This window comes from Camelus dromedarius, chromosome 2 (assembly GCF_036321535.1).
Source record: "Camelus dromedarius isolate mCamDro1 chromosome 2, mCamDro1.pat, whole genome shotgun sequence".
Taxonomy (NCBI): Eukaryota; Metazoa; Chordata; class Mammalia; order Artiodactyla; family Camelidae; genus Camelus; species Camelus dromedarius.
Genome location: NC_087437.1, coordinates 115,287,493 through 115,411,413, shown reverse-complemented (window position 1 = coordinate 115,411,413; position 123,921 = coordinate 115,287,493). Strand labels below are relative to the sequence as shown.

At 39.1% G+C, this 123,921-nt stretch overlaps 2 protein-coding genes and 1 non-coding gene across 20 annotated transcripts; 2 read left to right on the top strand and 1 right to left on the bottom strand.

Annotated features, from left to right (window-relative positions):
• Positions 1-5,826: 5,826 nt before the first annotated feature.
• Positions 5,827-115,443, bottom strand: TTC3 (tetratricopeptide repeat domain 3). 18 transcript variants are annotated; one of them, XM_031459393.2, is made up of 47 exons: positions 115,215-115,404; positions 102,870-103,024; positions 102,221-102,263; positions 101,753-101,903; positions 101,205-101,289; positions 100,263-100,316; positions 99,141-99,261; positions 97,131-97,216; positions 96,038-96,132; positions 94,842-94,904; positions 83,635-83,689; positions 76,504-76,666; positions 75,529-75,574; positions 74,566-74,686; positions 73,504-73,567; positions 71,197-71,257; positions 68,001-68,085; positions 65,553-65,687; positions 64,828-64,908; positions 63,883-63,995; positions 61,709-61,829; positions 59,472-59,594; positions 58,565-58,666; positions 57,173-57,265; positions 56,460-56,524; positions 55,297-55,433; positions 53,363-53,689; positions 51,012-51,263; positions 48,211-48,257; positions 47,202-47,258; positions 46,160-46,233; positions 44,708-44,875; positions 42,029-43,076; positions 41,050-41,115; positions 37,289-37,438; positions 27,825-27,964; positions 25,345-25,413; positions 24,288-24,384; positions 22,818-22,918; positions 20,987-21,077; positions 20,467-20,568; positions 18,133-18,470; positions 16,443-16,569; positions 16,127-16,261; positions 13,107-13,199; positions 11,896-12,005; positions 5,827-6,128 (listed from the first exon to the last, which is right to left on the bottom strand). In XM_031459393.2, exons 2-46 carry the CDS (start codon positions 103,011-103,013, stop codon positions 11,931-11,933), a joined length of 5,964 nt encoding a protein of 1,987 aa, XP_031315253.2. In that variant the 5' UTR covers positions 103,014-103,024; positions 115,215-115,404; the 3' UTR covers positions 5,827-6,128; positions 11,896-11,930. The 18 variants fall into 18 exon arrangements, with proteins under 18 accessions (XP_031315253.2, XP_031315258.2, XP_064331913.1 ...); XM_031459398.2 differs by lacking the exon at positions 5,827-6,128 and adding an exon at positions 7,207-9,322; XM_064475843.1 differs by lacking the exon at positions 5,827-6,128 and adding an exon at positions 9,386-10,152.
• Positions 79,937-80,008, top strand: TRNAA-AGC (transfer RNA alanine (anticodon AGC)). Its single transcript has one exon. It is a non-coding gene; the product is annotated as a tRNA-Ala (tRNA).
• A 737-nt stretch (positions 115,444-116,180) lies between the features above and the next one.
• On the top strand, positions 116,181-123,221 carry PIGP (phosphatidylinositol glycan anchor biosynthesis class P). Its single transcript, XM_031459444.2, has 4 exons — positions 116,181-116,303; positions 119,882-119,954; positions 121,794-121,912; positions 122,900-123,221. Exons 1-4 carry the CDS (start codon positions 116,222-116,224, stop codon positions 123,016-123,018), a joined length of 393 nt encoding a protein of 130 aa, XP_031315304.2. The 5' UTR covers positions 116,181-116,221; the 3' UTR covers positions 123,019-123,221.
• The last annotated feature ends 700 nt before the right edge of the window (positions 123,222-123,921 follow it).

Sequence of the window (123,921 nt, the reverse complement as noted above, 5' to 3'; positions counted from 1 at the left end):
CAGCTGCCTTCTCACTGTGCCCTCATGGGATCTCTGGTGTCGCTTCCTTTTCTTATGAGGGCACCACCTTATTGGATTAGGGTTCTGCCCTTATGGTCTCATTTAACCTTAATTACCTATTTAAAGGCTCTACTTTGAAGTATAATCACATGGGGGTTAAGGCCTCGGAATGTGGGGTGACACAAATCAGGCTATAATGTGGATCTCACCCCTAAAGAAGAAGATTTACTTGGTCTGGGGATCCTGGTCATAGGATGCTTCCAGGGACTCTCGTTGAGTAGAACATGGTTAAGAACTACTGAGGTTTCCACCTGTGGATGAGCTGAGTCCACAGGCTCTCCTGGGCCCTGCAAACTCCGACTGAGTGATGGCTTCAACCGGACACCCTGAAGGATACTCTGCGAACAAGTCTGGGACAGGAAAGGGTTCTGTTTCAGACACTTTCCCCACCTTGCACGGTCCTGGGATCAGCTGTGTAATATACTAATGGCTCCGAGCGATGCTCACTAAATGAAGCCATTAGCCAGGCATTAAATTCACATCTGCTCCTCTCCAAGATTCTGACTCTTTCCACTAGACCCTGGTGATCTTCAGGCTGTGAGGAAACAAGGCGGGAAAAGGGGAGGGAGCAGTTCTGTATTATTTAGCCCCAAAGTCTAGATGTTAGCGGGGTTTCCTCATGTTAAGTTCCTGTGTTTGGACGCTGCCGTCCCGGGGAATGCACCAGCCGAGCGATGGTGAGCCATCACCAGGTCAGAGGGTTTGACAGCCAGAACCTCGGAGCCTACAGCCAATCTAACACATACGTGAGATTTAAAAATAACCCAGTCAATTTCTCCTCTCATGGCTTCCTTAGGATTGTAGAGACTATTTTTAGAATTGGTGTGGTGACAACTGGCAGGAGGCACAGGAGTTTCCAGCTTTTGCATTTATCACCTTTATCGGGGCTCAGGCTCTGCGGGCTGTGGTCCTGCCCCCAGTATATTTCACATCACAGGGCAGTGGTTCCCAGGCCCTCCCTCCTGCCCCTCCCCGATCCTGTCCCGCAGCCTGTGGCTCCTGAGCCTGGCTCTGCCCCCTCAGACCCGCAAACTCATGGTGGCTCCCGTTCTGACAGCCTAAGGAGGAAGGGCAAGGCTTGCTGAGAATGCACGAGAAAGTCGGGCAGGGCAAGCCACCGAGCCCCAGGGCCAGCCCGCCGGGCCCCAGCCTTGCCCCTCCCGGCTCATGGTGGACATGGGATTGCCATATTAGGGGCTCTGTGGGCTCCCCTTTCGCGGGGCCTGGCCCCCAGGCTGGCAGAGCCTCAGGGCTCCGGTTCAGAGCAGCAGACAAGCTGCAGATTCCATTCTGCACAGTCATTTTCCTCTCCTCTCCTCCCTGCCCTATGGGGCCCTTTCCTGCAAACGGAGGCCCCCGCCAGCTGCCCTGTCAAGGAGCCCAAGGCTCGAATATCCTGGCCCCGCCTCTGGGGCGGCCCAGCCAGGCGGCCCTGACATGCAGGAGCGTCTGGGGACAGGAAAAGCCAGCCCCTTTCAGAGTGTGGCATGGGAGGAAGGGCATTAGGATATAAGAGGGTTTGATATCAGAACTTAAATCTAAAATCTTTTGACCATTCGAGAAAAAAAATCACAGAAATATATAGGAAACTAGTCTCTTGTCTTTGAAGTGAGAACAGAAACTCACTTCATTCATTTATTCGTTGTGTTTCTGCGATCACTTCTCACTATCTTCTAAGCAGAAGCCCCTGTCAGGGCTGCGGGGAAGACCGAGGTGCCTGAGGTGTGGGCAGGACTTCTGGGACCTCTGAGTCACACAAGATTAAGTTGAATCCTTTTATTTTTGCCCTGCCCTGTCAAAACCCAAATTTCCTCCAATAATAAATAAACTAGCCAGTTCCACGGGGTTTCTGTTCCTATATCAGCCTTTGCTCCAGGTTTCAGCTGCTTTGTTCCACACCTCACTGACTCATGACTCTCCTCCTCAATCTGTTCCTCCCACAAAACCTTGACTCACACAGATTTGTACCTGCAACAGGTTTCATTAAGAAGCAGGAGGGCTGAGGAGGCATCTGTAGTACGGAAATGCAGACAACTTCAAATGGTGTGTAGGACATCCTGTTATTTAAATGCTCTCCAGGATTTTCAGGTCTGGTCAGAACCGAAGAACAGTTCAGGGACTTACTCCCTTCCAATAAAATATAAAATGGACAAATATGAAGCAACTGCTTTCAGACTTTGGGCAAAAACCATTATAGGACTATGATGGTCCCCAAGGAAAGTGAAACATGATGTGCGTGGACATTCACCGTGGCTTTCTGCTTGGGGACACTTTCCATCCGGTGGCACAGGGAAGGGACCCGACAGCGGCCTGGCTCTCACGGGGCACAGGTAAAAGAGGTGGGAGGTCAGGGCTGCCGAGGAGGCCGGAATCCGCAGGGCAGGCTACAAACGAGGGCACAGACTGCACAGAGGGGCCCCAGGAATTGACACGGAAGTTCCCTGGAGCCTGAGCCAAACACGAAGCTGTGTGTGTGGGACAGGCCTCCATGGGGCCTGGCAAAGAAGTGCTCCCGGGGGGGCTGTGAAATGGAGATTGGAAATCATACACGATGCTGGAGGCCCTGGAGTCCCGCCCAGCTGGAGCGGAGAGACCTTGCCTAATGTCCTGGTCGTTAGTTGTGACCTGAGAAAGGACAGCCCTCATTAGTGGGGCTCCTCCAGCACCAGGGCAAGGGTGCTCTAAACCTCCCCCGACTAAGATTACTAACAAGGCTGGGAAGTTAAGAGCACTCAGCAAATTAACTGCCTTTCAGAATAAAACTGCACATTCTTTAAGGGAAGACAACCAAATACAGACTGTCGGCAATGGAGCAGCCACAGTATCCAGTATATAATCCAAGGGAGCGAGGGTTTAGTGGGTACAGTTTCAGATTGAGAGGATGGAAAAACTGGCTGTGAGTCTGTCTATTGAGCAGCTACTATGGGCAAGCACACTCACTTAATCCTCGCGGTAAGAACGTGGAAATTGAAGCTCCAAGAGGTTAAATAAGTTGCCAAAGCCACACCACTGAGATGCAGGCAGTGTGGCGGGATGAGACGGGAGCTTCGGGTGTCTGCCCGCAGTGGGAGCACTGGGAGGGCACTGGGTGCTGCAGGCCAGGGGCTGGGTGGGGCAAGTCCAGGTGCGGGACATGAAGTGAGAATGACACTGATGACCTCGGGTGGAGGGTGGCAGTGAGTGATGGGGCTCTGGCCCAAGATATGTGGGCCCACCAGTGTCCCCATAGCCCTGGAGGGCAGACCCCAGTGAAGCTGGGTCTCTGGGGCCTGACTGGGCCCAGAATTCCAAGTGACTAGAGGGAGGTGGGAGTGGGGCCGGGTGTGGAGGGTGGAAGCAAAGGCTGTTAGGAGGCTGATGGAATACTGCTGATTTTATCAGAAATGCCCCCTGCTCGGCCTGTGGCCAGTCCCCTGTGACCTGAGCCCATGTGTAGAACTAACATTTAACAAGGGGTCACCCTCAGGCCGTGAATTGCCTCCACATCGGCTGGTCTCAGGCCCAAGCCCCAACCCCTCATCTGGGTGTCCTGTCCCTGCAGGACAGTCCCACCTCTGCACAGTCCCCGAGAGCAATGGGTGACCTTGGCCTCCTGCTCTCCTTAAACACCAGCAGGGCCCTCCTTGGCAGGCTCTGTTCCTGCTGTCCGTCTGCCGGGACCCCCGCCCTCCTCCCCTTCCTCCACAGCTCCGCTTCATCTCCTCCAGGGCTGCACTCAAATTTACCCCGGCCTCTGCCTGAAAACGTGAACGTGACTCCTCTCCCATACACACTGCCTCATCCCCATCCAGCCACATCTTTCTTCAGGTTATCAGACATACCAGGTATCTACTTCCACAGCTGATGCTGGGCTCCCCACTGGAACGTCGAGGACCTAAGGACAGGCCCCTCCTCTCTTCCGTCCCCTGTTCTAACTCTGGCATCAAGAACATTGCCCGCACTTGCTAGACAGGACAGAGAGGTTTGACGCGTGAATGGATGGACAGCCCATCAAAATGTCAGGGCCACACGGCTCACTCCCAGGGAGTACTGCCAGGATGCGCGGGGGCTCCCTGGGAGAAGGGAAGGGGTGACGAGGCCCCTGACCCAGGAGAGGTCCACAGTGGGGACGAGGAGGAGACAGGCTCAGCCGTCTCATACAGGCCCAGGAAACAGGGTTCAGCGGCCATGTCTCTCACAGGGAAGGGTTGTAGCAAGTGTTATGCCTCAGCTTCCAAACGTCTGGCCAATTTAGAGGATGTGTGGTAGTTTTGAAACTGGAAGCAAAAGCACTGTGGCCCCCAGTGAGGCCCCAGTAAAAGCCGGAGTCCCGCTGGCGCTGGGGCCGCACCAGTGTCTGGAAGCACAATGCCGGCCTGTTCAGTTGCTTGCTTTCTCCGGGGGCTGCCGGCTGGCCCACTGGCATGGCCTGGCACTTCAGGACACAGAGCTTGGAGCTGGTGGCAGGGAGATCTAAATTAAGACCTTTCTACCACACCAAATAAACAGAAGCTGAAATAGAGGGCTGAAGGAATTGGGCAAAATGCCTTTACACATAATTTTTGAAAAATGGAGGGAAAAAGAGTTGGAAAACAGAATGGTATTCATTCGAATCCCACGGTATTTGCTGAAAACAATGACACCTCTGTTTGACACAAAAGCACATGTCAGAAAGAGCAAGCCTGTCTCTTTGAAGTGTCCTGCCCCAGATGCCTGGGTAATAAATACCAACTGCTCTGTGGAGAAGGCTCTCCTGCCAAGGCCAAGGGCTGGCCCAGTTTCAAGCCCCGGCCTCCCTCCAGGAGGTAAGATGAGTCAGCTGCTTCTGGCTTGGAGTCGCCCTCACGGGTGTTTCTTGTTTGGCAGCCCTGAAGCACACCTGCTTTGGACTTACCTGCACGTTCCCGAGGCAGGGCCTCAGCAGAGACAAGGGCGCCTTCCTTGGTTCTCCGCAGAGGAAGACCTCAGCGGGGCGGGCGTGATGGGTGAGCAGAGTTGCAGTGGGCTCCGGGCCTGCTCCTCCTACAGACAAGACTCCTGCCCTCACAGTTTCTGAGCAGGAGAGGCGGTGGGGGGTAGGGCTTATATGTAGCGTTTGCTGATTTCTGTGGTATAAATACTCCCACCACAGCCAGTTTCAAGCCACGTATGTGACACCTATGTAATTTTATGTGACACCACTGAACAGAACTGGGAAGAGATACAGAGAATCCCATTACACAGTATTTCCACCATACAGACACTATGCATCTGACCTGCAGAAGTATGGATGATAATAAACTGTAGTAATTGGGAAGTAATTGCCTTTTTTAAAAAATACAATTTATTTGTAAGCTTATATAATTCAATTTTCAATAGTAGTTGTGTTTAACAGCCAGCTCGCAAAAGTCCTGAAATTGAAACAACTGGCTCTTGTTACTGTGGCCAGTTTGATGCAGACTCCCACAACCCAGACCTCACCCGTGCCAAGGAGAATGGCCACACTGATTCTTGCAAAGGGCCGGGTCCTCCTTGCTAGCAGCAGGCAACGCCAGAATGACTGGCACTGCTTTCCTAGCAAAGTGTGGTCTTTGCCTTTTCCTCTGGATTCAGCAGCAATCACAAGTCTGGCGTCAGGCTCACGTCTGTGTTCACTGCCCTACAGAGTGACTTCTCAACGAGCTGCTGGCTGGTTAAGGTCCTGCAGGAGCTCACAACCCAAGGAGGTTATGTGGTGGGGCGTTCAGGTCAGCTCCCGGCCTCCGGGGGGAACGCAGAGTGACAGCTGTGAGGGCCGTGTGCACACACATGTGAACAGACATGGACCCGCCGCCCCACGAGCTTTGCCAGGGACCACATAACCACTATGCTTCAGGGGCCCAGGTTTACTACCTTTTTCTTGCTTTTCACTTTTGAGGTTTAGTTTTATTGAAAATAATAACTACAGGAAAGTGCACACATTTTAAATGTATAGCTCCATGAATTTTTCAAATGATTCAGGTAAGCACTACTCAGATAAAGATTACAATTAATCTACGACAAAGAAGGCAAGAGTACACACTGGAGAAAAGGCAGTCTCTTCTGTAAGTGGTGCTGGGAGAACTGGATGGCTGCATGGAAATGAATGAAATCAGAACAATCTCTAACACCATATAGAAAAATAAACTTAAAATAGATTAAAGACCTAAATGTAAGACCGAATACTATAAAACTCCTGGAAGAAAACAGAAGCAGAACACTCTCTGACATAAATTGCAGCAATGTATTTTTTTGGATCCATCTCTTAAAGCAAAGGAAATATAAGCAAAAATAAATAAGTGGTTAAGTGGGGCCTAATTAAATCTAAAAACTTTTGCACAGCAAAGGAAACCGCTGACAAAACGAAAAGACAACCTACTGAACGGGAGAAAACATTTGCAAATGATAGGACAGAAAAAGGGATTAACATCCAACATATATAAACAGCTCATACAGCTCAACATCAAAAAAAAAAATCACCTGATTAAAAAACAGGCATAAGAACCAAAGACATTTTTCCAAAGAGCAAATGCAGATGGCCAACAGGTACATGAAAGATGCTCAACATCACTAATCATCAGGGAAATGCAAATCAAAGCCACAATGAGATATCACCTCATTCCTGTCAGAATGGCTATTATCAAAAAGACCACAAATAACAAATGTTGACGAGGATCTGGAGGAAATGAAACCCTCCTACACTGTTGGCAGGAATGTAAATTGGTGCAGCCACTATGGAAAACAGAATGGAGGTTTCTCAAAAAACTAAAAACAGAACTAACATATGATCCACAATTGCACTCCTGGGTATATATCCAAAAGAAACCAAAAAGACTAATCTGAAAAGATACGTGCACCTCAATGTTCACGGCAGCATTATTTACAACTGCCAAGAAACGGAAGCAACCTAAGTGTCTATCAGCAGACAAATGGACAAAGAAGATGTGATGTGATATATTCAAACACACACACACACATACACACACAATGGAATATTACTCAGTCATAAAAAAGAACAGAACTTTGCCATTTGCAGCAACATGGACGGACCTGGAGGGCATTATGCTAAGTGAAATAAGTCAAAGTCAAATACTATATGATATCACTTACATGTGGAATCTAAAATATACTAGTGAATATAACAAAAAAAAAAAAAAGCAGACTCACAGGTATAGAGAACAAACTAGTGGTTATCAGTGGGGAGAGGGGAGGGATGGGGAGTAAGAGGTACAAACTATTAGGCGTAAAATAAGCCACAAGGATGAACTGTACAACACAGGGAATATAGCCAGTATTTTTTAACAACTATAAATGGAGTATAAACTTTAAACATTGTAAATCACTATACTGTATATTTGTAACTTATGTAATATCATACAGCAAACATACTTCAATTAAAAAAAAAGATTACATAACATTTCCAGTGGCCCTTCCCTGTCAGCACCATCACCTCAGAGGTAACAATTCAGACCTTTCCCACCAGCTTCCAGTTCTTGATATTCACAGAAATGGAATTGTTTCGTTTGGCTGCTTTTGCTCAGTTTTATGTTGTTGAGAACCACCTGTGTAGTTTTTGAAGCCAAAGTTCCTTCATTTCATTACTGAGAACTATTCCATCATGTGCATAGGCCACGATCTGTCCGTTCTACTGTTGATGGATAGTTGGGTTGTTTCTAGTTTGAGGCTGTTATGAGTGAAGTCAGTGCAAAATACTGCACACACTTCTGCTAAGTGTACGCCCAGGGGTGGGGCTGTGGCATGGAGTAGTACAGGATTAGCCAGCAGTCTGTTTTCTATTTTAGCCATTCTGGTGGGTGTCTGTAGTGTCACACCGATTTTGATTTCTATTTCACTGATGACGGACGCTGAACAGATTTGACTATCAAAATGCCTACTAAACATCTGGATGTTTGTGAAGAACTTACTCAAACCTTTTGCTCATTTCTAAATACATCATCTTTTCTTACTGGTATGTACCATTTCATTACATACTCTGGAGCCTTTAAAAGTACTGCAAATGTATTCTACTTCATGGCTTAACTCGATAGTTTTTAATTGAAATATAGTTGATTACAATGTTGTGTTAGTTTCAAGTATACAACAGTGATTCAGTTATATGTTATGTATTTTTTCTCTTTTCCATTATAGGCTATTGTAAGATACAGAATTCTTAATTGTAATCTGTAAGATCTTTAGCTTTATGGTTAATGCTTTAGTGTTTTTTATGTCCTAACAAACTTTTGCCTATACCAAGGCCAAGGAGATTATCTGTGCTTTCTGTGGAAGCTTTACTATTTTACTTTTCATGTTTAGGACCATGATCCATTTGGAATCGATGTTTGTGTACGGTGCGAGGTCAAGGTTCATTTGTTTTCATATGTGTATCCAAAATTACTATTCTTGATGTGGTTAAAACCATTTTTCTGATTATTCACGGTTGTCCCATTAGGATTTTGTAGTTTACTAGTGCTGCTGGATTTTTGCTGAATGTTTTCTTTCTTTTCTTTTCACCTCAGGGTAAATAGGGAGAGACAGTGTAAACTGGAGTAATGGTAACAGGAACAATCGTCACCCCAAACCATCGAGCTGGGGTCACACACTCCTTCACGAGGCAGGCCTTGCCCATGCTTCAGTACAGACCCCCAAGTGTGCAAAGCACAGAGCTCTGATCCTAAACCCAAACTAAACAGAAAACCCACCTCAATTGCTCATCCAGGTAATGTTGGAAAGCCAAGGTGAACGTATTCTTTGCTACAGAATCACAATGTCACCGAAGTCAACTCAAGTGAGATTTCAGGAAGTTGCTGTTTTCAAAATGACTTTGAGGTGATTTAATTTCTTCTCGCTCCTTTCTCCACTTGATGACAGGCTGGGCTACACTGAGGAAACCTACTTCCTAATCTAACAAAGCTTCCTTGTGCAGGGCCCCCAAGCTCCCTCCCCGTGCAACGCCCAGGGGTACTGATCTCAGAACAACTGCAAGCCCCCCTTCACAAGCCCCCCTTGTGCACCAGGCACTACTCAAAACACTTCATGCGAACTTTATTATTAATCCATGTAACTTCCTTGCCACTTCAAAGCCATTCCCACCACCTGAACTTACATTATAAACCTGTTTACTGCCTGTAACTGGAAGACAAGTTTCATAGAGCCCCTGTCTCTCTCTCACTGCTGTGTCAAGCCCAGGGTGGGTGCACAGTACACGCTTGCTTTCACTGGTGTCCGGGGCTGCCCATCCTTCTCAGCAAAGCACTGCAGGTACATGGGTACACAAAGGCGACGTGTCCTGAGCAGATCACGTCAAAATCAAGAGGAGAAAACAGAAAGAGATTAGATATGATCGATGATCCATTCTTACAATTATTATTTTAATGAAGTTTGATGATTAATATTTATTAATCAGGTTTGATTGAAGTTAAAAATCTGAAATGTATTTCCTGTTTCTTTCATGAGGGTCACAGTGGAGACGCTCTGCATTCTGACAAGGCTCCCATCCACTTCACAGTGTCTTTGCTTTTGCTCAGCTTCATCAGCAAGCACTTCATGTGTTGATAAAAGGAATTTCCACCCTTGCTATGGTCTCTTCTTCCTTTAATCCATTTCCCCAGGGAGGGTCATCTGGTTGGAAAACTACCTAAAGTAATTTCAGTGCTTCAGTTCTGTGGTGATCACTTTGCCCACCTGCTTCCACTATAGTCTTTGAAATTACCTTAAAAACGTAGTAACATTTTGCATTGCTGGGGTACCGTTTCAACTTCATATTAGATTTTGCGTTATTTATAGCATAAACTTTTCCACAGAGAAAATACTCTCAACTTTTAGGGAATAGTCATTATTTTAAGTTATACGTTATTTGAAATTAAATGCTATCAGATTAAAGACACAGATGGATAATACTGGCTTTTGTCAATCTCCTGGTGCTCAGCATAGCCAGAAGGTCCTCTGAAAGGAAACCCTCAGTAGTCCATGAATCCGCAAGAACCAAAAGGTCCTTAAAATCTGGTTCAGTCTAAAACATCTATGAGCATATCTGATCCATGCCGAATGGCTCTGGACAGGACCAAATATCAAGGACACCTTGGTGTGGACCAGATGTCTGCTAACCATCCACAAGTTCTTAAAAAAAAAAAAAAAATCAATAATGAAGAATGCAATTTGGTTAACATTCTCACATGTGTTCACATGAAAAATCTCTTATTCTAGATTACAACAGTAAACTGTATCATCTCTGTATATACACTTTCCATTTGAAAATTTAAACAGCCAATCTTGCGAACTTGAGTTCAGCCCTCTATTAGGCACAAAGGATGTTTTGATCCAGGCTCTAAAATGTCCTGAGATCCTCTGGTTAGACTCCTCAGATGTATCACGGTCCTTCTTTCCAAGTGAAGTCATTTTTTAAAATGTTAGCATCATGTATGTGTACTGAATTTTCAAGGAGAACGAACTTTAAAACTACCTGACAAAGAATGAGTAAGCACAGCGGTGAACTGACGTTAGTTCAGAATGCTCTTTATTCAGACGTGACATGTGGAAGGTGCGTTCACAAGGATGTGCCTGAAGTTATGCACAGAACACGTGCTCACCCTGCAGCTGCTCCTCTCCCTCTGTACCTGCTGCAGCAAACCCCTCCCTATGTATCTTACTAGTTACAGTTCGCAGTTATTATGAACATGCAGACAATGTTTTAGGGACCTGATTCAAAATACAGAGTGAACTATGGACCAAGTCACCAAGACATCAAAACTCACGGGGAACCAAAGCAGAGGAAAGCGACCAAATCAGCTCATGAACTTGGGACTGAGAGCTTCTGGGGGGAACAAAGAACACACTGAGAAACATTTGTTGATCCTTCCTGTTTGAGAGAAATGGAATGTGTCCAGAGCTCATGTTTCTACGTTTACTACTGCCTACAGGTCACTAAGGAGAATATGTTTCTAAGTCTCTAATGAGTCACAGTTGTGCTCTCAGGTCACAGCACGAGAGCGCATGCATCACTTTACACAGATTTAAACGCGGAACGACTGTACAGGGACATGTTGGGCCTGTCTAGTCACACAGGTGTCTCTTCTTGGTGGTGGATAAGGGAAGGGAAAGATGGTGACCTGTGTGCTCGCCAGACATCCAAACACTTGTGTAACTTATAAAGAGGGACAAACGTCACTAATGAGAACAGTTAGGTGTTCAAAGAATAAGTTCCAAACGTGGGATTGGGCTGATGAATATGCAGCCTTGATTTTAGGAGTTAAGAAAAAGTCTTGGCTAATGCTATTTGCCAAAGCCACTATGTCTTTAGAAGATGAAAAATAAGCACTTACAAATCTGCTGCGGAGAAGTAAAACAACAAATTGAAAAATCAAAGTCAAGTGAAGAAGAGATTTGAATCTTTTGGTCTAAGCCAGTATTTTGACATTAACTACAACTTACTAAAATGCAGTTTGCTTAAGCCCACTTTTTAAAATGCAGAATCTCTGAGGGAAAATGTAGTCTATGTTCAGGAATACTGTCTCATAAAAATGTTAACCTGGGGCACTTTAGTAAGTCGAGAATACTTATAATTCAAGTCTTGCTTTGAGGCACTCACCATGCTTTCCTTCCAGCCCACAGAGCTCCTCCGCAGCCCAGCAATGGGAGGGCGTGGTGATGTGTAACTCTACCAGTCACCCCTGGGCTGTCACTGAAGGGTTTAATCAGAGCTGGGAGATTTCTTACTCTCAACTATATTAAAGATTTCATCTACTAGCACTGTGACACACAGTGCAAAGAATCCTCAAATGTTTGTCCTTATACCAAGGGTAGTGTATGGTTATTCTTCCAACCCAACAAACCAGTACCCACTCCTTAGTGAGCTGTAACTACCTAGGACAGCAGGTGGGCCTCCTCCAGAGGGCGGGCTACTCTTCTGACAGGAGATCACGGTCCAGGCAGGCCGGGCAAGTACTCTGCCCCTTAAGCCACTGCTTGAAGCACTGAAACGGAGAGAACGCCATCAGTCAATGCCTTTGGGAGCACGTGGCACCTTAGTTCCCCTCCCTCTCCGCTGCAGACATGGCTGGTGGGGCCTGGAGCCGCCCAGCACTCAGGGACACCAGAGCCTGCTCAGGTGAGGAGTGTGGACCAAGCCCCAGGGACAAATCTCACCTCAGAACGTGACCGTGACTACTTAGGGCACGGCCTCACCTTCCCCCTCCCCTCACTCCGTTCCAGCCTCAGCGCTCAGCTGCCCTGGCTTCTCTATAGAGGCTGGCACCTTCTTTGTCCTTGGGCTCGTCTGCCTTCTCCTTGCCCCCACAACCTGGACACCACACAGCCCTGACTGGAGCCTGTCTACGCAGTGTGCTCCCTAGCTGCCCCTGGCTGGCCGGCTGCTGCTACAGAGCCGAGTGTGTGTGCAAAGTCAGAGAGCCCGGGAAGGACGCCGGTACACGGGAAGGGGGCAGGCCCCGCGAGAGACTGCAGGCCGTCTTGACACCGTCCAGGGAGTGTACAGTGTGTCCTCCTTTTCTCAGGGGTTCATAAACTGACAGGGCAGAGACCTGACCTGCCCTAACCCAACAGCAGGGGTGCAGGACGCATGCTCACAGCACCCAAGACACCAAAACAGTTAACACAAATCCTGGAAGGGTACAAACCAGAATCTCCCAGAATCGGGCAAAATGGACCCAGTTAGGCTTAGTTTTTCTCTTCTAAAATGTTACACTGACTTCACATACTTAACTAAATTAACAAACTGTGGCACTATATATTTGTTCGGCCATGTGTGTAAGAAATCAACTTTTAAGGAACTAATATTGCTTTGAATTTCAGCACCAACAGCGCTGATGGAGCCAACTGCTCTTTTCCACCCATGACACTGAGTGGAGGAGAGGCCAGTGCGCAGGGTGCACACCAAGGGGCCAGGAATCTGCTCCCCTCCACAGCACCGACCTCTGGAAGGGCAGACAATGATCACTTATAAAGAAAATGCTTTGAAAACGCAGTATTGAAGCCTAGGGAAAAAGCCCTCAGCATTTTCAAAACACCCCAGTCACAATGCACGACATGACGAGGGCCAAGAGAGAAGTCCTCACCCCTTTGTGACACTTGTGCCCACATTCCAGCACACGCACGTTTTTGGATTTGAATACTTCGTGGCATATTTCACAGGAATTTGCACCGGACACCTGTGGAAATAAACATATCCCGATAATAAAGAGTAACTAAACTTCTTTCTACTACGTGAGCTCTTCTAAAAGTGGCTTTCAAACACTTTTGCAGCTAAGGTGGCAAATATTTCCAATTATAACTAAGCAGACTTTTTAATAACATTTCTTAGGGAAAAAAATAGTTTTAATTTTCTCAGAGAAAAAAGTTTTATATGGTTAATATGTTTCCAGTTAAAACACTACAAATACTCACTTATCCCATCCCATTCCTTACAAAGCATGGTACCACCTGAACATTACAAGTTAGATAAGTAACAGCTGGGGACAGTAACACAGATGACACGTCTACACTATGGATCATCACGGGGCTGATTAAAATCACGATGGAGATCCATAATCCCTGACACAGAACATTGGTTACAAAAGCTCTCTGAATAAAAGTAGTTTACAAACAGCATCATGTGCTTATATAACTCAATTTTTTAAAAATAAAAAAAATGTGTATATAGAGAGGCCTAGAAAAGCATCTGGAAAGATGTAAAATGTTAACAGTGGTTACTGGCTCCTTTTGGTTGACAGATTTAACTTTTTTCTTTGCTGTTTTTCTAAAGTTTCTGTGAATGTGGATTACTTGTACAAATCAAAACAAAACAAACTGATGGCTCATTCAGCAAACATCCAGCGTCAGGGATTGCGCGGGGCGCGGGGTGAACGGCAGGGCTTCTGGCCCCGGCAGCTCACAGTCTGGTGAGCACAGACGGCGCTTTCTGTGTGAAGCAGAAGCGGACCAGGCACAAAGTCCTCCCTACCGCTCACAGCGCTTTCCCCAGGCTACCCGCATCACCGACTTCGACTCTCACTCCCCTGTAACTCTCAGCACCCTGGAGGCAGGGAATGAGCCTTGTTTATTATATGTGTCCTTAGCAGCTGGCAAGGAACCTGGCTCCAAACTGATGTGCATAGACTGTCAAACGAATGAATGAATGCAGCCCTCACACTGGATTAAGGTCAGGGAGGAGAGCTAGGGGAGGTGCCTGAAGGCTCTGAAGACCCTGAACTGCTGAATGGGGTTTTCTGTCCAGCTTTCTGTCCTTCCCAGGGCACTGCCGCTGCTTGGGCAGCGATGGGGCAGATGTGGTGGCATGAGGTGCTCTCATCCCTCTCTGCAGCCCCCGATGGAAGCGTCTGGGAAGAAATGAAGGCGTCAGCCCTGGGGAAGGGCAGGTTAAGGCCTCTGCAAAGTTCGGGAAAACCCAGTTAACTTGATTATTTCCTAGCCTGGAAAGATAGGCACAATATATATTTAAGTTAAAAAAAGGGGGGGGGATACAAATACATGTACAATGTTGACTAAATTCACACATACACACACATACAAAAGAGTTTAAAAAATGTATTCCAGTGAGATGATACTGGTTACTGGTTACCCTCAGAGGGTGGGTTTTGGGGTCCTTTATATGGTTTTTTTATTTGTATACTCTATTATGAACCATATTACTTTTGTATTTAAAAAATATAAAGAAAATTACTTTTAATTTTTAAAAAACTTACTATGATTAGCAAATTAATACATAGCTTTGGATACCTGTTTTACTTATAAGTCAGGTTTTACACCTTTATTACTATCAACATCAGCTGCGAAGCAGAAATGGATCTCTCCTTGAAAGATGATTATGGCCTATCTCGGGGCGCCCCGCCACACACACTGAGGAGCCATACACATGAACACCCACACACCAGCGGGAATCCTGAGAGGTCGGCCCAGTTGCTGGACCACAGAGCACGTGACCAGCAGGGACACGTCTGAGGGAGGAAGGGACTCCAGCCGGGCCTTGCAGGAAACGTCCGAGAGGGATAAAAACAGAGTTCACAAGAAGAGTCAATGCCTAGCTCCAGTCAGCAAACCAGCACTCCGTGTGCAGTCCTGCACTGCTGGCTCTGCCATGGAGCCTGCCGCTCTTCTACAGTTGATTTCACCTAAACTCTGACACTATAGTTGGACAAAAGGGGAAAAACGTTCTCTGCACCAGAATTCAACTTGGAGCCCATGGCCCTGAGCCACCCAGGTGACGGCCTCTCTTTCAACCACATGTTCAGTCCCCACTGCATGGTCCCCAGCAGGAGCTGGTCAGTGTGGCGAGGACGGGGAATACACGCTGCACACTCAACTCAAATGAAGGAACACTGGCAAGATGCATCAGTCAGTCATCCATGCCTTGGTTTCCTCATTTATAACATAAAGGCAATTATAATGCCTTATCAACTGAGAACATAAATATAATAATCTTTTATAAAAAGTTCTATGTTAATGTAACATTCTTGTCTAAAAGGACAATATACTTACATCAGTATATCAAATTAAAGGTAAATCTAGCTGATTCCACTGTGCCCCCCCACAGCCGTTCCCCCAGACACCTGAGGGGAGAGGAAAGGAAAGCATCCAGCCTTTCCCAGGCACAGCGCCTGGCCCTGGCAGCCCTGCCGCTGGGCTTCATCCAGGCAACAACCTGAACAAGCAGGTATGAGCCGAGCTCACGGTGTTATTAAGTGATGGCCAAGTCTGCATGATTCTAAAGCCCGTGGTCACACAGAAGAAAATTATCCAAAAACCAGTTTTCCCAGCTATTCACACTTGGTATAAAATATGAAAGTACCTGACCACTGACAGGCCCAGTGCCTACAGTGTGGTCACAGCTCTTCTTGTCACTGTGTGCAAGGGCTCCGAGGCGTTCGCCCAAGTGGAGGGACAGCCTCGCCATTCAGCCTCGCCTGTTTAACCAAACTACACCTAACTCTCCATCTACACTTGGTCTCTAATTTTGAGATCAAATAAATTCGGTCTAGAAATGCAAAGAATGGGGCTTAGTCACGGATTAACAATTTGTTTCCTTCTTGTTCTTCATTAAAAGAACAACCAACGCTGCAATCCTGCGCACAACACTCACAGGGACACCTTCCGTCTCCTGCCCCCGGGTCTGGGGTGACGCTCCAGCAGCCGGGGAGGGCGGGTCCTGGGTGGCCGTGGTCACAGAAGCAGCAGAGCAGAGCTCAGATGGCTGCTTGTCCTTTCCTGGATTTGGCTGCAGTGAGAATGTGGGACAGGGAAGCAAGTTCAGTTATCTCAAAACTTGACCATCTTCCATCTACTACTAAATTGTTCTCCACCTTTTGGCTGGAAGCATTTTTTTTCATAATTCTCATATTTTATAAATAAGTAAGGATAAAGTAAAACATTTTATTGAATCTAAATGAAATACTGACCTTTTTCTTCTTCTCTTCATCTAGAATGTGTTCTGCCACTCTTTGGACAATTTCGTCAATACTCAATCCAGAGAGCGAGTTCTTGTTTTTGTTTCTCACTTTTTTAATAAAACCAGCAAGCTCAGTGCTAAAAGGGAAATGGGGATAACGTCATGAGAAAGTCAAAGTTTTCTACTGCAAATAAATATGAATAAACATTATGTGCCAGTATTAACCCAACAGCTAGAAGCAACGAGGTCAAATACAAATAACCACACAAATAATTCATTTGTAAACGACAGCATAACTGTATATAAAACTGAGGTCACTCTTCCAAAGTATTATGAAAATTCCAGTATTATTTCTAAACATTTGTTTTAATAGACTTTCAAAGTAATAGTGTATCTGCTAGATCCATCTGAGATGTCCACCCCGGCTTAGAAACCGTACTTCTTACGGCCGGGACACACTGTAGCTTCAAGCAACATTACTGAGTGATCAGATACCATTGGTTCTGACTTGAAATCAGTAATAAGTCTCTAAGAACAAACTAGCTTTGTTAACTTCCTCCCTTTAAAAACCAAGTCTTCAAAGCCTGGCTGTTCTGTCAGTGCCCGTGGATGTGATCTGCATCACAGGGACTTGATATTTACAGCACTAATACCTCAAATGCTTTACTTTTCAGAAAATAGAATGCATTTCTATTTGGTGGTTTATATTCAGCCAAATTTAGTCAGGATTGCAAACAATTTTATTTGTAAGATATCTTTGGTAATCACAACTTGGCTATTTTTTAAGAACTGGCATGGTAACTGCTCTTGAGATAACTTACGTTTCTCAAACGCAGGCAGGGCTAAATACGCCCGTGTGCGGACAAGATATACTTATTTCCATGTGGGCAGGGCTCCACTGACAAATGTAAAACGTTAATTTTGTAAATCATAATTTAAGCATGATTTTGTTTCAAAAGGATAATTTCAAAGCCTGTGACTAATACTGTATCCAAGACAGAAATAACACGGGAGGTGCAGAGGGTCATTCCTGCATGTGGATTCCTCTCTTCTGAGCTGCATCCCAGAGACATCCCCTCCACTTCATCTGCTCTCCTGCAGAGACAAGGGCACCCCTGCCCCTCATACCAATCTGGAGAGTTAGGTCAACGGTCAAGGCAGAAGCACCACTGAAGTGTCCGACTGATACAGGCGACTAAGTTAAAAGCAGCTCTCCCCACCCTTATTGGGACCGTTCTGTAACATGCTCACACACTTGGTTCACTATCAAATTCTATCCACCTTTTCAACCTCAGACCTCTAACAGCTCAGAGGTACTGTCCACAAGATGTAAGCTGCTGCTGCCTTCTTTGCTATATGTGATGTTTTTCCCTTGAAACGACACAAAACTAATGTTTTGCAATTCATTTAGTGATTCTGTAACTAGTGTTGGAGCACCTTACTGAGCTCCTCAAAATCTTAGCAAATTGCCGTGGGTTCTGATGTGTGTTGATTAACCAGTGTTCAATGTTTTCAATCTTTGAAAATGCTCACCTCCGTGTTCACAAAAAGGAAAAAAAAAACGTAGCTCTTGTCTTTCTCAGTAAAACAATTATACAGTCCTTTCCACTCCTGCCCCTAATTGGCCATAATGTTATCCGATCAGGAATCCTCAGTTCAACAAAGTATTCAGCAGAGGCACAGACATTTTAGATTCGTACCTGCTGTAATATGGGAATACCACTGACAGGTGCTCGATAATACTATTGAATGGCTTTTTTGGAGACTGGCTTGAACGAGCGGCACGTCCTGGAGCAACAGGTAATTTCTGATCAGCCTCAAGGCTTTGTTTTGACTGAGCTGCCTGGCCAGAGCTCTCACACTCTGGCAGGAGGGCGACTTCTGGCTCACAGGAGGGCAACTCCACCAGGCCCTCAGCGGCAGAGACCAGAGTCAAGTCCTTGGGAACTGCTGTTCGGTTTCCAGCCCCGTGACTTGTAGAAGTGGAGGGGTCATGAGCATCAAGGTCTGAAGACTCAGGAAGTAACTCCGGGTGAATCTGTGAGGAACACACCACAGGAGCTGAGTCACTAAGAGTTACATTCATGGACAAAGACTGACAAACGCAGCTGTAATAAAACCTGGCTGCTCAAGGGCACAGGAAATTTGAATGCAACAAATTAAATGTTTTTGTCCTTAAAAACTACTGGTCACCTACTCTCTCAAAATGAGCTATCACGGCTCGGCGCCCCTGGCCTCCGTTCCTCCTCCTCTGGGCGTCTTCTCAGCGCCCCACCCGCAGCGCCTCCTCCTGTCCGAGCCCGAAGTGCTGACTCTCATGTTGTCAGAGGTGCAAATCCCACCCCATGCTGCACCCTCTCGTGCTTCAGTGAGACCGTGCTCGCTGGGAAGAACACCCACTCTTTCAAAGATTTGTCTAGAATACTTTCCTGAGATCCAAATTTTAACGGGCAGATCCACTTGCGTGGTTCCAAGGCTTCTCAAACTCAACGTCTTCAAAACTAGCCTCAGGAAGGCCTCCTCGCCCTGCCCTTTCTCTGGTGCCCACCTCACTGGCAGAAACCCTGATTCATCCTCGACTTCCCAACACACGCACATGGGGCCCCAATCTCAGCAGTTCTTTCAACTGACACCCTAAACACCTCTCAAGCCTGTCTCTTCCCTTCAGCCCCACTGCCACTTGCTCCAGGACATGGCTGGTGACAGTGAGCTGTAACTGGTCAACTGGAAATCACTCAGGACCTCTCGACCATGTCTCCACACTGCAGCTGAGCCGATCTTGTTCTCATCCTTGAAACCTATCCTGGCTTCTTGGTGACCTGAGGGAGAGTCCACACTGCTGAACACACCTTGCAGAATAAGGCTCTTTGTTCTGGCCTGTGGGTACAACTTTATAATCTTTCTCCTTATAGCCACTTTTGTCATAGGGAACTTCTTTCACAGCTATGAAAGGAGTGTTCTCTTTTTTTTTAGCCTTCAAATATGCTGTTTCTTCCATTTGGAGCACTCTGACCCTGCAAACACCACACACGCACCCCTCCTTAAGCACACCCCTACTTACTCCTTTTGCCTGGTTAATTCCTATGCCAGATCTCTGACTCACTAAGACCTCCAACAGGGAATCTTCTGCTAGGTTGGGTTAGCTCCCCCTCGTTTATGCTGCTATAATGGCATTCTGTGCTCCTATGAAAAACCTTGGTGCACACTGCTTGTAATTACAGGTTTCAAGTCTCTCGTTCTTGAAACCATATGTACTTTGAGGGCACAAACCACATCTAATCTTGATCACCACTAAATACTTGATGAATGAATAGGGTAAAAATGACACACAAAGTCAATTATTTTTAGGGGTATTTATTACTCAAGTTCCTGGCACACTGAGAGTTCCCAAGGTTTTGAATATTAAAATTCTTTTTTGAGCATTTATAAAATTACATAAGCTAGAATTAAAAACTAATAGTAAAATACTCTACTGCGATCTAATGCTTTTTTCCCCTCCATGTCTGCTCTAAGAACTTGGAAACACTGTAAATAAGTGACCTTTAATTCTAAATAAAATTCTATTTCTTACTCAGTTCTATGGAGAGAAAAAACTTTAGAGCTCAATAGACTATTTTACTCAGTTCGAGGTAGCTAAACTTTCTAATGTTTTAAATTTTTTTTTTTTTTTAAAGATGAGTCCACATACGTTTGAATGCTTACTGTGTGAGGTATTGGGGAGAAAAAGATGTCCAAGATCAGGCCTCTCACTGCGGCTGCAGAGCTGTATCTCAGTTAAGGGGACTGAATGCACAGGACGGAAGGGCCGGAGGGTGAGGGGCAAAGACGGGAGCCCTGACAGGGGCTTAGCCTCGGGCTCAATGAAAACACTGAGGTAGTTACCAATCCATCTCATGCTCATACCCAAAACAACAACAACACACTGCTCTGGGCAGTTAAGAAAGAAATTGTGCTTCACTAGTTTTCTGTTCTCTTTCCTCCAAAAAAAAAAAAAAGGAAAGGAAAGAAAGAAAAAGAAGATGTGACAGACTTACTGTGTTACAGGCAGGAAACGAAAGGTCAGAAATCTGTACTTTAGAAAGTTCACTGAGCCGAGAACCGTTTTTAATTGCTTGAATTTGTTCTTCATACTGAGACTGTAGGTAGAAGGAAAAGTGTAAGTTTTTCTAAGAAATCTCAAGGGAAAACCACATCTGTCAATTAACACTTTCCCCCCATACTGTACATTACAAACTATCAACCATTTTCCAAGAAATACAGCTGAGATGCAAGGTTATTTCTTGTAAGGAAAGTAGTTCAAAATAAGTCCTTATTAACCAGAAAGCTCTATAGATCTTTCAAACGTAACTTCCCTAATCTTGTCAATCAAGGGCAGAGTTTAAGATAGTTAAGAAAACAGCATCTTTTTTTTCATGAAAAATTCTTAATTCCAACAAAAAATACATATTGCCTTTAACCGCTCAAAAAAGAGGCCGTTTCAGTATGACACTACTTCCTTGGAATTATAACCATCAGGTAGATTTTGACAGAATTATAAAATACCTTGTAACTTACCTCTGCTTTCTCCATTTCTTTTCTAACATCAGAAACAAATGATTCCCATGAATGTGTATCAGACTCCACATCAGGATATGTTGTAGAATCACTGAGAAAGGAAAATATGAAACTGCTAATGTCCACATAACATTCTTTTTAACTGAACGCACTAATGTACAAAAGAAAATAAATATTTAAACATGAAAGAAACACGATCACAAAAAAAACCCAACTATTTTTAAAGAACTGTGTATCTTACAAAGTCACCATCAGAGACATCAGGAAATTTTAATTACTGATCTGACCAAACCCCGAGAACTTATGGGCAGAAAGCAAATATTCTTCTGAATTTTAATTCCTTTCCCCAAATTTGTAGATTTGACCATTCTTCATTTGACATCTTCAAGTTTAACATCAAAGGCTATCTTGGCATGGAAAAACAAACAAAAAGGCAGCTTGGAAACATTCCAATAAACATTCTTCCCCACCTTATTGTAAAAGAAAGGGTAGGGCCTGACAGGCGATTTAGATTTCTCAGCCCCTCATCCATCTGGTCTATCAACAGTGACATACAAGTACTCCTAACTGAGAGGATCAGTAACACCAGCAGCAGGTGACAGTGTGGGTTCTCATCACACACCTTACAGGAACACCAGAACACTGCTTCTGCGGCTGTTCTCTTCACTATCCTCTGGGAGAACGAGCAGAATTAGCACAGAATCCCTAAGAAGGGAGCATGAGGCTTCATTAGGAAGCCAGTGCTGTTCGACAGAAAGAAGTCTGAGATGTGCTCGTCTCCCAGCTGCACCGCAGGGCACAGCCTATGCTGGGCTGAAAACTGACCACCACCACGAGGTCCCAGCCTCTGCTGTACTGGTCCTGTAATCTGAGTCAGCACATCAGTCTACTTTTAATCAGAATGGTTTTCTCTAATGGAAAAAACTTAACCTTGGAAAATGAAGAATTATACTAAAACTGTTTTTCCTTGTCCCACAGAATCTCTGGTTCCACACTGAGGGTTTGAAATTTAGATAAAAAAAGTACGAGGAATTAAAACTCAAAACCTGTGTGTGGAATATGATAAAAAGGCCAGATGAAAGGTGATGCCAGGAGCAAAAATCCACAGTGATGAGACTGACTGCTGATGCCAGACTGCAGGAGGCCCTCTAGGAGTCCCAGGTAAGCCTTATTCCAAAACCAACACAAAACAAACAGAAACAGGTGAAGATTATGGAGAGCTGAAAAAAATGACCATGTTTATGTATCTTTTGAAGTGACGGTCCGGTACGCTACCAGTAAGACTGCTAAGTAACTGTTCTTAAGGCAACTGTTTAAAAAGCTTTAAAAATGTGATCTTCATTCCAGAAAAGTATTGAATGGAAATGATTAATAATATGCATAAAAATTTAGCTACAAGGGTATCTGCTACAGTGTAGCTTTTATTAACAAAATTTGTGAATAACCCAACTCTTCCACCTCAGTGGTGTTTAATAGATCACGACACATTTGTACACTGGAACACGAGTCAGCCTTTCCAAATTAGGTTGGAGAAATGTAATTATTGATAGGAAAGGAAGATTTCTATATACTACTTTGTGAAAAACTATATATAAATTTTTGTCAAATTAATTAATAGATTTAGTGCAAAAATATTAACTATAGTTCAATTTAGAGTTATGGATGATTTTTATCATTTTTGTTTGTATGTTTCGATTTTTCTGATTGAACATGCATTAGCCGTATTAACTATCAAAAAATAAAATGGTCCTAATGTAAGTTTTTCTCAAATCAGCCTTAACCTCTATTCACTCAAAGACGTGCTGGGAAGACACCTGTGGCACCACAATACCTGCCCAGTAGCTTCAGCTTCTTAAGGAAGCCCTCGGCTTGTGACTCCATGGTCTGTAACTTCCACACTTCCGTCTCCTTCCAGTTTTCAAGCACAGACACCTACCATTAGATTAGAGAACATAAGTATTTTAAAACTGAAGAAATGAAACTATTTTAAGTTTGTTAAAACAAATATTCTAAACCTGGTTCAAGTTTCTCCTTAAATGACATATAATGAAAGAATTACCAGAACTTAATTATAATTTCTCTCAGGTGAGCATGAACTAAAACTCTTGGATTTGAAAACAGAGTAACAAAATGACAGTAAAATTATGTACCTAAAATGATACTTTTCTCAGATACAAAACTTTCCACATGGCTTACTGCTTAAGCCATATACAAGCACAGAGCCAGGTTACCTAGATGTATATACCTGGTGTCCTGTCCGTGGCAAACAGAGGAAAGGAGCTCAAGGAACCACTCCAAGGCTGTGCCCTACTGAATTTAAAGGCTTCAGAGAAGTTGTTCTCAGCGAGGGCGTGAAAAGCCTCTAGGGTGTGTTTTTAAAACTTCAGACTCTCTGACTTCCCCATGAGCCAACTGGCCATTTTTTATATAAAAGTCACTCCAGGAAATGTTGGAAGTGCTGTGTTTTAATCCAGGTGTCAGTACCCTGACAGTGCCACCAGGCAAAGCTGCTTGCCAAGTGGTGGCAAATGGGAACTGAACGACTCGGGAGTGCAGATGCAGGCAGAGCGTCCACAAAGTAGAAGTACTTTGAGTTTTTTCTCCTTCTTTTTCTCAGAAGCAGCTGCACAGTTGATATTTAATTGAAAGACTCATGTTTGCAGACTGCATAAGCTAAGCTGCTTCTTATTTTCCCAGAACAATCATAGACACATATGCTAATAACATTTACTTCTCAATTAGAAAAACAAAGACAACTATGTTTCAGGAATTAAATAGAACATAGCCAGAGGTCATTATTTTTATTTTTGTCTCAGTAGTTTCTCAAATAGTATACATTTGAGACACTGATACATATTCTTCTGGGGGAAGGAGAGACAGCAGATTCTTAATAAATGGATTATTTTCAAGTTTCTTTTCTAGCATTGGCAAATATGTTTTACAGTTGGCTACTTCATGGTACATCACTTCATTAAACATGATGAAGCCATTCGAAGTGTAGAGCATGGGAAATGACTGAATTATGTTAGGTAAGGAAAGCAGGTTACAAAACGTGGTATACGCTGTGAGTACAGCTACTTAACAGCATAAGGTAAGGGTGAAAAATGTAAACGCTACAGGTGAGGAAAGAGTGGTTGTTCCAGGGGGGAGGGGTAATGGGCGAAAGGATACGCCTTAGCCTCCACATTCTTCTGCCTTTCATTGCACATGTCATGCATGTGAACACACGAATGTGATTAAACACAAAATAAACGAATGACCTCCTGCCATACCTGTCCATCACCAAGTGACCTGGACTCACCTCTGCATCCACAGCCCTTCGAAGACTCTCCTCATAATCTTCTTTCCCTTTCTTTATACACTCTTCTATTTTCATTTTCTCATTTGTAAATGTATTACTGTAAATATTAAGGGAAAAAAACTTACTGAAAAAAACTTAACCAGTGAGATTATAAAGGCTGAAACCAGATCAGCTTTGAAGTCTTCTGACAGCCACAAAAAGACCTATATAACTGCTTCTAGAGTAACTTCTTGCCTAATATGTGACTACACAAGACCTACAGTGCTCTTTGCACTTTACAAATGATCAAAGGAAGATATTAAATTAAAAGCGAGTATCTGGTAGGAATGCTGAGAAACTGGTTCACCATTTTTATGAGGTTAAGTGAAGTATAATCTGGCTATATTAATAAACTTTATAGAACATCCCTCATCCTTTGAGTCAGAAATTCTATTTTGACACATATAAAGGGTAATAACCCAAAGGAAAAAAGGGATCTGTACCAAGTTGTTCATGGCAATACGTTAATAATAGTTTAAAAAAAAAAAAAGCCATGGACCATGATTTGAACGGAAATGTTTATAAAACAATATTAAATGAGAAAAGCAGGATACAACTGCTTACTACTGAGTATACTGGTTACTAGTATGTGCAAACACTATTTCCATTAATAAAATTTAAAAGGAAACTTTTAATAGGTTCACAGTAAGAATTCTTTGATAAATCTGTAATTGCAGAGCAACAAACTAGCATAATATAGTTGAGACTGTTATCTCAAGTAACTCAAAAAGTTTTTAAAATACATTTTTAGTTTCAAATTAATTAAAAGGAAAATGAGTAGTTCAAGACTTTTTAAACCGATACTGTGAAACAAAAGTGTAAAATAAACTAAAGATACTTAAAAGGTAAATTTAGTTAAATATTAATTTAAAGAATAAAATAGAAACAAAATTTTAAAAAGAAACATAATTATTTAAAAGAGACAAGCAAAAATATATTGGGATGTCTAAATATATTAGACTTGTGCCTCTAGTATTAAAAGTATAAGGTATTAAAATAAATTTAAGCTTTAATTTGCCTGATTTCGAGGGACAGATCCAGAAGTAATTCAAGTTCCTTTTCCTTTCCATCATTTTCTAGGGTGTACCTACGAAAGCATGATCACCAAATTTTAATTAATTTTCAAAGAATTTTAAAAATACAACCCACACAGTAAATTCTACCTATATCCATGCAAACATTTCTCAAATTCTTTTCATTTCTTTTTGTTTCACATCTAATAACTTCTGAATAGGAAAAGAATTTGGGTCATTTTCCTTTGGGGACATTTTCCTTCTAAACCTGGAGAGCTCATCACCTTTTTTGTCACTCTAAGCCATGTGCCTGCAGCACAGTTGCCTCCCCCCCCCCCCCCCCCCCCCCGTCCTCTGTAAGAAGCACCTCCAGCTGGTTCAATGCAAGACAGAGGAGCACAGGTGTGGCTGGGTCATCATCAGTGACGAGTGGTTCTCACTCAAAATGAAAACAGCCTTCTATTTTTAAAAACAGGACTTAAAGTCCAATTAAACACACACACACACACACACACATTCATGCATGCACACAGTCGGGTAATTCTTCAAGACAAAGTGTGTAAATCTTTGATTCTTAAGCAATGCCCTGCATCAGATAGGTTCTGCTTTTTCCATGCTCCCCTACACACCTCTTTAGTCATCTCTACTTGCTAAAAAATCCCGTTTCCAATAACAACCAGTTTAAGTGCCATTTCACTTCTTTTGTAAAACAGTTCTTCTAAATACTCAATACTGGGTAGCTCTTCATGGAATTTCTGCCTCCTTTCATAATTTCCTCCGATTTGCATCACTGCACCAACCAGAGCTCCTCCTGACTATTCATTTCTTAATGAACACTAAGTATCATCTAAAGCATAGAAAAATCAATGAAGGCATCCCTCATATCCTCTGTGGTTCTCTAAGAGATCCAAAAAGTTTTAAGGTTTAAATATAAAAATTTAGCTTTAAAGCATTTATTAGGAAAGTGCATAAAGCAAAGAGAAGCCTATAGCCTAGCTTTAAATTGTGACAGAAAAAAGGAAAGAAATATACTAATAAAGTGAAAAAAAACAATAAAAAGTTTATTCCTAGCAGAAATTGTTAAATTTTTATGCTAGCACAGGAAAAAAAATTTATCAACAGCCTCATTTATTTTGTCTAGTTTGATAGTATGTTTGAATTGAACATACAAAAATTATGTATTAAAATATTTCAGAATTTTTGAGTAACTTAACAAGACTAGACCTGCTCAAACACTAAGAAGTAAAAAGCTTCAAAGACATTATCATTTCTATAAATGCTTCCTTCTGATGAGACTACTTTGAGCATAATCAAAAGTACATGACACAGGCAGTGTTTTACATTCATCCTTCTTTAAAGGACTACCTAAAAACTGCCCCAAAATGGAATGCTAGCAAGACTCATAATGAAAGGCGCTTGATCATACAGCATGGCAAATGAGAACGACATAAATGCCCTGAAAGGTGAGTGTGGACAGTGCTGCCCCTGGTGAACCATGCCTCCCATATTCATGCCCTTCAGTCTGGACCAGACCTGCAAGCTGCTTGAAACAAGATGTGGCAGAAGTGATACTCTGACAGTTCTGGGCCTGAACCTTCAGAAGGCCTGGCAGCTTCCACTTCTGTGCTCTTGGAAGCCCTGAACCACCCCATAAGAGGTCTGGCTACCATGCTGGAGACCCCATGGAGAGATCACATAGACCAAAGTCACATGGAGAAGCCCCGAAACCTCCTGGAGAGAAAGAGGCCTAGCCATCCCAGCTCCCAGCTGAGCCCAGCTCCAGCCAATTCCCAACCAACGCAGCCGCGTGAGGGACCACGGACAAGACCAGCAGAGGAACGGCCCAGCCAAACTCAGCCCAGATCGCGAGATCAGGATCAAATAAAAATTAACTTAAGCCACTGAGTTTCAGAAGTTTTGTCCAACAGTAGTAGCTAATAATTAAGCTGAGGAGTCATAGGACGTATCCCTGTTTAGGGAAAGAGGGGTTAGGAATGGACCACAAAGATATCAAAGCGAACCCGGCCCGTCTGACCACTGTCCTGCCTGTGTGCATTACCTAACCCTCACACTACTGGACCAAATCTTAGTTAATTTAAAGATTTAGGATGAAAGTAATCATAAATAAAGTGATCATCACAGAATCTTAGTGCTGGGAAGAATGCTGGATCTAGACAAACTCCCTCATTTTACAGATAAGGAAAAAGGTTCATAGTAAGAGGTGGCGTTCAGGCTGAAAGGAAGTCAGTTCTTTGTTAATCTGCAGTCCCATTTTTATTTATCTGTAAGCACGGCAGGTTTAGAGTAAGTTTGAGATGAGATAATTCCCCAAGGGATATTCTTTAAAATGAAATGAAAACAGAATCTAAAATTTTCACTTTACTTGATATAATTTGAAACTGAGTATCAAAAATGTTAAAATAACCCAAAACACCCCAATTAAAAAAATAAAGATAAAAATCACTGCCTTTCAATTGTTACTTACATTTCACTGGCATTTAAGACCTTTTTCATTTTCTTCTTCAGTGCTTTTGTCCTTTCTTGGATTTCTTTTTTCTCCTGTTGCCATTTTTTAATTTCCTTTTCCAAATCTTCAAGGAACCAGTCTAATTCTGTCTTTGAGATCTAAAAACATTTTAGAATACCTAAATAAATAGTAAGACTTATTTTTTTTAAGACATTTTTTTGAGTTATAGTCGTTTTACAATGTTGTGTCAAATTCCAGTGTAGAGCACAATTTTCAGTTATACATGAACATACATATATTGTCACTCTTTTTTTTTTTTGCTGTGAGTAGGAAGATTTACTTTTTAAAAAAAGAGCCTGAAAGACCAGAATTGTGGAGTGCTGGCTTTATCAATGACTCCAGTTCAGCAGAAACACCCTCAAGAGCTGGCTGTAGCAGGCCGCCAGCTTGGCTGCACGTGGGACACAAAGTCGCACCATACACAGCCGCAGCGGCCCTCATCTGCCCTCACTGAATCACGCTGGATGGGAGGCCATTAAACAAGGATGGACAGAGACATGATCATCTGGTACTTGGGAACGGCTTCTCAAAATCAGATATTTGATCTCTGTCTTCATAGATGAGTCTGTCACACGGAGAATGAACTCCAAGCAGTGGGAACAGCAAGGCCGAAGGATAAAAGAGTAAGGCATGTCTGTACGAGAAAGCAAGAGGAGCTACCTGCTGGAGCACGGGGCGGACGTATGGAAGTCAGGGCAGGAAAAACAGCACCTGAGGTGCCTTGCATTAAAATTATGAAGGGCCCTGTAAGCCACGCTAAGGAGTGTGGACTTTATCCTGCAGACAACACGGAGTCAGCAAAGACTCGGCAGTGACATGATGAGATTTTTATTTTAGAAAAATAACTCTGAAAGACCCAGAGGTATATTAGGAGTGGGTGAGAGAGTACATGAAAGTGTTAAGACCAGAACAGTGGCTTTCACATTTTCTTGACTGTGACCCATAACAGCAAATATATTTTAATAATGATCCACAGCATATGTATATACTTATGTATGTGTACATGGACACACACACAAAACTTTAAAAAAAATTGCCCTCGCTTTGAGATGTCTTCTGGTATCTCTACTCTTTTCAGAAAAGCAATTTTAGTCACCATGACTGTACTGATTTCATAGCCCTTTATGAATTACAACCTTTAATGTTAAGGACTCTGTAATTAGAAGGTAAAAATCTCACTGCAATAGCCCAGGTGAGAGACGATGAGGATGATGGTGGCAACTGTAGGGATGACAAAAAGAAACAAAGGAAACTTTAGAAGACTGGAATGGATAAGACCATGTGTCCAGTTCAACATAAGAGGTAGGGCGGAAGGTGACAGAGCTAAAAGTAAGCTTCTACCCTCAATAACTAACTCAACAAAATTCTATTAACAAAAAAAAAAGAGAATATGGAAGCTGTACCAGCCTAGGAGGCACAGGAAACGGAAATTAACCTAGATATGTGTATTTTTATAAATTTAGGAATGAAAAAATATATACAAGAACTCGGTAATTTTGACCCTGCAAACATTCTGATGGGACAGGGCAGAAATTTGTGTTTGACAAAGACTGAGACTGGAAATCAAAGGAATAAAACAGTGAATTCAAATAGCCTTTCAGCATAACCACACAGAGAGGAATATTCTAAGTCTTGTTTATTCACACATCTTCAAACAGGCTGTTCTAGCACAGGTGAGCAAACCATCAAGCCTGCTGGATTTTCATGAAAATGAGAGGCTGTGCCCTGCGGCTCTGGACGGTTAGGAGCACCACCACCCGCCACACAACTTCTGCTACCAGCTGTCTTATGCAGACATCGCCTTTTGAAACTTCTTCTAAACCTACAAATTCTCTAAAAGTTTTTTGTCATTTTTTGAAGTGTCATCTCTTTAATGCTAGCAGACACATAGGTGGCGCACACGCTTGTAAATGCCAGTCATTTATAAATAAAATATTCTCCATATTAATATTTCTAACAATTACCATGTGAGTCAGAATGGAGCATCTTTACACTACACTGAAAGAAACAAGTTTAAACGTTAATATTTTCCAGTTTGAAATTCTTACTAGTATCAACAACTGCTTAATGAAATCCTAACTTCATTTTTGCTTTAGGGAACCTTATTTTCCACCTACTATCAGGTTCCCTGTAGCCTGAACTTCCTGCTTAGGCTTAGAAGGTGACCAGGTCACCGAGGACAAAAGTTCAGCCACAGAAACTCGAGTCCTCCTTCCTCAGAGAGCACGGTGTACCCAAAGTCAACCTACGCAGGCCCCGTGGAAAATGATAGTTCTCTTGTCAAAAGTGTCACGGAGTTAGGACACTTCTCCTTTGTCCGCCTCAGACACCAAGGTTCCAGATGTCCCTGGGAGGCAGATTCGCTAACCAGTCCAGGTCCTTAATGACTTTCGAGTCCTACCACAGGAGTAGGGTTGATTTCAGTGGCCTTGAGATGCACAGGCCAACTGTTCTTAGGCAGCAGAAGTTCAACAGTTCAGCAACACTCCCTTTAGCATGGGGACAGTTTGAACTCACACATTCCTTGCTGCAACCTTACTAATCCTGATTTGTTGAGTCATTACTGTGGCTGAGGTGACCACCACTCCTACTCTACTTAAGATCCTGTATTCCACCTGGCTCACATCTACTGCCACAACCAGTGTCCACATGCACACCTCGCTGCTGGTGGCCAAGCCAACCTTGTTTCCCGCCTACCCTGTGCATCTATTCTGAGCCAATGACTTCACCTCAGGTTCAGCCCTTCGGCTGGGAGATGACGTACAACCTTAAGGTCATACTGGGGCATAAGAACCTACTCGGCCTCCAGCACCTAAAGGAGTTCAAGTATCAAAGGCACAAGGCATTATAAACACACACACTTTTATCTCAGCCCCAGAAAATGCTACATGAGTTCATCTGACGTTTGCACTAACCACCCCTTAATGACACAGCTGGCCGGGCAGCTATCATGAGCTTGTCTCTGGCTACATGACACCAAAAGCATAAGCAACAAAAGAAAAAATAGAGAAACTGGACTACGCTGAAATTTAAAACTTGGGTGCTGCAAACAATACCATCAAGAAAGTAAAAAGAGTGGCTCACAGTGAAACAGAATGTGACAATGAATTTATGTATGTTCATGTATAACTGAAAAATTGTGCTCTGCACTGGAATTTGACACAACATTGTAAAATGACTATAACTCAAAAAAAATGGTAAAAAAAATTGAAAAAAAAGTAAAAAGATAACCTATAAAATGGGAGATAGGAGAAATATATTTGCAAATATGGCAGATGGAAAAGCAGTGGGGGCTGGGAGGGGTAGGGAATTAATTAGGAGTTCGGAATCAACATACTACTATATATAAAATAGATAAACAACAAGGAAAAAGCACAGGAAACTAATCCAATGTCTTGTAATAACCTATAATGGAAACCTGAAGAAGAATAGATAGATATAACTGTTACGTATAACTGAATCACTTTGCTGTACATCTGACACTAATACAACATTGTAAATTAACTAATTTCAATTTTTAAAAATGGTTAAAAATATGCAGAATAGGAGAAAATATTTCTAAATCATATATATGAAACTCTTAATTCAATAATAGAAAGACAAATAATCAAATTAACAAATGGGCAGAGGATTAAAACAGGTATTTCTCCAAATTCTCCAAAGACACACGAATGGACATTAAGCACATGTAAGATGATCAGCACTTTAGGGAAATGCAAATTAAAACCACAAGGAGAAAACACCTCACACCCATTAGAACAGCTAAAATCAGAAAGATGGATGATAAGAGCGTTGAGAATGTGGGGAGACTGGATCTCTTGTCCACTGTTGGTGGGAATGTAAGATGGTGTAGCTGTTTGGGAACGGTCTAGCAGTTTCTCAAACCCTTAAATGTGGTGTTAGCATACAACTCAGCAACTCCACTCCTAGGTATATATCCATAAGAAATGAAAACATACGTCCACAGAAAAACTTGAACTCTGATGCTCACAACAGTATATTCATAATAGTCAAGAAGTGAAAAGAACTCAAATGTCCATCGACTGATGAACTGATAAAATGTGTCACATCACACAGTAGAGTATCATTCAACATAAAAAGGAAGGACGTACTGATACATGTCACACGGATGGACCTCGAAAACATTATGCGAAGTCAAAGACAGCACTCACAAAAGACCACATCCGGTATGATTCCACTTACAGAAAATGTCCAGAATAGGCAAATCCACAGAGTAAATCAGTGGTTGCCTATGGCTTGGGGGGATGGAGGAGACCAGGGAGTGACTGGCAGTGTTAATAAGATTTCTTTCTCCGGTGATAAAAATGTTCCAAACTTAGATTGTGGTGATTGCTTCACAACTCTGTGCATAATACCAAAAACACTGACTATATACTTTAAATGGATGAATTTTACAGTATGAGAATTGTATCTCAATAATGATGTTAACAAAATGGTAATTACTGTATAACACAGTGAGGTGTTCATTATAACCACTACATTAACGAGGGTCTTTAACCAAGACTGAGGTTGCCACCAGTGACTGCTTCCTCAAGAAAGTGATGCCTGAACTGGTCCCAAAGGATGAGCAGGAGTGAGCCAGGCTCCGGGAGGAAAAAGGCCACTAGATGCAGAAGGAACAGTGCTGGGGAGAGGTCCAAAAGTGAGAAAAATCACATGACAACAATTATCCATTAAGTGTAGAGGACAATGCAGAGAACTAGTAAGGGAGAAGGCTGAAGATGGAGGTAGGTTTTTAAGTTCTTGGCAATTACTGCACATTAGTGAATTACTGGTGCTAACCTACTGAGGCAGAGGGATGGCATTCATAGCCCTATCCTTCACCGCCTCCTCCTCGTATCTACACCCTTTGTCATGGGAACTTGGAGCTCCCTTCACTAAAGAGGCAGTCTCTTTTCCTTACCCCTTGAATCTGGCGGGGCTATGTGACTTGCTTTGCCTAACAGGGATATTAGCAGACCTGATTTAGCAGACTTGAGGAGTGCTTGTGTGACAGGCCTTGCTTGCCCTGTACTTCCTGGAAGATGAAAGACATGTGGAGCAAATCTAGTTGCCCCCATTGTCCCAGCTGAGGCCATTCCAGATCAGTTCATAGCCAGCTGACCCCAGGTACATGAGCAAGCAGGGCCAAGAACAGCAGAGCCCTAGCTGACCCAAAGGTGAGACAGTCCAGCCAAGCCCACCTGGGATCAGCTAACCTACAAACTCACACATTTAGTATTTACTGTTACGTGTCACTGAGGTCTTTGTGGGTGGTTGTTACCCGGCATTATCATGGGATCAACTAACTGACAGACTGCTCATGAAGTGCTGAGCAATGTTTTTCAACTGGTTGTGGAAATGACAGTCTCTTGGAGGACAAAAGCAAGGGATTTGGAGTCTGACACTCACCACCTGTTCTCCTACTTAGTGCAAGGGTGTCTTGGAGCAAGATGCAGCATCAAATTCTACTCCATAAATTATTCTGGGCCAAAATGATTGACTGTGTTTTAAGAGTCAATGTCAACTAAAATACCATCTTAGCTATAAGAGAATCTCATTAAAGCACCTTAAGAACATACATCCTAGGAGAGACGGGGAGTGACTGCTGAATGGGTACAGGGCTTCTTTTTGAGTGATGAAAATGGTTCTGGAATTAGATCATGGTAATGATTATACAACATTGTGAAATATACTGAAAATCACTTAATTGTATACTTTATAGTGGTTAAATGTGAATTTTATCTTGATAAAACAAAAAAGAACATATGCCCTTGAGCAATACTGTAACCAGTTATAACCTGCCAGTTGCAGGTACATTAAAAACCACAGGAGTCTCTGGCTTTAGAATTGCTATTTCCCTCTGGCAGAGACTAGACAACTGGCCTAATTGTCAACAAGGCCATCTCTAGCTCATGATAATCAAACCCCATCAGCCATATGCAGTATCGAGCTCAGATGTTTACTGATGCTCTGTAAACACTAAGCGCTCCTCAAGTGCTTTGTAAGTGATTTTTCTCAAAGAGGGCATGGTGGCATTCTGGGTGGGACAATTCTTCTACTGTACTTATCTCTGGCCATTCCCCACCCTTTTCCAACCACCTCTGTGAGTCCTCATAGAACTATAAAGTAGAGATTATATTGTTAATGAAGAAACTGAGGGTTGAAGAGGTTGAGTTAATTATCTTGGGTCACAAAGCCATTAAGTGGTGGTGCTGGAGTCACCAGTCAGGCAGTCTGACTCCAACGCCTGAATTCTCTACAAGGGGGAAAGGTGATTGTGTATCTAATACACCCAAACATGGTATCCAGTAACTTTACGTACAAGGATTAGCTCTTAACCTCTGTGATCTAGAGAGTCAAAGGCCAAGGGAGAGATCAATAAAAGCACAAATTTCTTTTTATATTTATAAAAGATTTTTCCACAAACGAATTATGATCATAATCATGATTAATACAGGAATGGCCACAGCTAAATCTCTACTGCTCTTGTACAGACAACCTAAGGAACTCAGATGAGCAATTTATCCTGAGAGGAAACGTGTATACACGTCACATGGGCAGTCTAATGACCTAACCGGCCTGTAATCTGAGGGACTAAATAATGGTTCTTGTAAAAAAAAAAAAATGGACTGGCTACTCTTAAGAACAACCACATGGAACCAGACCTCGAGTCTTAGCAAAGTTAAGAAGCAGGTCAGGAGCCGAAGCCCAGCAGTCAAAGCCGCTGCTCTCTCACAGCCCTCCTCCCTGGGTGCTAACTTACTGAACATTTCTTGGTCAAGTGTACAAAGAAGCTTTGATGAACTGCACAAATACAGGACCCCGTCAGACCAGCAGTTTATAAAGCTGGACAAGCCTCTGCCAGAAAGAAAGAAACCTCAATCACCAGATGCCCATGTTAAATTAAGTGGCTGTCTGCAAGTCTGCCCTCATCACTTAAGCAGGTGGACACAGGCCTTCCCATACGGATTAAAACTGAAAACTGAACTTTCCTGAGGCAATATGAAGTTTACAGAAATATTTTATTTTGTTATGTCCCCAAACAACTTATCCAAACTGGTGTTCTGTAAGTCACTGTGCAGGGTTTTATTTTTGTTCATTTTCTCCTCTTCCCAATCAAGAAGACTTCAACTAAGGAACTGAACAGAAGGGCTGGTTCCTTCCTTCTAATTCTTCTCATTCTTCAAATCTTCCCCGTCTCATCCCAAGTTAAAAACATATCCTAAGGAATGTTACAACAGTTACTTTTACAAACCAACCCTTTTCTTCTGGGTATACTAAAATCTCAATAAATGAGTTTATTAAGGTCCCAATAAGCTGATTTTCTTCTGTTTAACATGTGACCTCAGTTATTGATTCAGCCTTCTGAAACAAACCCTTTCTTTCTTAAATGGACTAACATCCTTATGTTACCTCTATACAAAAGACCTGTTTTTGCAATCCGATTAAAAAATGGGCAGAAGACCTGAACAGACAGACATTTTTCCAAAAAAAAACACATAAAACGTGGTTAACAGGCACATGAAAAAGATGCTCAACATCACTAATCATGAGAAAAATGCAAACCAAAACCACAATAAGACATCACCTCACACCCATCAGAGTGGCCATCATCAAAAAGACCACAAATAACAAATGTTGGCAAGGATGTGGAGAAAAGGGAACCCTAGACACTGTTGGTAGAAATGTAAACTGGTGCAGCCACTATGGAAAACAGAATGGAGGTTCCTCAAAAAAACTGAAAATAGAGCTACCAACTACCGCATGATCCAGCAATTCTACTCCTGAGTATGTATCTGAAGAACATGAAAACACTAATCTGAAAAGACACATGCACCCCAATATTCAGAGCAGCATTATTTACAATAGCCAAGATACGAAACAACCTAAATGTTCATCGATAGACAACTGGATAAAGAAGTTGTGGTGTGTACGTACACACACACACACACACACACACACACACACACAATGGAATACTACTCAGCCATAAAAATGAAATTCTGCCACTTGGAAGAACATGAATGGACCTAGAGGGTATTATGCTTAGTGAAGTAAGTCAGAGAAAGACAAATACTCTAAGATGTTATCACTTATATTTAGATTCTAAAGTATAAAACAAACGAATGAATGTAACAAAACAGAACCAGACTCAGATAAACAGAACAAACTAATGGCTACCAGCAGGGAGAGGGACCGGGGAAGGGGAAAGATAGGAGAAGGGGATTAAGCAAAACAAACTACTATGTATAAATTAAGTAAGAAACAAGTATATATTGTACAGCACAGAGAAATACAAGCATTATTTTGTAATAACTTTAAATGAAGTATAATCTAAAAAATATCAAATCACTATGTTGTATACCTGAAACTAACAATATTGTAAATCAACTAAATCAACTAACTATACTTCAATTTTTTAAAACAGACCTTAGTTTTAAAAAAGAAATGCACCATGATTTCTTCACACCTATAATTCTATTTTCCCACTAATTCAATTGGGCCTTGCCATTAATCAGTATTCCTCCCATAGCCAGTTCCATGTAACTGAAGGTCAGTCTTAGCTAATGGAATTCAAGATCAGTAGACTCAACCAAGACACTCTGGGTGACTTTATAGTTCTAGTATGCCCAGCCTCCATTTATCATTCTTGTATTTCCTCAGGAGTAAGATGAAGATGATGATAATAGCAGCAGTAGTAATAATGGTGGCAGGCCACACTTAACCAGGCAATTTTCAGTACAGTTGGCCCTCTGCATCCTCAGATGTGGAACTTGTGCATTCAGAGCAGCATTATTTACAATACACTACATTATTTGCACTACACCACTGTGTACAAGGGACTTGAGAATCTGTAGATTTTTGTATCTGTGAGGGAATCCTGGAACCAACCCCCTACAGATACTGAGAGACAACTGTACTTCACTTTTCTCAAGTATTAATCTAACCCCACAAAATGGGAGCGATTATTACCCAAATTTTCCAGCTAAGGAACTACAGCACAGAGATGTTAAATAAGTCGCTCAAGATCGGAACTAGTGTAGAACTGAGCCTGATCTGAACACAGTCAGTCTGACTCCAGGCCTCACATTCTGAACCACTAATGCTACACTGCCTCTCTCGCTATAAATGAGAATTTAACTTGGAACTTAGTCACCAGAAAATAGTTTTAGTTAATCAAGTAAACAATTATAGATAAAATTCATATTCACAACCCTTTTCTTACATGGCAATTCGCAGAGTTTCTAAAACACTGCAAAAAACAGTCACTTTAATATGTCAGAGAGAATCTGAAATAGGCAACAGTGAGAAAGCCTTTGTTTAGCCAACAATGCAGTAGCTCACTAACAGAGGCTACACAAACACAGCTCTCCTAACAATGCTGCGTGCTAGCAAAGAAACGTTTCACATAGGATTACCTTGTTTTCTTCTATGTTCCTTTTCAACTTTTCTTCCAAGTCCCTGGTCTCTTCTGAGCCCTCGTTATTTCTCTGCTCATAATTTTCACGAGCTACCTTAAGCTGCTCTTGTAAAACCTGGTACTCCTTTTCAATCTGTGAAATATCCCCCTAAAAGCACAATACAAAATTACCTATTAAAAGTAGTTAAAAATGCCTTTTTCTGATCTTGTCCTGAACAAGATAAAATAAACAAAGGAGACTATAAGGCAGATGAAAATTCACAAGGGAAATATCACAGTACTTCAAGAATTAAAAACCCCTTACACTGTTTAGCAAAGCTAGCTCTTAAAAAAAAATTCGTATACTGGAATTCAAAAGGAAACATTTCAAACTGTACTATAATTAGCTCTGAATATTTGTCTTTGAAGGGTTCAGTATTAAATTAACAGTTTGATGTGAATGACATCCTTCACAATTAACATCAAGAATTATTTATTAGGCTTAAAAACTGTAAATATTATTCATATTTTAGATATGAACAGAACATGTTAACTTTGGTCTTACTTTTACAAAGTGTTTCAAATTGATAGTTGCTGATTATTTCAAAAATACAAGTTAAAATACTATCAGTGAATTATTTTCAGTTATGTAACTGTCTCCTGGACAGATTTAAAAAAAAGCGAACAGAAGCCATATCGTAATGTGAAATGTTGGCAAACAATAAACATCATTTATGTATTTTTTTAAGCCTTTCATACTACTAAGACTGTCAGCAATCACACATTTGTGTCTGAAAGGAGCATCTGTTAGATGCTGGCAACTCCTCCCAGCTACAGGTAACTGCTCTACCCAGATACAAGGGGCCTTGGCAGCCAGGCTTCGGAAATCTGTTCCAGTGCACAGACTTGGTCCGTCTTCCCCATCTCCCGTACCTCAGCGTCTGCCAAGTGTAAAACGGCAGGGAATCAAGATTCTGAAATTTGTGAATTATCAGTTACAGAACTGTGACCTATGGCCAAGGTGACCATATACGCCCGTTTGCTGTGGAGAGTCCTAGTTTTTGTCTGTCTAGACTGAAAGTTCAGCACTATAAACACAGTCCATGTTTAAATACTCAATTACACAACCCACGAGCAAGCTTTTATGGTTTCAGATCTCAGTTATTTCTGTTTTGATTCTCAATTTAGCAAAGGGATCACAATGAATAGCAACTTGTTATTATGAATTAAATCATGTGCCCCAGATTGCCAGAGGAGACAGGCAGTGTGTCATATGCCATCTCTGCCATTACACTTAACCTTCACCTCAATTCTGTAAGAAATATGTTATTTTCAGTTTTTATAGGTCAGAAAACCAAAGATTAGAGAAGTTAGGCGACTTCTCAAAGTCCCAGGAGAAAGCAGCAGTGCTGGGAATAGCTGATAACTCTCACTGCTTAAGAAGCCAGCCATCACCTATGCTAACACCAAGGTCTGGAAAACTAAGAACTAATTTAATAAAATGTCTGTGAATTTTCCCAACACTGATCAAAGTATTAATTCAAGGGTCAAAGACACTGATTCAAGCAACAGCACATACCTGGTTAAAAGCTAAGCACAGTATAAGAAATCAATACCCCTCATTCTACTTGGTATACACTCATTGAGGCAAAAATGTTCCCCACAGCACTGTAAGCATGAAAAGCTTTACATAATCTAAATGTTTAAGGATAAGAAACTGGTCAAATAAATTATCATACCTTCATACAATGGAATACCAAGCATGCATTAAAAATGATGGTAAACGTCTGTATTTACTGACATGGAAAAAAGTCCACAATCTATTAAGACTGAAAGTTTCAAGTACAACGTATATGGTACAGTCCCATCTTTTAAAAAACATTGCTTACCCTTTTAAGTGCAAATGTTAAAACAAAGCCTGGAAGGCTGCACATCAAAATACAAACATAGATGATAGGTATGTAGATGATTTTCAATTTCTCCTTCATAATTTTCAGTATTGTTCATTAACAAAAGTTCGTAATTGGCTAAAACTGAAAAGCTATCTGTACAAATAACAGGAGGCAACACAAAATTCTAACCTTACTTCTTCCTACTTAATTACACATCTGATCTTATAAATCATTCCTTATCAGAAATGATAGAATTGCTTCATTTTTAAATGACACAGTAATATTCATTATATGGATGTGCCGTAATTCATTTAATTAGTCTAGTATCGATAGATATTCAGGTTGTATTCAATTTTTTGTTGACATAAATACAGATAAAACAAATATACAAATATCCTGTTCACCGGTCTCTGTACACATATATGAGAGCAGGTAAATTCCAAACTGCCTTCCCCAGACATTGACATTTTTATATTCTTTCAATAACGTGTAAGCGATCGTTTTTCTTACTTCATGTGGGGTTGGGCACCTTTTTATGTGTTTAAAAGTCGTCCATCTTTGTTTTATTGTGGATTGTTACTCCCACCCATTCCCATCTTTGTGTTAGATTATCTTCTTCTTACTAACCTACAGAAACTTTGTATGTTAAGCAAGGAAATTAGTTCTCTATCTGTCCTATGCTGTAAATAATTTTTCTAGTTGGTCATGTGTGTTTTGATGTCACATGTATGTATATTTGTTCACATATATGTATGTTATGCATAGGTATATGCACATTATATATACCCACATGCATACTTTTTTGTCATGCTGTTCATTAATCCTATGGAAAAAAGTTCCCTTTTTTCCTGGGTACTTTTCTGGGTCTGTTTTTTAATATTTAAATCTTTGATCTGCCTGGAATTTATTTTGCTATATGGAAGAGGTAGGGATTAAAATTAATTTTTTCTAGACGGCAACCTATTTCTCCTAACACCATGTATTTAATAATCTACTTTTTAATCACCAATAGCTACCATTTTTATTAAACCTTGAATTTCCATATTTTGTTCTATTGTTCTCTTATTCTAATGGGCTATTTATGTACTAACATAGATTTATATTATGTTTTGATATCTAGCTGCACGACTCCCCTTTACAGTTTTTTCCATGGGCATTCCTGGTATTTGTTTCTCCGTATGAAGTTTAGAATCAATTTGTCCAGTTTCAAATAAATTCTGTGCAGCAGCCAGCCACCAAGGTGGCCCCCAAGATCCTTGCCTCTTGGCATCATGCCATTGCATAATCCTCTCCCACAATGTTGGTGGGTTGGTCAGTATGACCAACAGGAGAAGCAATACACTGTGACTTCCTAAAGCAGGTCATGAAAACCATTGCTACTTCTGCCTTGGATCACCTATTCTGTGGAAAGCCAGGCCCCAGCAGGACACTTAAGCAGCCCAAGGTGGAGGTCCACAGGCAAGGGACTGAAGGCTTTTGCCAACAGCCAGCACCAATTTCCCAGGCATGTGAGTGAGCCGTCCTGGCAGCAGAACCTTGGATCCCAGTTATTCCTGCACATGACTGACCATGATCAGCATTTTGACTGCAACTCAAGAGATACCTGGAACCATCGAGCTAAACTGCTCCTCCATCCCTGACTTGCAGAAATTGTGAGGTCATTTGTTATGCAGCAACAGATAACTAATACATTCTGTTCATGTTTGTACTGAGATTGTGTTAAATTAAAAGCCCTAGAGAGAACCAATTTTTTGTTATGTTTAAAGCTAATTCCATGATAACGTTTTGTATGGAATAACTGGCTTGAAAGAGTTCTAAGTTCGTCTTTCCCATCTAGTTAAACTAATGAAAATAAACCTTTAAATAGTTTAATATAATTATGACTCACCTGTTGTGCCTCAAAAGGATCATATGGCTCAGTATTGACTTCCTGATGTGTTGTATTCCAAGACACCTTTGGAGTAAAACAAACACTTAAATTCAATCTATCTCAGCTGCTCTAGTAAAATAAATCCATCGTGTAACAACATTCTGAAACATTACCATAATTTTTTAAAAGGTTTTTTTGGGCCAGTTTAGATAGGGTCTACACTTACTAAAAATATATGTATTAGGAAAGAGCAATCATTTAGAATTAGTAAAAATGAAAATGATTTTGGTTCATTGCTCTTAACATATTTTTTCAAAGCTTTTTAGAAAACAAAAAACTTAGAGTAGGGGGATAATCCAGTAAGAATTTAATGAATTCATGCCTTATAAAGCTAACTATAAACCAACCTTAACTTATCCTCGTGCTTGTTAGGAAGGATCTTTTATTCACATTCCTCTTGTTTCCTTCCATCTGACTGTCTCTTTTAACTCCCTCACTCCTCCCCTAGTTTTATAGGACAAATTGGGCAGATGTAGTCCACACTCTAATTTTTTTCTTTCTCTTGGGAATTGCCTATACAGAAAGCACATTTTCCCTTCCTTCTCCATGCAATACATCAATAAGTCTTAGGAGGCAGGCACTCAAGTTCAGAGGCTTCCTAGGCCAGCTCTAAACTAGGTGAGGAAGCTGGTATGCCACGGGCTTCACTGTTAGGACATGCACTCTCTACAGAAACAGCCACGTTATTAAGGTGATGTTTGGGCTCCATCTGCTGAGTCCACTATCTTACTTCTCAACTGGTGCAAAATCTGAATAGGGAAGAAGGGTATTATTTACTAAACCCTAAAATTCCTTCTGACATTATCTGTCATGCCCTACAAAAGGGTTCATGAAGTCCATCATTTTAAAGAATTTTAGAAATATAATGGCAATGAAAAGTGAAGAGGAAAATTTAACTTCAGTATTAAAGAAGACCTTTTTCTATTTTTAATCTTACCTGTATGGCAACCATTTGTGTACGTGGAGTATCTGTTACTTCATTGGTGCTTTCCAGATTTACTTCCCACTTGGCAGAATTTCCACAATGACCATCACTTCTGCTAGACTCACTCTGGGCTGTGTTAGCATCATCAGTGATGCACGGTGACTTAACTGGTATTTCCAAAGAGTCCTGGCAGATCTGTGTTTCAGAGGCAATCTGGTTACCAGGGGCATTCTCAGAACTGAAATGCTGACCCTCAAAATGCACATCTGCTATGTCGCTGGCTACAAAAGATGTCACCACTGGTACTGATCTCTGCAGCTGATATTCAGAAGGAATGTTGGCCAGAGGGGTATAGATGCTGTACTGGGGCAAACTTGGTAACACGTTTATAAACGCTGGTGGTGTCTGGGTAATGTCAAATCCCCGAAAGGGAAGATATGTACAGTATCCTGTGACCAAATGGGGTTGAGTCCAATAGGTTGGTTTCATATCCTCAGGAACTGGTTTGGGAGAATTACAGGAGACCTGTTTGTGACTTGCCTCCTCAGAGACTAGTTTGGGAGATTCTGAAGAAACCCCGTTGGGTTTCTCATCATCAGAAACTGATCTGGAAGAATTATCAGAAATCGGTTTCGGCTTTACAGCTTCACAAGCTGGTTGTGGAGAATTAGTAGATGTAGGTTTGGGCTTTACATCCTCAGAAGCTGGTGCTGAAGATAAATCAGACACTGGTTTGGATTTTACATCTGGTTTAAATTCCCTAGCGGTTGGATTCAGTGGTAACTTAACTCGTAAATACTCTCCTGTTCTTGAAATTTCTTCAACTTTTGTCTTAATGTTTTTCTTCTTTCTCTTTTTCTTAAGCCGTAACGCAACTTTCTTCAATGCAATACAGTTGTCAATCACAACAAAACGAGGACATCCCAGGAGAAAAGATTTCAAACCTCCTGCTTTTTCTAGTATCTGTCGAGTTTCTTCTGGGAAGAACTCATATTCTTCAGAAAACATCTTATTACTCATGTCCAAGGGACCATGTTCCTCCAGCAACTGAGAGAAATAACTTGGAAAAAATTTACATTTACCTAAGTTATTATATGGAAGTACTTATACATGTTTATTTGAAAAAAAAAAATTTCTCCCAAATTCTCTGAAAGCAAATACTACTGCATTTCTAACTGACCTCAACACCTCCCCAACAAACGTATTATACTCAGACTAAATCTAAGAAGGCTAAATGCAAATACATGATACTATAAAACAAAATTTTGTTTACCCTTCAGAAAATAATTCTTTAAAAATTTTTCAGGAAAAAAGAGAATAAAAAAATATTTTATATGTTTCAATTAAATCTATTTAAAAAGCAATGAAAAGCAAGAAAACATTCAATAAAAATAGCAAGACCATCAAATGAGAAAAGGAAATCAAATTTCAAAAGTCCTACTGGAATTTCCATATAGTAAATCTATTAACATATTTCTGTTTAAGAATATGCAATGATTCAGAAGTACTGAAATCAACCGGTCTGATCAATAAATCAACACAGTGCAGGATCACATCCACAGTAATGGGGCCAATCCCTTAATCTGCCTCCATCTGCAGACTGGGTTTGTTCACTCCAGCTCTGGGGCTATGCTCTTTACCAATTTTTGTGTCAGGTTCAAATAGGCTTTCTTTTTCATTTGAATTTGGTATTCAGTCTCTTAACATTGGCATAACCAGCAAGAAAGACACATACCATGCACCACTAAGAAAGCTTTTTCAAGAGCAAAAACCTCCAAAGGAACCTTCTAAGTAAATGAATGCTAACTAGGAAGACAACTTATTTAGGAAGAAGGTAAAAGCAATACTTCTTTGAAGCAAAAGAAACCCACTTTTATGTGCAGATGCTGCTGCACATAAATACACAGGACAACTTTACAAGTGATTAATGTCTATTCAAAGCACTGATCCACTGATGCACTGAAACATGAAGGCCAAATGCCACTTCTCTGTCTACACTGCTGGTCTAAATACTTAAAAGTCATCAGTCTCTTTCAAAGTGTTTTTTTGATAAGTATTTTCCCCTTAGAATGATCTCCACAACTGAAACTCCCTTACATCCATGATGTTTTGCAAGGCAACAGGTTAAATATGCCTCTGCCTTAAGATGCTCATCACACTTAATTTTTAACGAGAAATCTCTTAAAAGGAAAGGGTTGAGCAAGGGTGAGGTAAAAAGAAACAAATCATTGTGGTCTCAGGAACAATAATCCTTGTTTCCTTGTTGAGGATTTTGGCTGACTGGTATAAATAACACCAGCCCCATCATCTGTCCTAAGAGAGACAATGAGATCAAATAATCAATCAATCCTTGTCAAATGTGTATCTTGGAATTCATGACAAAAGATTACAGCTGGAAACTTTATCAGTCCTATCAGGCCAAAGCAGGACAGTTTTGGAAATAGAAAGTATCTACATTAGCAGCTCAAACTGACAAGACTAATAATCATTAGGAGTCTAAATTTAATAATTAAAAATCCTCAATTAGCTTTGGGCAACACATGACAAAAGCCATAAAAATACTTCTCTTCCCCAGAGTTTGTGAACCAATCAGTGATTCCTTTAACAAACATAAGGGACACAAATTAAACAACTTAAGATCTTTAGCCAACAGCCTCGGTATAATAGTTGTAGGAGTATTAAACAACTTACTCATAAAGAGTTGAACATTTTTGTTTTGGGTTAATGTCCCACAGCTTCTTATTACGAACAACATATTCATTACTACTATGCTGTTCATACAGAGCTTCAAATTCTTCTACATCTTGCCGAAGATGGTCAGGCACTACAAACGGGCCTGCAGAATTTGAATTGCGTTTGCTGATTACAAAGAGAAAAGAAAAAGAAAAAAAAAATCTGTGAATAACAAGCTTTTAGGTGACCCAGAATAACATCAAAATTGAAATAAAGATAGTGAACATATTACTCAGCTTTAGGATGCAAAAAAACACTACCAGATAATTTAATGCAGAAAAGTTACCTTTCCACAATAATAATCAAGAGATCTATGTACCTGACTACTGAGTAAGCACTTTTAATTACTTGCTCTTGCTACCAAGGGCAAAAATTTTTTAACTCCTGGTTTTAAAAGAATTAGTGCTACATTAAAATTTTTACTATAACTGCTGTCAACTTAAAGTGAGACTGAGACTGGTAAAGGGTTCTTAATAAAAAGGTTTTTTTTAAAGAGTGTAAGATTTTAGCACTCTAAAAAGGTTAGTAGTTTCAGTGTGGGCTCTCAACTAGATTGCTGGCTTTAAATTCTGGCTCTGCCATGTACAAGCTTTGTGTCCTTGGGCACGACAGGCTTGACACTAAACAGCACTGTGCCTGAGCTTCCTTATCTGTAAAATGGACATAGTAGAAGTACTTATCTCCTACGGTGGAAGAGTGGATTAAATGAGTTTATACATGTGAAGCTCTAGGAATACTGCCTGGTACATAAATGCCTGGTACATGAGTGTATCCAAGTATAGGCTATTGTTACTTTAACTTAAAACAACTGCTCCATTTAAAGGATTTGGAAAATGTGCAAAACAACTGTTATTACAACTCATGTAAGAAATGTAGGGGGAAAAGTTTTGTGGGTTTTTGGTCCACAAAGGAATATGATATAAAAAGGTCACTGCTATTCACTAATTTTATTTCTTCTAGTGTCTACCTGTTTTTTTAAAACTCAGTTTCAACAACCAGATGCCACTGGAAATCACTAAAATCTAAGGTTAAATCATAACATATATGCCTCTAAAACATCTATCTAGTAATTATCACTATGACTCTTCATTAAACATTTTAAAGAGTATTTTCTAGGATTTTCCCACAGTATCTTGCACATAGCAGGTTCTCAAACTTATCAAATGAATGTCATCAGCCCTGTGATTTTAATGTAGTTTATATGAATTCTTAACATTCTTAAGTCATGCTATAAATTCAACCAAGATGGTGTCATAATTCCATCAGGTTTGTCATAACAGATGCACATCTTTAGACAATGAAGCAAGGGAAGTAAGACCCAAGTTTAAAGTACATTAAGTACATTAATACCACTTTTTAAGTTAAAACACTTGAGTTAAAATAAAACAAAAAATCTTAAATTGTACTTACTTATGGTCTTCACCGGAAGTGACAGTCTCATTATTTGCTGTTACTGAAGTTGTTCCAGATCCAACTAACATAGGCTGGTTTAAAAGACAGAAAAATGACAATGATTTGCTACCTTAAAATTACCATTAAAACTGAAAAATGCTTAAATAAATATGCATGCAAATTGCCAATAATATGACTTATCTAAATTTTCTTGTGAACAGGAACATACAGTAATAAAGTTTCAAGAGCCATAAACAGGCACAAATTCACATTTAGGAGGCTTCCAATGCTCAAAAAAAATTTTAAATTATCACTCAAACTCCTATTTTAGATAAGACATATAGTCAAAGATAAAAAGAAAAGTTTTATTGGAACTTATAAAGCTGCACTCATCCTCCCCTAACATTTGTTCACTTTCCCAACTCCTGCCTCATATCTGACTCCCAAATACACGAGCACTGTGAAGAACCCACCGTAAGACTTAAAAGTAACACCTAGTTGTCTCATGGACTTGAAGTAGAGCCTTAGGTGAGAAGAAGGGAGCCTATCAGTCCTGAGACTCTGTCATGATGATTAGTATTCATCATCTTTATTTTGAATATTTTAGATAATAACTCTATGAGTTATTAATAGTAAGTACCATGTCTTATCATACAGATGATGACACTAGGGTAGAAGGAAGTCAAGCAACTTGGCAAAGATCACAGAGATAATAAAAATAATAATTGATAAACCAAGGTAAGATCTCAGGTCTGCCTGAGCCTAAAGCAGCCTTGGCCACTCTGCTCTATGACCAGCCATACAAAGCCCTACATTATGACAATGACTTCACTAGGAAATACCTAGAAAATAAAAAAGATGATAAAGATAAGTGTGTCTTTTAAGAATTATTTATATATGATATGAACTTTAAACTTCCTGGAAATGTGGAAGACCAACACATCTTTAAAGCCTAGAAAGTCTATAAAATGCTTCAAAATGTTCCAAGAATTGGTTAATTCTAATTTATATATTCAATTAATCACTTTAGACAAGAAATAATACAGAAAATACTCCATACCTTTGAATCTTTTGGCTTCTTTTTCTTGCCTTTGTTTTTTATCTTGGTAGAGTTAAACTAAAACATAGGAAAAAAATTGCTGAATACTCAAATAACAGTATTATGAAGCTGCCATATATTATAAAGATACTATACTGATTTTCATAGACTACTCCAAAGTTCAGTTGCATAAAATGTTTAACAAAAATAACACTGTGTTAGCCCTAGTGTACTGATGTATAATAGATAATAAGAAAAAGTTTAACAATGACTAATGTTATAGCTAAAGTTAAACCTTGTTGAAAATGAGTTTATGTCACTTGAAGTAATTAGACATTTAAAGTAAATCGTTATCTGCCCATCATATTTTAGTGACCTTCCTTTTACTAAGCCAAATTAGACATTTTGTACCTGGGCAGATACTAAGGCATAAACAGTAAATTTAGAACAAGCACTTAATTTCCCATGGATAGGTCTCTTAGCTATTTTTCCATTCTTAGCCAGGTAGTATCTGATAGAATGAATTTAGACAAGATTTCAAGTATAGACGATCTGATCCTACAAATCAGTGAACAAGCATCTTTCCATTTGAAAATTTTCACCAACTTCTAAGGAAGACAACTCTGGAATTATTTTAACTTGAGCTCAATCGGAAGCCACTCAAAACAAAGTCTATGTGTTTCCCTTACCAAGTAAAATGTTACAATTTTAATCCTTACAGATAACGGTTTCATTTTCATGCCAGGAGATGACTCAAGAACTTCTTTCTCATTTCTAAGATTAACATTTATTAGTTGCGAAACATTATGGACACTGTCTAATTTACACTTTACAGCTTGACTGTCGCTCCAATTTCAAGAGGAAGACTGGGATTCACTTTCTAGTGAAACATTATGCGGCATCCAGAAGCTCTCCAGATTTGGTTCTGGAGCATCTCCTGTGATATAAATAAACACTGGCCTGGGCCCGCCTTCCTTCCTTTGGCTGACAAAAATCAGAACGTAACACTGAAAGTGATCAAATAACTTACTGGCATGTCACCACTGTCCTGTTTCCTCAATACGGTGCAGCGGCTGTCTGTAGGAAGATACAGACGGTTTTGTGAGGAAACAAAATGTTTATATTGCCGTATGATACACTAAAGCCCTGAAGAAAACCACCCCAGATACCACGAATATCTACTATGTTCTACTCCTTATTTGGCTGTGACACAAGTTTAGTTTAGAAACCAAGAACAAAATGGCTAACTCAATGGAAAACCAATTACAAAGAATCACAAAATTTCAATCCAATTCAGCATAATTTAAGTGCTTTCTAGGCACCAAACTCTATGCTAGGTGCTCGGAATACAGAAATGTACAGAAAAGTCCCTGCCATTGATAAGCTCATGCTCTGCAAACTACACAGAGGCAAACACCTATAGCCCAGTGTGCTGAATGTCACAATAAACACAGTGCAAACAAAGCTGCTAGAATGATCAAGTCTTCAAAGGGAGCAGCCCCACGAGGGGTCAGAGAGGGCTGTGGGGAGGACAGGACCTGAAGCCAGACTTGAAATGAACAAGCAAAGGGGTGGGATGTGAGCAACAGCAGGAGGCAGAAAAGCACAAGGCAGGTCTGGGCACAGTAACAAGCGGGGTGTATTGAGAGGGCAGATGAAGAGACTGATGATGAACCCAGACAACGTGAATTCACCTTACAGCCAAAACTGAGCGTCTCCCGAACAAAGCAGTTATAGGATCAGACAGGTGTTCTGGAGGAGTCACTGTCACCAGTGGCAATATGAGAAAGAACTGGAGTGGGAGGGTCAGAGGCACAGAGACCAGTTTGAAGGCTACTGTGATCATAGAAAAATTATTAAGATCCTGGCCTACGGGAGTGAAGACGAACAGGGAAGGGCAGATCAAAAATAAAGCTTATTTGAATTGGCAACAAACTAGATATGGGATAATAGGGAAAAGGGAATGTCAAGACCAGTTCCAGAGTTTCTTGCTTAAAAACAATGTATAAAACGTTATTATCTGAGATAAATTTAGGAAAAGTCGGTCTCTAGAGATACAAGTGGGTTAAGAAATACTGCACATCAGGGGACTCTTGGCTGACACAGAAATTCCAGAAGGGAAATATGCACGCGTCCAGGAGAAAGTCTGAGTCTTCCACGTAATGTAGCATTGGTGATATTATTGAGTACCCTTATAAGATCAGTAGATTTTGAAAAGTTTTAAGAAATACAAACATTCCTTTAGATGAAAGGAGATAGGACTGAAAATGTCTGGGGCGAGAGTGAGAGGCAGAGGCAGTGGACTTGAAAATCTGCTGGCCAATCATTTGGTTAAGGGCTTCCAACCCTATGACTAAAAGCAGAGGAAAAAGTCACAGCCAGGTGGACTGCATATTTTAGGCACAGAATACAAGAATCAGGGGAAATGCACAATGAGAGGGAACTGTGTCCTTTTTAGTTTTCTTGTGATCCAAACATGCATCGAGTTTTGTAAGCTCAGTCCCAGGAGAGCATTTTATTACCAGCAGCAGCAAACTGATGGCAATAAATTCAGGCTATCAAGTAGCATGTCAGCTCCAGTCACGAAGCAGTGTCCTGGAAAAATAAAGCCATCTATATTTGAGTGTGCTCTCCCCTAAGAACCACAACAAAAGTAAGCTTCTCAGTTCCTCATACTGCATCTGAACTTTGTAATGCATAACACTTTTGTGCAAGGCCATATCCTTTTTCATGTATCCTTTAAAATTAATAGCATAGAATCTGAAAATCTAGCTCCTGAAAACATACAAAGCAGACTTCTGATGCTGAGGGAAAAGGTGAGGACAAGGGGAAGATATTCTCCTAAGACATACATGTAGTGCCAAAGATAAGAAATTTACATTAATTTAGAATCTGAGAATATTAGAATTTTGAGCAAAACGTAATCACAAGTATCACTGGCTCCAAATCCTCTCATTTTAACAATGAAGAAACTAATCTCCAAAAGAAGCTGAGGGATGTAGCTACCAGTTGTCCTGTCCTGCCAAACTGCACTCCGTGCCTCTGTCCAAACAGCCCCCAACTCCCCTCCACCCTGTCTCTAATTCCAGACACCAACCTGTCAAACTTCACCTCTGCGCTCACAGCCAGGCTCAACTCTATCCCTGCACCCAGGCTTTCCTGTTCCCCAGGGACAGCCCTTGGCACTTTTCCTGGTCCCCTCTTACTGCATGTACTATCATACTATAGTTATCGGTATATTCATCTTATTTCCTTTTCCAGAACATAAGGTCCTCGAGGGGAGGGACTAGCATGAGCATTTCTGAATTCCTTGTTAACACCGAGCACAGGGCCTCGAAGCAGCAGTAACAGGTTTCTAATGAACTGAGTTAGGAAAGAAGCTGGGCCACAGCCTGCTTTTCCTGCCTCCCAACTCTAGGCTCTTCCCACTGCAACAGGTGTGCTATCTGTTCCAGATTCTACCAACATCACCTACTTCTGCACACCAGTGTTTTCTTGAATGCTACAAATCAAACCATTCCCTAATAAATTTCATTCCTTTAATACGCAGTCTTTGCAATGACACTCGTCAAAATACCTGTGCTGAGAACAGTATGGTGTATAATCCATGGAATGTACCCCTCTGAGTATTCTACAACACGCAGTTCCATAGAGTAAAAAAGTTTTATAACATTTAAAAAGGTCACTATTCTCAATACTAACTTCCCCCAATAAGCCAGCTGTACCGTAATATTTTTCTCTATTCTCTTTGTTTAGTATTTAAGTAAGCTGGATCCTTCAGAGATTTTTTTTTTTTAAGGTTAGAAATAAACTGAAACTCAGTCCACATACCCATTATATCAAAGAATTCGTCCAAGGCATTATGCAGCACTGGGAACTTGTCTCTGTGTTCCTCCAACAGCCATATTAAACATCGCGCTTCCTTCAGTGACGTTGGCTCACAGAAATAATCAAGCTTCTTTCCTTCTATAGAGCCTAGTTTATGACCATATTTCTCATTCCAGAGAAAAGTCATGATGCTAAAATCAAGCTCCTTAAGAGAGGCCCCATAACGAGAAAAAAAAGGTCCTGTGGCATCTAAGCCTATAATAAAAAGAAAACCCAAGTCAGAAGAAGAGAAAAATTATTTTCTGTACAATCACACTCAGTTTCACTTCTTTGAAAGTGGTTCCATTATAGTTTGCTTACATGTTCAGTGAAAACATTTAAATACTTGAGAACAAACCCGTTCAAGCTATTACGCATTTTAAAACACCCTTTCACATTAATATGCTAATAATTCTTATCTACTAGTTGAATAATGGGCTGGCCAAAGGCTTCTATTATTATAGTTATTTTTATTAGACTTAGGAGATAAAAGCTACTAAATTCCTTTAAAAGTCACTAAAGTCCTTTAAAAATATAACAATAACTTCTTCACTAATTCATAATGGCTTTCACTCCAGTTAGTACAAGCTAGAAAGATTTTACAATGCTTTTCTACATACACTCCGTAATAACAAAACATCAGTTATACACAAAATTTCCCAAATGTCTTTAAAGCAGAAAATGGGTAAACTCCTCCCCCAACACCTCCAAGAACTGTACTTTATCCCCCTAAATGTCATGGCTCCTTACCTTCTACACAAAAATCAACAGTCACTATTCTGGCTTTTATCCCTCAGAAAAAGGGGCAGCTGGAAACTCACATACTACTACTGAAAGAATGGTGAACCCCTGAACCCCTGCTGTGTACTAACACAGCTACCTAAAAGCAAGGATTGGCTCTGTTCTCTATCCCCACACGCTTCTAACGCAGTACAGGCTGTAAGTTCTCAGTCAGCAGATGAAGCAGAGCTGCCAAATTAAATCACTCTGGACATTTCTTCCAGATGAAATAGCTTTGCAGAGACCACGTTGCATGAAAAATTAGTACATTTAAATACAAGCATCAGGGACCACAGACAATACTCATACAGAACAAGGTTTAAGGGAATCACCGATGAGGAATACCACATTCGCTTCTCCATCTAAGGCTCACATCAACACGTGTGCTCGCCGAGGGAGAGGCAGCAGATCACATCTAGCATTGAAATGTTAACCCTCGCTGCTCCCACCACATTTAAACTAATCTCTTATGTTAAATACAGCAGATTAAAGTAAGAAATAACTTAATAATTTACTTATCTGATTGTCAGTAGACACTAACGGCACTCATCACTTAGGAGTAATTTTCTAGGACCAGAAACCCGTAGAGACCTACATTCGAAGCAGCAACACTTAGCTATCAACTATACCAAGTTTGCTGCCATCTTACTGTGTCTCTACCGACAGAAATTCATCAATATATCCTCTCAAACTCTGGCATCCTATCAGCTCCATGTCTTTAAATAAACTCAGGCAGGTCCAGTCGCTCGCAGAGGCCCGGCAGACCCTAAGGACTGCTGCTTAAGGGCCCGTTCTGCCGTGGCTCCCACTAGCCTTGTATCCTACAACCGAATCATTGACTGTGCTAGGCAGTTGCCATTCTGTGGTCACCAAGAAAAACAAGGCCCTGGTAGGTATCCAAAGAAATCACTATTTAGTGTTGGTCAGCAGCTCTCTCTGCAGCTGCCTTCTGCAGTTCCTGCGTGGCTTTGGTCAAAGAGCCTGCATGGGGGTTCTTAGGACAATCAGGACAGAGTAACAGAGTTTTATGATCCTGTGATTCACAACACAGGTCAGCCCCAGGGTATTTCTCTCTCAATCCTTAGACTGAGAGAGATCTAAATTTGCTTTAGGTGATCCTAAGCCGTTTAGTTCCATCCACTCTTCCCTCTAAGTTTTTCATTAAGGAATCTGACCACTGGTGCACAACCCTAAAGGGCCCCGCAGCACCTGACTCCAGGGGGTGCTGTTTACCCATGGTTGTGCCCAGTGTTCACACGGTTTACACATTTACAAGTAGTTTAGCGTAATACAGGACTGGACGTTCTTACTGATGGAACTTTCCTGTGTTTAACATCTCTTGACAAGGTACACTGCAATCCATCCATAAAGTAACCTATACATTGTCAGTTGGGGGAGTAGTATTTCTAAACACAGAAATTTATAGTCCTACATTTTTAAAAAAATCACAAATGATGACAGGAAAACGAAAAAGGATTCAGAGGCCTAGGTGACGCCTTCCTACTAAACTGTGTCTCTAGAATTCGGTGACGTACCAAAGCCGTCGAGTTTCTGGATCCAGGTGGCCAGCTTCGGCTCCACTTCTTTAAGCTCACTCAAAACATGCAGAAATACCCTTGTCTTTACTCTGTTCTTCTCTTGAATCAAGTGACGAATGACATAGTCTACTGCTTCATTCAGAAAATTTCTGCTAGAAAAACAGGTTGTGTAGTCTTCTGTGGTTAAAACCTTCCAAGAAAGCAACTCTTTGAGGAGCTTGGAAGTATTCAGAACGCCGGATTTAATCTTGTCAGCATACTGCTTTATGCACTGCAGAATTCTGTCATCAAGGAACTGGCAACTCTGAACATTGTCTACAGTTTCTAAGGATAAATAACAGCTGTCAGTAAAAGACAGAAAGAAATAGGACCAATTTGCAAAAATACAAACTCAGAAAAAATTAGTGTAGCCTTACACAGCAATATCAAAACATGACTCAGATATATTCTTTATGTTGTTTTAAATAATCCAAAAAATTTTTAATTAGGAATATAAATAAAATATTTAACACCTTTGAAAAGATATAAGTTCACATTAAATCAAACATATCAAGTACCTTATCTCCTTCACTTGTACCACTCACGTAACAGCTAAAAAAAACTTAGTTTCTCAACAATCCTAACTAAGCCAGTCTCATCAGCTACCTAACTCTTTATAGTCATAAACATGATCAGGCATTAAGAACGCAAACTTTTTTTTCTAGAGTTGAAGGGATTATTTCTTCAGGTATAAATTCAATTCATATTTGGTAGTTATTGTTATGTTATTCATCTTATTGTTGGATCCCAAATTGCAGACCTATAAAGTCATCGATTTCAAGATGAAAAATATCTCAGAAGTTCATCTTCCCACTCAGGAATCTCCCTAAAAATGGCCATTTAGCCTTTTGACGCTAATACGATAAAGGAAATACAAATACAAATAAAACACACACACACACACACAAAACCCACCCAATGTTCAGTGAAAACCCTTTCAGTAGGAAGGATAACTTTGATTTGTGAAACATTAACGGAATACTAGATGAAAAATAAAGACAGCAAGAGGAAATATTTCATTTGGGGAACAGCCATCATAGCAGAAAATGAGACTAATTTACTTTAACTCAAAACTGAAAGTAGCCTTGGGGATGACCTGCACAGCACGGTAACTATAGTTAATAATACTGTATTGCATATATGCATATGAATCTTGAAAGCTCTTATCATGAAAAAGAAAATCCTGTATGTAAGGTGATGGATGACAACTGGACTTACCGTGGTAATCATTTTGCAATATATACAAAAGCCGAATCATGACATTGGCCACTTGAAACTAATGTCAATTATATCTCAATTTTAAAAAATTCAAAAAAAAAAAAAAAAAACAACAACAACAACAAAAACAACCACCTGAAAGTAAATATGTCCACAGGAACAGTAAAACTACTGAGACAGTTCCCATGTTAACGAAGGAATGATGACAAGGTAAATGTAAAACCGAAGGCTGGACTAGGTAATCTCTCTGGCACCTTTTAGGAACTGCTTCTTTATTTGAACTCAGCGTATTCCAGGTAATTAGTGGCTAATTTACAGATAATTTCGGAACTTAAATCTGTGTAGCACAGTTTACAGAGCACAGTCAAACACAGAATATGCATTTCAGATATTATTTTCACCTTCACTTTGGAGATAAGGAAACTGACACAGAGTTTGCACTGAGTTTAGTGGCAAGGAAGCATTTTCAACCCCTGTGTACTGCTTCTGAATTCAGTGCTCTTTAAACCAACCCCATCCCCGTCTCAGGGTAACAGAAGACAGTCATAATACTAAAATACCAACTGAAATCTAAACTTCACTAACAATTAATATAAGGTCCACAAATACATATCTGCATTTATACTTTTAAGCAAGAATACACTATTCTTATCGTGCCTTGGACCCAAACGTACCTTTCTGCTCCTCAGGTTTGGGTGGATTACTTTCCCTTAAGTCCTCTTCCATTCTTTCTTGCGCTAATTTTTTTGCTTCTTTTTTTTGGATCTTTCTCTTCAATTTTTTGTCTTCTTTCAGTCTTAGCTTCTCTAGGCTAATAAACACTTACAATTAGTGATAATTCACCTTTTTTATAAACTCAATTAACTATTTTCCTTTGCCTGTTGTAGAAACCATTCTCCAAGCAATAAGTTAGAAGTTTCCTTTTTTAGTTAGAACTTGGCCTGCATCTTCTGTTCAAAATCAAAAACTTCTGACATATGTGGTCATTCAGTCAAAACAAGGGTACTTGTTTCACGAAAACAAGGACCTCAATGGTTAGGTGATTTCTAATTATGGACAGAATGTATAGATCATACACATGTTATTTCCATGTATATAAATTACTACTTAGGGTAAATAGAAATACCAAAAATTACTCTGCAAGATAATACATGTAAACATTCACTTCAAAGAAAGATCCCAAGGTAAAATATTATTTTCACAACCCAATAATGGCCCACAACACCAGAGTTTGGTCAATACGGGTACAATGACTTCTCTTCAACAAATAATTCTGTTCATTTTTCCTTTTGCTTTTTCTTGGTCAACAATGATGAAAAAAATCACTTCTTAAAATGGAAAACAAGAAGCAGGACCAAAAAGAAAAGAAAAAAGGACTGGAATTATTTGATCTGAACAAGAAGATACAGAGAAGTGAGTAATTCTCACAGTTTTACTGAGTATGTCAGGGTGAGAAATAGTCATTGATTCAAAATGTAAAGAGAGTAAAAGAAAAGATGTTTTTGGAGTTAAAGTTTAAACAACTGAGAGCTAAGTATATAATTTTAATCCAAATGCCGAATCTACTAAACATGTCATTTCACAGTTCAAATGTCATAATTTTACTTATAAATTCAACAACTATATAATGCTTCTTATTCAAGCTTTTATTAGCATTTAACCATTCTAGGCTAATTCTCTTAAGTTTTAAACGTCCATAAAATTCACTTATACAGCACTTGGATATGTATGCTGAGCCAATTTTAAACGATAGCCTAATTCTGAAATCTGCATTTGATAGAACTATATTCTAATAGACAGTATTATTAAGCCACTGATTGATTATTAAAATTCTTACCTAGAACACTTCTGTTTCAGAATAGGTCTTGGAGGAACCTTTTCTTTAATGACCTTGTGTTCAAACTTTAAATAAAACAAAGACATCCAAAATTTGTCTCATGCTCCCGTAACATAAAACACAAAACCATGAGTAACAAGCATTTCAGAAGCACAAAATGTTCAAATTGATAGAAAACAGTGATGTTATGACCCAGACAAAAGCCCAGAAAACTAGCAAAAAAAATTTACTGAAAAGAAGAACGAGAGAGTAGACACATTTTAAAAAGTTTAAAAAAAAATTAAGAGTAAGCAGAAGATCAAATAAACTACAAACGTCATTGCAACAACCCATTCCTGCAACTCTCATATAGTGAAGCTAAAGGTAAATCCCTCACACCAGCTTTCCCCCTCTCTAAGATCCCCCACTTTGCCAAGACCCAGAAGTTTACTGGAATTAAAAGAGCAGGGTTATCAAAAAGAGTAAAATCAGTAAAATTAAAATAGAAAAACTCTCCTTTTCCTATTAGGAGATAAAAGAATGTGAGAATCCTTCATTGCCCAGAAGCATTCTCACATCCTATTATTTCCTATGATTTCTTATATTAACTGTTTCTCTCCCAGAAAATAAAAATCCAAATCATACAATCTCTACAAATTTAAGTCATAGTTTTAAAAGGTTATAAGCATCCTGGTTATCAATTTAATGAGATTTCCCCTTTATTAGACACTTACTTCACATTTAACTTGACCACCACTGCTGAAGATGATAATCTTAGAAATGATTCCTTCGCAGTCAGGAGTTAGACAAATTCCTTGAAGAAAATCCTATTGATTTAACAAAAAAAAAAGGGGGGGGGAGAGGGAGGCTATATTTCAGCATAATCTACACATATATACCACTTTAACCATCAAGAACAGTCAAAATATGATCTGAAACTTCCTCCAGGGAGGCACTGAAAAGTTCCTGCTCGTTGCCATTGACTTTGGGAGCCTCCTTGTGGGAGGAATAGGCGTCCAGCTGTAGGGCTGACCACGTGACGGGCTGTGGTCATGTGGGGTGAGCGGATATGATGACGCTACATCCGGGCAAAAGTGTTGAGAACTACTGAATGGCCTGGCCACGGCTCTTTTCCATCTGCCACAAGAACATATCCTAGTCACTCCTCAACCTCAATTCAGGAACTAAGGCCACAGCCACACACACGAGAGCTGTCACACCCAACCCTGGAAAACAACTACAAAACTTCAGGACAAGTAGTGTAAGCAAAACGTGAACTTTTTTTTATTGTAAGTTATGAAATATTTGGGTTATTTCAATATGTCCCAGAGAAAGCTAATTTAGGGAGGTTATTTCAACCCAAGGAAAAAGTTAAGACCACTAAGAGTGTGTGTAGAGCTAGAGGACCTCAATTAAGGTAAGACAAAAACATAGCAGAAGTGACTCAGTTGCAACAGTTATTTGTTCATATCATTATATTTTTAGTTAACTATGTGAAAATATGTAAAATACTAGAATTTATTTCTACTAAACTTGAATAATTCCTATTGCTAACATACACCTAACACAACCACCTCATTTTTTCCTCAAGGATAGGGGTTTACATGAGGTTAAACAGTGTAGGAAAAGATTTTCTTTTTTTAAAATACATTGGTTATATGGATCAGAAATAAATTCTATGAATGCAAGTAAGATGACAAAATTGTGCCTTCTCTCAAAGTATACCTGGCTAATGAGAATTAACGTCATTATCTTGCTAAGAGAGACCCCAATGAGAAGCAGTGTACAAAATTTAAGTCGAATTCTTAGTACAAATTATCTCATCAAATTTCATTAGAAGGTAAAAAGGATATTTAAATTTTTACTTTTGATCATAACATTTCCAATGTAAAGGTTGATTAACAATTTATTAAAGGCCTCTCTGGTTACTGCCTTTACACTTATAAAAAATAAAAACAAAAACTGATTTTCTACTTTATCACTAGTGTTAATTTAAAACTGTCTAATTACGTCTTATGCACCAGGAGAAAGTCATATTCACTTAAGACTTTTTCTGAAGATTCTTGTACGGAAATAAATCAACATACAATAAGCGTATTAAAAAATCCAGGCAATCTTGGCCTTACCTTGTCAATTTTATCATTAAAGGTTGTTGTTTTTAACTTCTTCCAACAGTTCATATGAAATTCTATTTTACAGTACTGGCAACAGCTGATTCGTATAAAACCCTGGGGAGGGTTAAGATAGTTTTTAATTCACATTTTAAAGATGTACACACACACACACACACACACACACACCCTCTCTCACACTCACAACACACATATTAAGATGAAGAGCAAGCTGTCTGCATTTACCCGGCGGACATAACAAGATGTCACATTTCCTCCTGGGGGAGTGTAATAGTTCTCTACCCCAGAAGGCCTAGTGCTGGAAATACAGAGCTTGGCTGACATACTCGTTTCCACAGCTTACAGTTGCATTATCCTTTACAATATCAAATATTTTATAAACTTTATTTTATCTGCTCTACTGACCAGAGACAGTGGGCAGCTTCTGTCTTCTTGAATAAACTAAGGCCCAATGTCTTATTCACTAAGTCAGTTGCCAGACTTCATCTCAGACTCAGGTCTCTAGGAGCTAATTCAGTGATCACAATGGTCTTTAGATTCTTGACCTCATATTCTACAAGAAATTAGACTTGCAACAAATCAGAGGTAACCCCCTCATTTTGTTTCCTGTGCTACTGAGGAGCAGGCAGTTATATGAAACAGGGGCTACAGAGGGGACATGGAATTAGCCAGCCCGCCTTCTCAGGCCACCACCCCTGCCCCTTGGTGTTTATTTCAACGGCTCTGGGTCCCCGCATGAAATGATGCAGATCTAAAGAAGTCCTGGAGATGGGCAGACAAGAGGACATAAAACTACTGACAAGCCAGAGAACGTGGATGCCTCCAATTTCAGAATTTGTTCTGAATCAATTTTAAGGCGCAGTTCTGCAAGTTAATGCCCTAGTATACATCCACTGTGTACCTTGAAGTCTGGATCAGTTATGTATATCTGGACTTTGGAATATCCATGGCACTTCTGATAGCAACAGATGGCATCTGGCACTGGAGGGAACCTGCATTCTTCAATAAATTTCTCTAACAGCATCTAAAGCAAAAATAAACAAAAATGATACTAGTACAACACTAATTCGTCAACAAAATGCTGTGATTTCAATAACCTCTTGCCATCAAAATATTTTCAGCATAGGAATAACTAAATGACTTTTAGCCAAGAACTCCACACAACTTTTAAAGTTTTTCCTTCTAGAAGTGGCTGATAGAGAGACATGTCAAGAGGGAAAGATAGGAAGAAAAGGACTGAACAAAAGATTTCCAGAATTTCAGACTCTGAATCAAAACCTTACCCTGTGTTATAATCACCAAACCTCATTTTACAATGCATAGCTCTCAGAAATCTCCTTTGTGTATTCAGAGGGAGCCAGGTGAGGCAGAATACCCCCTTAGGACTCTGTAGCCTTCTTCCTGATGTCATTTCACCCAGTACCCTACCGCCCTCTCCCATCTTCCTCCCTGAATCCTTGTCGCCTGTGCTTTCAGGTTCCCTGGAGAGCTATCCCACTGCCACCGAAGACCTCGAGAGACTCGTGCCATGAGTCCCGTACTGGCTTTTTATTATCCATGGTTCCTATGCCTCCATCCTAATCCAGGATAAAGGGAGGAAAATTCAAGAATCCCTTTGCTTTGTTTTCTGTAACAGCTTTGTTGAGATATAATTCACATACCATACAATTCACAGATTTAAAGGTATAGTTCAGTGATTTTTAGTATATTCACGGGGCTGTACAACCATCACTATCACCTAAATTGAGAACATTTTCACCACTCAACAAGAAACCCTATACCCATGAGCAATCCCTCCCCATCTTTCGTTCATCACCTAACCTCAGACAACCACTAATCTACTTTCCATCTTTACATACAGATTTCCCTATTCTGGAGATTTAAGATAAACAATCATTCAATATGTAGTCTTTTGTGTCTGGCTTTCATTTAGCATAATGTTTTTAATGTTCATCTATGTATAGCATGTGTCAGTACTTCATTCCTTTTTATTGCCAAATAAGATCCAATTACATGGCTATACCACATCTTATTCAACCATTCATCGGTTGATGGACACTTTGAGCTACTTCCACTTTTGGCCCATTATGAATAATACTGCTATGAACACTTACGTACAAGTTTTTGTGAGAACATATGTTTTCCTGTATCTGCGTATCTAGGTATGAAACTGCTGGGTCATAAGGTAACTCTATCTTTAACCTATGAGGAACTGCCAGATTGATTTCCAAAGCAGCTGCACCATTTTATATGCCACCAGTGATGTATGGGTATTCTGCTTTCTCCATATCCTTGCCGACACTTGTTATTGTCTGCCTTCTTGATTGCAACCATCCTAGTGGGCATGAAGTAGTATCATTTTTTAATTCGCACTTCTCTGTTGGCTAATTGTGAACACATTTTACATGCTTATTGGGTATTTATACAACATCTTGGTGAAATGCCTATTCAGATCTTTCAGCTATTTTTAATTAGAGTGTCTTTCTATCACTGAGTTGTAAGAGTTGATTCCTATGCTTTTAAAAGCTTCAGCCAAAAGCAAGTTCTGAGTACATGCCAGGGTTTACCACAAGTAAAGATCTATCCCAGTCAAATCACACAATTTAGTCTTTCCAGAAGTAGCAAAACATCTTATGCTTCTGGATATGAGACTAAATTTCTACTTTCCACACCTTTAAGTGCCATCTCAATATCTGTAATGGAACAATGATGCTGTATCTTTCACTAAGTACAACCAGTATGTCGTACTGCTTACACTGCATGCTGTGAAGAGAGAATGCCTGATCTGAGTCCCAGTTCTCCCATTTCCTAGCTGTTCAACCTTGAACTCATCACTTAAATCTCTCTAAACGTAATCTTCCCCATCTGAAAAATGGGAATAATCATAGTACTCATCATGCAGGGTTGCTGTAAGGGCTAATGGTAATGATAAACAGAAGGCGTATGACTGGCATGAAGGAAACATTCAATGAAACATTCAGTAAATGCTGAAGATTCTCACCAGTCTTTAAAGGAAGCATGTGGAGGATCTGAGGACAGAGTGCTCCTACCTCTTTGTCTTCTGATGCCTGAGTCAGAGTGCAGGAGTGCAGATGGGCTTTTATGTTAGTAAGAAACTCTCTACAGAAATAAAGTTACCTTTATTTTCCCTGGCTGAGTCTCTTCAATAACCACATTACTTGTAGGCCAAGTTAACACTCCAGGAAGACGACAAATCAAGGTTCTTGCTTTCTCGAAATGATTAAGAGCTTCCAGAAATCTAGTCATAATTATGAAAAAGAAGATATTAAAGATGTGACAAGAATTTTCATCCCCCACAAGGCACAGAGATCAAGCTTACTAGGTAAGGATACATTTGATAAATCACTGTACAGAAATATTCAATGTAATCTATATTTTCTTTAAAAAAAACCAAGGCATTATTGCTGTTTGCTATAAAAATAATATAAATTAAATACCAACCTACCTGGACACTGGCTTTATTATGGTAGGTACACACTGGTTCTTTTAAAGCTGTGATTTCTTTTTTAAAGTTTTCAACAAATAAAACCGAAAACTGAACTCATTTGGCTATTCCATTTTTATTTCACTCACTAAGCTAATTAAAGAAGATTCTTAAAGAGCAAAAGCAACGCTCCACTTCAACTAATTAATCATAAATAGGAAAAAAAATTTTAACTTGACTCAATTAGGACATTTGTAGTAATATCCCTCTGTACCTGAAAACACTATAAATCAATTATACTTCAATTAAAATAATTAATTAGTTAATTAATTTTTAAAATCCGTCTGCTAAATTTTTAAAGAGATTATGTATTCTGGACATGATTCTTCCACCATAAGGCAATGAATTATTTTAACTGAACAAATGTGTATGTAAACTGTTTAACTATAAACATGAAATGTTTCTATACTGATTTATGGTTTTAAAAAATAATGTCAACAGAGTCCCACAGTCCATTCAACAAAAGAAAAATAGAATACTAGAATACTAGATTATAAAGTTATTCCAGTCTTTATTCTTCTCTTCAGACTAGAGAAGAAACAGAGTTCCCTGCTTTCTCCAATCTTGAAAAGATTTCCCAATTTAAGAACTCATTTTTGCCTTTGGGTACAGAAAACCTCACCTGCAGAAAAGCTAGACCATCATTCACCTTAAGACTGTTAAAAACAGCAGGACATTAAGCCAGATACGGCACATTACAACAGCAAACACTAGCTTATGAGACCTTGAAGCCCAAACTGTATTATTTTGAAATTAAATTTTAAGTGCCCTTCAAAATGACAAACATTTCTTTGTTCACCACAACCTCGATGATGCTACATATTTGTTATTTTCCCAGATATTGTGAATACCTGCATGTGATCACTGCATTAAACAGTAGGTCCTAAACAGCTCACACTAAACACTGAAATTAATTTAATTTGTTATTATTATAGAGGTGATTGCTAAATTCTCACTTTCCCTGCCTCTATTTGATTCTTAATAGAGTTGAGCTGGTCAAACAGCAGCTTTAGGAAGTAAAAGAACTTTCTTTGATCTTTAAAGATTGTTCTAGGCACCCTCTAAGACTGGGTTCCCAGAGCACCAATGGTCTGACAAAAATCTCCTCTAAACAGTTACGTAAAAATCTAAGGATAATTAAGAATTATGAATGATATTTCATCAGTCAACAGTTATTTCTTTATGGAAGTAATCTAACATACCTACCACTATAGTGAGTGTAAATGGCAGGAAGAGAAAGGGTTTTGTTTTATTTTTTAAAGCTTGAGGCATAATCCTGTCCTCTAATGGTCATACAGCAATTTGGGGGGATAAGACATGAAACAATTAGAGAATAGCTACATATCAAATTCTGAGTAAGGATTTCAACTATAGGTTCAAAAGAGATTTTTATTCCTAACTCATGATCTCTTTGAACATATATATACTTATTATTAAAACCATCTACTTTTTTTAGGAAATAGGTATTTAACTAAAAAATTAAATAATCAGACTTATAAAGTACTAATCTGTATCAATTCAGTTACCATTTATAAATGACATATACTAAAAGATACTGGCCATACTTTACATACAAAGGATTGATTGGCCATACTTTAGTTTTTTGTGTGTTTTATTGAGGTATAGTTGATTTAACTAACTGGCCGTACTTTAATAATTAATACTGAAATGCCAGTCCTCAAAGTAAACACAACTGTCATAGTGTGCCACAGAGAAGATACCAGATAACTCCAGAAAAGGGATCATCATCACACTACACTTCAAGTGAGTTCCAGCCCAGAGCATAAACAGTGGGGTTTAGACTAACCTGTTTTTTTTTAAATACACTTTTCCAATTCCACAGTAGGCCAAGCAATCGAGTCCCTCATTGGGGTAGTGTTCAATCATCCTCTTAAACTGGTTTTCAGCTTCAGATAATTCCTTCAGTAGCAAAGAGAACACAGATCACTTACACAAAAAGAGAGTGCTGGAACAGGTTTTACCCGGAGGCTGTTCTTTTTGTGTAGTATTAAAAACTGTATATTCAAAAATTTCTATGGCAAAATTATACCTTCTGCATTTCATTTTCTTAGTAATTACATACATTTTGACCATAAGGATACTCAGAGACACAACCAAAATGGTCTGGCTCCAGAATGAAAAGTTGGCACTGAATGACATTTGTGTTGTAAGTTTTCCAAACTGTTCACAAGTGGTATCACAATATTTATTACGTTCTCCAACTTGCCACTTTCCCCTCAATGTGTTTCCAAAAGTCTACCACGATACATCACATCCTTTACTTTTTATACAAATAAAAAGTAGATTCCCACACGTGGTCTGGCATAACTTTTTTCTTAATGGAAACACAAACTAAATTTTCTTTTCAAAAAAACAACACAAATGAAATTATATTTAGGTATTTAAGAAAAAATTATCAACAAAGTATACAGAAGGTGCCCCCTAAACTCACTGTGGTAATTATTTCATGATATATGTAAGTCAAATCATTGTACTGTACACCTTAACACATTGATTGCCAAGTCACCCAAATCTGGTGACAGCTGTGTTTCTTCAGGGGCACCCATTCCACAGTGGGCAATCAATGTGTTAAACTTATACAGCATTATATGCCAATTACACCTCAATAAAACTGGAAGAGAAAAAAAAAGTACAGAGAAGGAAATAAGCCAAAATGAGAAAGCTATTTTAACATGTCTTCTAAAATTAATGGCATATTTTAATTGCTTATTATCTCTGTTACAAATCTTACCTCAGGCTGTCCAATCCCAAGGAGAGAAATGGCAAGTCCATAGACTACTAACACGTAGTTAATCATGGCCAGGTTCAATTGCTGTCAATAAAAATGCTCCAGTCAAATACCTGAACATAATTCTGCACAGGCTGCATCATACCAACCTGGTAACCGCAACAGTAAAAGACGTGTAATAAAATCTCCCTAATCACTATGACTGGGATAAAGGCCAAACAGAATTAGAAATTGTGTTTAGCAAAGATATGCAATAACACTGCTATCAAGTGTTTAAAACACAGAATCACCGTCTCAGAGATCCTTGAAGGCATGGTTCATAAGATTAGGGTGACTGAGTCATATTCTTAAGAGTAACAGACTAAGTTATCCCCTCTCATATAGCCCTGCATGAACTATTTACCTAGCTAATCCTTTCTTTCTAGATGAAAAGATGTGACTACATAAAGTGAGTCCAAATCCTTGATTTAGTACTGTAATAAGAGAAAAAGTGTTCTAATGAACACCAACTACAGGGCACGGAGAAAACCTAGCCTGGGTTGCGTATCAAGTGCAATCACACAGGCTGAACCAGAGCATTACCTGCTTCTCACAACTTGGAGTAGATTCAGCCCCTCTCGGCAAGCTCTAAGATATACTAACACAATGAAGTCAAAGCCTTGGCTCTTTTCCATATTCATCTGAAATGCAGTAGCACTAATGAACAAGTTACCAGGAGGCAGTTTTACCTTTATTTTTTGAGGATCTAAACCGTTGAGCAGCTCTGTGAAGGCCTGAGCGGCACTGCGGCAGCGCTGCTCCAACAAAGCTGTGTAACCATCCTGGATCAGGCTTCTGAGCATTTTCATTATATTGGCAAAATCCTGCAAAAGAGAAATTGTTTTAGTAATCTAGAGTTATCCATGTTTGGTCTAACACTTAAGATGCCAAAGTTCATCACTGGGCAGTTATATTTTATAACTCATCATAAAATATGTAAATACCCAAAGCTATCCTTGATGCATTATAATCCTTTATCAGCGCAGCACCATTAAAGTAAAAATTAAAAGGTACTGCCTTCACCATCTTAATTCCAACACTTCTAGTGCTGCCCATGACAAGAAAGGGTAGTTCATTTCACACTATATGGTGCCTTAATGCCTTGAATGAACTGATTCCATTCTAACCTCTTTCATTCTACAAAACAGACCCATATTGCCTCCTGTTTCCAATGGAAATTACTGCCCTCAATACAGAACAAATAAATGGTCTGTACTGAAAGCTCTGTGAGAGCGGGCTGACTCGAACTGCCATACACTCAATCTCTCCCAGTCTTCAGCGTATGCAAGGGCCTAAATAAAAGTGTGGTGAACGAACAACAGCTCAAAAAAACCTGTTATTTATATTTAAATAATCTTTTGATCTTTACAGGCTGTCTTTACAATTTAAGTCCTTAATGGTTTTTAGAACCAGTAAAATCAATATAAAATGACATAATTTTAAAATCTCCAACTGTTAGATTCTAAAAATGCTTTTATGCAACTAACTAGAAAGCTGTTGAAATTGATTAGAAAACTGATTAAAAATGTGTAAAACACGCTTCATTCCATCAGTCCTTAGTAAGATATCTGTCACATATACCTAAAATAGCTAACTGAATTTTAAAATGACCCTACATATTGAAAAAAGTATTGTGTTCTATGTTGGTATACATTTTGGAGAGGTGAAGTTTAAAACCAATATTTTATCTTACAAGAAATAAAATTGTGTTTACATAAAGCACTGAATTGTCAAAGCAGACTCATATAAATCACATTTAACAGAAAGAGACAACCTTTCACTGTAATATACATTCTACAGGTATTCAATGACTGAAATAGTGACTAGCCATGGCTCTGTAAATTCTGGATTCCATGAAGGTTTCTATTTCTTCTTGAGTCAATTTTTATAAGTTATATTTTTCTAGCAACTTGTCCTTTTGGTCTATATACATTTTCAAATTTCTTGGTATACTTCTGTTCATTATAGGATTTGTAATATTCAAGGGTCTATAGTAATGCACTGTTTTTCATTCTTGAAATTGTTTTATTGTGCCTTCTTTTTTTTCTCTCAGTCAGTGTGTGCAAATTTTATGTTGCCAAAGAATCAACTTTTAGCTTGGGGATTCTTCATTACATGTTGTTTCCACTTCATTATTTCCTACTTTGTTATATCCTCCTACTTTCTTTGAGTTTTTTCTCTAGCTCTTGGGATGAAGGCTTTATTAATTTAAAAGTCTTTATTCTTTTAATACATGCATTTAGCTTGATAAATTTCCTTCAAAGTAATCTTTTTGTTATATATCCCTTGCATTATTCCAGACGTTTTGTTTCAGAGCAGTTTTAGGTTTACAACAAAATTGAGAGGAAGATACAGAGATTTCTAAATGCTCCTTTCCCCTTTACATGCATAGCTTCCCCCACTATAAACGTCACTCATCAGAATGGTGTGTGCATGTGTGTGTGTGTGTGTGTGTGTGTGTGTGTGTGTGTGTGTGTGTGTGTGTGTATGTGTATATATATATATATAAATAATCAAGGATGAACACACAGACAAATCATAATCACCCAGCGTCCATAGTTTACCACTCTTGGTGTTGTACATTCCACAGGTTTGGACAAATGCATAATGACTATATGTATCATTTAAACTATCAAGTCAGAGGAATTTCACAGCCTGAAAAATCCTCTGTGCTCTGCATATTCAACTCTTCCTCCTTAATGTACATTTTTTATTACTTATGTTTTAAACATCACAGAAAGAATATTATATACAAAATTATCTGATAAATCATTCAAAGAATAAAGAGTCTGCTGTTTAATGGTTTTATAGTTAAGTATAATAAAACCACAAGTGCTCAAACCTTTTTAAAAATAATTTAAATCTTAAAATATTTAACTTAATAGTTAAAACTTTGGGAAGCAATGATTCTCAAATCTATAGTGTTAATCATGAGTTAAATCTCCAGTTCATATAATAAGCAAGTTAAAATCCAAACTATGGATAGTTTGGTTTCTTAGCAATCATCTATTAAATCATGTCTATAACTAAAATTATAAGGAAAAAAAACTTAAGAGATATACATGATTAGACTTAATTCATGTGAAAAATGTTATGTCCAAGAATGTGCTTTTCCTTTAGAAAAGGTTTTCCTTTACCTGGTGTGCAGCTCTCGAAGACTTAGAAAACTGTTTCTCTAAGATGTTTTTCAAATCTACTGGTAAACTCCCTTGTGAACCAGAACTAAAAAAGAAAAGAATTGTTTTGAATTATTTTAAAATAAAACAATCCTGCTTAAATTTAAAGAAAAATATTAGTTACTGAAGGTCATTTTAAACAGTGAGTAAATGGAGAATTACTAGTTCTTAAATAGAAATATTACCAAGATGCCAATTCTCTCCAAATTAATCTCTAAATCCAATAAAAATCCTCATAAAATTAGAGGGGGAGGGGGAACCAGATGAACTGATTAATGAGATGATATGGAAGAATAGCTTTAAAAAAAAAGAAATTGGGAGGATTTATGCTAATCACCAAGTTATTACAGATCTAGTCACCGATAACAACAAAGTCCTGACGCAAGAAAAGTGCCCGATGAACACCGCAAGGGTGCTCCATCTCACGCGAAAATCTAGTAAGATATAACCTTTCCAGAAAGCCTGACCCCCAATGCTGGTGAGGTTAGGGAAGATTCAGGTGCTCTAGGTGGTGTTTTCTGACACCAAATGTGTAAATTTCTGGACATCAAATACTTGTCATTTTTCCACACCAATTTTCCAACACCAACTGAATGTCCAACAATTCAATTCAATTTTGACACCACCTCTGGAGTTAATAACTCAGGCCCCACAGGTTAAAGGTCCAGTCCTACAAGACTGCCCTCATTTCAGCCTCACTGGGGTACCCAAGCTATCCACACTTCTGCCCCACCAACTACAAACTCAAGTGTTCCCATGACCAATCCTTAGGTTCAACAATTCCCTAGGACAATTCACAGAACCCAGAAAAGCACTTTAATTACTATTACAGTTTATTAGGAAAGATATAACTTAGGATCAGCCCCAATGCAAAGGATGCACAGGACGATGTGGGGAGAGGTGTCACAGAGCCTTCAAGCTGTCTGGAGAGTGCACCACCTTCCCAGCATCCTGAAGTATTCACCAACCCAAATGCTCCCTGAGCCCCTAAGTTTAGAGGTTTTTTAACTGAGGTTTTATTACACAGGCAAGAATGATTAAATTACTGACCACTGGTGACTAAACTCAATTTCCAGCTCTCTTTCTTCCCCCTAGAGATCAGGGGGTGAGGCTGAAAGTTCCAACCAATCACAAGCTTGGTCTTTCTGGTGACCAGCCTCAATCCTGGAGGTAGGGGCCCAGCCTTGAGTCACTTCATTAGTATAAACTCAAGTAGGGAGAAAAGGAACTCGTTACGAATAACGAAGCAAATAATTCATAACTCAGGAAATTCCAAGGGTCTTAGGAGTTCTGTGCCAGGAACTGGGGACAAAGACCAAGTATATAAATATTTTTATTATACCACACCCCTTCACACAGCTTAATGGGAGTGTCAACAGTGCTCATATTCTGAGAGGAAAACTTGGCAATATCTACCAAAGTTAAAATTATGCATCTCCTTTGACAGCAATTCCACTCTAGAAATTTCTCCTTCACATACATCTACACTATGAAATATCCTACAGCCATGAAAATGAAGGATGTAGACCTCCATGTTCTGATATGGGAAGGTATTCAAGGTATTTTGAAAGAGATAAAAAAGCAAGCTGTAGGCTGGAGCGGTCCTAACAACCAGGAAAATAATAATGTGAACAATAATGATAGTTGAAGTGTATTCAGTATTTACCATGTTCCAGGGCTCTAAATTTTTTATGTGGTTATCCCTTTTAATTGTTAAATAACCTCACAAAGTAGACACAACCAAGAAGAGCGTTCAGCTTGAAAACAGAAACAAAGTATTACGAAAATAAATTTAACAAAATGGGTTAAAATGATAACTATGTATTCAAAGAATGATCATGGATTTGGTTTTGGTTTCTTTCTGTGGTGAGGGGAGGGGGGCCAGGAGGGAGATGCAGGACTTTTCTAACAAATAATAGAATAACATAAGGCACTATGGCCTTGCTTTGTATTTAATTTTTGTAGCATCATCCAAAAATGTTCATTTTTTACATGATATGTGGAATCTAAAAAAAGAAAAAAGAAGACACTGATGAACTCATCTACAAAACAAAAACAGACTCGAAGACATAGTAAACAATCATGGTTACCGGAAGGGATAAATTTGCAAATATTAACCACCATATATATAAATAGATAAAAAACAGATTTCTTCTGTACAGTACAGGGAACTATATTCAATATCTTATAATAACCTATAATGAAAAAGAATATGAAAATGAATATACGTATGTGTATATATGACTGGGACATTATGCTGTATACCAGAAACTGACACACTGTAACTGACTATCCTTTAATTAAAAAAAAAAAGTTTTTTTAAATGTCATTTTTTAAAAATGGGGCTTTACTAATTTCTCTTAGTGCTTTGATATTCCATCATTCTCCTTGAAGCACCTATCAAGGAATGAGCCTTAAGAGATGAAAACTGGTATAACTGCGGCAAAATTGGCTTAGTAGTTTCTTCAGCATCACTTTCACTGACTTCATGAATTTCTCTATCTGTTGTAAGATTTATAATTCCACTTTGTCATCAATTTGTATCTTTGTAGGTAGCAGATTAACTATAAAGACAGGTGGTAAGAGTTCCTACTGTTAATTGGGGGAAAACGTTTGGTAGAACTAATTTTATAAGTGGTCAATTCATTAGTAAATCCTTTTCTCTAATGGGATAATTACTCAAAAGAGCCTCTGAATAAACATATACTCGTGCCAGTGTATGCAGAGCAAGTTCCTAGATGGCCAAGAAACTACTAACAGCAAGCTTTTAAAGGAAGGCACTAGAGAAGGAATAGACAGAGATGAAATACAGTGAACAGGGAAGGAGACTAAATTTTCACTTTATACCTGTCTGAATATTTTTCTCTTATGAGCATGTACTTTGGAATGTTAAAAAATCAATACTGATATATCTCATATTTATGACTTTCAGAAATCAGTATTAACATCTAGGATTAATCATCCTTTAGCCAAAAATGACCCTCTCCTAAAGACATGCCTTGATAGTTGAAAGGGATTTTAGTACTTACGATAATACACATATGTAAAGGCAGGTACTACCTGAAAGAGACTTCCTTTCCCTTTTTCTTTTTTCTTGGGAGGAGAACATTATGGAAACAAAACCAAACCAAAAAAAACCCTTAGATAAAAAACATACCTGAACTTCTCCAATTCATTGTTTCGGGATTTTTGTTTTCCTTTATATTTTGGAGGCTGGCCTGCAAATATAAAAGTATTTATTCTTGAAATCTGTACATAAAAATCTACAAGCTTGAAAGTAAAACAATAAAAGAAAATGTAAATTGGACTAAGAAAGCAAAGGAAGCAATATTATGTGAGTCAAACTATAAACAAGTAAGCCAAAAAAGAAGCTACTGATGCTTTTCAATGTGTGCTATAAAATTATTATAAACTATAATCATGATTATCATTTAGGCCTACAGTAGATACAGAAGAGATACAGGCTGTAGCTCCTGTCCTCAGGTAGCTCATAACAAATGGGAAGAAAAGACAGTCACTTCAGTAATTAAACAATCCCCACTAAGAAAAGAAGATATCATGTTGTTACTGACGTGTTAATTCCACAGTAACTGCTCTTATACCTCCAAGAAGGGAGAAATCACTTGAGCTGGAGTGGCTGGGAAAAGCGTTAGCGGGAATGCAGCATTTGTGTTTAGTTTTAAGGACAAGTAGGATTGGCACAGAATGGGCCAAATGAAGTTCATTTTAAGAAACACTAAGTAAACCTGTGTGATTTTGCAAGTTGAGTCAGGACAGGCTGGAAAGGGGCTGCAAGGGCAGGCTGGGGTGAGTGTTTAGAGGCCCAGTGTTTCTGATCCCCCAGCTCTGTGAGCTCAGCCTTTACCTCACCCACAGGAGTAGGGAGCACTGTACACTCTTAGGCGGGGAGGACATTTGTAAAGCTGTATAGGACAGAGCACAGCAACAGGGACAGGGTGTACTGATGGAAGCTTCAGGAGAGACAGCAGAGGCAAGTCAGAGCCTATGTATTAGGGAGGGGAATGAGAGCCTGAGCTGGTTCTGGAGGCCTCAGAAGACAAAAGCGGCTTCTAAAAAGATACAAGAGTTCTGCATGAACTAGGGCAAAATGATTTAATCTAACCCTGGGATCTCAATTTATTTGACTTGAATGTAGATGCGGAAATGTGGACAGTATTTAAATTATTTATTTAAATGTGCTATCTGATAATAACGGCCTGAGAAATATCAAATTAAAAGCTGTTTTCCAAAAAAAAAAAAAAAAAAAAGTTTGGTCCTCAAAGTTTTTCCATATGCTATGAGAGTCACATCAGCTCAGGTAAGCACCTGAGTTTGCCCCCTCTGTAACTCTGCTGAAGTGCTAACTACTAGTAAGTAGTTGCATACGTAGCACTGGAGCCTAAGAGGAGGCAGAACTGCAGGAAGCAAAAGACAGAAATGGCTGCCACAAGTAAAAACACTGAAAAAAAACCCAAATGAACCAAAACACAAGTGAAAAGCAAAGAGAGCAACAGGATCACTAACCAGAAGGCCAACAATCTCACCACAGCAAGCCCAGAAGGCACACATGAAAGCGTGAGATTAGTAACCTGTGTGCAGTAACAACCCTGAGTCATCAAGAAAATCCGTGTGTGTAACTGACTCACTCTGCTGTACACCTGAAACTAACACAACATCGTAGATCAACTATACTTCAATTTTTTTTTAAATGGCTAAAAAAAGGAGAGAAAAATCTGTATTCTCTTAAACCCTGTTTTAAAAGAGAAGAATGTAATCCCTTTAGAATGATTTCCATCAAAATCTGGCAGTATAAAGGGAGACTAATAAGTGAGGCTTGAGTATTCGCTCTTCTGGAACCTTTCATTTCCCAAAGATGCCAAGTAGGTGAGGTCCTGTTGGTGTCCCCGTTTTTATAAGTGCATAAATAAAAATATGTACTAAGCAAATATAATTTAAATAAACTAGTATTAGACTAAAGCACCCATTCTCAACAGGGGCGACATCAGCCCCAAGAAGGTTATTAGGAGATGAAAAATACCGAACTCTTTTTATATATAAAGCACATAGGTACACAGAACATAAACAGATTAACAGTATCTGTGGTATCATGAGAAGAGTGCTATTAGGGAAAAAAATGTCTAAAAAGGCTCTAGGGGCAGGAAGTAGATAATGAAATAAAAGGTGAGAAACACTGGCCTAGTGAAAATTAGCAGACCACGAAGAACTTCATCTCTCCTTTCCATTCCTTCTATTTGGACTTCCAAAATTAAATGTATTAAATAATATGAAAAGACTAAGCACTGATTTCAAATAAACATTCAATGTTTTCTTGACACAGAAGCATTGTAAAGTAAAAGGAGAACAACAGAAAATATAAGTGAGGCTTGGGCAAATTCTGGAGCACAGAAGTTTGGCCAACACTGCACTAAGTCAGCCACAATTTACGTAAGGAAAAAAAACTCACTTGATGGCGGTAGAAATTCAGGATGACAGTCACAATCATCTACCTTCAAAGCTTCGTCTGCCGCCTACCATGAAAATAAAATTAGTAAGACTTCCCAAAAAATAAGGCCATGAAGAATTCAATGGCTAAATAATAAAATAGAGAACAGTATTTATCTGACACCTAAAATAGCCAGCTTTACCAAATGAATAAACAAACAAAATGGCAAGTATTGAACAATAAATACTGAATTAATACTATCACATCCTTCCTCATGCTCCTCTCCCTAACTGCATACAACCTCTTCAAGATTTTCATTATTAACAACAAAAGGATTATATGGTGGGTTGGAAACATTCCCTTCAATGCCTACTTCCCATCTAACCCAAAACACCAATTCCCTTTTTTCGCCCTCAAAGCCCAGGAAGAAATGTAAATGTGAACTTGGTGATAACCTGCTAAGTTTTGAGTATACTACAGTTCAGACGCTAGCTCAGATACAGGTCATCTGGACACTGGTCACAGAGCCAGGCTATAGGCTTAGAGGTGCCCTAAGAAATCATCACACTGAAGTTCTGCTGAGCAAAGCAATGAACCAAGGGCTAGGGACCACTGCTGTTAAGAGCAGCAAGAGGCTGCAGAAAATACCTTGGGCAGAAATTGGGATGGGGTGCCTCCAAGACCCAGCACAGCACAAGCTGGGTGGGTGGGCCGGTGCAGTACCAGGCAGTCAAGCAGATTACAGACCCCACTGTCACTCATTCCAAGTGACTGTTTGGTTGAGAGACAAGTAAAGGGAAAAAAGGGAACTATCCAAGTGGCAAAATGAAATTTAGGAAAAATATTTTGAAAGCCCACAAATGTGATTTCAAAAGAAATTCTGTAATGCTGAAATAATATCTTTAAGACTGTAGTCATAGGAGGTAGCCAGATTATTTATTAAAAAGAGAATCATTCTTTTGATATCAATAGGCAAAAAGGGGTTCGTATTACCAAAATACTTAGTTTCCATTATCAAAAAATATTATCAGACTATCTGTACTTGAAATTACAATTTTAATTTTAGTTTTTAATTGAGCTTACCTTTAGATTCTGATTACCACCGTTTGCCATTTCGTGGTTAGTTTTTCTGGAATATTTTTCAGTCTCCACAAAGTTAAGCGACGTACTAAATGCAGGTGCTGATAAACTAGGTATGCAGGCCCTGAGTGGTAATAAAAGAAATAATCATTTTATTTCTATTGATGAACATTTTTAAAAAGTTATCCCTCAAACAAAGAAATTTCAGCAATTATAGCCTTTTTTCCTTGAAAGCAAGGTAATGCTGTTTCAAAAAGAATCTCTACCTCTGAGACTGGGTTTTATACATAAATATTACTTTAAATTTGGTATTAAAACCTCAAAATAGATTAAGAACAGTTTAAGATATGTATCCTAGTTTCTAATATTAAAATAAGGAAGTCCCCCTGTTTTAAATTTAAGAGCGTCAGAATCTTAGGCATCTAAGCATGTGGAAAAAGCTTAATCCATTTTAATTACCAAGTTAAAAAGAGAATCCTGGCTGCAATTTGTTTTCTTATGAGCATACTGAAGTCTATCTGCTGTCTATTTCTAACAGAAGTGTCTTAGCCTTTGAAAAAATATCAGGAGGCTGGAGGCAGATGTTTCCAGGACAGAGGTGAAGAGTAAAAGGAGCAGACTGTACCCCTGCTCCATGCTTTTGGCTGCCAGGACCCTCATGGCCAAAACTGGCGCCATTTAAGCACAGTAACAACCAATTACCATCTCACCCCTCTTTGTCCACAGGTCTAGGCTACTGATCTCCAATATATACATATGCAGGTGGTTCAGCACAACAGTAAGCAAACCAAATCCAACAAATCACAGGTCTCCTGATCTTACAAAGACTTTAAAAAGTCTCCTTTCATCCTTCCATCCCCAGCTTTACTGTGGTTACTATTATCTACTAACGCATCAAACAGCAATTCTTAAACTCACAGAGCAAAATCCTTCCAAGCAACAGCTACCCATCTGATATGAACTCACCTGCTTTCGTAAAAGGCTTTAATTGGATTCCTAGTTGGTGTTCGACCTATAAAAGCAATCACACATACACGGTAATCAGCGGATTGGCAACACATACTTTAAGATTTTCACATTTCCTTTGAGCTGACATTAAGAATATCAAATACAGACAACTGAAAAATAAACCTAAACAACTTCACGTTTTCTGGATATTTTTAGTTTTTGGATGGTGTTAACAAAATGTTACACAAAGACATCCCGTTATATGTGATCTTTGACTAGATGCAGCAATATATAAATCTGAATTAGAGATGGTAACTGTCTTCAAAGAGCTCACAATCTTATAATCATGTTATGTTGGATGACAACATCTGCTAGCAAAATAGGACTGCTCAGCTCAGCTTCATGAGACACTGACTACACAGAGAAGAACAGGAAAGGTCAGTATGTTCAAAGTATAGAGTCAGGTAACTTCAGGCACTGGGGAAAGCAAAATTACTTAGGAGAGAAAACAAGGGCAGAATGAGAATCTAGAATCCCTAGCCTAATTTTGAGGGTATATATATATGTGTGTGTGTGTGTGTGTGTGTGTATATACACATTAAGTATACTAAGAATTAGCCACAAACGGTGAAGGGCCTTTTCTTAAGGAAGTAATTATAATAATGGAGGAAAAAATTTAAAACAACTTGGTTTCAAAAAGGCTTTACTTCATTCAAAACTTCAAAAAGGCATTTTTTTTTTTACAAAAGAATAATAATTTGTTGCTGTCTGTTTCAATAAAAATACGAATCATTTATAATTACCTACTGGAATGTAATACTAACATAATTCTACATGAATAGAAATGAAAAACTTAAGTGAGTTGACTAAGATAACAAATTAAGTACAAATCATCTGAGAATTGATTTATGGTCCTCCATTAATCCAAGAAACCCACCTTCAAAAGTTTTAAAGGGAATTCGACTGTAACCAAAAGAATCTTAGGTGAAATACCTTGCAGGTCTTCTATTTGTTTTTGTAACTTTACATGCTGCTGAATTAGATCCTTGATTCCCTCAGGGTCATTTTTACAGAGTTTTTGAGCTTTTATGTTTGCTTGCAGGGCCCAGTCATACTCCCCCAGCATAGAAAGAGCAGCACAATAACGATAATGACCCTGTTCCAAAAAGATAAATTTAATTTTTTCTCAAAAATATGCTTAAGTTAAAGAAAATAGATAAAGAAAAAATATTTTGCTTGAAAACTGGTTAAGATGTTAGATTAGGAGCCTATCAATAAAAAATAAAATGTTATTATCTCTCAGGAAATAAAATTACCTAAATGAGCTAAGTGAAAAGTTATGAACAGTAATCACAGTATTTTTTAACAACTGACTAGAGATCAGTATTTCTGTACCTCCCCAAAGAAAATAATTCAAACTTTATTGAACGTATTCTACTAATAAAGAAATACATTATTTTGTATCAAGTTAACTATAAAAATAATTCATTATAAATGAGTAACAATTTTTTTCAAAATACTTGCAGGCAATAATAGTCTTTAAGTCATTACATTCCCTACGTTTTTGGAATCAAAAGAATTTTAGCGCTGATAGGAACAAACAGCTTGTGCAGTAGTTTCCCAACCCCTTGACAAGCACAGGCACAGATAAGGGATGTATCCAGGGTAGATCTTCCTTCTCTCTGTCTTAATCAGCTTTTAAGTAGTTTATCTCTAAGTATAGTTCTTGGCTTCAAGAAAAGATCCAAAACCACTGATTTATTCGTAATTCCAATGATTGGGTTTTTTTGTTTTGTTTTTTTGCTGCAGAACCATAGTCCTGGCTGCTCCATTTATGCAGACTGGGAAATCTTCTATATTAAACATGAACATTTTAATCTAGAAAGCTAATATTACCAAACCTGGGGCTAACTTAGCCAACTCCCAAACCAAACTCCCACTGTATGTCCACCTAAGAAGCAAGTTACAAATGTAAGAGGCCTATTGCCACGTTTATTTAGAGACAAACAAAAGAGCTTGGATCTTAGGACTCCAGGTCCAGAGCTCTTTCCTCTACTATACATTTTACAAAGAGCATTCTGATTCTATGAGAAAGTATGAAATCAGAAGTAAGTGATCCTTTTAAGAAAGATAAACCCTCCACTGAGAGAAGTCAGAAACAACCAGAGGCCCTCTGCTAATGCAGGCTCAGTGCCTGTAGACTCCGGCTCTGGTGCACCAGCCCCACTCGGGAGTTCTGGAGCACTTCTTAGCCAGACTATTTGAGCTCAGATCGATGATTCCAGTCCAGAGTGCATTTAGTTAAACTCCGCTTTTCCTCCAACAGCATAAGAAAATAGAGATCTCACAGATACGCTACAACACCAAAATTCTATCCACTAAGCATGTATCAACTTAAAGTCTAGATAAGTGCATTAAATAGATCACAGCGTAAGAAATTATAAGAGATTATAAACCCTACCTGGTAAATTTGTAGAAAACACTTTATTTCTTTCTCTTTTCCACCCACCTTTCTCATCCTTTACTGAGTCGTTTTCCCTAGACTCTGTAAAACCCAGTATAACTTCAATCAGTTGAAAAAAGTTTATTCAGGTATCTCTGCTGAAGTTGTCTGAATTTAAAGGTATCTCAGAAAGTTTCTTGAACCCAATTACAAAAGAAAGTTTTGTTCTCTGACACCATCTCCTTCTCTATCACATATATTGTTCATCTGCCTAGCATCCCCTCCTTTTTTGCACCCCCATATCCCTACTCCACACAGTAACGGCAGGACTGTCAACCCTAGTGCCCCATCTCAACAATGTCTGGTGGAGCAGAAGCATAGCTGTGACCCTGGAGATTGATCCATGGAGATATACCACTGCCCAGGTCACAGTAACTGATCCACAGGCAGGCACATGGCTCAACCAAGATCAGGTTGAGGCATCCCACAGGTGTACTACCTAAATACTAAAAGAGGTCCTCTTTCCACTAGAATTAACAGTTATTAGGATATCAGTTTGGGGCTTCCACTTTTTCAAAATGAAGGCAAGAGAGTCTATGCTCTAATTACCACTTCTGGTCAAGATGGAGTAACGGACTGGATACACCCTCTTGTCTAAAACAAACAAGGACAAAATATATGAAACAAAGGTTTGCAAACAAGACACTGGGTATCAGGCAGTGATCCCTCAGAGATGAGAAACACAGAAAGTAAGCCCTATGATTGCTCCAGCTTACTGAAGGAGTTTCGAAGCCACAGCACAGGAAGAAGGAACCCAAGGTAGAGAATATGGTCTCAGTTAAGACAGAGCTAGGAGTCCACAAATGCCAAAGCAGCTCAAGTCTACAGGGCAGAGGACCAGAGAGAAGAAAACTGGACAGAGAACTCCAGAAATCTTCAGAGAGTCCCGCTTGAGTCTTCAGCTGAGTACAATCAGTACATTCATATGGGGCAACTACCCAAACCAGGGAAAGAACCACTTGAAAAACTAAAAGAGAACAGGAGTCAGCACTCACACAGGACCAGGAATAATCCCCATCTCCACCGAACAGAGTGGAAAACACCAGAATTCACGGAGTATTAAGTAGAGTATGCAGAAGAGTTTTGCCTCAGTTGTGGATGAAAAATTGGCCCTAGACCAAATACCACTATGGTATCGCCCAACAAAGCTTAAAACAACATTCGAAAGAATCTGTTTGCAAATAATTTTACTGCATCCCAAAACAAAACTCAAAAATATTCACAGAAATACAAAAATATTAGTACCAAACAAGATAAAATTCACAATGTTTGGTATCCAATCAAAAATTATTAGGTATGCAAAGAAGGAAAATGTGATATATAATAAAGAGAAAAAAATGAATTACAAACGAGCCAGAAGTGACACAGATGATAGAATTAGTAGATAAGGACATTAAAACCATTACAAATATATTTCATACGTTCAAGAAGCTAAGGGGAAAAGTAAGCACATTAAGTAAAAACATGAAATATATAGGAAATACACTGAAATTCTAGAGATGAATGCTATGGCACTTAAGATGAAAAATAAATTAGATAGAAATAAAGACACATTAGACACAGCAGAAAAAAAGATCTGTGAACTTGAGGAGACAGCAACAGAACCGACGTAAAAAGGAACACAGAGAGCACAGAGAAAAAAGACTGAAAATGATGCTAAGGAACAGGGAAGCACCACTGAGAAATAGAAAGAAAAACGTCTATGGATCCAACCATGCCTGAAGCTGACCCCTGGACTTTTCAATTACATAAGCCAGTAATAAATTCCATCTTCTACTTATGCCAAATCTGAGTTAGGTTTTCTCATTCCCAAACAAAAGAGTCCTATTATACTCCTCAAAAGTAAAAGGTTCTTGAGGACATTTGTGAGGCTATTGGTCTGCATCCTGTATAACATCAAAAGACAATACACAAGGTGGCAGAGGGAATATAGCTCAGTGGTAGGGCGTGTGCTTAGCATGCACAAGGTCCTGGGTTCAATCCCCAGTATTTCCACTAAAAAGCAAATAAACAAAAAAGTAAACCTACATAAATATAGTCAACTGATCTTTGACAATAGTCTTTTCAACAAATGATACTGGAACTGGATATTTACATGCAAAAAAAAAAATGAATACATCCTCCACAAAAATTAACTCAACATAGATCAAAGACCTAAAACTCCTATAGGATAACATAGGGGAAAATCTAGAAGACTGCAGGTATGGTGGTGAGTTTTTAGATAAAATACCAAAGGCATCATGACCAATGAAAGAAATAACTGATAAGCTGGACTTGAATAAAATTAAAATTTATACTCTGTGAAAGAAATGTCAAGAAAATAAGAAGACAAGCCACAGTCCAGGAGAAAATATTTGCAAAAGATAAACGTGATAAAGGACTGTTATCCAAAATATATAAAGAACACTTAAAACTCAACAATAGGAAAAGAACCAAGTAAAAAATGGGCCAAAGACCTTAACAGACACCTCATCAAAGAAGATATACAGTGGCAAATAAGCATATGAGAAGGTGCTCCACATCATATGTCATCAGGGAAATGCAAATTAAAACAAGATATCACTACACATCTATTAGAACAACGAAAATTCAGGACACTGACAACACCAAATGCTGGAAGGATGTGGAGCAACAGGAATTCTCATTCACTGCTGGTGGAAGTACAAAATGTTACAGCCACTCTGGAAGAAAGTTTGTTGATTTCTTAAAAAACCAAACATATTCTTATCACACAATCCAGCAACTGCACTCCTTGGTATTTACCCAAAGGAGTTGAAAACATATGTCCACACAAAAACCTGCACATAGACTTTTACAGCAGCTTTATTCACAAATGTCCAACTCTGTAAATGATCAAGACATCCTTCAGTAGGTGAATGTATAAATAAACTGTGGTACATCCAGACAGTGTATTATTATTCAGTGCTAAAAACAGATATCAAACCATGAAAAGACATGGAGGAAACTTAAAGGCATATTACTAAATGAAAGAAGCCAATCTGAGAAAGCTGTACACTGTATGATCCCAAGTTGTGGAAAAGGTAAAACTATGGAGGCAGTAAAAAGATCAATGATTGCCAGGAGTTTGGGGGGAAGGATGGCAGATCAGAGGATTTCAGGGAAGTGAAAATACTGTGCATGAACCATAATGGTGGAATACATGTCATTACACATTGTCCAAACCCGGAGAGCGTAAAACACTTATGAGTGAACCCTAAGACAAATTATGGACTTTGGGTGACTGTGATGTGTCCATGTAGGCTCATCAGCCTACAAAGGTACCACTCTGTTGGGGGATGCTGACAATGGGGGGACTATGAACGGGGGGAGCAGAGGGAGCAAATTTATAGGAAATCTCTGGATCTTCCTCTTAATTCTTCTGTGAACCCAGACTGCTCTAAAAACATAAAGTCTTTTTAAAAAAGAGTGAATATTTCATGTTTAACAAATTAAGCCAGGAATAAACATTCTACATAAAGTCCTCAAAGTAATTAAGAAAGTTTTGGTATTCTTTTCCTAAGTTGATAATAGATTGAAATAGCAAAAGTTCTCTCTGGAAAACCACAATCATGGTCTAGGTTTCAGTGTTAAGAACTCTATCATCCATTCATTCTGTAAATAAATTTATAGAGCACCTGCCAAATGCCAGGTTCAGTGATCAGCAAACATTCTGTTTCAAGTACAGCAGTAACCCATAATGAAAATGGCAACAAACTGATCACCTTCAAATAGAAGCATATCCAATGCCAGACTCTCAATTCAATTTTGTCTTTTACTTGCAATGACACCTTGCAAAAGTCACTTTACCTTTCTGGGACTCAACAAATTCGTCTATAAAATCAGGTGTTTAAAAAGTGACTCCAAAATGTGGATGCAGAAGTCCACCTGGAGAATTTATAATTCCCAGACTGATACACTCCTAGGCCACCTGAATCACAATTTTTGACTCTAAAATTCCATGATTCTACTCACTCTGGTATAAAAAAAAATATGTAAACACTGCTTTTAAAATCTAAACGTTGCTAAGCCAGTTAACTCATTCACTCAATTCATTCCTTAAGTCAACAAATATTCACAAGTGCTTGCTACATGCCAGGCAGCTCTCAGGCAGTCCAGGTTCAAGAATGAACCAAACAACAAAAAAACCTGTCCTCAGGGAGCTCACACTATACTGAAGGACCCACAAAAAACAACACAGCTTAAATCATATGTACTGTATGTTCAGTAATGATAAATACTAAGAGGAACAAAAGTAAAGCAGAGAAAAGAGGGTAGCAAGTATCAAGGAAGGGACAAGTCTGGCATTTTAGTACTGTGGTCAGGGAAGGTTTCACTGAGGAAAGAAATTTCAGTGAATAATGAAAGGAAATAAGGGAGAAGCTCATGCTCTGGGGAAAGACATTCTAATGAGAGCAAGGACAAACTGGGAGTGGGCCTGGCATGTTTAAGGAACAGTGAGGAGGCCAGTGGGCCAACACCGAGTGGACGGAAAGAGAGCAGGAATGAGGTTGGAGAAACAACGGATTTTCAAGACAGGAGACCAATCAGACAGCTCACAGTATCAACTTGATCATGTGAAAATACCACATTCATCCACTACTTTATTAATGGATACTGAGGTATTTGCAGTTCTGTGCCATTAAAACAGTGCTGCAGTGGCCAACCTTGCACCTCTCACCATGTGCACAAATGCAAGAATGTCTGTGGGGCACACACCCTTAGAATCAGTTACGGCAGATACACATCAGAGTGCTCTCGAAGCTGGCCACCACCAACTCAACCGTGACTGGTTTACTGAAAGTTCCTGTTAGCACACGAACTCACCAGTAATCAGGACTACTGGTCTCTTTAACTTCTGCCAACCTGAAGGACTCAGACAATATCACAGTTTTCTTTTCACTGTGGGTGTCCATGTGGCTCTGTTTGGAGGCTTCCTATTGGGCTCTCTTGGTTTCTAGCTCTTTACAATTTTAATTACTAGGAAGGGAAATACAGTTTATTTCTATTACCCATTCAGGTTTCCTCATCTCTGAAATGCTTTTATTTTATTGGATTTACTGGGTTCCTTATTTATTTTAGTTCTTTGCATGTTCTGAATACGACCCTATTAGTTTACAAACATTATACATATGACAAATTATCTCCTCCCAGACTATGATTTTATTCATGGTGTCTTGACACAAAGAAATTTTTAAGTTTGATACAGTCAAATGTATCAGTTTCCCCCCTTCCCCCCACTGATTTGTGCATTGTGTTATTTAAGAAATTCTTTCCCACCTCAAGATTATGAAGATAGTCTCCTATGGTTCCGTCTAAGGTTTAAGTCTCATCTTTCACAGCGAGGTCTGTAATCCACCCAGAACGTGCAGATGCCGGCATCTCACTCACTAAGGGGCCCCAAGATTCCTATGGGCTACTCGACCTCCTCAGACACACGCAGCCTCTTACTGCCGTGCTAGCTACATCTCCTTTCTGACTATGGAACTGAAGATTCCCCTGCCACATTCCTGAGCTCTGCATAATTTTATCCAGCACTTTTAGAGAATGTACATCTTGCAAACAGATTTTTTACAAAGTTGTCTGGCACTATTTGCCCAATGTAAAACATAAAAGAAACTTACCTTTGTCCAATTGTTCTTCAGAATAATAGCTCTCTTTCCATCACCAAGTGCATTTCTTTAAAAAAGAAAAAAGAAATAAAATATTCAAACTTTTAAAAATAAAGGCATCATATACTGCATATATATATTTATACTTTAATTTTCCATATATAATCTAGTTTTCAATTTTTTAATCTGTGTAATATCTGTCCATTATAGGAAATTTGGAAAATACATAAAGGTAAAACAAAGGGGAAAAGTCACCCAGAGTCACAATCACAACTACCCAGGAATAACTACATTTAATACTTCTGGAGTATTTCCTGCACACAACTAACCATGTTACTTATGCCTAACTTCTTGCTATTATTTGAACAGTTTTTTGGGTTCTATTTTTGCACGTCAGCAAGCTTCTGATCTCCAAAAATAAAACCCCCAGATCTTTCATACAACACATCAGCTAAGCCATAGTGGACAGAGCACAAATTTAGGACATGATTCAGAGATTAAGTCCAACTCAGTCACTGACTGTCACTGGGGCTGTTAGGAAGTGACTGACCTCTCTATGCCCACTTTCTCACCTGTAAAATGAGGATAATAATTCAGTTCTGCCTGTTTTCAGATACTATGCCAAAGCACAGTCTTCGTAAACTGGCAAGTACTAAAACCTAACTCCTAGTCTCACAGTTTCCTGGCTTCCTTACATTCAGTGACCTCCTGCTTTACCCCAGCTCAGCCGCCCACCACTGCCCTCCCTGGGAACTTTCTCACCACTCAAAACTGTTCAAACCCCCAGATGACTATTTCAGGCATCTCGCTCCCTCCCCTATAACCTAGCTCCTTCTATCTTACTTGTTCCTGTTCCTGCTATCTCCTCAGGGTGGCCAACTCACTGACTTACCCACTTTCTCTTTTTTTCTACTTCCTGATTGATTTAGCTTAAGATTCGCCGGTTCATCGTTTCATATTCACATGTATACTAATTCTTTATACTTCATTGTCCTTGTGTTTACATTTTGCTGTATGGCAAAACCCAAGGCTGGATCACTCCTACTTTCTGCTTTCTCCATAACTACATCTAGAGAGCCAAGTACTGCTGGAGGAAATTACACAGCAGAGCATACTGGTAGCACTATTTACTCATGATTCCAACAACCCAAAAAGGCTTTCAACATTGTTAAGCAATCATTCTAGATCAAACCATTCTCTAACTTTGTAAAGTGATCATTTCACATCTTAGGTCCTTTCCTCAAACTTCCAACCCCTGCTTTTTCCTTCAGCAGATGACCTCTTACTTCAATGAGTAAACTGGAGACATCAAAGAGAACTCTCTCAATTTCCTACCACCAAACATAAAGACCAACTCACATTTGGCCCTACCTTTTCTCCTTTACAAAATTTTACAATAAAGGTGTCCTATTCTTCCTTACATGGCCAATTTCTCCACTTGTGCCATATAACTGTCCTTCTTTACAGTATCAAGTATCCTATCTCTCATGTGTAAATTTAGCCATTCCTTCTCAAGAACCTGCCCCATCAATTTTTTTTATTGTAGTAAAATATACACAATGTACAATTTACTATTTGAACCATTTCAAATGTAAAGTTCAGGAGCATTAAGTACATTAACACCGTTGTCCAACTTCCTATCAAATTTTAATATGCTCAGATTTCTCTCATCTTTAACAAATAAATAAAAATGTCTTAAACCCTAAGCTAATATTGGGGGTAATCTACCCCAGTAGCTATCCCCTCCTCTACCTGATTACTTGACTTTTGTTTTGAGGGTCTACCTCACTACCACAAGATTTAGAGTTAATTTCTAATTAATTTAAGCCAATCATGGCAATCCCATTCTCCTTCATTGCCTGGTTTAGGGGTAGTCGTGTGACCTAAGGGGACTCATCACTCTTTTCTTAAAAAGAAATTACAAAGAACAAAGCAAGGAAATTTATATTACCAGATAGCGATACCTACTAAAATTATACATTTAAAAAAAAAAAAGCTATCTGAAGATAGAAGACCTGATGAACAGAATAGGGTATATAAATCAGGAACAGATCCTTATATGTAATCACCTCATCTATATCACAATGGTGACACTGTAGTGCACGGAGCAAACATACTCTTAAAAAGAGGGGCTGAGTCAACTGGACATTCATATCAACCTTGAACCCTACCTCATTCTAAATACAAAAGTCAACTCCAGATGGACTATAAATTTAAATATCAAAGGTAAACAGTCAAGCTTTTAGAATGTGAAAATGAATATATGTATGTATATGCATGACTGGGACACTGTGCTGTACACCAGAGACTGACACACTGCAACCAACTATATACTTCAATGGAAAAAAAAAGACAAAGAAATATTTTTAAAAAATCAAGCTTTTAGAAGAAACAAGAACATTTTGTAGAACAAGCAAACACTGTAATCAGAACACATAAAATGCTTACCATAAAGGAAAAAAATTGATAAACTATACTATATTAAAATTACTACCTTCCATTTGTGAAAACAGTAAAAAAGGCAAGCCACAGAGTGTGAAAAGATATTTGTAATACATATACTTGACCAACAACTCATATCCAGAATTAAAAAACAAAACAAAACAAACAAAAAAACCTGCCAATGAATAAGACATTCAACTCAAAAGAAAAAAATTGCAAAAGATTCAAAAAGGCACTTCACAAAGGAGACTGAGTGGTCAATAAGCATATGAAAAATGTTCAACTTAAACATTCTTAATCAACTTAAGGAAATGTAAATTAAAATCACAGCATCGTATCACTACACACCCACCAGAATGTCTAAATGAAATGACACAAAATAATAAGTGTTAGTGAGGACATGGAATCAAAACTCTCATATGCTGCTGGAAGGAGTGTAAAATGGTACAACTATGTTGGAAATTATGTACTATAGCTAAATATAAGCACACCTTCCTGTCCCATCAACTCCACTCCTTGATTATATACTTAACAGAAATGAAGACATATGTTCACAATGACACTATCTATAAAAGTCAAGTACTAGAAACTACCCAAATGCCCATCAACAATAGAATGGATAAAATATGGTATATTCATGCAATAGATGAACACTTTACAACTACATGCAACAATATGGATCTCAAACACAATGCTGAAAACCAGACATAAAAGAGCACATATTACATGATTCCGTTTATATTGCACAAAAACAGGCAAAACTAACCTATGGTATTAGAAGTCAGGATAGCAGTTTTCCTGGGAGAGGAAGTCGGTAATGACTAGAAGGATGAACAAGGGGAACTTTTGGGGTACTGGGGTTGTGATCTGGGTGCTGGTTATGTTTGTCTGGTTACTGAAAATTCAACCTATACACTTATGAAATGTACACTTCTCAGTATCTATATTAAATTTTTTTTGAAGTTTCCAAGAGTCATCCTTCTGTTGGAGACTGTAATATCCAGCTCGGTATCTGAATTACAGTAGCCATCCTGCCATCCTAAAGGGACAGCCTGAAGTCCAAGTCACACAGTGGGGCTGGGAAAAAACCCTAGGTTTTTGATGAAATTGTTGTGCCACTAAACATACAACCCTAGAATCACTTTCTTCTGGAACTCTTGGGTAAGTTTAAGTTTTCTTCACCATTTAAACCAGTTGAATCAGAGATTTCTGTTATTTGCAGCCAAAAATGTCTTAATACAATGGCAAACCTCTTCTGCTCCTCATCGCCTCTCTCCCCAAATATCTTCAACAGCTGCTTATGCTAGCTGTCTCCATTTCCGCACCCACATTTCTCAATCCACTCCTACCCAGTAACTGTTTAAGCTTAGCACTGAAAGCTCTCCCTACGGTAACTAAAAGATGTCCGTCTTACTAAAACCAAACTGCAGGCGGCTTCTCAGCACGAGGCACAGCTGGCCCCTCTTTCACCTGCTTCCGCGATCCCATACTTAGTTCTCCTCCTATCTGTCTTACCATCTCTTAACAGCCTCCCGTGCGGGTTCACCCTTCTCTTACTGGCCGCCGTTCGTCTCCCAAAGCTCAGTACTGGTTCCTCTTCTAATTCAACCCATGCTCTCTCTAGACGAGTGGGTCTCAACCATGGCTGCACATTAGTACTATCTGGGGGCACTTGTAAAAGCCCAATGCCCAATTAATGAAATCATATCTTGGAGGGGCGGAAATTCTTCAAAACTCAAATGATTCCAATGTGCAGTAATAGCTGAGAATCAGCTCCCCAAGCTTACCCACAACTACAACTTCAAATTACCTAGGTTAACTAATCCAAATGGGCGTCTCCTACCCAAACTTTTCCTCTGAGTCCCAGATCCACAAAACTCACTACCTACACAACATTCCAATTTAGATCCCTCAAGAACACTTCAACTCAGTACATCCAAGAGTGAAGTCAAGCTCTCCTTCCTACAACTTTCTCTTCCAGTGACCCCACTGTGTGGGAGTGGGCCTATAATCCATGAAGCTGCTGAAGACACAAACCTCAGAACAGTTCCAAACACTGCCTTCTGCCTAGATCCCCAACACCAAACCATAAACAATTTCTATCAATTTTACCTCCACAGTATCTCAAATCTTTCCACTTCTCCATTCTACAGCCGTTACCCTGCTCCAAGCCACCATCACCTCTGGACGAGAATACTGCAACAGCCTCCTAACCCACATTCATGCCATATCCTCTCCAAATCCATTCTCCTCACTGCAACTAGAATGCTCTTTTTAAGATATTAATCTATCTCCCCTCAGTTTAAAATCCTTTACTCTCCTCTTGATGCTCTTGAAGGCCAATAGCCTCAGTGCAGCCTACCAGACCCTCCTTGGTCAAGTCCCTGACCACCTCTCCTCTTCCTTCTCTGGATTCAGGCACACCATTAATTCCACTAACGCAACACGCCCCTTTTCACCACAGGCCTTCACACTGCTGGCCCACTGTCTGGAACACAGGGGCTCTGTCTGTTTTTGCTCATTTCTGACATATCTATAAACAGAACTCCAATATTTGTTAAATCAATGTTAAATGTTATAATATAAAATACTATGATACCTATAATATAAACATACTATATTGCATTGATATAATCACATATATCATAAACACATTTAATATATAAATGTATATTAATGTTAATACGAATATTTTCACATTTACTAGCATTTGATCACATTCTTCTGGAAGCTAAAGCAAAGTGGGCGTAGTAAATTACATGGTGTTATTGCTCATTCAAATCACTGTGGTCCAGGGTTTAAACACTCTGAATAGCAGGAATATTTAGCAGCAGCAATACCCTGCACAATGAACCTATGAAAATAGGAAAACCCAAGAGACACAAATGGTTATTTACCTTTAAAGACTATGTGACATAGTCGTGAGCATACTGAACAGAGGGTCAGAAACACAGTTCCAGCCTAAATGCTCCAACTCACTATATGCTATGTGGGAAAGTGTATTTCTTTCTCCAGTCATATACAGATATATATACCCTTTTGCCCTAAAACACGTTAGGAAAGAACACTTACTTTCCCCTTTGCTAGATTTGGCACTCTTGAGCTCTCCCTCCACTCTCCACAACCTTTACTAACTTATCCCCAAGGGAATAGTAACAATTTATCTAATGGTGGGGGAGAGGCACTAATCCTATGTGGCTTAGCCTCTTTCTTTTTCTTACTCTTTGGGAACTTATCTTAAACACCAACATAACACCAGATTCCCTTTTCCTCAAGCTTAACGTTTACCATGGGAGACCATGGGAGAACTAACACAACACATCACGTGGCTATCAGACTTAAGACCCTGTTCAACAACTGTATTACTATTGGAGACAAGATTGGATCACCATTTGCCTGTCTTTTGCTTCCATCTCTTAACTGATTCTGGACTTGTGAGGGGAAGGAGATGCTATTAATTGACTCTCTCAAACCACAACATGTAAGTATGTAAGAACTTTGAAAGCCACAAGAGTTACCATTTTTTCACCTATTGTAAATCATCACTTTCAGGGCCTGACCAAACCAACAAAGAAAGAACAATACTACTTCCCAAGTTTCTAGAACTTACAACGAAGCAACAAAAGCAGGATTCAGATATAATGGTCAGTTACTGTCAAATATGCAGTGACAATTAACCATTGACTTAATAAACATATACATTTTAAATTAAAAGTCAGTGTCTGGAATTGAAATTACATACACTCTTTTACCCAAGTAAAATAAATTTATCAGAAATTTATCCCACATATACACTTGCATCTGAGTGTAGAACGTAAGGAAAAGGATATTACAAAGTTGTGTATGGTTTTCTAAGCTGGAAACAATCTATGTTCTAATACAAACTAATCCATTGAGTAAAAGACTGTGTAGCCATGAGTAAGAACTAGGGTAGATCTTCATATACACTGATACAACAACTGCACGATTTAAACATTAAAAGGAGCAACATGTACAACAGTATATGTAATATGCTCCTACCCATGTTTAAAAAAAAAAAGAAATATACATTACACTGAACGAAACAAAACTGCCTTACTCTGACTTATAAATACGGCAACCTCACTTGGTTCAACGTATGTGCTCGTATAGGCATAAAATATTATGGAAACATAAGGATCTGAAGAAAGTTAGGGCAGGGACATGAGCTGGGCAACTTTTCAGTTTATCCGTTTGTACTCTTAATTTTTCATGATGTGCTTTGTTACAGCTTTTTAAAAAGAAGGTGCACCCCAAAGAAGACTGAAAAAATAACTTTTCTTTAAAAGCAAATTCAGTAGCTTGTAAGCAAAAATGAGACCGTAATACGACAGAGAGCAGACTGAGGAGTAATTCACCAACACGCTCACACTAAAGCTCTCCACACACACTTCAGATTTTTGAAATTCTCACAGAAACATACAATTGATTTGATTTACACCTTGGGCCTCAGAGAAATTCAGAAACACACACACAGGTCAGTAAGTCAATCCACCTATTAATCACAAGTTGGGATCTAATAGAAGGAAATATCATATAATGGATAAACAGTTAAATACCAAAAGGTCAAAGTAAATACCAAGTTTCAAAATTGCACAATTTTCCAAAGTAAATTAAAAAAAAAAATCCAAGGCTAAGCTTTCCCCTTCTCCAATTACATTTCCCATTACAGTTCATCCCACCTGTCAAAGAAATCAAATTTCCACATGTAAGTCCCACAAGAATGAATTAAACATAAGCCTAATCATATACACTGCATAATTAGTATTCCTACAGAAGCTATAGATATAACTGATTGCTTTTTCTAAATTCTCCTCTAATCTGAAAATTTCTAATTACTTCAAAAAAAAATTATCACCCTAAAATGCCCTCTAACTACCAAATTGTTTTTGAAAAGTAAACTTCTGGAAGACCAGAATAAAAAGGACATCTCGTCCAAGCCAGGTATTCTGGCATATACTGCACACATTCCTCAGCTTGAAGGATTCAGTAGGGAGAAGATGGGGCAGGAGGGAGCCAACTTCCACCCACCCCTCCCACACTCCAACCCCATTTCGCGTATTTCCCAGTGTGGCATCTGCAGACCTGGGACTCCACACCTCTAGAGAACGGTAAGGGTTCTGATTGGCTCTTGGCCTCACCCAGATCCACCCAAAGGTGGTCAGATTAACAAACTGTGTGACTATTTGGCATTAAAACCACCACCACGACTTTGACCATTTCTAAATAAAGCATTTTCCCCACACAACCCTCACCTCAGGCTCCCAGCCATTGGTCGTAAAAAACTTATATCCCTCTCCTTTCAAGACTTTTTTTTACTTACTTTATCCTTGATGTTTACTGCTTTTTTTTTCATCTTATATGCATTTTTAATTACATTTTGTTCCTTTTATCAAATATTTCAAGTATACATAAAAATACAGAGAATAACATTAACATAATCAACACCCATATACCAGCTTAGCAAGATCTTAACATTTTGCCATATTTACTTCAGATCTTTCTGCAGAGGTTTGTTACAGTTGACATCCACTGTAAACCATCTTTCCCATCTCCAATCTTTTTCCCTCCTTCCCTCCCCAGAGACAGTCACTCCCCTGGTGTTAGGCCCATGCACCTTAAAAACATTTTTAATACACACTATGTATTAATTATGAATAGGCATTTCAGTTTACATTTTTAAACATCATGTAAATGGCATTGTACCGTACAAATCATTCTGCAACTTGCTTTTTCACTCAACATTGCATTCATTTTAGCTGCTGCACAGAATTCCATTGTATGAATATACCATAATTCATTTTATCCATTCCCCTACTGATGGACTTTTAGGTTCTTTCATTTCTTTACTCTTACAAACAACACTATAATGAAGGCTTGTACATATCTTCTTGGAGAGCCCAGAAGTGGGCTGCAGAGTACGCACATCTTCACCTTGCCACATTGCTCTCCAAAGTGCTCGCACCAATTTACACTTCTCCAGCCGAGTATGAAAGTTTCCTTTGTTCCACATCCTCTCAAACACTCGGTATTATGAGGTTTTTAAATTTTTGCCAATCTGATGGGTACCAAAGAGTGCCTCATGGTTTTTAATCTGCATGTCCTGTTAAGGATAACTGTGTTTATTTACTATTTAGACCATTTTTAATTTTTTTTTCCATTTTCACATTGCCCTTTGATTCTGTCATCACATTTCTGTGGTGATTAACAGTAGAGACTCTGCATCCAGGCTGCCTGGGTTCAAATTTTGGCTCCATAACACCTACCTAGTGTCGGAGGACACTCTACTTGACCTCTGCAGGCCTCAGTTTCCTCATCTATAAAGAGACAGCAGCATCTACCTCACAGGGTTGTGAGTTTTATGAGTTAACACATATAAACGGCTCAGAAGAGAGCCAGGGAGCTTGGATGCTTTATCCCCGGATGTTCCCACAGCTGCTCAGCCAAATCCCCATGACAGGTCTACCAACCCTGGATGTGAGAGCTTGAAAACATCTCAACCTTGGTAACTCAGCTAAATGGCCGGGTCCTCGTGGGTCAATGCACGACTGAATCACTGGTCACGTGTTCTTTTCTGAAGTCACATCGTCTGTTCACCTGATCAGGAGCTATATGTACTGCATATTCAGAAAACATTATCCCTACATTACTGAGCAAGTCATATCAACAATGAACGAGGTGGGAAATACCAGCAAAGCCAATGTGGTATAATGCTTCTGACATTAAATAAGCATCCAATACATACTGGTGACTGCCTAAGAAGGAAGTGCTGCTGACCTGCCTCCAGAGAAAACTTCAGTGGTATTGAACCACAGAGCTAGACGGTCAGGAAGGAGGTACAAGGCTGGACGCACAACCCTGCTATTGACCTCCACCTCATCAGGCCCTGGCTTCTGTATTTCTACTTTGATGTACCTCCTTTACAGCGGAGTTTTAGGAGGATCCTGCTTGAGTGTCTAGCATTGAACACTCACGAAAGAGGGCAGAAACACCCTGGTTTGCCTCTCAGCTCTCGGCGTCCCCCTATGCAGAGGGGCTGACCTTCTGCCCAATCAAGTTTCAGACAAGCACCTCCATTTTCACAAGAGGCTAGCCAAGTTGCCAAACTATTCATCTTGAAATCATACAGATTCACCTTCAAACAGGATATCTGCAATTCTGGACCTAGCCAGAGGCAATAACCTAAGACATTTGCAGCTCATTTCTTGTGAGAACCAGTTGAGGACAGTGGATTGATGGAAGACTGTGTCAAGCCCATCCATTCCTCTAGACTAGATAGCCTCGGTTTATCCACGGCTTAAGCCACCTAAAAGCTGCATATCGTTAATACAGCGGTATTCTCCGAGGTGGTTGGATTAGTGGTGATTTTTATTTTCTTCTTTTTAAACTCTTGTATTTTCCAAATTTTCTACCATGAGAAAGTGTTCTGTTTATAATAAAAGAAAAACATAAATGTTATTTTTGAAAGCTACATACTTGGAATATACTACATTCCCCACTCCCACCCTCCCACATCCCAACATAAGTGCTTTCAGTGAAAAACAACGGGTATCAGACTCTCTGCTTCCATGAGAAAACACACACACACGAAATCATCTGTGAAACCCAAAAGTGCACTCCCAGGGAGTTTTTTGCTCTGAACAGGAGTGTGCTCAGGTTCTTCCCTACTCCATCACTCAGTTCATATTGCTTGTAACCCATATGAGAAATTTCTTCCAGAACTAAACACCAGGAAAAGTGTTTCACCTGAGCAACTGGTGTCCCTTTTTCTTCATGGATGGTGAGAATTATGTAACTTGTCAGGTTTTCTTTTTATTTTGGGCAACAGAAAGGTCAGACACAAATATGAATTATAACTAATAATTAAGCAGGACCTTATGCCTATGGAGCTTTATACTGAGAATCCCAGGCTCTAACTTGGTTTTTCAGTTTGTTTTTTTAATATCATTCTACTGAGTGGATAATTTCTTGAAGCAACTCTAAACCCTTCTTACAATAAGTTAGGAAAGAGTTTTGTAACAGTCTTCACTGCTCAATATTAATGCTTAATACTGAAGTCCTAAAAATTTTAAACTGAGAGAGAGACAGTAAAATCATGGTACAGTGTCAACAATCTTTTCCAACTAATAAACAAAAGCTCAGTTCAACATGAGGAACTAAGAATTAATTACAATTTCACTCCCAAAGTTCAACCATTAAATTTCCTTTCTTTCACTTAAGAACATTTACTTAATTTTTTCATACCAAGGTAAATAGAGAAAACAAATACAGCAAAAATTCTTCCAGAACTATAAAGATTAATAGAGCAAAAGAAGTAGTAATAGGTGTTATAAACACAGACTTTGTCATCATCACCAGATAACATCTGTATTCAAATCTTGGCATCACTACATCATAGCTTGAAAAAAATGGGGCAGAATAGAAACCAATTTACAATTACTAATTACTAATAGTATATAAGCTTGTCTAAATGTCAATGTGGAGATTAACATTATCTACCTATTAAATGTGTTGTGAGAATTAAATAATCTATGTGAAGTGCTTAAAATAATATAAATCACATATTATCCACTCAATCAGAACAGCTATTTCTGTCACTGTTGTTATTATATATAAAGCCTACAGATCTCTGTGTTAGCCATTAATTCCTGCCAAAGAGCTACTGAAGGATTTTCTTGCATAATTGCAAAACAGAAATATTTCTCAAAAACAGGCACTTAGTCTAATAGTTCAGTAATTAGGCTATCTAACCAACTTACCTAAACTGTCCAGTGCGCAGAAAACAAAGAGCTCGGTTACCATAAAGAAGGTGATTTTCAGGTCTTTAAAAGAAATAATGTTTTGTCAGTAAAGCACATTACATACAAAACAAACATACCACAGAAAACATAAGGCATGGGAAATTTTTCAAAAATTTTACATCCACGTGGCAGAGCAGAAAGAATGTTAAGATTTGGAGTCTTAACTGGCTAAATCCTGGTTCCTTCACTTTCTACCTGAGTAACTTGTTTACATCAACTTAAATGTCCCTGTATTCAAAATGAGGATTAAAGAGTTCTACTTTTTCTGCCAAGCTCACAGGGCTATTATGAGGATCAAATGAGACATTAAAAAGCTAGCAAACTACAAGTATTTAAGTCAGGACTGTACCACCTCGACAAAGAACTCAAAGTCTGTAAATTCCAACAGTAACTTAAAAGCTTCATTTCAAGTTCTGTCCTTTTTAGTTTTCTCTAAAGTTTCATACATGGTGAAACTTATTTCCCTCTCCTCTACCTCTTCCTCAGAAAAACAGAGCAGTAGCCTTTCAGATGTGGTGTGCTACCCAGATTCACTCATTCCTCATGGACATGAGTAAGGCAGGAAAAAAGGCAGCTGTCTAAAATGCACCTTCCTAAGGCTGCTACAATATGAGGTGGCCCAGCTAAGAGGTCAGTAAGAGCCAAGTGTGAGGCACACTTGCAGGAAAGCTACAAAACTCTAGTAGCTGAGCAAACAGAGAATGAGACAGAAAGAACACATACATTCTCTCAATAATTTCAACTATTATCCTTTAAAAGCTCCCTCTCAGACAGCAAAAATCTCTGAATGGTTGACATCTCAAAGATTAGTAACTAACCCTTTTTGATAAGTTAATAATTTGGAAGGAATTATTTGAAGGCAAAACAAGAAAAAGAAAGAACAGAGAACTCTACTTAAAATCTGGGGGAGAAAAGTGGGGCAGAACAGAACAAAACTCACAACTTTGCCTGACTTGCCAGAGTCATACTGCTTGATTAAGTTCATGCACTCAGGCCATCTCTCATGTTTCTAATACCTGAGGGTGAGAAAATGTACTCTGCATAGCAAGTTGAAGATACTCTCCAATTCCTCATCTTGCGTTTCTTTCTACTGACTAGCACTCCAATTTGCTCTGCCACATAGAAAGGGTCTCATTGTTCTGTTTTGCTCTTACCTACATTCAATGGCTCTGGTGTAATAGATAATAGCTATATCAAATCTTTCTTTGGAAAACTCTTCATTTCCTTTCATTTTCATTAGTTCTCCTTGCTGAGAAACCAAGGTAAAAGAAGACCCATCAATTAACTGCATACAATCAGGAACCCCAATACCTACAAAAAATGGTTCTGGGTTTCTATCTTAGAGATCAGAAATAACCTGGGGGATTATTTATGTGGAAAATGAGAATTCATTACCCAATATTTTGGTACAATTTATTTAAGGAAACCTGTTTCTGATGACTCAATTCTTTGTTAAAAGAATATTAAAAAGTAAGCAAAACCATCACGTTATGAATACTACTAACAATCTGTCCCCTTGTGAACAATATTTGGCAGGCCCACTTTTAAATATATCTTATTATGCTTGCATATGGCAGGGAAAAAAATAGATACAAGATAGAATTTTAAATTTAGATTAGAAAATGTGGTATTATTCAATAAACCTGAGTGCTTAAAAATATATATATATAAATCAGTAACATATAGGCAATGGTGGTTACATTAACTGCCCCCAAAATGAGGTGGCAAAGTTAGCAAGAATAAAATCAAAGATGCTACAGATTTAACTGAAACTTGTCACTTTAAACATTCAAATTTTCAAAATAAACTAAAATAAACTGGATTATATCAATGGCTTTAGCCAAAGAATTAGATAGACTTTTAAATATCTTCCTACATCTCTTAAAAATTTAGTTAAAATCATAATTCCTATGAATAAATTGTATGACATGTGAATTGCATGTCAATAAAGTTGTTCCCAAAGAAAATCATATTCCCTCAACTAATGAAGTCTTTTAATTTTAAAAGAAATTTCAACTAACTCTTTAAAATGCATAACATCAGAAAATTCTGATCAAGATACTGGTTTCCTCTTCCAAAAAAAATTTTCAATCAATATTTATTAAAAACTTCCCTCAAAATGTTACTGAATTTTACAGTAGCTCTTTGTGGATTGTCATACACCAGTGTTTACTGAAATTCGCTTTTAATCAAAGTTCTAAGAAGTAAATCTTAAAAACATACTTACAAGTAAATATTTATTCTTACCTCTACACACTCTGCACAATTTTGGGTTTTAAATTCTTCAAGCAAATTGCAGTTTTCTGTTACAACTTTAGTTATGTGATACTTATCTAAATTTTATTTTTAGGAGAGAGTGAGAAAACATTTGTTTAAAAAAAAACAAGTTGGTATTGTTAATATTCTAATTCTTAGGTTAGATAGGTGAGTCTGTAAAGTTCATGATATACTTTCTAAATAATATGTTTCTTGTACTCTACATGCATCAATAATATATTTTTAAATAAACAACTGATAAAATGTTTCAGAAAACGTTAAATTCATTGCTTGCTATGAATCTAATCTGTTTTATTTCTAGCATCAAAAAATCCCACTTGTTTATTATTACTCTAGTTCTAATTGTAGTTACCAATGCTCTGTCACAACACATTCCAAATAGGCCTCAAACTACTCAAGTCAATTCAACAATTATTGAACACCTAGGGTGTATCTAGCACAGAGTTCAATTAAAATGTGTGAAAACAGAGGGGAGGGTATTGCTCAAGTGGTAGAGTACATGCTTAGCATGTATGAGGTCCTGGGTTCAATTCCCAGTACCTTCTCTAAAAATAAATAAACCTAATTACCCACCCTCTGCAAAAATAAAATAATTAAATAATACAATAATAAATTAATTAAATTTTAAACAAACAATAAAATGTGTGAAAACAAAAACCTGGGAAACTACTTTCTAAAATGTATTTAATGTAACAAATGAAGAATTTAAAATAACTACTGCAACATTTTGGCTCTCATGAATGTTAAAATGAGATGTTATTTGAAACACTAGTCTCATAAAAATTTAATAAACTTTATTAAACTGCAATAGGTAATAACCAAAATTTATGCTGAAAATTTACCAGACCTCATTTTTTTATTTTAAGCTGTTCTATAAAAAAGGTTTTTTTAAGTGGTAAATAATAACTTTACTGCAACCAAACTATAGTTGTGCCTCTAGCCAAATATATTCATTTCCAAGGCAAAAGTAGTCCCTAAAACTTAAGACTGAAGAAAGGATTTCAGAAGATCACCAAATAAAGTAAACTAGTACTAAAGCGACAGAATAAGATTATAGAACAAAAACCTGGACTTTGAGATCAGAAAGACCTACTTCACATCTAGGTTCTACTGCTTACTAAAGAAACGTCACCTAACCTCTCAAAGTTTTACTTAGCTCATTTCTAAAATAGGAGCTACTTTGCAGGACTACTTTCACAGCAGCTACTTTGCAGGGCTTATATAAAGAAGAGAGAACAGAGTCAGAAATGAGCCCACGTGGGTGCGCAATACATGATACTGATCCTCTGCTCCCACCATAAAACATAGCCTATAATTAAAAACCTCCAAAACCAGGAAGAGAACCACCTTTACCCGTGTAAGACAGCCCAGCGTCTAACAAACATCAGAAAAACCTGTCTTGATGTTTAAACTTAGTTACTAACACTTAGGTGAAGAATATAAAATGTGCCCTCTTCTCAGTGGAAATGGGAAATTATCAGTCATCATCAACTAAAGAGCCAATACTTCCTGTTTCAAGATTCCAGTAACTACTATAAAAAAAACACTGCTAACATTCAAATGCTTTAGAGAAAAACATTTCAGAAAGTAGGAAAACACGTAAGGCAGTTTCATCATAAATGAGAATTAAAGATTCATCAGAGAGATGAAAATCGTAATCTTAACTCAGTTTCTTACTTCTCCTCTGAATGAAAATACATGAGTCCAAGTTGCGGACTCTTTCTTTGGGTATACATATGACATCCATTTGGTAAGATTTTTTTAAAAGTGTAACATCACAGAAATAATTAAGACAGAAAATACAGAATAAAATTAACTACAAGGTTAAAGTTCTTTTATTCAGGCTTTTCTCTTACTCAGAGAAAAATATTTTTTTAAATCCTAAGATAAGTAAGAAATCACATAGCTACATATTCTATTTTCCAAACTAATACCTTTATAAAACTGAGTCAGGTAACAATTTAAAGCATTTATACTTACATTCAGTAAAGAAAATACTTAACATAGGCCAACAATTGTCAACTGCTCCTAATTTAGGTAGAATTGTTACATCGCCTGTGTATTTCACCCAATTCAAAGCTTCTTCCATTGCTAAGATTTTCTGTTTCAAAAAGAGGATGAAGAATGTGATTTTGGTAGTAACTATAAGTTTACATGTGGCACTATAAACGTATCTTTTATATATACATATATAGTATTTCAGATTCTTAATACAAAACTTGTACAAACCTCACATTTTCATTACTCTAGCATGCAACCTAGAATAGCTAGACTCCAACACACAAGATAACAGACACCACAGACTCACATATGTTTCATCTTCAGGTAACCTCAGACCACCCTCAAAGCTCAGGATGCTGTTGCAATGATTACAGACCTGGAAGGTGAGGTCTACAAACCTGGCCAGAGGCTACCCTGGGTAGCAGGAGAATGTAATAACACTAGATAAATGAGGAGTCTCAGATCTCATCTAAACTACAACCTCCATCCTTACTGCAAGATTAAAGGTATAGATTAAGGTTCACGAAGAGACTGTATTTTAAATAGTCTGTAGCAAGGAGAATAAGGATATAGACAAAAAGAGGAGGGCATGGCTGGGTAAGTGAGCACTCAGTGCAAAGAACTTCATGAAGGGTCAAGAGCTCACTAAAATGTTATTCATGCTTCTAGTGTCTGAAATGACTTCTGAAATTAAATAGTGAAGTTATCAATGCTGGTGTCAGGTGTAAAGAAAACATACAGATGTTTATGTCACTAGTAGCATTAAAAATAGTTTACCATTGTATCTAGGGATTATCTAGTAACTATACATCAAAAAATGCTCATACCAGGGATGTAATGATTTCACTTGGGAGAACATATGCCAGATAAATAATTTAAAAGAGAAAAAACAATCTGTAATTAAAGCTCCAAATTACACTACATATGGGGGGGGGGGATGAAAATCATACAAATCCCCAAAATACAGAGATTGCTTAGGCAAAATACAGAAATCAGTACTACCAAATGCTGCATATAAAATGGTGACTCTGTGGACCCAGTACAAGGGGCAATGAAAATCTATTCAGAGTTGTTGTGCTGGATTTCCACGTTAACACTTACATTTTCTATTTTATAACCAATTCTCAATAAGCCTCCAATAAAGAATGAATCATTCTGCAAAACAAACAAACAAAACACATTTTTTTCCTTATTTGGTCAATCATACTTTAATTTTCCAGTGGACAAAAAAAAATCCTACATTTCAGTAATACCACTCTGTACAAAGTAGTCCACTTCCCACAAGCACTTTCATGCCCAATTTACCTCTTAAGGACTCTAAAATAAGAAGTCAGAAATAGTCTTACATAAGTTTCTAATAATAAAATGATTTAGTGTAACTTTTAGATGTATGGATTTTAAAGTTCATTACACCTAAATTTTTTTATAAAATTAAATTGGCTGATATAAGTTACTACCAAGGATTATCTGCAGGAAATAACATCAGAATGCCCTTTCTAAATTTAAGTTTGCAATCAGAATTATCAAGAGAAACAGCTGGCTCCATAACCAACTGAAATAAAAAATATTTCACTAACTGAAATAAGAAAAATTAAATGGCCTAGTACTGCACACTGAGGAGTGCAGTACTAGGATACCTCCTTAAAAGTGACAAGATGAAGTTTACCCCAAAGAAAAAATATTTGCTGTGGTGGTGATGACAGTGGTGTGGATTTAAGTTACAAGACAGAAGCCATCACTCTCAGAATCTGTGACAAAGATTTCTGTGAACCAGGAGGACACTTTCATTCATGACAAATTCCAATTTCTATCCTTTAACGACAAGAAGCAGGGTGGTCCTCATGTCATGTCAGAACAATGAAAACAGCCATCTACCTGATCTCTCAAATACACAGCACAAATTCATGGATTACAGAGTAAGTTCAGGTTAACCAAAACTAAAACCATGACCTGTTAACCACTATAAATTAGTAACACAGGTCTGATACCATATAAATATTTTATATACTTGAAATAGGGAAAAAAACACACTCTACCACTTACCACAACTTTCTTTGCCAAATCCACAATATCTTCCATCAATTCAAGATGTTGTAATTTCTTCAAACTTATCTCAGAAGCATGAGAACTGTTTAAAGACAAATTTATTTTTTAAGAGATTGGGTTCTCATATATAAAAATCCACTGAATTTTACAATTACATGTTATACTTCAATTTAAACTACTTGAAAAAGATTAAGTTCTCTGTTTCCTCACTGTAGGTAATAAGTTCATTAAGTAGACAAAATACTATACCTTTTTCTTCCTTCTGTACCACAATGCTGGTAATTATAAACAAGCATATTAATTTTTCCTTATTCAGCTTCAAATCTACCATCTAATGCTCTTCAGTTTCATTAATTATAATGTTACCATGATTATTCATTCATACCCAAATCCCAAGTATTAACTTTTTCCACTCTATTAAACAAAAGTAGAGTTAATAGTATACACAGATGAGACATAAGCCTTCCACTGAACTTGGCATTTCTCAGTAGTGGGCAACATGCTTACTATGGTTCATACAAAATGAGTAACATGTAGCAACTTACTTGGCCTCCACACACGGGTGCAACCGTGATATTACAGAACTGTGCTGACGTTGAAACAGAAGTGGCCAGAAGACATGTATTTTAATGGCATCACAGTAATCTTGTAGGACAGAAATAGGTTTACTACACCACATTGTGCAGATGTCAAATTCTTAATTAAAAAAAAAGAAATTTTAAATTAGTATTTTGTGCATCATTTTGGAATGAATCAACACTTACAGAAAAAGGCAAAAATGGATACGGAAAGGTAAGAAATGAACGGATGAAATATTTTAACCTATCAGATACTAAGAATATTTAAGTGTTAGCTAAAACTCTATTTTAACAAAGAAAATATTTTTTAGTTTATAATGAAAAAGAATAGTAAAAATAAATTTTTAAAAGGTATATAAGCCTGTTATGCTGATGTGAATGGATGAACCTTCTTTGACGGTTGTTTCAACAAATTAAAAATAGCAATGTACTCACCTAAGTTTTTCTCACTTTGGGTATAATCTTTATACTGTCTGCCCTAAAAAAAGAAAAATATTCTTTTGACTTGTATCTGGTAAAATGCAAAAGTACAGTTCTTGATTTGTAATGTAAAGATTATCAGTACCAAACTAAAAAAAATTCAGTTCATTTACTTATAAACTTTGAATACAACATCTTCAACCAATGAGCCTTTAGGCTTTTTCCAGTGTTTCCCCCAAATCTGTTTCTATGGCTCTCCCTGAGAGCCTTCTAATCTCCCGTCAGAAAACAGCCTTTCACCATCACTGGCATGACACATTATCCTTGCTGAGGCACTTCTGAAATGACCTTTTCAAAAACCAATCATGTAGAAGTCATGTAAAACCTGTAAAAACTCATGGAGCACAAAAACATCTTTACTCAGATAGCTCTAAATCACAAAACCTTTAAGTAAATCTTAAAAGTTCTCACAAGAAATGTGTAACTGTGTACGGTGATGGATGTTAACTAGACTTACTGTAGTAATTTCACAATATACATGTAAACTGAATCACTGTTATACATCTGAAACTAATACAGTATCGTATGTCAATTATATCTCAATTACAAAAAAACCTTTAAGAAAACACAATGTTAAAAACAAAAAGTTAACAAATCTACTTACCACCCCATCACAGTAAAGCTGAGTCACACGAACATAATCACTGGACGTATGTTCAGGAGCAAAGCCACCATCATCCACATAAGGGCAATCTTCTAACAAGGCATAATCTGCTACAGTGAAATCTCTCAGGGCAAAATCGTCCATGGTGCACCACCCTAAGGACATAACACAACCCTAAATCAGTAACTGAATCATGTGAGATGACATGAGCAGTTTTCCTAGCTTCTATGGTGCATTATAAAAATACTTGGAACTTATGTCCCAAGGAGATAACTCCAATAAGAACACACTTCTGGAAGATTCTCATCTTCATTTGCTATTCTTTCCCCTTGCCTCTCTTCAAATAGCAGTTCAATCTATTTCTTCTTTTCCTTAGGTACAAAGAGTCACCACCCCTACTCTGAATTTAACTGTTTACATGTCTCCTTTCAAGGAAAGATAATTATAGGCACCTTATTCATCTCTGTATGTGCCTAGCACATGCTAAGCCCTCAAACAAGGGTTTGCTGAATGAACAAAAGACATCTTTCCACCGCTGCCCTTCTACCCCACCTGCTTTCACTACATCCTGTGAAACACGCCATCTCATCATATACAACTGCCACGTTCTCAACCTGGCCAGAACTAAACCCTGACTCCACTGAGAAAATGATTTCCCACCAGCTGCTCATATTCTCCTATCCGTCCTCAGTGTGTGTTTCTGAGCTGGGCAGAGGGGCAGAGCTGAAGTGGTACAGGGTGAGCATGTCACTCTCCTAACTCCTCAAGCCGCATCCAGACCTTCCATCCTCCTCGTAACTGCTGCTCTTGACGCTCTCACAGCTACTACCACACACGGGCGGTCAGCACTGCTTGACTGCATCGGTGGGCCAAAACCCTCAAGTTACCAACAACCCCATTTTAAAAGTAATTATTACAGTAGGGGAAAGGGGGAATTAGGCCTGGAGTTTTGGGCTAAGGATTTTTTTCCTGAAGAAAGTTCAATAAAAAAAATATGTATAGCTATCAGAGAATAGCCACGAAACCTAAATATCACTGAAAGCTGGAGCATCTGATTACTTCTAACTCTTGCCCAAGTAATAGCTTTCTTTTTGATCATCACCAGCACCATCACTAACATCATTTTTTAATACCTTTTCACTTCACTACTATTATCCCACTATTATTAGGATAAACCAAATTTCTTTCTTACAAGCAAGACCACCACAGTCCCTGGAGTACAAATCTGCTTCTTTAATTAACCCTTCTCATTATGTCCAATTTGCTGTATGCCAACCTCACAGTATCAGAAGTGAAGAACAGTAACAACCTTCCTAGCAAACCGTTGACACTATTTTGTCACATACTGTACCAGGCGTTTCACGTGCACCGCCTCACTAATCGTCACAGCAAGTCTTTGCAGGTCCAATTATCATCATCTCCACTGTGCAGATGGGAAACAGTTATAGCAAAATTACATAATTCGCTCAAGGTCACTAAGCTAAGAAGGATTTAAACCTAGGTCTCCTGATTTATAGTCCCTCCTCTCAAATACTGTATTTCACTATGTGCTTTCCTTTTTGCCATCTAGTTACCTCTGCTGTTGTCACGTTTAAGAACACTGGCGACTAGTTCAGTGTTCGCCTCTCTCCTCCAAATTCTCTCATCATCCCAGCCACATCATGCACGTCCACGTGCACGACCCCTTCAAGACCCTCGCCTTGCAGTGCAACTGCCTCCTCAACTAAAATGAACCTCACAGCCCACCTACCTAGACTCTTCCTAAGGCCACACCTTGGATCACTGCCCAGATCTAAACCAGTTTTTAAGCCTTTACCCCTGATTAGCTGCCCTCTGACTACAGCCAAGAGTCATTATGCCTCACATCTCCCCTACCTCCTACCATAGACATTCTTCAACCTCACTGAGAATTCTTCCTCTTTCTCCCATTCATATCCTCCATTACCATTCCCGTTCATTTTCAGCTTCCTAATATTGGGTTTCCACTTCTACCGTTCAAGGAAAGCTGCTTCAAAAAAGTCATTAGTGACCTTTTACAGTAGACTGGGTATCTATAGTGTCTGGAACCTGACCTGTTCTGGCTGAACAATATTTTCAGAATTTAGATAATTTAACTCCAAAAGTAAACAATTGAGTGGAAAAAATTAAAAGACATTTTAGCACTCAAAGTATGGCACATAATATGGGACATATGCTATTCTAAAAACATATACCCTTTTAAACTCATTTGTCTTACAAATGTTTTTTGTATATAAATACAGAAAGAGCCAAGAACTGTCTGTCACAGCCCACACATCACCATCATGGTATCAGTTACAATACAGTCAACGTGCTCATACCTGGCAGACTGAGCCACTGTGACACCATGCTGGTCATTCACTGGTTGGCATATCTCACCGATACCACGGAGGATACCAGCTGTGCCGTAATTACGACACTGGTGTTATTTTTATTTTCTATTCTGTTTAACCAGAGAGGCGATGTGGCATAGTGGTTAAGAGCGTGGACTCTGGAACCAGACTGCCTGGGCTTGAATCCAGGCTCTCCCATTTCCTGAGTGTGATCTTGGACAAGTTACTTAACCTCTCTGTGCCTTAGTTTCCTCACATATCAAATGAGAACAGCAATGCTACCTACCTGGTTTATCAGTTAACACGGTGCTTTTTATAGCACATGGCATCCAGGAAATGCTACAAATAGCAGCTAACATTAATATTAGAGGAGCACTTTTTTAATCCACTGTTTGGATGCTTCCACCTAAATGGTCTACCTTAATTGCTAAGTCCAAAGAGCACTTTTCAGCTTACAACTTACTTGACGCTGTTGACCACTTCCTCCTTCTCAGAACTCTTCATCTGGACTCCAAAGACCATCTTCTCCTGGTTCTCCTCCTATTCTTCTGGCTGCTCTTCCTCAGTCTCCATGGGCTCTTCTTCTCCATTCCCCGCCACCCAAGTGTCAACTCTCTTCTCTTCTCACGCTTACTCTCTCCTTGGGTGACCTTACCCACCACACCCACAGCTTACAACAGCACTTTCTGAACTTCCATTGTTTGCACAGCTTCACCACAATTTTTGCCATTTCCACAGATCACATGTATTTTATTTACTTAATATTTCTCTTTTATTGGGCTCACTTGGCCTAAGCGGTAAAAGCCATGATATCATAGGTTTGAAGTACAACTTATGTTTTTCAGATATGTTAAATTTCTTACTATTAAAAAACGTTTTAAGCGTTTATCTATGCACCACTTTAAATTATCTCATACTGCACTGCAGCAAACAACGGCTGAAATGTCCAAATGCTGAAGACTCTCAGATCTCTCCAGGCTGGGCTGCATCTCATGACTTCTAGACTCTCCCTGTCAACTGCCACTAGATCTTAACCAAGATGTCCCACAAGCCTCTCAGATTCAGTAAATTAAAAAACAAACTTATCTTTTTCCTCAAGAACAAATGAAACCAAGTTCTTTCCTCTTTCTGTATGTTACCAGTTAATTGCTCTACAGGCCACTTGGTTATCCAAACCAGAAATCTGGAGGTCAATCTAGACTCCCCAGCCTCCTTTAAAATTCCTATTCAACTGACCACAAAGTCCTGTCACTTCGACTCTTCTAGGAAATCCAAAATTAGCACACATACACTTCTTCATGTCCAGTGCCACTGCCTTAGCTACAGTTTCAACTTTTCTCCCCTGAACTACTCTAACAGTTCCTAACTGGTGACTTGCCTTCAATCTTGGCATCCTCTAAAACTCTAATCATAACTGTTGCTGCTTAGAATAATTCAATAGCTTCTCTTCATCTTTAGAATAAAGTCCAAACTCCCTAGATAGCATAGAAGGCCTTTCGTGGTCCTGTTCCTGTTTTTCTCTGGTCACTCCATGACACACAATGTAGAAGCTAATCATACTCAACCATTTGTCATTCCTAAACAACCCTTATTCTGCAACCAGAATGCCTACCAGTCCAGGAAGCATTTCCTGAATGTCTCACTACCACCAAGTTTATTTTTTGCACCTCTTCTCTGTAAGCCCAGAGGACCCTGCTCATATATTTTGACAGCAGTTTTCATACTGTTTGGTCATTACAGGTTTATTTCTGTAGGTTGGACATGGGTCCAGAGGGTACACTGTGCCCTACTCACCTTGATTCCCTACCTCAGTGTTTCCCAAAATTTTAATTCACATTCCCCAAAATAGAAAATGCTGCCAAATCCACTTGCCAACTGTACTGTTGCCTATTTAGTATTTTTATTTAGAATAACTCAACTTTTAACATAGACATGAATTTGTTTTAATAGAAAATTTGATATCACCAAGAAATCTTCTGTTTGATAGGACAGAATTTCTTTCCAATACAAACTAAAATGAATATACTACAAAAATTAACTATTAATGTAAAGAACTTCTGAGCCCATCAGTTATGATGAACTAATGGGGCAATAAATCACTGCAAAATAAAGTGGATGCTGGACTTTTAAAATTTTTATATTTTGCTGAGCTCACAGAAATAGGAAACATTTAAAGCCACCCTTTCCCCCAAAAGTAACCACCTCTAGCTAGAAACTAAACCTGACCACCAAGAATAACAAGTTATAACGCCAAGAGCAGTAGTGGGATCAGGACACTGAGCCATGTGCCAGGAGCAAAGTGAGAGAACTGAAAAGTGGTCCCACATAAAGCTTCCAGCCAAAGCTAATACAAACCTCATCAAAAGGAAGTATCCCCAGATCAGACTCTCAAGATTCCCACACAGAAAGAACAATCAAATAAGAGTTCCTAACTGAAAATCTCCAGGCACGGGAGGTGATAACCCACCATGAGGGAGGCACTAGGAAAAACATGCAATAAATCTAGACCTTTAAGGACATCAGGGATTGTCAGATGCAGTCTACAGAATATCTACAGATTCAAAAAAATGAGCAAGCAACAACTTGAGACTATTCAAAATGGCTGGGTATAGCTAAAAAAGAACCAAGTGATACTTTAAGAATTTAAAAATATAAACATTAAAAGTAAAAGAAAATAAAATGAGTGGATGAAAGAGAAGACTAGGCACAGGTGAAGAGAAAATTAATGAACAAGATGTGCCTGATGAAATTACCCAACACTGGAAGTTCTGGTAGAGATACAAGAAAATGAAAACTATGAAAGATGAAAGTAAGTGATCTGGAAACAGTCAAATACATATATATCCAGTTAAATTCCCAGAAGGCAAAAATGGATAAAATCAGAAAGACAATATTTAAAGAACACAGGGCTCAAAATCTTTGATACTTCATGAAAAACAAAATTCAGAATCAGGAAACATGTATATCCAATAGGATAAACAAAAAGTAATCACCATCTAGACTTAGAAGGGAAGATGTAACAAGACAGAAAATCCAAAGTACCCAAAAGAGAAGTTTTATTTTCTTCAAATTAGCATAAATAAAACTGGGAACAGACTGCATGTAGAATAATGCCTTCACCAAAGGAACAGAAAATAAACTACCAACCTACAACTGTATACCCATCAAAATTGTATACAAAACTGTATACCCTCTCAAAAACAAGGGTAAAATAATAATTTTAGATTAAAAAAATGAGTTGACCACCAAGAGACTTGAACTAACTTCTGAAAATAACAATTAAAAAACATTAATTATCTGACTGGATTAAAAGAAAAATCCAGTAGTAGGTTTCCCATAAGAAACACCTGAAATGTAAGGAGGTTAAGAAAAGTGACAGTAAAATGGAAGGAAAAGTTTATTCCAGATAAATTACCACCAAAAGAAAGGTAGGACAGGCAAAACAGACAAAAAACAAAATCAGTCATGCAGAGAATCACAGCATGACAGAAAAGGCTCGATCCATTAGGAAAATAATGTTTAGCTTGCATGTGTCTAATCAAATAGTCTCAAAATACATAAAAACAAAAACTGTTAGAACTACAGGAAGTCTGTTAGAAGGCAACAGTGGAAGACTGCAACACACCTCCCTCTTAATGAATGCTAGGTCAAACAAAATAAAGACAAGTCTGAACAACACAATTGCTAAGCCTGATCTAACAGATACACACATAACAACTAGAGAATATAGACTCTTTGTAAGTATGTAGAATAGTATTATAATTCACTACGTACAAGGCCATAAAGCAATGGCAAACAAATGTTTTTAGAAAGACAAAATACACACTATACTCTCTGAGAACAAAACTAAGGAGTAACAAAAAGGAAAAATGTTAATGTAGATATATTTGGAAATTTTAAAACACGTTTCAAAGAAAACTTTAAAACACATTTAAGTCAAAGAAAAAAATGGAAATTTAAAAAACACTTAAAAGTTAATGAAAACACCATAAATTAAACCGTGTTAAGATAAAACAAAAACGAACTTTGACGAAGTGTATAGATTTACATGCTTACAGTAGCAAATAGGAATGGCTGAAAATTAATCATGCAATGTAAATTAGAAAAATATAAGAAAAAACTCAAAGAAGGAAAAGGAAGGAAATCATAAAAGAAAAAAAAAGTGAACTAGAAAACAAAAATATAACAGAGGGAACTAATTAGGCCAAAAATTCATCCTCTGCCAAGACTGACAAAACAAACTTTTGGCAAGATTAAGAAAAAAAACACTTAACAAGTAATATTCAAAATGAGAAAAGGGAATGTAACCACAAATAAAACAGATTAAAAAGAGGACTAAGACAATACCAACTTGATCCTAATAAACTTAAAACTTTTATTCAAAGGAAAAATTTCTAAAATCTTACCAAACTGACTAAAAGAAATGGAAAACTTGAAGTCCTATTACTATTCAAATGCTAATTACTACTAAATTATTAGCAATTTACAATCCTTTCACTCACAGAAAATTAGATCCAAACGATCTCACAGGCAAATACCACCAAACTTAGGAAACAAATCACTCCAATCCAAACTGTCCCAGGGGACAGAAAAAGAGGAACTCTCTAATTGGCGTAAGTGTAACCTGGATACCAAAAGCAGACAAGGCAGTCAATAAAGGAAAATGACAGGTGATTTCATTCATAAACAGATACAAAATCCTAAATAAAATATAAGCAAAATAGTTCATAAAAAGACAATCCATTAAGGTCAATTTGGGTTTATCTTAGGAACAAGTATAAGAGAGAATTAAGAATTTGAAAATGTATAAACTGGAACCCATTATATTTAACATATTAAAGGAAAAAAACCATAAGATATTCTGAACAGACTCAGAAAAGCATGTAACAAAATTGCAAACAAAGATATCCCTAACTTAATAAAGAAAACCTGCAGAAACTCCTACAAACCTTATTTCTAATGGGGAATATTCCCTCCAAAACCAGAAACAAGACATGTATGGTCACTATAATCACTTCTAATGAACACCCATAATCACATTCATTGAGCATAGATCTAAAGTGTGCCAGCACAGTAGGACAAGAAAAAAATTTTTAAGGGAAAATAATTGGGAAAGGAAGAACCAAAAGTGTCACTATTTGCAAGTGATATAATTATCCACGTAGAAAACCCCAAAGAATTACAGAAAATATATTAGAATAAGAGTTTATCAAGTGGATGACTAAAGACCAATGTAAAAAATTCATTAAGCTTACATTAACTAACAATAAAGTCATAAAATAGAATCTAAAAAACATTACTTATATTAACAACAGAACTACTAAAAATATTAGAATCAACATTTAAAAAGTTAGCTCTGTAAGGAAAAAATTACAAAACTGTATTAGAAGACATTAAAACCTATTTAAATGAAAATACATACCTCAAAATCTTAAAGATTTCAAGTGTCTCCCAAATTGATTCAATCATTCCAATTAATTCCCAAAGGGTTTTTCATGTCATATGACAAGCTGACTCTTAAAACAAGAACAGCTGAGACTCAAGTGCCCCCCAGATTTTGGGTAAAGCTATAGCATCAATAATCATGACAATGTGGTATCAACAGAGACAGACAAGTGGACAAGTGGAACAGAATGGGGAGCCAGAAACAGACCCATGCACATAGAAACTAAAAATGTGAAAGAGATGGTTCAGAAGGTCACTGGTGAACAGAGGGCCAATTCAATTCATAGTATGAGGTCAACTGTACCCACAGTGGGGGAAAATAAATGTGGATCATTACCTCGCATCATACACAAAAATCAGTACAGATGCATTATGAACTTAAATGTGAAAGGCATCATTTTAAAACTTGTGAAAAGAAACACAGGAGAAAGTCTTTATAATCCCAGGGCAGAGAAAGTTCCCAATTAGATTACATTAATATTAAGAGCTTCTGTTCACCAAAATACAACATAAAGAGTAAAAAGACTACAAACTGTAAGAAGATATTTACAATGCATATACTCAATAAAGGATGCGTGTTACCAGTTTATTAGTTTTAAAAGACAACCCAACAGAAAAATGGGTAAAAGATACGTTCAGGTACTTCAAAAAAGGTAAATAGATGGTTCAGAGACATATGAAAAGATGCTCAAACTCATTAACAATCAAAGGATGCAAATTAAAACAATGCACATCCTATCATATCCATTTGATTGGTAAATATTAAAAAGTCTGATAGTAGCATGTGTTGGAGAGAATATAAATCAACTGTAACTTGTACACACTGCTGATCAACATATATAAATTGACAAAACTACTCGCCAAAGTATAAGCTGATACAATCACTTTAGAAAACAATTTGGTATCATTTTGTAAAGTTGAACATTCATATCTCATAACCCAGCAATCCCACTTCTTAGCAAATAGCTTACCACACTGGCATTCCAATATTTTTTTACTCACAAACCACCAAAAATGCTTTTAAAGATTGCTACTCTTCACACTTTAACATGACATTTTAAAAAGTCAGCCCTAAGTTTAAATAATTGCAAAGAATGAATTTCTAGAGTATCACAGTGACATTTTAAAATAAAACTGACATATCACAGGTCTAAAATATGTCAATTATTATACAGTGTATCAAAAAATAACTAGTATTTACACTGATAATTAAACATAAAAAGTTACATTTCATTGGAAATGCAGCTGTTGAGGAGATGAGAAGTGCCTTGATTAAAAGAAGCATTCCCTAACACTGTACGCTGCATGCATTTTAAATTATTCCTTTGTTTTCCAGGGAAAGTTGTTCACTTGGGACATTGCCCTGCTAAGATCCCATGTGAGTGAATAGTATGCCTTCCTTATCTAAGGTAGAAGTGCTACTACAAAAGGGAAGGTAGGAAAGTAAAACCAGGAGGAAGTTTCTATATGCCTCAGGCATTACTAATTTTAGGAAAGGGTACACATGGAATTTAATGATCTACAAATTGATTGATTAATGTCACTTGTGCCCAAGTACTCCTTAGAAAACTCATTACTCCCCTAAGGCTGTATGCCCCAGTGTGAAAAGTAGAGAAATTCTTGCAACTGTGTACCAGAAGATACATACAAAAATCTTCAAAATAGCAATACCTAGAAACAACCAAAATGTTCATCAACAGAAGAATGCATACACTGTGTTATATTCACCCATGGAATATTACACAGCAGTGAAAATTAATGACTTAACATCTATACTTATTATCAGTGACTCTGGAACATAACATTGAGTGAAATAAACAAGCCCCAGAAACCTGTATCCAATACTCCTAATTTTAAATGCAACAACAATAGAAACCATACATTGTTTAGGGATATATACATATCTGATAAAATTATTAAAAAACAAGGAATGACACACACAATTCAGGATAGCAGTCACTCTGGAGATGAGCACATTCAGTATCGATCATTTTGATTCCTGGATTGAGTTGATAGGTGTTCATTTTATTGTTTTGCTTCATAACCTGCATATATGTTACATATATTTTTAAAGTATCAAATATTACATTAAAGAGAAAAAGTATTTTAAAAAACTGTTCATCATATGCAAAAAAAAGTATTTAAATCACCTCACCTGTCACTAGAGAGGTACAGAGAACATACCATGTAAATTATTACCTTTATAACAACCATACAAACTGACAAACATTAGGTACAAAATAAATGTTAGCTGGAATTAATCTTACGAGGACCAAATGAGATAAAGACTGAGCCAGTTAGCTGCAAGAGATGAAGCCACAGGTTGACACAGGGCTAGAGCAGATGCCAAGGTGGCTGCAAGCAATTTGATCCACAAGCTAAAGTTATAAGGAAGCTGGTCAGTAAAGAGAAGGCAAAAATGTAAAAGTTGGGTAAAAAAGTGTTAGCAAGGATGTGAGGAAATTAGTATCCTCACTCAATACCAGTGAGAGTGAAAATTAGTGCAACCACTTTTGAGAGCTTCTGTGATACTCGGTTAAGTTGAAGATGCACATACCCTATTATCCAGCAAATCCACGACTAGGTGTATTTTCTACAGAAACTTCCAAATGTGTGCCACATAAGTACAAATATATTTATTGCAGAATTGTTTTCATAGTCAAAAACTAGAAACAATTTCAAAGTCCATCAATAGGAAAATGGATAAATAAATTACGGTATATTCACACAATGGAATTCTATACCAGCAATTAAAATGAATGAACCAGACACAATTATCCAATTTATTCATATATAAATCTGAAAATGTGATGCTGATTTTAAAAAGCAAGTTGCAAAAAGACATATTATTTAATACTATCAAAGTTTAAAACACACAACACTATAATGTTTATGGATTCACCGTGGTCCAAATATAAAATATGCAAGGGAATGATATACACAAACCTGAACACGGTGACTACCTCTAGGTAAGAAGAGGGAGGAACTTAGAGCATCTCCAATATTTACAATTTCATTTCTTAAAAAAAAAAAAAGAGGATCTGAAGTAAATTTGGCAAAATAATTACATCTATAAATCTTAATCATGGATTGGTTAGATCCCCCTCTGTATTTTATACATGAAATATTCCAGAAATTAAAAAGAAAAATCAGAAAATTAGGCAAGAGTAAGAAAACTGAGCAAATGAACAGCGAGAAACAAGACACCAAAACGTAGCCCTTGAGCGCAGAGCACGAACCTTAGAGCAAGAGAAGTAACTGGGTAGTTAATAGGTTTAAAGCTTCTTTCCCTGTGTATCCTTATAATTAACCCCATTTCTCTCAGGATAAAATGCAAATTTCTAGCAAAAAAAAAAAAATGCCCTAACCAGAGCTGTAATTACGGAGAAACTGCTCCCCATGGAGGAGTAAAATCTGTAAAATGTCTACCTTGTTTACTTCGCCATGACATTGGGAAGAATCAAAAGTGACAATTTACGTGAATGCCATAAAACACGACATGAACCGTTAAATATTATCAAGGACGCCCCGGATGGGCTAGAATGTATCTGCTCAGTTGTCGTGTACATACATTTTGGAAGGAGCCTGCAATTGAAAGGCTTTGGGCGTCTAGGGCGCCTCTAAAAAAGGTACGCCACATCGGTACCAGCCAACATTCACCTACGCCTTGGCTCCATTTTTGGCCCCGGCCCCCTTATTGAGGCCCCAAAACATACATGCTCGACAGACCACATCTGACATCGTGAACACACTTCGGAACAGCCGGTCATACCCGCTGCTGTCCTCTCTTCCCATTACAGTAGCGGGAGGGAGGACGCTCCAAAGAGGCGCAAGGGAGGGAGGAGCGCAGGGTGGATTTCTCCCTCCCCCACCCCCTCCCCGGACCCGGCAGCCATTCTTACGAAAACAGGTGGCGCAGTTGTAGGGAACACAAACACAGAGAATGGGGCGTGCAAGAATGTTCACGAACACTCGCGAACAAAAACCCGCACACAGGAGATCACGCACTCGACAGGACCCAGGCGGGGCACGCGCGCACGGACACCCGGGCGAGAGATGCTGCGGGCGGTGATAACTGCAGGAGGCGCGGGGAACGCGCATCCCACGCAGAGGGGCAGTGACACAAAGGGGGGCCCCTCACACAGCCAGGGGCGTCTACGCCATCGCTGGAAAGAACCGGCGCAGACACAAAGGGGCAGGGAAAGGACAAGTGAGCGCGTGCCCACGCGCCCCAGCCTGGGTATCCCCTCAGTCTACTGGGAGTGTCACTCTCGCACGGACCCCCGGAAGAGTGCGCGAGCAGCCAAAAGATGCGCGCGCGACCGGGAGGTGCGCACACAAAGGGGCTACTCCCACCCTCGCACAGAAGCCCTCAGGGACCCACACTTGCAGAAGAAGGACATTACACAAAGGGGACACACCCACTGCGGCCGACAAAGGCGGCCACACACAGACCCCCGACTCCCAGAGCACCGGCCCCCGACCCACGCAGACACACCGCGGACACCACAGCCAACGAGGCGAGCGACGCGCACACACCCACACTCACCACACACCCACGGAGGGGGTGTGGAGGGCCCCTCTCCCCGGGCATCTCGGCTGCAGCGCGACAAGGTGACACATCCGGGAGCCCTGCCGCGCGCCAGGTGTGCACTCACCGGGGCCGGCAGCCCGCGAGCCTCGGACGCGGGCCGCCACCGCCGCCGCCTCGGGCCCTCCACGTCAGCCAGCTGGCAGGCGGGAGCGGGCGGCAGCGCAGGCGGCAGACGCGTCACGTGGGTCGCAACGCACATGCGCCGTCGCGCTGCGCCGGCCCCCTTCCGCGGCGGCGAGCGGAGCGATCCCGCCGGCCCCCGCGCTCGCGCGTTCCTGCCCGACGGGGGTCGCGGTGCGCCTGCGCCCGGACGAGGGCTGTTGTCGTGACTGGGCCTTTCACTGTTTTTCCTCTCTCGCCCCCCTGCGGCTACCTGGTCGGCGCCTGCGCAGGGGACTCGGCACCGAGGTGGCCGAACTGGGGGGAGGGGCCCGAGTGGGCGCAAGGAGGACCCAAGGTCGAGGGTCACCCCTCCAACCCCAACTGAAAACCTCACGAGAGCGCGGGAAAAGGCCGCGGGCGCCGAGGCCCAGGCCTGGGGAGGCCGCGCCGGCCTCCTCTCCCTGTTTGCCCTTCCCTTTCCGCGGGGAGGCGAAGCCTGCAGAGCAGGAGCGGCGTCAGTCCCTCCCCCGCTCTCCCCTAGCCTTCCCCCACCCCCCACTGCGGGATGTGCGCGCTCTGGCGTGTGTGCTCGCGCGCGCGAGCTCGTGAGGTTTGCGGGCTGGTTGGCTAGTGTGCGCGTGCAGGCGAGGTACGGGTGCTTGTGTGCACTTGTGCAAGCAGGCGTACGTTGGGGGTGTGTGCGCTGGGTGGCTGTTTGCGGTGGTATAGGCTGGGAACGAAACTGCAGAGGTTGCCCGTAGCAAAGCGATGAGGTTATAAAAGACCGATGGTGAAGAGGAGTGAATCACTGACAGATGGTTGTGTTTCTTTCCCACAGATTGTCTAAAGCCACAGGGAAAATGGTGGAAAATTCACCGTCGCCATTGCCAGAAAGAGCGATTTATGGCTTTGTTCTTTTCTTAAGCTCCCAGTTTGGCTTCAGTAAGTACTTTTCTGATGGATAGCCAGGGTCTTTCTCTACAGTTCAAGGACAAGGAAATTATTTCATTTGTTCGTAGAATGTGCACACGTGAACTGCGAGTCTTTTTACCTGTGTTTCTTTTTGAGAAAACCTGAAGGGAACGCACATTTGTTCAGGGTGTTTTATATGCCAGACATTAGCCTTAAAGATTTAATCTCAACAAATCTTCATGCTGCAGCGCAAAGTGAATGAAACCTGGTGCCTGCCCTGGAGAAAGTCATGATTTCGTGGACAAGATAGTTGAGTGCATCTACAGTTAACACTCAGTGCCTTGGGAACCCCAGTGTAGAGATAAATCAAACTGTGAAGTCAGAGTTAGCTTTCTCCCAGTGAGAAGGAAGAAGTTGGAAGGCCTTGAATGAAGGCATGTTGGGGTTTGGAAATGGGAAGTTCTTTGTGGCCCCAGTGCAGCCTGTGGGAGCTAGGGAGTGGCAAGAATTGGATTATAGCAGTCAGCTGTGCTTTACATCTTGGCTCTCCATCAGTCCCCATGAGGTCTCATTTTACAGATGAGGAGAAACTGATGTCCACTGCGATGCAGTATGCCCAGAGTCACAACAGGCCCCACATCTCTCCCAAAAGGACCTGAAAATTATGAGGGAAATAAGAGGCAGAAAAATGGGTGCCCACAGCTTTGTAGGATTTTGTGGAAATCCAGGAGATGGGAGCACAGTAGTGCTTCTGAACCCTAACTGCCTCAGTCTGGCCAACCAAGCTGTTGGCTAGGGGAGTCTGTGGGGTGAAGAAGTTATAACTCGAGTTCAAATCCTGACTCCTCCACAGATTAGCTTTGTGGAGGACCATTTACTTTCTTGATTCTTCAGATTCCTCATCTATGAAAGGGTGGTGATGATGTTCATCGGATGCTTATTAAGCATAAGACAATCCTGTGAGGTAGATATGCCATTATTGTCCTCATTTTTACAGCTGAGAATACTGAGGAACACAGGGCTTAAATAATGTGCCCAAGGTCACAAAGACAATAAATAACATAAAGAATTTGAACCCAGACACACTGAGTTGACTTCACTCTGCTGCTTCTTATGTATGTTGTGAAGAGTAATTGCCATAATTTATGCAAAGCACTTAAAAGAACGCATAGGAACAGGAAGTGCAGATTTCCCCCACTCTCCAAAAGTACATTTTTATGAAACCTTTCATAAGCCAGATGGTGTAAAGCGAAGAAGCAGTTACCTAAGGGCATGCCTGGCTGACAGATGCACAAAATAAATTGAGATAATGCCCTCAGCTTGATAAAGATGCTCAGACACAGTTCAAAGCCATGGCGGCTGTCACTGAGATGCTGAGCGTAGCTCTGGAGAAGGAGCTCGAACCTGCCACTCTCCCTGCTCTGGGTGCGCACTGCCACTGCCTCAGCTCCCTGAAAAACAAACGCGGAACACTTTTTTACTAAAAGTGAAAATCCTCTTCAGATTTCTAGGGGCCACCTGTACTTACATAAATGTTAGCTGCTGCTGTTACTGGTATCAGCATCATCGATTTTGTAAATCCCTGTTCTATAGAGTATTGGAAGGATTAAAAACTGTACAAATAAATAAAAGCAGTGACTTTAAGACTTAAATCCAATAGTACCCACAACCAGAAACTAATTCAGCAAATTTTTATTTCGTGCTTACGAGGTGCCAGGCACTCTCACAGGCAAGGGAGGAGCAAAACAGCCTAAAGTTTCCTGCCTTCATGGAGTTTCCATTCTGCAGGGAGGAGATAGCCAGTGGACAGATTAAATGAGTAAAGTTTATAGAGTGTCAGATGGTAATGTTGTACCATGGGGAGAAGCTGAGCAAGACAGGGGCATAAGGAGTGGGAGGAGGGTGCTGTTTTAAACATAGCAGTCAGGAAGTGCCTCACTGAGAGATGAGTTTTAAGCACAGACTCTTTAAGTGAGAGTTAGCCCAGTGGCAGTCTGGGGAAAGAGCCTCCCAGGCAGAGAACAGCCAGTGCAAAAGCCCTGAGGATGCCATGGTTTAAAGGAATAGGAGGTCAGTAGAGTTGAAACCTGAGGCAATGAGAGGCAAAAAGTAATAGGATAGGTCAGAGGCCAATACCCAGCAGTTATAATAAAACTAGGTGGTGGGTACTGGAGGGTTACAGGATTCTCTGTGTACATTGAAATACTTACTGATTTTAAAAACCAGTTGTCTGAATCTGCTCAGGCTGCTGTAATAAAATACCATAGACTGGGTGGCTTAAACAGTAGATGTTTATTTCTCACAGCTCTGGAGGCAGGGAAGTGGGTGATCAGGATGCCAGCATGGTTATCCTTCTTCCTGTGTCTTCACATAGTGGAGAGAGAGCACTTAAGCTCTAGTTTCTTCCTTTTCTTATAAGAACACTAATCCCATAATCCTGGACACTCCTCTCATGCCTAACTACCTCTCAAAGCTCTCCCACCCAACCCTCCAAATCCATCAGACTGGGGATTTGGGTTTCAGCATATTCATTTAGGGGGACTGTAGATTGTGATAATAGCTTTGAAGGAAAAAAGTGAAATGACAGAGTAATGAGGGCATGGTGGTCTGGACACAGCTGGGAAAGCAAGAGATGGGGGAAAGCCTCTCTTAAGGTGACATTTGAGCTAAGACATGAAGAAAGCTAAGGAACCATCTCTCTTGAGAAAGCCAAAAGAGTAACATTCCAGGCAGGCAGCACTCCCTACAAGTGCAGTGACCCTGCATCCAGAAGATTGTGTGAAGCACAGAAATGAGAGTGTTTGGAGCTGGAGCATAGTGTTTGAAGGCTAGATGTCGGAGAGGCAAGCAGGAGCCAGGTCATGGGAGTTCCTGCAAGCCCTAGTAAGGAGTTTGGATTTTGTTCTAAGGACATCGAAGGATTTGAACTGGCAAGTGAAACGGTCAGATGTATATTTTTGGAAAATCTCTCCATGCTGTGTGGAGAATGACTGCACCAGTATCTCTTTCTTCACGGTTGAAGTTTCCAGACACCCACTCTGAAAACCTAGGAGTCCTCTTCAGTGGTACTTTCCTTCTGAGTCATCCATTGGCTCCTGCCATTGGGCCCGGGGGCCTCTTACAGCCTCTCCTCTTCCACAGACACATCCTGCATGCAGCTATCACAGTGACCCACCTGAGATCCAGACCTGAGCTCCCTGATTAAAACCTCTGGTTGGAGCCTGGATGGTTATTTCTCTTGGGAGTTTGCTTTAACTGTGTTTTTCCAGGTTCATAATTTATTGTACAAATTGACTATCATACGATGAGTTGACATTAGTTTCTCCAGGCATGGGAGCTTAACAGATGCTTAAAAATGGTTAAGATGGTAAATTTTATTTGCTACCACAATTTTTTTTAATGACTAGTAAAAGGTAATTGTGATCAGTGTTACAAGAATTGTACAAATAAGGAGCTAGAACTAAAAGGAGGGAAAACTCATTTCTGAGTTAATCAGGGAAGCTTTAAAGGAGTTTGTTTTTTTTTTATCTGAACCTTGATGAATTGGATACATGCTTTACTGACCTTTTTTCTTTTTTCTTTTTCATTCTTTTTCCCCTTTTCTACAGTACTATACCTTGTCTGGGCTTTTATTCCTGAATCTTGGCTAAACTCCTTAGGTTTAACCTATTGGCCTCAAAAGTAAGTTTAATATATTTCTTAAATAAAATCAGAGTATATTAATGCTGTTTTGAAGGATCAGATTTTGCCTTAAGACTACTCAAATCTTAAATGTTTTTTCTTTTAAGATTCATAAATAGCCATATAAAAATTGAAAGCTTTTTAAAGATTATCATTGATACGCTTTTTCTTAAAGATGGTTAGGTGAATACACATCTTTATCTCCATTTCCTCCCTAAATCTTGCTAAAATAACCCCACAGGAAAAAATAATTTTAAAGTTATAAACCCACAGGAACAAATAATGGGATAGCAGAGAAGTATCAATAAAATGTGAGAAAGTGGGTTGCAGATGGGTGAGAGGTAACTGACTTGATTTTCACCTTGCCACATGGCTAAAGCAGGGAAGCCATCCAGAGGCTCTGTGCCGACAAGGCAGAGAGGCCCAGACGTTGGAAGCACAGGGACCTCTTTAACACGGTGTTTCTGAATCGGGCTGAAAACTGTGTGTAAAGAGCATTGGCCCCTCAAATCCCCCTCCTCAGCACTCAAAACTGGGTGCCAACCCCCTGCAGGAGACAGGAGTTTTATGTTCTGGAAAGGCTGAGTAAGAATCTGTAGCTGGGGGAACACTAGGCCTAACTGAGTGGAAGTGAGAAACCTTACTGAAAACAGGAAAAAGTGGAAATCTGCGCCGCTGAGCAGTAAGGTGCCTCCCAAGTCCTTCTCCTCACTGGGCCCTCAGGCTTGTGGTGGCCGGGCTGATACACCGGGCTCCTCCCAGCGAGACAGCAGGGTCTTCCCTGAGGAAGCTGACCAGCTTGAGAGAAAGGATCATCATTCCTGATAATTAAGAGGTTCTCCAATGAAGGTCTCCCACAATGAAGGTCACCAGTTGACCAGCCCAGCCCACATATACACAGTGCTTCCAGTTAACTTTTAGTACTTCATTTTTAAATATGTAGAACTATTTGACTGTCTTATGTACATGTATTATTTTAATAAAAATTAAAATTAAGTTTTAAACCCATAACTTAGCAGATATTAAAAGAAAACCTTGAAAATGAAATGCAAAAGAAAAAAAGGAAACTTGGAGGAAATGGAGATAATGCAAAGACTGGAAGAAAACTTTAAAAAAACAAAATCCTCAGAGATAAAAAAAGGTTATAACTGTGAAACAATAGGATGCTATAAAATAGGGACTGTTCAGAGAATTAATGCCTTTGGAAATTACAATCACCAAAATTAAAACTTTAATTGAATGGTTAGAAGAGAAACCAAAAGCAATCTCCAGAAAGTAGAGCACAATGTAGCAAAATAGAAAATAGGGAAAAGATGGGAAAGTGTAACAGCGAACAATCTGACTCTTAGGAGTTCCAGAAAGAAAAAACAGTAGGGAGGAAATTATTAAATAACACACCCAATAAAGCATGCAAAGTAGAGCCCTTGATGTGCCTAACTGTATCGAGAGGCATGTTAGAGTCCTGTCAGAGGATTTGGGGATTGCATATTGATAAGTTCATGGGAGACCAAGCAAATGTTTCAGAGAAAATGTCTGAAATTGAAGAAAATAAATAATAACATGAGTATGTTGTATAGAAAAGTGGAGATAAACACCAAAAGAAACAACTTAGGTGCTAAAAGTGTTCCCTTTTGGGAAGTAAGACTCACGGTCCAGACAGGTATGATACAGGAGAGCAGCTTCATTATAGGTCTCGTAGAACTATTTGACTGTCTTTTATGCACATGTATTATTTTAATGAAAATTAAAAGTTTTTAAAGTATATAAGTGGTGAACTCTTAAGAACTGCAACTTTTTAGGAAGTCTGTTACTTTAATACTTTAATACTCTCTTCTGCAGATACTGGGCAGTTGCGTTGCCTGTGTACCTCCTCATTACTATAGTGATCGGTTATTTACTCTTATTTGGAATAAACATGATGAGTACCTCTCCACTCAACTCCATTCACACAATCACAGGTAAATTCATATCAAAGGAAAGTGCTGGGGGTGTGGGGTATTAACACTTTTATCAAGAAAAGCAACCAGGAATAGAGTACAGTAAGTGACACACATTGACACAGTAAAAAGAAACTAGGGGAAATAGTAAAATTATACCAGAGGAAATGTTTACCCGGCAGAAATAAGTTCTCATGAACATGCTGTTTATAGCACTGCTTAACAGGTACATTTTCCCTTCAAAACCGCAAGTATATGATACGTTCCTTGGCAACTTTGCCATGTTGATCAAGGGATGGCAAAGAGGTGCATGCAGACCTTACCTGGGAGGAGGAATTTGGAGGGTTGTATCCTCAGGATCGCTGTGTGCACCTGACCCCAATTATGTGGAGAAAAGGGCCACAGCATGTTTTTGTGGTTTTATTTTTTTTTTTAAGTTCTTATTTCAAGTCTAAAGATTAAGATAAATTAGATTCCTGCCATTGCTTAGATTCTAGGAAGCAAAGTATTTTTTTAAGTTCTAGTATGATTTTTCAACTGTTCAGTATTTCTTTTCTGATCACCTACTGTGTGTTCCCTGCATACTTGGCTGGAATTACAGCAAATAGATAATTTTTGCAGAGATGGGAAATTGTTAAGTTTGCATGAATGATTGTACCAAATGATTTAATAGTTTTGGAGTGTTGATTTAAATATCTTTTCTAAGCCTGTATGTAATTCTGTTCCTATGAGAAATGTGCAGATGGGACTTTAATCATCATTGTATAGTTGAATGAAATATTAATTTCTTATCCAAGTTAGAGGTTGCAAAAAGTTTTTTGCTAATTTTTATTCTAACTGGGACATTTCTTCTGAAGGGAGAATTTAAGTAGCCTTTTAATTATGTTAAACATGGTGCTTGTCATTATCCAAACATTAGCCTAGTAAACTATGCGGTGGGTCTCCACAGACCACAGAGATTGTAGAAATAACTGCTTGAGTAAACAGTCTTTTGTCCTCTTCTTCCAGATAACTATGCTAAAAATCAACAGCAGAAGAAATACCAAGAAGAGGCCATCCCAGCATTAAGAGATATTCCTATTAGTGAAGTAAACCAAATGTTCTTTCTTGCAGCCAAAGAACTTTAAACCAAAAACTGAATTGTATGTAGACTAAACACCAAACTTTTATGATAAGTTTTTGACTTACTTTGACCATCTTTCTGATTAACACCCAATATTGAAATGTAAAAAAAGTAAGTTGAATTTCCCTTAGATTGTTCCATTAATATTAAACTGTTCTTAAATAGTAGTTATTAATAGAATAAATAAAGAATAAATAAAATACTGCATTACCATATAGCAGACTTTTTAAAAAGAAGTATCAGTAGAAATAAGAAGCCCCTCCAGGAAGGCATTCATGTTGTAATTTTCAAAGGGCAATTGTGTCCTTCCCATTGTTTGTTCTTACAAGCCCAGGATTCAAGCTCTTAGATTTGGGAGAAGGATACATTGAATATGTATGCTTGCTGTCAGATTCACGTCTAAGGAATAACTTCTTTAGATCCGGTGGTCAGTGGAGCCTGCTCAAAGAGAAGCAGTTAAGGTTGAGATTAGATTAATAAAAACAGGAGCCAGTCATACAAAGATTAGAGGGGGAGAGGGGAGATTTCAAGTCCTGAGCAGCCAAGGAGAGACCTTTGGATGGGAAGGAGCTTGGTGTGTCCTAAGGACTGAAGGCCAGCAGGGGGCCTAGAGCAGCTGCTGGAGGGTGTGAGGGGCTGTGTAGGCCAGCATAAGAAGTCCGGATTTACACGTCAGTGTGATGGGTTTGAGGCACTTTAGATACTGAGCTATTCGGAGCCTTTAAGGAAGAGTGTGACATGGCCTGATTTGTGTTTTCTATAAGTCACTGGGTGGTGGGTGGAGGGTGGGTTCAGGAGGGGGAATTGGGGTTGGGGCAAGAGTGTGGAAGTGAGGAGACCCATCAGGAGGCCAGTACATTGGTTCAGTGGTCCAGGCAGGAGATGCTTGTGCTTAGAGCAGAGTGGT

Excerpts from the sequence above, each read along its gene's own strand:
- TTC3 (XM_064475856.1), bottom strand. The coding sequence starts at position 103,034 with ATGTCCTTAGGGTGGTGCACCATGGACGATTTTGCCCTGAGAGATTTC. Across the intron at positions 74,687-75,528 it reads AAAGCCTTTTACGAAAGCAG|GGCCTGCATACCTAGTTTAT; the intron begins GTGAGTTCATAT and ends ATTACCACTCAG. Across the intron at positions 22,919-24,287 it reads GAAGGGCTGTGGATGCAGAG|GTGTCTGTGCTTGAAAACTG; the intron begins GTGAGTCCAGGT and ends ATCTAATGGTAG.
- PIGP (XM_031459444.2), top strand. The coding sequence starts at position 116,222 with ATGGTGGAAAATTCACCGTCGCCATTGCCAGAAAGAGCGATTTATGGC. Across the intron at positions 119,955-121,793 it reads TTAACCTATTGGCCTCAAAA|ATACTGGGCAGTTGCGTTGC; the intron begins GTAAGTTTAATA and ends TCTCTTCTGCAG. Across the intron at positions 121,913-122,899 it reads CTCCATTCACACAATCACAG|ATAACTATGCTAAAAATCAA; the intron begins GTAAATTCATAT and ends CTCTTCTTCCAG.